Source organism: Colias philodice, chromosome 27 (assembly GCF_061535455.1).
Source record: "Colias philodice isolate Cphi_HAF_F1 chromosome 27, ilColPhil1 Martin Lab GWU primary, whole genome shotgun sequence".
Lineage (NCBI taxonomy): Eukaryota > Metazoa > Arthropoda > Insecta > Lepidoptera > Pieridae > Colias > Colias philodice.
In genome coordinates, this window is record NC_143112.1 from 2,478,596 (window position 1) to 2,622,774 (window position 144,179).

Consider the following 144,179-nt stretch of genomic DNA (forward strand, 5'->3'; position numbering starts at 1 on the left):
AAATATATGTTTTGACATATTTTATTATTGGTAATCCGGTCAAGTGTGAGTCGAAATATGTCTGTATTTTACCTAACGGCAAAAGAAGTAGGATTATGTTTTTGTAGCAGGTATCTAGGTTTGTAATTACAAAAGTAATTATATCTCTCTAAGGTCAAGTATTCGTCTAACAATAATTATACCTAATAATATATAAGATAAATTATTAATCAATTATTAAATGTATCTTTATTATTTGTGACTTTGTAGAGTTACATGTTTATCAAAAATGTTCTTGATAGGTAATAGATATCTGCATTAAAAATTAAAAAAAAGAAGAACTTTGGTGCCAAATTTATGGAAAAACAGTTTGTTCCAATATTTTTTCAAAGATTCTTATGCATTCTATCACAAACAAAGTAAAACAGCAGATTATAAATACATAGGTTTTCCTGTGACAAGATAAACAGATAATATCAATAATTTAGTTTTAATCGTAACCCATTTAAGTAAAAAACCATAATTGACACACAAAGTTGTTTATACATCAATGACAGAACCCTAAAAAATACGATACAATCCAAAAAAACATGTCGTCAACCGTCCTTACAATAACTGGTTTAATTGAGTACAAAAAGGGCATGATACCGCCTCTTTACGCAATTCGAATTTAAAAAAACATACTTACGACTCCCATTGGTTAATATTTAAATTCGCCATTCAAAATTAACCAATACCATCGTACTTTAATAAGATAATAAACGACTATAAACTACTGACATCAGGAGTTGGTACTTGTATATTTTTTATTATAATTAATGTATTTTAAAGGTCAATACATTTGTGGATTTAATTAAGTCATATTATCTAGTTGGACGTTTACATTTTTAATGAGGTGGGTTTTAAATATAATTGATTATATTTCATACTAGCTACTGATAAAATACCAGTTCATGGATATTTTTAATAGACAATTTTACACGGATACACTAACGGTTCGCTCCGGCTTCGCTCGTGGTAATATTATATTAAAGTCTATAGTTTATATTTTATTATCTTAAGAAATATATATAGTTTTTTTTTTATCGGTCTATGAGTTCCTGACTCTGAGATTAGCGCGTTCAAACAAACAAATTCCTCCGCCTTATTTTACTAAAGGTAGATATTATTATAATAAAAACGATTTGATCATTTTTAAATTTGTTAACTTGTGATTTAATTTCTTCTCCAGTCTGTTATTTAATTTACCTATATGTACATAACATCGCTTATTAATACTAACTACTAAGGGCCGAATTTTCAATGCTTGGATAAAACTTATTCGTCGAATAATGTATAAAACTACCATTTTAAAAAACGTATTCTAAGTGCCCGTATTTATACGTGACATTTTAATATTATCGTGTAATACTTTATTGGATGGATAAGTTTTATCCAAGCATTGAAAAATCGACCCTAAAAGAAACGTTCTAAATAAAAGGAGCTAAAATATTAAAACAGACAAGATTTTACATAAAACTGTAATAATTCCAGCCTCATGTAGGTGTAGTGCTCTTCACAAGACTTCAGAAGATATGAATGAAAGCGACATTTTTAAGGCTATGAGCATTTTTAATTTTCTTAAGAAATAAGACTTAATGTGTAATGTTTTAGAGCGTATACGCACTATGCGGGTAGCCGCATTGCGGGTAGCCGTCCGGCTGACCGCAAGCACAATTATGTACGGAATATTCATTTCTATGCGCACTGTGCGGTCTGCGGTAGCCGCATCGCAGTGCGCATAGAAATGAATATTACGTACATAATTGTGCTTGCGGTCAGCCGGACGGCTACCCGCAATGCGGCTACCCGCATAGTGCGTATACGCTCTAAGACTTTTAATTGAGGTATTTTATGTGATTGTGGATGATAATGACTACATAGTATAAAACAAAGTCGCTTTCTCTGTCCTTATGTCCCTAATCCCTATGTACCTATGCTTATTGATGATTGATGGATTTTGATGCCGTTTTTTGAATAAATAGAGTGATTGAAGCGGGCGAATCCACGGGTGGAAAGTTAGTAATGAATAAACTATGAAATTTATGATTGAATAAAATAGGTAGGTAATTTTTATTTAAAGTGGTTTAATTCAACCTACTTCAAAACAATGCGTATTACGGAAGAAGCAATTTCTCTTCTCTCTGTTACGAAAATTAATTTATTTGTAATGCACATTCATACACAGACATGACAAGATTTTAGAAACAAATTTAAGAATGTGCATAAAATCCTTCTTGAAACACATTCGAGCAAAACCGCATTCGCTCCCACAAACTTCATTTCCTTAAATTTCAATACAGAACAAAATAAAAGTCAAAATAACAGGAACTATAAATAACAGCACCGCGGCTTATTTATTCGCTCGATTGTCATATTCAAACTCGGTGTACGTCAATAACTTGTGCTAAAAGGCATAAAAAGGTCGAAAATAACCAACAGTAGCATAATAAGTGAAAATTTATTCGACGTACTACCGTCCTGCTCTAATTTATTTGTATATTCTTCTGCGAGAGCGAGACGGAAGCTTCTAGAAGTTTTACCATGTTAAGGTGTCTTGGATTTAATAAACAAGGCATTGTCTGAAAACCAGTGTTGTAGAAATTGTAACGTGATGCAAGAAACGTTTTGGCATCGCACCAATAAGTTGAAATATGTTCCGCTATTACTTCTTTGTGTCGTGGCAAATAGAGCATTTTTCTTTTTATATTGTTGTTATCCCTATTTTATTGTACCCTTCATTTTCATAACGTTAAGAGTAAATGATTTTAATTTTTGGCCTGTTTCATTTTTTTTTTCACTCTTTTATAAAGAATATAAGAAAATAAGAGGTACGAGTCACAAATTATTTTTAGTTAATAATAATTATTAACAAAAACTTCAAAATCATTTCAACTTTGCTCTGCATGTATCAAAAGGTTTCAATTGCTATGGAAATTACATAAATATGCACCAGTATTTATGTGTTTTTATTTACACATGTTCCAAAGAGGTAAGACTTGATAATTTTTGGCAGTGGTGTACCTAGCTTAAGTACCAACATAACACATAGGTAAGCTACAAAAAATACTTATCTACTATTTCCCGCAGTTAAGTCCGCGGGTGAAACCACACGGCGCAACTAGTTTTAATATTAAACCCAGAAACCACAGTAACATTGCAGTAACACCCACGCAATAACTACTCTCTCAAGAAGTGCTCAACTACAAGTTCATCAGTAATAATTACATTCTATGCTTAAGATGCGTACTGGAAGTGATTTGGGGCCCGAATGACGATGGGGCTCTAACGGACTGACAACTCTTGTTAAATACTTACGTCTTTATCATCATCATACACGCGCGTCACGGACACGGGCCTCCTATGAGGGTACAGGCCATAATCCACCACGCTGGCCAAGTGCAGGTTGGCAGAATATGTCGACAAATTAGATTCTTCGACATGTCGGTGAATAGGTCTTTAAATCATATTATTGTTAAAACTAATTTTGATTTTAGGAAATGTCTAAAATTCCCACAAAATTAAATTGTCTAATCGCTAATTTTTGATAACTCATTCACTTTTTTCACATGTATATTTCGAAGAATAAATATAAGTACCTATTTGAATTTTATTTCTTTCCGTGACAGAGATAATTGTAACAAAACATTGTTTATACTTATTACTTACTTATAATCATTGAATTTCTAGATATTAGAAGCTCCATTCTCTAAAGTTCTGATCCTCAAATAGGTATGTCAAATACGGCCCCGTTGCCAAGAAAGCAATGAAGCTATTTATAATAATTGTTACTAGACTAATTTTAGTTTAGTTTCCAATACTATTAAGTTATTTCGAACCTCGATTAATTATTACGTTCTTCAAGCTACATCGAACATTCAATAATTAGACTGGGGTAGAAAGAAGCCTTTGAAAATAATGAAAAGATAAAAAAAATCGCAGTCGGATGAAACCCATTAGAAAAGGAGGGGAATATGATAAAAATGTAAGGAAAAATAAATTACGGTCAATCCGAGTTCGGGAAGCGGGAGGGGGGAGCTTTTAAGAGAAAAAAATGGTTTCGCTCGATTTCCGACAAAACTACAAGTCCTAAAGAAAAAAGTTCAATGGCAAAGTTGTAGGTAATTAAAAGTTCTACAACTTTTGTATTCACAATTTTTTCACATAACCTAAAAATTTAGGTGAAAAATTCAAAAAACCAAGTTTTTGGTCTTTTATTTCTATCTACTTCAAAATTTATTTTTTTTTCTACGAAATTTGGTGGAAACTTACTTTATTATGTCCCAAATACACTGTAATTTATTTGATTGAAAATATTTATTTTTTCGCCTTATTTTGAATTAATACCAAAAAAACAACCTAATTTTCAATCAAAAAGTCACCCGTCAAAATATCAGCTTTTTTCAAAAACTTGGGAAGCCTTTTATTCATTGAAATCTCTACTTTCATATGGTGTAAAAAAAAATAAACACCACCATAGTAAATGTTCTCAGGAAATGCATACAAACAGTGTGATAATGAGCTTTTACTAAATCAGGGCACACTTCTTGAACTCTATATCTTCTCTTGTATCGGCTTTTCGGTAATATTTCAAAAGAAAAATAATTATCTGTTCTAAGTTTAATATTTTACAGCATATTCAAAAGCAAAATGATGTCGATAAAAACATTTCAGGTAGTTCGAGGCTTCCCAAGTTTTTGAAAAAAGCTGATATTTTGACGGGTGACTTTTCGATTGAAAAATAGGTTGTTTTTTTTGGTATTAATTCAAAATAAGGCGAAAAAATAAATATTTTCAATCAAATAAATTACAGTGTATTTGGGACATAATAAAGTAAGTTTTCACCAAATTTCGTAGAAAAAAAATTAATTTTGAAGTAGATAGAAATAAAAGACCAAAAACTTGGTTTTTTGAATTTTTCACCTAAATTTTTAGGTTATGTGAAAAAATTGTGAATACAAAAGTTGTAGAAATTTTAATTACCTACAACTTTGCCATTGAACTTTTTTCTATAGGACTTGTAGTTTTGTCGGAAATCGAGAGAAACCATTTTTTTCTCTTAAAAGCTCCCCCCTCCCGCTTCCCGAACTCGGATTGACCGTAATTTAGTTTTCCTTACATTTTTATCATATTCCCCTCCTTTTCTAATGGGTTTCATCCGACTGCGATTTTTTTTTGTTTCAAAAATTATCTACTCTAGTCCAAATGAAGATCTTTGATCTTTTGCAGTTGTATTACTAGTGGATAGATTTTATATTTTTCCAAAATCAGAACAAAACTATATTTTATTTTACATATCTATAATTACTAGAAAAGATATTTTTGTCATTTACTCTTTCACGCAAATACTAAAATTAAAATTGTACGTAGGCTACTATGCCATAGGCTACTTTTATCCTGGAAATCCCACAGCCATAGGAACGGGAACTACGCGGGTTTTTCTTTGAAAACGCGAGCGAAGTCGCGGGCGGAAATCTAGTTTATAACAGTTACGTTTATTTACGAGAAAAACAATGCATAAGATAAATCGAAATCCCATCTGTTTTCCACGTTTCCTGCTGTTACCTAAACCGAGAACCAAGCTTGTAATTAATTCTAACAAAATAAACACAGTTCAGTGAATTTTTTTGGAAAAACACTAATTAAAAGTAGGATAGAACTTTAATTAGAAACCGGTAAATACAAAACAGAAACAACTAAGGTATGTTCTTTTTATTTTTCTTTCAATCGACCAGATGTTTCTATGTAATTACATAATCTATAGTAACTGTTAACACATATTTATCTTATCTATATTCTATACTAATATTATAAAGAGTTTGTTTGCTTGAACGCGATGATCTCGGGAATCACGGGTCCGATTTAAAAATTTTTTTCACTGTAAATTTATCAATTAAGGCAAGGTATCGACTAATCGATGTTTGTTACTCTTTCATGCAAATACTACTGAACCGATTACAATGAAATTTACTTTTATACGATATAGCTGAAAACCCAGAATAACACCTACTTTATATCCCGTAAATCTCACAGGAACGGGAACTATGCGAGTTTTTCTTTGAAAACACGGGCGAAGCCGCGGGCGGAATGCTATAGTACTATATAATATATCAATCACGCTAAGAATTAAGATCAATAAGAACGGAACAATGCGGGTAAAACCGCGGGGCACAGCTAGTAAACTATAATTACCGTTAGTTAACACATATCTTTCTTATAATGGGATAAGTTAATAGTTATGCTTCGAATTCCTGATTAGGTTTATAAATGTATTTCACGATTCAAAAAGGAAAAAGAAAAATGTCTAAAGATAGATAATTAAACCAGTATCGGTTAAGTTAAAAGAACTTTTATATTGGTTATTGACTCAGGCGTATTGGCTATCTCAAATCGAAATGCAAAGTTTATTGGAAGAAAAATACGCAATAAGGGAATGGAGTTTCTTTCTGGATGCCGAAATTAGATTACGTAAATACTATGATAGCCTAACGCTTGTAATTTTTTGAAATTATATTATTTCTATATGCTCTAGGCGAAAGTAAAAATGTTTCACGTAGGTAATGTTTCGCCTTAAAATCATAGGAACTTGAATCACACGCTCAAAATTGGATTAGGTAAGCGTAACAATTACAAAAGATTTTTTTGCTAGGCAGCATATTTTCCGGCGCTGGTTCTTAGATGTAGTGTATCAAAATCGGTTCACCCATTTTAGATTCGATTTCAATGTTGTTCACATTTAGTTTATGCAAAACTTTATTGTTATTTTATTTGCGAGTAAAATTTCCTTTGCACATAGTATTAAATCTTTTGAGGGCAGTTCACAGTTAACTAGTGTGCAATAAATACAGGCCTATCCGACTTGTAAGATAAGTAGGCAATTAATTAAGTGGCCGGTCGGTTGATTTACATATTTTAATCGTTTGTAGCGAGCAGGAAACGCCTTAGTATCTCTTCCATCGATATTTTTACGATGTCAATCTAGTTTGCTGGTAATTAGTTTTTATGTTAATTATGTACTATAAATGGTATGAATTATGAATATTGAATGACATCGTATGAAATATGGTTCATATACATACCTAGTTGTTTCAATGATGCTCCTGATTGAGTCGTAAAAGGAGGATTGATAATTATTATTATTATGTTATTTCGACGCCCCCCGCGAATAATCCGGTAATCGTAAAAGTGAAAATGTTCAGGAAAAATAAAAAACCATTTTTCCTTAATAACTCCATAAAACAACAAGTATCAGAGACTTTTAATATCGCATATGGAAGCTAATTTTTTCAGCTATCTGGTTATTTCAACAAAATTTAAGTAGTCCCAAGGGCTTCGTTATAATTTAGCTGGATGCATTTTACTATACTAGTGTAGGTCAAGCTCTGGTCAGTAATGTCACTTACGATATTGTTCGTGTAAATTTATATTTTCGACGGCAACAGTAAAATCTTGTTGCGCTAATATTCGTGTTATTTGTTTTGTATACTGAACATTTGTAAAAATCTATTATTTGGTTATTCGATTGTTTAACAGTAACGTACATTTTATTGTTATAACTATTACTGTTTATTCGAATAGTTTACTTAAGTATTATTTGATGATTATTATAGTATATTTTATGAAATACAAGACATTTTAGTAAATGAAACAACTTTGGATTGTTTCACAAAACACGATAGTTATTATTATTATAAAAAATAGACACTGCACTGAAGACACGACTATTACACATGATTACATAATCATGAAAATTATACTATGGTCCTATTACAGTTAAAAATTTAATCAGAATCCTCATCAGAACCTCACAGAATGCGAATCCACCGTGACCAGTCAGTACTTGTGTGGTGTGGTGTGTGATGTCTTTTTCCCGACTACCTTGTATGCAGCAGCAGCGCTTGGGAAAAAGAGCTTCGTGACTCCGGCCGTTCCTCCTACATCGTATCTCCTATCCCATTCGCTGATCGTAGCCTGTCTCAAAATACGCTTGACGAATGGACACATATTATAAACAGGACACATATCGTAATCCGGTTTCCTCCTCAACCCCAGAGCGCCTCCTAGGCTAACTCGTCTGCCCGTTCGTTCCCCGCCCTGCGTGCGCCTTAATCCAAAACAGGGAGACCTCCCGCCTCTGCAATGCAGCTTTTCGGAGGGCCGCCTGGAGCGCCGATCTGGAGTCAACAAGGACACCGACCTTTGCCGCTCTACTCTTGCAGGCTATGTCTACTGCTCTTTTGAGCGCTAGGAGCTCAGCCTGATAGACGGTACAATACGGTGGCAACGCAAGCTTAATGGCCTTTGTCTCGGCATCACCTTTCCATACGGAAAGGGCGGCTCCGACTCGACCCTCTATCTTGCTGCCGTCCGTATAGACCCTGTGGACGTGGCTGTTAACCACGTCAGCATAGGTGTCCTCATTTATCAAGCCGAGCCCCAGCTCTACCTGCTCTGCCGGATGTGGGTCCTCAATCGCAAGAGCCATTCGTTCCACCTCCCTGTCCCTCAACACCGCCGGGTGCGACACACCCCTCTTGATCTCATAAAGCCTCGAAGCTTCGAGTATCCTGAGGTCAAGAGGGAGAATCCCAGCCAACAGCATCGCAGAGTTCAGGGAGACAGTCCGATATGCTCTGCAGATCTTCTGTGTAAAACCCCGTTGAACGGTGTTAAGCCTCTTTTGGACCCCCATCTTTTCCGTAGTGGGTGCCCACGCTGCTGATGCATACAAGATAGTCGGTTCTATAACTGCGATATATATAGTCTTAACTACTTGGGGGTTAAGCCCCCAACTTACTCTAGCTGCTCTTGCTAATAGCTTATAACGGGCGATTGCCTTTTTGCAAACGCTCCCGACGTTTCGGTCAATGTCAGGCCGCCATCAATAGTAAGGCCCAGTATCTTAATACTTTCGAAATATTGGATGTCCACACTCCCCATTACAAGTCGTGGCATGTCAAATTTTAATTTTCGTGTCGAGAGCAGGGCACATGTCTTGTGTGGTGCGAATTTTTGTTTATTTCTGACACTCAATGTGCAGTTTGTCTTCGTCTCTACTTCTAAAGCAGTATCTCCAAACACTAGCACAATGTCGTCGGCAAAAGCCTGACAAAACACATCCATCTCCTCTAACATCCACAGCAGAGGATCCAGCAAGAGGTCCCACAGGAGCGGCCCACCTATGGAACCCTGCACGCACCCCTTGTTGGTCTCTCTACTCACTTCACACCCGCAGGTATGCGGGGGACAAGAGGTGTGAAAGTTAAGTAACTTTCACACCTCTTCCACTCAGGTATCTGCTGATCACCCGCCTTACGTTCCCCGGACACCCAACTTCGGCCAACCGCACCTTTATGACTGGCCACCAGGCGCTGTCGAAGGCTCCCTTTATGTCCAGAAATACCACAACAGAAATCTTCTTCTCCTCCCTCTTGTTTCTGATGTGGCCCACCAGTCTATAGAGGGCGTCCTCGGTGCTCCTCTGTGGCATGAAGCCATACTGATGGGGGCTTATTGTGGGCAGCAGGTAGAACCTGAGTCGGACGACCAGCATCTAATGAAGATGAAGATGAAGGTTTCGATGTGGTCTATTCTGATGCCTGCCTCGTTTATCTATCAAACTTTCATCTCTTTTAATTTTTCTAAGGCCGTGTAAATCATTTGCTCAGTAATAGAAAGTGTTTAAAAAAATACCTTGCATACTTGCACTCCATAATGAATGTATCTGGAAATCGATTTCTTAATAAAACCCCGAATAAGCTTGTACTAGCACTTACTTAAATAATGTAGAAAACTATTTACCTGAATAATATCGTAACCATGTTTACTGTCGAAGCATATTGATATTATTTTTCGTAAAGATCTAAAACCATATTATTCGTTTAAAATACATTTTAATGTTATTTTATGGAATAAACGCGTAATTTTTCATATCTTCGTAAATAAAGATAGAAAAATTCTGAAAAAAATTTACATGGTGTATTTTAACTTCTAGATGCCGAAAAACGCATAACATGAAAAACCCCGTAATAGGTCATTACCGGATTATTCGCGGGGGACGTCGATTTGTTGTTACCTAGTAAGAATTTACCTAAAAATAAAAATCCTCTAGTGCATCACGCATTGATTCTGATATCAATACTATTTTAGAAAAAAAAACGACCACGAGGCGAGATTCGAACCCGCGTCTTTTTGACAATCCGTGGCAACTATGTTACTGCATCATTCTGAATAATATGTATTATAAAACATTCTGCTCCAGACTCTAGTTATTTGGAAAATTATTAATAATTAAACTATCAAACTACCCTTTGCATCTTAAAATCCATCTTTCGCTTTAAAATTTATTTATTTTTTGAAGTAAAACTTCTTTAGCGGCGTTGAGCACTTTTTCTGTAATGGGTATAAAATCTTAAACTCGCGTCAGGACACGTGACCTGATCGAAAAACCGTTTAAGGTGAGTATCGACTTCGCGCTCCAAGAGATCGAACATCGGCGCGCGCACCAGCCGCGTGAAATGGATACCAGTTTGGAACGCGCGCCAAAATGTTCGTTGGAGCGGTCGAACGCGGAGCGGTCCGTTCCGTCGGGTGTCGGTTTTTTACCGCGCATTAAACGTGGCGCGCGCGCCAATGTAGACGGGTTTGTCGTATTTTTTGTGTTTGTTGCGCTCCGAGTAATAATTATGGATAACCAAAGTTGCCGTAAATTAATTCAGCTATATGGCACGCCGTACGAAAGAAGTTTTGTGGAACAGTAAAATTTCTTCGTATCATAATAAATCGATGAGAGAAGATGCTTGGAGAGAAATCAGTAGTGAAATGAGAGTCCCTGTGCCGGAGTTAAAGAAAAAAATGTTGCTGCTGCTCGTACACGACTAGCTACCATGATGAACGGTCAAACACTGGAACAGTTGCCACGCGCGCCAGGCGCGCTTAGTCGATATACTTCAATTATTTGGAACGCGCTCCGCGGAACGCACTCTCGGCGCGGTCATTCATGGCGCGCGCGCCAGGAGCGCGAAGTCGATACCCAGCTTTAGACGGATGGATATCAAACATGCTCAACGTTAATAATCAAGTTTTCACTTCTGCCGGCACTCCCCCAGTGCAACCCGTCTTTTTTTATTTATAAGCAAGCACACAAACAGAAAATACAAATTTTACTTAATAGGACATATTTAGTCAAAAGGCGGCTTTATTGCTACAAGCAATTTCTTCCAAGCAACCCATTCTATCAGTGACATAGTTAAAAGTACTAGGGATGATTAAATTGTTTTTCTGCCTTAGAAAATAAATGAAAAAATAATGTTTTTACTAAAACAAGTTTTGAGTTTCTTTTACTATCTTGAAAGATAAAAGTAAAATTACGAAATAATATGATGTCGGAAGAAAAACTTGATAGATTTAATGGTCCCCCGAGGTAGGCTGTGTCAAGTTTGCTGATATCTTATAGAACCTTTTAGCCAGTAAATGTATTTTCATATTTTATTATTTCAGTAAGGTCCGCGGAAACCTGTTGCTCTGTAAGATTATTGTATGGTTGAAATTTGTGTAGGTATTATTGTAAAGTGTAGGTATATTTTGTAGATAACCTAACTTTTTTATAACAAAGGTAAAAAGGACTGGTAAATATAATCCATACTAATATTATAAATGCGAAAGTAACTCTGTCTGTCTGTTACTCAATCACGCCTAAACTACTGAACCAATATTCATGAAATTCGGTATGGAGATATTTTGATACCCGAGAAAGGACATAGGCTACTTTTTATCCCGGGAATATGACGCAATCCCGGAAATCCCACGGGAACGGGAACTATGCGGGTTTTTCTTTGACTGCGCGGGCGGAAACCTAGTATTAAATAAATCACTACATAGTATAAAACAAAGTCGCTTTCTCTGTCCCTATGTCCCTTTGTATGCTTAAATCTACGCAAAGGATTTTGCGTTGTTTGATGCGGTTGTTTTTAATAGATAATGTGATTAAAGAGGACGGTTTTAGTATATAATTTATTAGGTTTTAGACAAAGCGGGCGAAGCCGCGGGCGGTAAGCTAGTATAATATAAATAATGAACTTTTGAAAACTAGAATTGTTTTCCTGTGGACTATTTTGCATAACATGATATTTTGTTGTCATTATAGATTTTTATTCATATTAAAATATCTATATAGGTATGCTAATATTAGAAGGTAAGGATATAAAATAAAAGCCCAAACTTCATTACCATATTTATTAATTAAAAATTACTTAGCCTATAAACAATTTATTTAAAATAACAATATTACAGTCTTTGTTATTAATCAAATTAATAATTAATATTTTACAATAAATAATTCAATTCAATCTGCAATCACTTAAATGCAATTAACGATAATATTTACAATTAATAGATTACGCTACACCGTGCCGGGACCGGACCGTGCCCTGACCGTGCCCGGATCGGGGCTCGATCAAACAATTAATTATACTTTTTCCGATCACTGCTCACCTTGTATGGATCTCGCTTCTGGTTGAATCTGCTATTTGATTGAATGACTAGCGCATTCATTGAATGACGACATTTAATTGAAAGACAACTCGTCAATTTGTTTAATGTAATGTTAATCGATTGGATAAGGGGGTGGGTTAGGTTAGGTACGTTGTATTTTTTAACTAAACTATAGTCGGCTCCCAACAGTCTCCTTGTGGACGTTTGGAAAAAGTAAATCTGCCATTCAATGAACGCGATAGTCATTCAATCAAATAGCAGATTCAACCAAATGACTGCGACATGGATATTTTTTAATTTGTTTCCCGGTTCCGGCACGGCCCGGTCCTGGCACGGTCCGGTCCTGGCACGGTCCGGTCACGGTCCGGTCCCGGCACGGTCCGGCCCTGGCACGGTCCGGTCCTAGCACGGTGTAGTGATAATCATGAACTCTGGGTAACACGAATCACACATTAGTGTTTATACACACACACGCACACGCACATAAGTACTCACGTTTCATCGTTGTGTGGGAGTGTTGGATGGAGCTTCGGTTTTGTTTGGATCTGTGGAGGAAAAAAACATTTTAAAATTATGTATAACATTATTTTGTTAATAAGTTGGTAGGTTTTCAAAGGAATTCTATGTTATATGATATATATCTGTCGGCGCAACGACGATAAACGACTACCCTCAAACTACTAAATAATTATAACTAGCTAAAGTTTACTTTGATCTTTTTAAATAAGTGGTTGATTCATTAATCAACCACTAATGAAATAATTAAATTAACGAAATAATTAATCTTTGTTAAAAATGATAAAAATTCATTGTAAAAATTCGAGTGGCAACACTCAAACTAATTCTTGTGAGTCATGGTTTGCTTTAAATGCGATCGCCCGACGGCACAGAACACATTCACTCGCCGGCCGTCGGAGCGTTCGGAGCTCTCTCTTTAATTTCGACGTAGATTAAAAGGGCAGTAAAATACCTACGGGCGTTCTACTTCGAGTGTGAGCGCCTGCTCTGATGATGGTGACGTCAGAATTGCTGACGTCACTCTTTTTAAAAATAGCCTTTGGGCCCTTTCTTCCGTCATATCTGTTTGGAGATATTTTCAAAATGAGCCATTAAGTGACTTCATTGACATTTTTTTAAATGATACATCGATTTTCTGTGTTTTAAGGAAATTTAACAATTTTTTTTTTAAAATCCTAATTCCACACTATTATGTGAAGGTAGTCGTGATGATTAAAAAAGCACTAAAAATACAAATACTTTATGGAAAAAGATGTTCTAATTATTCAGTTCAAACTTTAAAGCAAGCAAATTTTGGTATGAAAAATTTAACAGAATCTTCTACAAGAAAACCTTGCTACTATTTCTTAACCTACAGAATTCTGTAAAAAAGTGTCCCAAATCTTGCTAGAATGTTCCGGGCAAACTGCTTCATAAATATCTGTATGTGCCAAAAATGGTCTAACCCACCATCTGTCATAATCTGTAGGACTTTAAATGTGCCAAAAATGGTCAACCCACCTTCTGTCATACTCCCCACATCCATACCCTGTGTGAACCGGGCGGTATTGTTGTCCGGGTTGAGATGTAGTGACGGCGAATAGTTCCTCGGGTATGGCACATGACAGTCCAGTTCTGGCATTTTGACCAGTTTGAGAGGATTCCGTTTAATGCTGCTGTAAATTGTGTTCGGTTGTGCCAGTTGTTGGGGTGGGAGCTAGGGAATAATATTTATCGTTAGAAATGTGAAAAATTTTCAATACATTGAACTGCATAGCAAGAATGCCTATGTAACCTTCTAGACTTTGACTTGTGTAGTTTTGTAATAATTCAAAAGTTCAGAATTACTTAATTAATTTAAACTAGCAATTTATAGCTGGACCCAAAACTCCGAAAAGTGTTTTACGCATAATTTCAAAGTGTTCATACTATTCAGTAATTTTCAAAAATACAGAAATATGTAAGTATTACAATACTTTATGGAATTGACATAGAACCTTATTTTCGTGAGACAAAATTAAGAATGTATGACAAAATTTCATATCAAACATTCCAGAATACGGAACTGAAGGTTAATTTATTCGTAATTTTCTTAGACGCCGTTAGCAATATCTTATAAGTTATAGACACATCATTAACAAGTTATAACTATCACATGTCAACATGTTTTCTCTGTAATCTGACCCTAATCTATACAAATATAGTAGCAAACGAGTTTTTACTTTTTACTAAACAAATACTTTATATTAGAATATTTTTTGATTAAAATACTTTTTTATACTCGAACGATAGAAAACTTCTAGTGTTTCCTTTAGAATAATGTAAACAGAAAAACAAATTAGTATTTTTTATCAGAAAATTCCGTTAATTAAAACTTTATTGATAAAAACTAAGTTTTTCTTCCAGAATCTGAAAAACAAGTTGGAAAACATACAAAAACAATTTTAATCAAAGCAAATATTCAATTTTTAGTTCCCTAATTCAAATAAATTATGCATATTGTGAAACTTGCAGTACAATTACGTATTCATTCCGGAACTTTGGAATTGTTGCTAACTACGGAAACACTTAATCTATGAACTTTGTAAATAATTTATATCATTTAACGTTACGTTTCATGGAATTGTTAAGTTTTAAATTAAGTGGTTACTAATTGAAGGAATTAATCACTACATAGTATAAAACGGTCGCTTTCTCTGTCCCGATTTTAATATGTCCCTTTGTATGCTTTAATCTTTAAAACTACGCTACGGATTTTGATGCGGTTTTTTGTAATAGATACAGTGATTCAAGAGGAAGGTATATAATTTAGACAAAGCGGGCGAAGCCGCGGGCGGTAAGCTAGTTAATTATAAAATGTTCTATTGTATGTTTTTTAACAAAACTAAACCGCCTTTAAATTGGCAGAAGTAGATGGGTGATATTAAAAATGCATTTTGCTAATTAATTTAATAATGATAAATATTACTTATATCTTTTAATAGTTTTATTTGAAGCAATTCGTAGATAACTCCAAACCTGAATTATTATTTCTAAATACAATGGAACAAAAGATATCCTCATTTTTGGAAGTCGGTTATAAAGCCGGGTATCCACTTAGGTTCGCCGTGGTTTGCGAACGCGCCCGCTCCGCAAACCAAACATAAAGGATACGTCGTGATCGCGGAGTGCGACTGGAGCACGATCGGAGCACGGCGGAGCGCTCCGGAAGCGGTTTTTTGCGCGAACTCAAAGGGGAGCGCAGTTTGTTCGTGGACGCGAGCGTGTGTTTGTTAAGTTCGCGAACATGGAGTGGTCCGATGAAATGATGAATATATGCATTATTTCATTATTTCTTCTTCCCTTATTCATATTACCTTGCCAAAATTGAGGAGGTTGTTTGTATTCCATCACAATATAATGTATCAAAATATAAGCTGCACTTCCTACTAATTCTGGAGGCGGCATGTTTGCACCGACCGTTTGTCGTGTGTCTACTGGAGACCGGAGCGCGGAATTTAGCGCTCCGACAGGAGCACTGATGTTGCAGCCTAAGTGTGTACACTATACACGTTCACGTTCGCGGAGCACACATTGTTCGCAATCCACGGCGAACCTAAGTGGATACCCGGCTTTACATGATGGACGTAATAATTATACAAGTGATACACCTAAACTATATTCCATAGAACTATGTATAAACATAATTTGTCATTATAATTGGCTCATTATAAAGAACACCAACACTATATTATTCATATAATGTATGGGATATCAAATTCAAATGATCGATTGAAGTTAATTACGAGGTAAAAATATTTTTTACTGTTGAGAAATATCTATGTAAATTTTATTAAAATTATGCGTAATTAAAAATATGAAAAGATCTTAATCCTATACCATTGAGATAATATTACTACGTATGGAGGAGACACCACGAACAAAATCTGTGCGCCATTTTTTTGCTCTAACTAAGTTTTAAAAATTATTATTTAGTTAGGTACTTACCGATGAAAGTTATTCCTTTGCACTTTTCCGTATTATTTGTATTATTTGTGCAATATCGTAACACACACGAAGGCATGTTTGATGCGTTTCACTTTAAAACCATTAAAAAATACCGCTCAACATACGTCACATGACGTATGTTGAGTGGAACATAAGTGATGTAGGCGGTGTCGTCTCCTATTAATATTATCTCAATGTCCTATACAAAAATATTCCAGTAGACAATACATGATTGCGTTTAATATGATAGGGGTCCGGGTAGTACTGAAATAATAATCAATCTATCTCTTCATCGAAATGACAATGAACTTCGTAATTATTTTAAGAAATGCCTTCTTTATAACTCTACTAGCTTTCCGCCCGCGGCTGCGCCCGCTTTGTCTTAAACCTAATAAATCACTACATAGTATAAAACAAAGTCGCTTTCCCTGTCCCTATGTCCCTATGTCCCTTTGTACGCTTAAATCTTTGAAACTACGCAACGGATTTTGATGCGCTTTTTTTTAATAGATAGAGTGATTCAAGAGGAAGGTTTATATGTATAATAACATCCATTAAATAGTGGAGAAGTACTGTTATTTTTGAGATTTCTAATGTGATGTCGTAAAAAATTACATTTTTTCCGCTTACATTGCAAACGCAGGCTGAACCCTACGAGTTTTATCAAAATAATGTACTAAGTATTATACACATTGAAAAGGTCTACAGAAAAGTCCGCGATGGTATATGTCTATCTCTTATGGATAACCCACAATAACTTTTTTTTGTCATTTACTTTTTACGACAAATAATGGCTAATTTTCGATGCGATTTTAACTAATACAGCATTAATCCTTAACCAATTAAATACCTTGAATACATTGTTCATTTAATATAGATCTATATGGCCCATTACACCGTATGATTTAAGTGAATATTTTCGAAGATATTACAGATTTAAAAATTGCGGGACGTAGCGTTTGCGGCGGTACCGGCCGGCCGCCCGGCTATCTATTTTATACCCGTGCGAAGCCGGAGCGGGCCGCTATGTTTTTATATACAACGTTCACAGTTTTTCTGTAGTGTATTCAGTATCAGCATTGCACCCGTGCGAAGCCGGGGCGGGTCGCTAGTTATATACTAAAACCTTCCTCTTAAATCACTCTATCTATAACAAAAAACCGCATCATAATCCCATATTGGTAGTGGTAGTGATGATGATGGTTATGTTGGTAACAATAATGATAGTGATGATTTTGGGTTTGATGATAGCTGCTTTCATGACGATGATGGTGTTAAATATTATACTGATAATGTAAAAACTTACCAAATTACTAGTATCCATGGGCAAAGCGTTCTTATACCTCAGCCAATCTTCATACACCTTATCGTGAGGCAGTCTATACTCAGTCGGCAGATAATTCAAGTCCAAAGGTTCCAAACTGACACTCTGCTTGTTTTCCATATACGGATGTACGTGGTATTGCATCGGACGAACTAAATACTGATCGCAGAATTGATTTCTTTCACAGCAATGCGTTAGTAATGGCTGTGTTGTCATTTGTTCGGTCACACTGCCAGAAATACTGGCGTTCAGTTTAGTTTCTACTGGTATTATATCGGGATTCGTCTCTGAATGTTTCTCCTCTTTTGTGTCACTTTTGTCTTCGAGAAGGTCTTTCGTGGATTCGTCACGGCTTTTGGTTTTTTCTGTTTTTTCACCTAAAATTGTTTTGGTTTAAAGTTTGGGTATTAGAATTAAGTAATATGAAATATCGTCTTGGTATATCAGTTGTGAACGTTATACTATTGAAATGTTTGGGTTTAATTCTTCCGTGAATACATAAAAAATAAGACAAGGTACAAAAAAGTGCCTTGGATTTAAACCTCGTATTTTAAATCGACAAGAAAATTTTCCCTTTTCGTAACAATATTCTTTCTACATTCATATCTCGTTTTAACACTAAGTAGATTCTTTGTATTTAAAAACACAAAGACAGTAATTTTAAACCCTCAAAAAATATCTGCTACAAATTGAGAACTCCTAACTCTTCATTTTAGGAACTTAAGGTAATAAATGCATACCTCGTCTTGGCTGACAATGTCGATAGCATAGTACGAATGTGGCTAATGTCCCCACACACACAAGCACGCTGACTGCACACAGAACAGATACTAATACAGCAGATAGCTGTACACTTACTGATGATACACCTGCAAATAAATACTTAGTTAAATCACTTAGTCTCCCCGTGACTTGCTATAAATTGTGCAAATGTCGGGTTAATAATATACTGAATAAATCGCGTTTAAAATCCGTTAAAGTCGTCAATTTCTGAATCATTTATCTCAACCCCTTAACTTAATATTCTCTTGCTAGTTCTACAATTGTTATTTAGAGAAAAAGTACACAAAATGGATACTAATTTACTGCAGAAGCTTGTTGACGATACACTTGTATACAAATCAATAAGTTAATAAGTTATGTAAGGGATATATTTTCTTTTTAGTTCTAAAATTTGAAGAAATAACAGGGAGAGTACGCAAAATATGTAGATAGTAATACTGTAGAGTGTAAACTTTTCTTATTTAAAGGAGATCCTTCTATAAAATGTATTGGTTGTAGTTTTCAAACATTGAATACTAAAATGGTAAGAATTGTATGTGGTTTGAGAAAGAAAATATTTAACTTTGTAGATCTAAATTATTAGATAGCATTTAGCAAATTCATATAAAAGCTAGATTGAAAACAGTTGTAAGGCATATAGCAAACGAGTATAATATCGTATATTTTGCCAGTACAAGCAATATTTGTTGCTAACCCATAAAAACGGGGAACAGCCAAATGAAATTCTACAACAAAACAAAGATAACAGTTTCAATCACTTCCAATCGATGTTTTGCAAGCAGACGGTACGGCGCCAATCCTGATTGATTTTAGCACATATTTAACGTCATAAAAAATATAGCGAGGGTTAGAATCGCTTCTCTCGGGGAAGATAAAAGACATTTCCCGATTAATAATTGTTTCATCGTATTTATTTTCAGCGTTTTATGTCTCTGTTCGTATTGCGCCAATGTATTTGGGATTTTCGAGTTGGAAAAGAAATACGATTTTTGGGAATTCAGCATTTTATTGTTCGACGATCAAAACTGCTGCTTCAAACATTGTTCGGACATTGCTATAAGGACTTTCTAGAATGAGGGATTTCTCAGTAATACTTCTCACTTTACAATACATACGAATAAAAATAAATAACGAGATGTGGGCGTTCTATAAGTTTGCCCTACCTTTCCTGGAATACTACCCGCTTATTTCATAAAATTTAGTAAGTGTGTAGTTATATAATATATTATGTAGGTATATTTTATACAAGGGATTTAACTGTATTGTCTAACTTCAAAGTGATGTCTTGAAGAGATAAGAAACACACATGAAAGCTAAATCCTTTAAGACATTGTCTTGTGGATGAAAACGTTGGCTCAATTGATTTTCAACGCGTTTGCTAGACTGTCTACTGTTAGAACATTGCGCGTTTGCTATGGGATAATTAACTGTAGTGATCACATTTCGAAGTCGTCTTTAAAGATATTAGGTTTCATTCTTCAATTTCAAATTACAATTTCTAGCTTTAAGATAATCAATAAAAAAGATTTGAACACTATTAAATTACTAGCTTTCCGCCCGCGGCTTCGCCCGCGTTTTCAAAGAAAAACCCGTTCCCGTGGGATTTCCGGGATAAAACCTATCCTATGTGTTAATCCAAGTTACCCTCTTGTGTGCTTAATTTCATTGTAATCGGTTCAGTAGTATTTGCGTGAAAGAGTAACAAACATCCATACAAACTTTCGCCTTTATAATAGTATATTAAGATTCTTGTTACTATTCAATACTTTACAATATTTTTCCTTTAACGAAGGAATAAGGTTCTCAATTTGACTATATTAAATAGATTTTCATGTGCTTGGCGTGATTTTTTTGTTTGATAGGAAATTAGTGCCAGTTGGTCCATGTTAACCAAGCACGTTGGTGTCTTATCTAGAAGAAAAGTTTTATCTATAACCTTTTCCCCTATTCAATATTTTACTGTTCTATCAAATATTCCTTCACGAAACATCCAATCACACAGTATTTATTCCAATTGGCATCCTATATACCATTTCGGTACCAAACCAAGCATATTTCTAAGACAAAATCGATAACCTTACTGCACTAATGAGCATGCTTCACTGAACCAGCTTCAACTTAATTTGAACATTCCCGCAAACGACTACTTGACTATTAAATGGAAACGGATTTAATCTTGAGTTATGGAACTATCTATTGGATTTTAGGTGAAATTAGTGCAAAGGATCCAGCTTTTAGGGCAAAAATTGGATTAATATAAAGTATTATTTAAGGCCAAAGGAATATTTGTAGCAAAAGAAATAAAAAATGCTGTGTGGTTTTATGAAACCACGGTAAAAGTGAAACTGTTCGAACGGTTCCGAACACTGCTTTGTAGCGCATGTCGCGTGACGGTCGGCTGCCGAGTAGGTATACCTACTCGGCAGCCGCGATACACGCGACATGCGCTACACAGACCAAAAAGTTTGAGACGATGTAATAAAAGTTTCACTTTAAAATGAGTTTGAACTATCTATTGCATGTGGTGTTTTTATAAGGCCTATAAATAAAATTAGATCAATATTACAAACTTAATCACGTAACTTAGGTTAAGCCGAATATATACATTCGAGATAACTAAATTGTATTACTAACAAAAATTGCCATCTATAAGACCCTTTACGCTCTTAATAAGAGTTGCTTTTAAAGTTACCAGAACACAAAAGGTTCATACTTGCCAAAGAAAATTAAACAGAAAAATAAAGTGTGAAATGCATTTAACCTTTGGGATTTTCCATTTCCACGATCAAGATATTGATGTGAATTCCACGCTACATTACAACGTTTACATACACCGAATTTCCGCGTCCCCTTTGATTTATGGCGGAATTATTACTGCGGAAACCGTTAGGAAATTTCCGCTAGTGAGAATTCAGCTACATTTACAAACCTGATGGTTTTGTGGGTATCGCTTTGTTTTAACCGTCTTCATAAAAATGTATTTTTTTTGTTTGTTGCCGCAAAACTTTCGACTGGGTGTACCGATTTTGATGATTTTATTTGCAAGCTCTTTCTCCTGTGTTTCATTTAGGACTAGGTCTGACAATTTTAAAGCGGTTTATTTTTTGTTAAAAATAATTATTTTTCGTATGTTCACATCCTTATGTGATAGATATTTTTTGGTTTTCCACAGATCCTGTATGGAATGTTTCTGACATAATAAAAACCCAACATTTTACCTCGTTAGTTAAATAACGAACCCGTATGCATTTAAATAATGTACCTCGTAGGTGTTCTAGGAACCCTACTGTGTTTACAAAAAACAATTCTGATTAGTGTGGAATACATTTTGACCGGTTTTGTTTCCGTTTATATCCATTACTAGATTTAAAAATAGACCTAGATTATTTGCATCTTATTGCATATTCATATACAGTGGATCAAGTTTTAATAAGTGACTATATCATTTTATTTATGTACCAAGCAATTAAAATATCTTTTTTTGTCGAGCTTTTTGTTTAATTTGATTTTAAAATGCTAACAAAGCCATAATCAGTCAAAATATAACTCAACATTTCCTACGTTTGTTAATTTTGCCTCATTTTAAAACCAATTTATAATAATAAAAAAAAATAATAAAAATCTTTATTGACATAATAATTGTACAGGTCTAGATAATGAATCCTTCGACTCCTGAACTAGTTAAAACTGTGTCTCAGGAGCCAGAGGCTTCTCCCAATATTGATCATAGTATTATGTCTACAAACTAAACTAAAAGCTCTAAAATAACAAAAATAAAGACAAGGTAAGTTAAATTTATACGTAAGCGCATTTGTGTATATCTAGATGAATGTGAGTGAGTGTGTGTGTGTGTATGTGGGTGTATGTGGGTGTGTGTGGGTGTGTGAGAGTGTGTGCGTGTGTGCGTGTGTGAATGAGTGATTGTAGTTGTGCATAAATGTTGTAATTTATAAACATTTTCTGTTGATGTGATTTATTATATACAATATTTTTTTTTTATCTATACTATGTTGTTAAAAGATCCCTTAAAATAATTTCAGTATCGTCGTAGTCAAAGTTCTCAAGCCAGGTGAGTATTAAGTTTTTTATTCCATTATTGTTTACTTTTTTCAATTTTAATTCTTTATTTATAATATTGTACAGGTGCGGCGCAACTACATTGTAGTGCTTTTGTGCGAATCTTGATTTCGTTATCGGAAATGGGCAACGGTCCACACGCTTGGTACTTTCAGGTAAGTAAGGCACGTCCTTTTTATGATAGCGTCTCAGGGTTTCAAATATGAAAAGCTTTCTGATACTTAAAACTCTGGCTTTTTTATAAACCTCACTTGTGGGATGACTGAATGGTAGATGAAGGCAGACTTTAAGAATTGCTCTCTGGGCACGCTCAGCTGTTATAAGGAGCGATTTGGATGCATTGCCCCAAGCACATATACAATACCTTATTAAACATTCGCACAAGGATTTATAGGTTTCTATTACTAATTTTTGTTCTGCGACAGATCTCAAAGTTTTAAAAATATAAATTAGTTGACGAACTCTAGAAGATAAAGTGGAAATATGTGAAGTCCAATTCAAATTGTCATCGATCTGAACTCCAAGATATTTAATAGAGTGAACACGCGAGAGCGTAGCACAGTTGCAGCTTCCAATATGGTTACCACGATTACATGGGTGAGTGTGTATTTTAAGAATCGTGTCTTCACTAGCGGCACCTTTTGATGTAATACTATAACACATATATTTCGTTTTGCTAGTATTGATAGTGAGTAAGCTATTTTCCAACCAACTAGTCACTACGGAAAGGCAATCTTCAGCAAGTTTTGTTACAGTTGACCAAGTCTTATCATGGACGAGTAAAACAGTATCGTCTGCGAACATGAAAAGATCAAGTCCACGTAAGGTAATACAACATAGGTCATTTATATATACAAGGAAGAGGGTAGGTCCTAATGTACTTCCTTGAGGAACGCCAAAAGTGCACTCTGAGCATTCACTTTCAAGACTATCAACCCTAACACGTTGCGTCCTAGCTGTCAAGTAATCTGTAAACCAATCAAGTGCGAGTCCCCTCACACCTACATTCTCTAGCTTTGATAAAAGGATAGGAATGGAGACAGTATCAAAAGCCTTTTGTAAATCGAGGAACACTCCTATACATTTGAACCCATTATCAAGATAGTGAACGATTTTTGAAGTCAAAGAGAGAATAGCATCTTCGGTTGACATTCGTTCTCTAAAGCCAAACTGATTACTATTAAGTATGTTATTTTTCTCGAGATACTTTACTAATCTTTTTTTAGCTAATTTTTCTAAGATCTTTGATAAATTTGAAAGTAAAGAAATGGGTCTATAATTGGTTGGGTTACTTTTGTCTCCACTTTTATGTATTGGACTGACAATAGCCTTTTTAAACGCTGAAGGAAAAACCCCACTGTCAAAACTGAGATTGCATAGAAATGCAATTGGCTCGACAAGAAAATTAACAAATTTTATCAATAGATTTGCGGAAATGTTATCCCAGCCTGGAGCGCTATGTGGTTTTAAGCTAAGTATGACATTTCTGACTTCTACCAGATCTGTAGGAAGAAGAGACATAGAATTAAGCGGTGAGTTGGTTTTTTTACAGCGAGCAGCGAGATCACTTTGCGTGGTATTCATTTTTTGCAATGTTAAATTTGCCAGCGTACCACCAACCGAGGTAAAGTATGAATTCACATTATTGAGTGACATAACTGGATCATCACATGACTGTAGAAGTTCATTTGTAGGATCTTTACGTTTATTTAAATTACACACATCTTTAATAACTTGCCATGTTTTTCTCATATTTCCCTTACTTTTAATAAGTTTATCTTTGTAGTATTCCCTTTTCAGTGTTTTAATTATGTTATTGCAGACATTTCTATATTTAATGTATTAAAGTCAAATTTGATTATTTTTTGACCTATATAAAGTCTCGAGCGACACCGCGAATTACAGCTTGTTAAACCTTCAAAGCGAAATTACTACACAATACAATGAAAACGACAATAGGAAATAAATCAGAGGTCGTAATACATAAATTATTAGCATCTTTTCATAACAATACATAAATTAAATTATTAGCGTCAATTATTCCAACCCGTATGCCGCTGCGGGAGGCTCAGGGGTGCATTCGACCCCTAGCTATTAAATGGGTATCTTTTAATCTTAATTAATAGTGAAAATATGAGTCTTTCTTTTGTCCCTATCTAATATATACGTATGTATTCAAAACTAGTTGTGCACGTGGCTTTGATCGTGTGGTTACCAGATTAGCATAGCTATGAAACTTCTCAGTGTTGATAAAAATATTATTATTGCGTTTAATTTCATTGAGATATGAATGGCCATTTTTGCTTAGTATTTAGTTGGTTTATAAATAAGAAATCTCGTTACATTTTACCTAATTTTATTTAGAAATATCCTTTATAAATTGAAACATCAACTGCAATAAAAGATCGTCATAAATACAGTCTAGACGATTATTCTATTAACAAGGGTGTCTTTGACCCCTACAAATAATTAATTTAATTAATACTGCGTATATTTAGGGTCAAACCTTATTCATTTACTGGAATTAAGTGAGTTATTATCGAAATTATATTTTAATGTTCTTTTATGTTCTGTTTGAAATCCTACTAATATTATAAATGCGAAAGTTTGTGGGAATGGATGTATGTTTGTTACTCTTTCACGCAAATACTACTAGATACGTTTAGATACGTTTATCTACAGCCTACGTCAATCTCATACATTCTTAGTCTATTCTATTGAACGCTACGCTAACAGAAAGCCACTTGACTAGGGGGGCTGAACCGATTAGAATGAAATTTAGCACACATATAGAGGGTAACTTGGATTAACACATAGGATAGATTTTATCCCGGAAACCCCACGGGCACTATGCGGGTTTTTATTTGACAACGCGGGCGAAGCCGCGGGCGGAAAACTAGTATACTAAAAACACGATTGTAAGTATCTTTCTTTCAATTACTTTTTCTATATTGAATAAAAACAAAACTTTAATAACAATAGTCGTGTATCAGTTGTTGTAATTAAAAATGTAGGAAAATATCGAATCGAACTATGAAATTTAGTTTCGAACATGTGAAAGTTTCTTCGAAAATGAACATGTATTAGTTTCTTTTAAAATACAGATTAATATCTTACTTCATAACATTAATAATATAAAAATGAAACAAAACCATATCTGAAGCTCAACAAATATGTACCTACTTTGTTTTAAATACATTCCCTGTAGTATTTATAAACGCTGATTAAATACAATACGATTCGCATATCCTTTTCTACATGTTTATTATTTATTAAGTATGAATTATATACTTGATTCACATAATTATTAATTGTATTAATATAGGTCAAATATATAGACAACTAGCTTTCCCGGCTTCGCCCGTGTTTTCTCTATATAAGAATCATCCTCGTACTTCAAGGAATATTAAAAAAAAAATAACGAAATCAGTTCAGCCGTTCTCGAGTTATGAGCTTACCAACACATTTTGCGATTCATTTTTATATTACAGATAATCGACAGCTCTGTGTTCAGCTGTGTTGAACTGGGATGCAAGTATAATGTATTCTTTTGTAGATATGTGTGCTTAATTTCATATACTCTTACGTTTTATAAATTTTAATTAGCATTTAGTTGTCCTAACTTTTATTTTTGATAACCTTGACAAAAATACGTCTTTATTTTCTTTCACAAAACCACATATATACCTACAAAAAGTTCGTTTAAGTCACACGTGTATTTTATGTTTTGACATTCAAATCATTTATTCAATAGAAAAATACAAAAAATCGTAGATATTATAGGCCTTTTACAGGTCCACATACCAAAATCAACCCGTGTGTAGTTATGACTTATGGGTGGTAAAATAAAATCAATTGTAGCTCTACGGGTTCGCTAGACCCGACCCTGTTGTATGCGTACACAAATTCGTACCTAAACCTAAATATATAAGTTCCCTACTTACATATATCGTTCAACCTAAACCTAAATATATAAGTTCCCTACTTGCATATATTGCAGCAATACTAACCTGTATGTCGTTGTGGATATTCCAACAACCCCACAGTAACGGTATGGGGTTCGCTAGACCCGACTCTATAGTACGCGTACACAGAATTCGCACCAACACATTACATACATACCTAATATTTTGAAGATTTATAACGTTTTTATCAAAAATAACTGACCTGTATGTCGTTGCGGATGTTCCAACAACCCCACAGTAACCGTATGGGGTTCGCTAGACCCAACTCTATTGTACGCGTACACAGAAACGCGCACAGAAACCGCGCCGGAGACATTACACACTCGCCATTGCGCTGCCAAGCCTGTTCTGTTTGTTATTAACGCTCCATTTTCCACCACGAATACCTAGAGATAATATTTTTTATGGCAATCGAATCAAAGTAAAATGTTACTATAATAGATAGATAGTATGACAAACATGGGTATCTAGTTCTTCAGAGCAAAATATTACTATATCTTTAATCGAATACATTAATATTACAATGTCAAATATATTATATTAGTACTAAAAGTCGAGCAGACAATATTTATAAACAAATTTACTCGTTGACAAAACCACTAGAAAAAAAAATAGGAGCCGTATGTAATTTATTAAAAAAAAAGAACCTCTGTTTGAAACTAACTATTTTCATTCCAAATTTCATTCAAAATTCCGTGGTGTAGCCATGAAAGCTTAACGCCAGGCTTTCGCATTCATAATATTAGAATGATAAAGTTATAATTCAACCCCCGTGTCGTGTTTCATACATATTCAACAATGCAGTCAATAAATCATCGATTTTGAAAACAGTAACAATCTAAATAAAACATGAGCAATCCTGATTTCCACACTATACTCAATGTATAGAGAAGCCTACATTTCTGCCCTTCCCTAATAAATAATTCAAAAGCCTACCACATCAATAGATCACTTAAGAATACTTTACTCAAGTTATATAACTATTGACATAGTTTACGTTATCGGTATTAAAAAAACTTCGATCATTAAGAGTATTCGTTTTCCATATTTTTCAAATAGAAAGATATTTTTCACTATACATACATATTTAACTTCATTTGTTTTAAATGTAATCAGCTTTAAACTGCTAAAATAAATGTTAGCAAGCACTTTTTCCTAGAACAAACGAATACTATAGAAAAATTTTACTATTTGAATAAATAGTTCATTAGAATTTAATTACGTATTCATATGAAAATATTTGCTATTTTGGTCGTTAAAACATACATTTTTATGAATGTATCCAAACAATAACTATTCGAATAAACACCCTTCGAAATTTTTCGTAGAGTTTTCCTAGAAGTACATAAATGTTCATCACGTTGACCACAGATTACATAAAACAACATAAAAATAGACAAATAAAACACACAACACAATTTACACATTTTTATAACATAACTCTAGTAGAATAAGAATAAATAAATAATATAGAAATATAATACCACCCACCTGCATCAAAAACTCCTGAGGCAATCCGCCATCATAGCCAGGCGTACACGACGCCATGAAGCAGTCGTGCGTCACGTTGCTTATGTCACAGCTCTGGACCGCAGATGGCCTGTCTAGGAGGAAAATTGGAACTCAAACAAACTCCCATTTTATTTATGTTCTTATTTTAACAAGTAAAGCGCTTCTCGTCTCAATATTGCACTTTTGAATAGTCAAAATTGTTTATTAAGCTATTGCATAGCTTCTATCGCGGGCCTTGAGCGCGGGGACCGAATCGAGAAATCCGTAACGAAAAAACCTCACGCTCCCCACTCCGACGGGCGCGGAGGTGTGGCTTGAAGGCATAGCATGCAATAGCTTTACCGCGGCAGTCCTCGAGTGCTTCACGTATTTTTTTATTTTTTAGAGACGTGGACGGTGCGGTTGGGTATCATACGCACAATACGTGCAGATGTCTGTCTTGAAGGAAAATTGAAATTTTGAAACAAACAAACTCCCATTTTATTTATTTATGTAAGTACTTGTTATATTTTGGAGGCGCTTTTAATTAATAGTCAAAATTGTTAACTTTGCTTTTTAATGACGTGGACAGTGTGGTTGGGTGATAAATGACGATGTTTTATGCGTGATTAAAAACAATATTACAATATTCTTATACATTTTTAAACGAACAAGAAAAGGTGAAAATACTTCTGTATCAAGCTGAGGAAATCCCTTACTAGTAAGAAAAAAAGTTTTAAACAGATAAATACTTACAGCTTACAGGAAAGCAAACTTTATTTTTACTATTAAATACCGAGAGTACCAAACGGGTTTAACAACTGAAAGAAACTGAAAGAAAGTGTATTTAACGAAAAAGATTGAACTATTTTAGAGTAAATTAAAGCGTTTCAATGGATCCATCGATCGCGCTCTAAAATACTCCGTTTCAAGGACCATTGATCTAACGAATAGCTTGCTTTTGATAAGAACGAAAAACAGTTGCTTTAATTTATACTAATATTATAAAGCTGAAGAGTTTGTTCGTCTGTTTGAACGCGCTAATTTCAGGAACTACTGGTCCGATTTGATAAATTCTTTTCGTCTTAGGTAGCCCATTATTCGAGGAAGGCTATAGGCTATACAATATCATCACGCTTAGACCAACAGGAGCGGAGCACTGCGGGTAAAACCGCGGGGCACAGTTAGTCTATAATAATTTCTAAGATAAGAATGAAAGGGGTGTTACAAACACGTTTAAACTGAAAGAAAGTGTATTTAACGAGAAAGAACTATTTTAAAGTAAATTAACGAGTTTCAATGGATCCATCGATCGTGGTCCAAAATACTCCGTTTCAAAAACTATTAATGTAACGAATAGCTTGCTTTTGATAAGAACGGAAAACAGTTGCTTTTTAACGGATTTAAATCGCGTTTATTGTTCATTTATACCAACGTTTCTTTACTAAAAGTTTAGTGGCAGAGTAATAAATAGATTGTAAATAATTGTTGACTATTTAGAATAATAGTTAGAACTTACATAACATAGATAAAACAGAAAAAAGTGAAAAAAAAAAACGAGACTAGGTATTTAAACCTATATTTCCTAACTATTAACTATAAATGCATGCGGCTAAAATCTAGACCGATTTAAACAATTAGTATGCAAATATAAAAATGTTTCGTTCTAACAGAGAAAATCATCTCAATATTCCATCCACACAATCTTCAGTATTCTAACAACGGAACCGTTTCTAAAATCTAGACTGACCTGAAATACTAAATTTCTAGAAAGTATACAGTGATTTAATTAATTATAACATAGTATGTATCACAGTATTACCATTATTTCCTACAGTAGTGCGACGAATGTACTTGTGCAGAGAAACGGAGGGGAACTGGCGGGGGGTCGGGCGACGCGGGCCGCGTAAAGCAAACACGCTTAGTTTGCTTTACCTAGCGCGAAAGGATGACGCAGTCGTATTTTTTGTGTAATAATTTTATTATACATAGGTACTTACATATTCTATTATGGCGCGCACAAACTGTTCGGTTTACGGATGTAAATCTACATTGAAATCCCAGAAGGAAACAATATTTCAGAAAGATTGTATTAATTGTATCTGTTGAATTAAAATCAAAGCTATGTATAATGTATATGTTGTCCTCATTATTTTCTAATCAGATTGTACATCCCAATGCGAATGCATTACTTAGTTAAATGTTATAAATTTATAATATACAATTAAGAACATCCAAAAATAAAGTGTCCACGTAAATAATATTTAGCAGTGCAATATCTGTAATTATATATTTATGAACAAATAATTACATCAGATTTAATAATCGCAATTATTTTGAATGTACATATGAATAAAGATTTCATCATAATATTAATAATCACAATTGTTTTATTTCCCATTTGTTGCAACCCTAGCGTATTTTCGTGTGGCAGCGTAATTACCTACGCTGGCGGCGGCATCGCGCGACATCAAAGGCGATTCCTTACTGTAGGAAATAATGGTAATACTGTGGTATGTATTGTTAACATAAAATATAAGAAATTATTTGAAAAAAAAAAAACAGTCAAGAAGACATTGTTTCAATATTCTATGCACATTATTTACTACTAGTTGTACCGCGCGGTTTCACCCGCAAGTAAAAGTAAGTTATTTACAGGTAGGACTCAATCTGGTACCGGTACATTAAAGTGCATATAATGTAATGTGGTGTATAATGTAGTAAATGTAATGTGGGTATACCCAAGGGTATTTAAGTTGAAGTGTCCAATTTCATGGTATAAATCTCGTAAAAATCTGGATTATCGTTAAACACTAAATTACCAGAAAGTCAAGAAAATCTTTGCATACAGTTCGTAGAGAAAGGAGGGCTTAGTCCATTCAATTAAGTTGGTACAATGTTCAATTGTAATGTACCAACATTATAATGTATAAAATGTAATTTTGTAGTACCTACATATTTAAACTATCCTATCTCTCAAGTTGGATCGAACTGCACATGGTATGCGAATTTTATTATAATCGGTTAAGTGGTTTAGGAGTCCATTGACAAACATTGTGACCGAAGATGTAATGTGGGTATACCCAACCGTATTCTGAGACCCACTGAGTTGGTACCGGTACATTGTACCCAGCCGTATTCTGACGATGTATTCACTTTGTAGTGGTATATCTATACTAATATTATAAAGAGGAAAGGTTTGAATGTATGTATGTATGTATGGTTTTCACGCATAAACTACTGGACCGATTTTGATGAAATTTGGCACAGATAATCTTTAGACCCTGAGAAAGAACATAGGCTACCTTTTATCGCGTAATATGTAGCACGGGCGAAGCCGGGGCGGACCGCTAGTTTGGAGATAAATCTAAACTATCTTAAACTAAACTAACTATAATACTGACCGGCGGGCAGTATGTGGAACAGACAGGGCTCAGTCTGCCGACCCACTGAGTTGGTACCGGTACATTGTACCCAACCATATTCTGATGATGTATTCACTTTGTAGTGGTATGAATCTAGGGAGAAAAATATAGTTAAATAAATATAAATAAATATTATAGGACATTATTACACAAATCGACCTAGTCCCACAGTAAGCTCAATTAAGGCTTGTGTTGTGGGTACTAGGCGACGATAAATATAATATTTAATAAATACATATAGAAATAACACCCAGACCCAAGAACAAATAATTGAGTTCATCACACAAATATTTGCCCTGACCGGGGATCGAACCCGGATCCGTCGGCTCAGTAGGCAGTTACTTTACCACTGCGCCAACCGCGTCGTCAAATAGTTAAATAAAAATAAAATAAAATAAAAAGTTCATTTATTTGCCTTCACAACTTAAAACTATTGCAAACGAACTAAATATGTAAGTATGTAGCATTTTCGTTGTGAAGGACTAGTGTCTAAAATAGGTCTAGATAGTTGTAATAAGAGTCCTTAGAAAATTGCTTAAATCAAATAAATAAGCTTATTCAACAATCGACTTTAATATTAAGTTCATAAAGCTTGTTACACTTTAATAGGATTGGTCCTGGTACATTATACCAAAACGAACTTTGAGAATGTTCTCTTTTCATATGAACGTAAAATTTATACAACTTACACATTAAGAAGAAATGAAAGCGTCTATTACATTTGCAAAAAAACATATTTCGCTATCAAAAAGTCTTAGTATAATACTATGAGTTTTTCTTACTATTTCTTATACCTCTGGTTCAATAATTATAGAAAGGACATTTTTATTCACCAAAAAATTCGCAGAATTCTCTATATAAGTGGACTATTGGAAAAGCAAATTAGTTTTTGTTGGCTAGCAATTTTCGTATACAATTTCCAGGATTTTGATTGATGTCCTTTTAATGTTTTAGCTGAGCTAGAATATTACGCGACTGTTCAAAAGAGAGTAATGTTTTTAGATTTTAGAGTGAAATTATTTTTCCTTTCTAAATGAGAGAATTTTGAATGCATAAGATGTGTAAGTTGCAGAAATGAAATATGGTCTATTTTATGTTTCTGAAAAAAATATTTGTTCAACAAAATAATAATTAGGTTAAAACTCACTTCCACTATTACTTGTTAATTCTCGTTCCGTATACGTAGAACTGTTGAACCACCAGCGAAATGATGAAGGCTAGAACAAAAATGTTTTTTTATTATGTCTAAGTTTCTTATTTTTATAATTGAAAAAACTTCAATACTACTTTAATAGTAAGGTACAGTACGATTAACGAAAGATGACCACAAATAGCGGCCGTCTGCGCACGTACTCAAACTCATGAAGAAAATACTTTTTGGTTTTGCATAACCAGCGTTTACAACATTACACAAATTATTTAACCAACATTAAAATATTATTTTGTCTTAAGTCTTTTCTTCGTGAGTGTACGTGCGCAGACGGCCGCCATTTGTAGTCATCTTTCGTGAATCGTACTGTACAACAACGTTAAAAGAATCCGAAATTCAATCTTTCCGTCGCAGGACAAATAAAAAAAGAGCGCGTGTGCCGAGCACACGTCAGAAGTGAAACTTCTTTGGCAAGTTTCAAAGATACCAAATCGTCGCCTTACTCCATGACGTGACGGTATTGCCATGACGCGACCTTGAAATTTTACCCTCTACGCGCCTAAAGAAGTGTCACTTCAAAAAATGCATCATCAGACTTTAAAGCCTAACATTAACCTGAAAATAAATCTAAATAAAAGTTACAATACAATAAATGCACGTTTTTTATAGTTTACGATTCACCTTGACCCAAGTGCTGTAAAGAACATTGAGATAAAGCTGAATTACGGGTAAGCGCTTATCGCTTAACTCGCACGCGAAATGTGACACAGTCGTTAGCTGTATTTAGTACTTTTGTATGGGAATAAGAGGTGTAGACACTGTACGGTAGTTGGATAAACGTTTTGGACACATTTGTTACATGAAATAAAAAAAGGTATCGGTATATACATAAAGAAACGGCAGATTTTTCCTTAAATTCCCTTCCAAAATCATCAACTTTCTATAGATAAAAAAAAAACATCTATTTTTTGCGATAATTTAATGCGATTGCATTAAATTAACGATCTATTCATTAATAAAAAAAAATTAACCATCATCATGTTACTTAAATTAATAAGAAGGTAAATAAAGCAGTAAAAATTGTACTTTTGAAAAATAGTTCATAGATAAAATAATTTGTCCACCTTTCAAAATAAATGTATAATGTATTTGACCCAAATGCATTTAACTTCGATTTAACACGCATTAATTTGTGATCACGAATTTGAACTTTGCCTCAAAATTATAGAGAAATTGGCAATATTGAGTATATCAGAACTTGTGAGATTAATTTTATATGAACTAAACTGATACAAGTTCCTTTGGGCTGTAATTGTTACTTGGTGTTGTAATAGTTCGTATAAAATGTGTTGAGTTGATATCCATCATTGATAAATTTGTATGAAAATAACATAAGTGTGTATACGCGGGTAACGTCATTTTGACAGCTACAATTATTAAGACAGTGTTTTTATACAATTATTAAATTCTGAAGTGATAAGTCTATTAACCTGTTTATATACTCGTACTGATAAACAAAAAATAGAGGCATTGAAATGAATGAAATGAAAATTCTTTATTGCTTATAAATAAATACAAATGCAAAAGCACACAACACATAATATAAAACAAGCAAAAGGCGGCCTTATCGCTAGGCAGCGATCTCTGCCAGGCAACCCTTAAAATATAGGAAAAACACAAAAGGCATTATGATTAGACTACATTATCCATGTTGCAATAAACTCAAATGTCTTATACTCTAAATCCAAAATCATCAAATAGCTAATATATTTTTTAAGTTAAACTTCTTTAGGCGCGTTGAGAATAACATTTAACGTCGCATCATGGAGTAAGGTGACGATTTTGTATCGTTGTGTCTTTGAATCTTGCCAAAGAAGTTTCACTTCTGACAAGTGTGCTCGGCACACACGCTTCTTTTTTTTACAAAATTATAGATCATATTATAAAACAGGTAAATACGTATATAAATAAAATACTCACCATAGGATTAGCATCCACATCACACTGTATAGTGACAGTTTCACCACGAGCCGCTCGTAACGCAGTACCATCTTTTCGCGAACATACTGGACTGACTGTGAAATAATTTGTTTTTTGGTATTTTTGAAGAAATGTCGAAATTCGAGTCACGATTAATAATCCATTCACTGAAATTAACACCTTAATGCATGGTAGTATTGTTCAATATTTCGCGTATTAGAAAACTCTGCCTAAAACGTAGGCAGAGTTTCGCGGACAACTTTTAATCGTGATTGTGAGTCTATTTGTTTATTATAAGTCAATATGCAATATATATAAATGTGTCTTTTTTGAAAATTCACAAAATTGAAGCGGGCAATTATTAAGTGTGATTGTGACTTGTTATTTGTGACGTTATATGAATAATGAATTTTTGTTGGGAATTTTTAATACTATTTGAAATGCATATGTATTTGTACTCTATTATATATATTACGTGTATATGTGTATATCAGTATGTTTACTTACATTTAACATCCAAATGCAGGGGTTCGCTAGTCCCTTCGCCTAGCGCATTTCGGGCCACACAAACATACGCGCCCGCACGTTGTCTGCTAACTCGCTGCAAAACTAGACTCTGCCGCGAGACGAGCACACCCCCGCTACCCTTTACTGTTACACCCTGAGCGAGAAATATTAAAGTTACAGTGCACGTAACAAACAATTATAGAAACACAGTTATAGCAAACTTAATAATTCACAGACGGTGCACGTAATACGCAGACAGTTACATGGCACGTAATAATACACATACAGTTACAGAACACGTAATAATACGCAGACAGCTACTGTATACGTAATAATACGTAGTAACAGTGTATGTAATTATACGGAGACAGTTCACGTAATGCTATGTATACAGTTACAACGCACTTAATAATACGCAGACGGTTAAATTAGACGTAATAATTAACAGACAGTAAAATAAAACCGGCCAAGTGCGAGTCGGGCTCGCGCACAAAGGGTTCCGTAGCAGCAAATATAATAAATTACAGTTAAATCAACCTATCTCAAAAACTATAAGAGATACTTTGATCAAACCAAAAATCGTTGAAAGAGTTAATTAGCATGCATCACCTCTATTTTTTTTAGAATTTTATACCCCGTAGTTATAAAAATAGAGGGGGGGGGACATACTTTTTACGACTTTGAGAGCTGATATCTCAAAAACCGTTCACTTTAAGAAAAATGTTTTTTAGAAAACTTTATATCATTTTAAAAGACCTTTCCATTGATACCCCACACGGGTATGTACATCGAAAAAAAAAATTTCATCCCTCAGTTACATGTATGGGGGGCCCCACCCCCAATTCTTTTTTTTACTATTTAGTGTCATATTTTTGTAGCGGTTCATACAACACATATTCCCATCAAATTTCATCACTGTAGTACTTATAGTTTCCGAGTAAATCGGCTGTGACAGACGGACAGACGGACAGACGGACAGACGGACATGACGAAACTATAAGGGTTCCGTTTTTGCCATTTTGGCTACGGAACCCTAAAAACTATCGAATAAATAATGACGTGTAATAACTAAAAAAATCCATAAATGATATTCAGCACATTTAACATTTCATGTACAGATAGATATAAATAACTTAAAAAAATACTTACATTATAAGTGAAATATACATGATCGTGCGGCGGGTTTGCTCGTACACTACACTCCAAGTATACATCAGATCCTTCCATTATATTATCTGCGTCTAAGTTGGCACCGAGTTTTAACTTTGGTATTGGCACATCTATAGAAAAAAGTTTTTGTGAGTGCGGGTAATTTTATAAATTATTTTTTCTTTGGATTTTTATGAAATAAATTATAAACTAGCTGTCTTCTTATTCTTAAGAGCCCTTTGTACTGAAAGTTTAGGCATTTTAGGCACTGAGATGGCTCGCGCCCGCGTTGCGCAGGAGCCGGCGCGGCATGAACTCCGGTGACCTATGAAGGCGGGTGATTATGCCACAGTATAAATAAATCAGTAGTTCGATTTTATTTGCTATCGTAGGAATGTTGTTGATATATAAATTTACTACTTATCCTATACCATTAAACGAGCAATATTTGCATATTTATATATTTGTTTGTATATATACAGTGTGGAAATTTTCGATGTGCCCTGAATGGAAAGTACTTGAAATACTAGGGATAGCAAATTTTTCTGAAAGGAAACATTCCTTTTTCAAATTTTATTTTATTATTCAAATCGATAGAAACAATATAAAAGATAATTTATTGTTAATTTCTCGTAAAAATTTTTTGGTCTATTTTATACATACATTTAAAGTTTAAAATGAAACTCTCGTTCTGGATACATTAATTTATTTTCTTCTGAAAATATTGGTAATAATAATTAAAAGTAAAACAAATAAAAAAGGCAAAATAATAATTGAATATAAGTATGTAATAAGTAAGTTAGTGTATTCTGAATTTTTGAAAATCTTTGAATGCAGTTCTATTTATTTTTAAAAATAAAGGAAATTTGCTATCTCCAGTATTTCTAGTACTTTCACCCAGGGCCCATCGAAAATTTCCACACTGTATTTACAAACAAATATATTAATATGCAAATATTGTTCGTTTAATAGTATAGAATAAGAAGTTAATTTATATTTACAACAATAATCCTAGGATAACTAACAAAATCAAACTACTGATTTATTTATACCGTGACATGCTCGCCGTTTTACTCGCCGCTCGGTTCTAATACGCGAACGGCGACTGCAACGTGGTCGGGAGCAAAACTAGCACAGGTCCTCCCTCGATAACGTCCGGCTGGACTCTGGCTGCACTGACGTGGTGCGCGCGAGTCGCATTTTACGCATTATATTTTATATAGAAAAAAATAAGGGCTAAATTAAAAATCTATCCAAAAATTTCCCTGTAAAACCTGATTAGTAAATGAAATGTCAAATTTTCATAAACATAGCGTTCCCCTAATTCTCATAAAACTGATTATGCTTTTAAAATCGATGTTACTTCTGATTTTTTTTTGATCGAGTCAAATGTTTAATATTGTGTTTTTATCCAAAAAAGTCACTAGATCAAACGTTTATCTGTGCTATATATTTTTTTAGGATTTTAAATATGATGATTTCTATCCAAAAACCATGATTTAGAAACATACATTTCGGAGCAGGGCCCCTTAACGTAAATCTTATTCGTAAAGTAGTGGTTAATTTGGTAATGGCTTTTCTTTGGAATTTTATGAAAAACATTGTGAACCAATTGTCTTCAAAATTCAATCATTTAACATAATATACAAATAATTTGGAAAATCCAAAAGTGCAAGCCTCATAATTTTTTTTTAATAATTATTTATTAATTATTATTTTTGTTTATTTAATAACAATTAAACCACATCGAATCAGACCCTGAAAAATGAAAGGGTTCTATTCCTGAGCATACTCAAGCGTAAGAGAAAAAAAAAGACTCGATTAGTAAAGTATTTCGGTCGCTATCGTGTTAACAAGAAAATCCTCCGCACATACAGACACACGGACGTCCAAGACAGAACTTTTTTAAACTGTTTTTTAACTAGTTTAAATAACAAAAATGACATCAAAAATATCATGAATGTTAAAAATAGTGTTTTTTCTTAATATGTGTGTGTATGTTTTATCTTACAAGTGCAATGTATGATACATAAAGACATTTTAAGTTTGAAAAATCAGATGTTTTGCGCGAAGTGACAGTAGTACCCACCTCAACGCTTCGCTTATGAGGCGTGCAAAAAGGCGTATAAAACTTGGCACAGAGATAGATTGTAGTCTGTATTCTTACAAGTAATAGTGAACTAATAAACTTTGATATAAGCAAGAAAGCTGTATTTTTTAATAAAATTTTCGAAAACTCACTCAATAAAAATGTAATCGAAGCAAGACAAAATAAAATGGATATTATATTAATATCTGAATTACTTAATAACAGCAAATACTATCGTAAAATCGAACACAATTAAATAAACTTATAGTCACAACAAGTAACTGAAGCAAATATAATTTATCATATTATTATAATTTATGACAAGCAAAATAATACCACGAAAGGGGATTAGCTCAACAAAGAGATCATTTTCCTTTATATAAAAGCATCAAAGCTATGAATAAATAAAGATAAACAATGAATATTTATTGTAGAATTTGTAGTTCGAAATTAACTTCAAAATTATTGTAGTACAATAACTATTTGTTACTGTATAACCTTTAGGTATATTGTACTACATTAAGCTGTTTATTCAATCTGGGAATAAAAAATCTAGCCAACAAAAACACGGTCTCAATCTTAAAGAATGATCAATGGAACTGATGTGAAATACTTGCCCCTTACCAACAAGGGGACGTAAAACTTCTTTAATAATAACATAATGCCGAAGAATGATTTAAAGATCAAATTATATGTGATTAATTCAAAGTATTTAGAGCATTACATATCCAAATGTATAGGTACATAACATTCTAACATAAGAACAATTATTTTTTTCAGGACTGCATTGGTCAGGTTAACGAAACGGTGTAAGCAAAAACATTAATATCCTGCAAATTTTTAAGCTATTGCATTTATAGCTTCTATCTCAGACTTTGAGCGCGGCGACCGAATGTAAAAATTCCGTAACGAAAAAACCTAACACCACACTCCAACCGTCACAGCGATGCAGAATAGCTTTACCGCGGCAGTCCTCGAGTGCCACACGTATTTTTTATTACAACCGATTATAGAATTAGAAATTTATTGACAAATAAGACCTAGAAAAGTAGAAGCAAAAATCTCAAATCAAATTAAATGTAGTGCAGATAAATCGACCGCAAAATAAATTAAAAAATACCCCCATTTTACAACCGCACAGCATTTCATACTTTATTTATAGGCGCTTCGAAGCCGTCAAACGCACCGCTTTTACTCGAAAACAAAAGGAGTAAATTGCGGGTATTTTGAAACTAGAAGTGTTTTAGATAGTGGAGTATTTATTGTAAAGTACCTAATGGTAGATTAAGGGTAAGGATTGGATGGCTGTGTCCTTGAAAGAGAAATAAAAATAGGGTGATGAATAAGCTTCTTGGGTGATGATGTTGATGATAAAGTTATATGATAAAATGTCATTCAGTTTATATGTACTTATATGCCAAATTTCATTCGCACTATTCAGCCATTTTTATAACACATAAAATTATAGAAAAATTTAGTGAATTATTTTTGGTATACGACTACCAAAAACTTTTTAATTACGACTTTAAATTTAGCGTCAGTGACGTTTCCAAAAGCAACACAAACATAATAATTATGAAAGCTCTACTACAAAATAAAAATTATTTTTTCATGTTTCCCATATTTTTTTGTCACATTTTTTTAAATAAATACTCACGTTGTATATCCATTTGCCAGCCGTCCTCCCTGACCGAGTGTTTCAGATTTTGCTGAACAGATCTACAAGATATGACCCGCCCCGCGTCTTCGACTGTTGGCACTATTGTAAGTATGCTGCTTGTTACGTTGCCGTCGGGGGATATCTGGATAAATATGGGTAAATTAATAAATAGTAATGAACAAAAAATTTAACAGTCCATAAAATTGTTGTAGGTAATATGTTACCTACTGTTAGTTGTTACATTAAGGAAATTGAAGAAAAACTTAAATCTATGGTGTTTATAAGAGCAATACATCAGCTTTTATTAACGTTTTTACGCCTATTCTTTAAACAGGTATCGTCACAAAAATACTGAGAAAAATCTTAAATGCAGGTTCCATTTGACTCATGAAAGTGGACTTTTTGTTTTTGCTGCACAAATAATTATGTCGATCCGGGTTATGTAAATGTGCTTTAAATAATTGTCTGACAATCTGTTTGTTTCTAATATTACTTCAAACTTAGCTACCATCTATTTCGTAAAAAATACTAGAAATCTTTCACCGCGGTTAAAGTCGCGGCTATCAACTAGTCTATCTAATAATAGCCAAAGAACTCTTTACACAACTTCAGCAAAAAGGCCTTTAACATACGTTCCAAGTACTATAATATAAACGCTAATGAAAATAGCGCTGGCAAATAATCTAGATTTTCAACTGGGTCAAGTTAGACCACTACTTAGACCGAGGTCGAGTTAAAAAAGCTAGGTTTTAAATAAGACCCAAGAATTAATACAATGAAAATGTCGCTAATTTAACATTTCAATGAGGTCGGGCATAGCGCGGTTTTTAATATTTCGGAATATTCCAGAAGAAATTACCAAGAAATGTATTTCCGAGAAACGGAAAATGAGAGTAAGAGCAATAAAAGCTATTGTGGTAAATAAAGATGGTAAATCTGGTGTTCCGTGACACGCGAATTCTTATTTTTCTTGCTTAATCTCGCAAAAAACAACCGCGAAAATTTGCTACAAAGAACTTAATAATCTGAATTTTCATCTTTAATTTCAATTTTCTACTGCAGTTTTCAAACTGGTTTGAACTTTGAAATAATATAAATAAAAATAAATAAAATCACATTTAATCGCAAGATTTTCTCCATTATTTTAGCATTCAAATGCTTTATAAATGACAACTTTTTAAAGAATAGAAAAGTATCGATCACTAGGCGGGATTTGAACCCGTGTCTTTTTGCCATTCCGGACATAAGCAATGCCGTGGTATGGCAAAAAGACGCGCAGAAATATATTAAAACGGTTTTATTTTATAAAAAATATACAAACATATCTTCCCTTATTACTTAAAACAATAAACTTACCTTCTCCCGTATAGTATGTAACCTCGTAGCCCCTTTCCACCAAGAAATAGTGGGGTGTGGTCTGGCACCAACCGCTTGGCAGATAAGTTCGACCGCACGACCTGCTACGAGTGGTCGAGCACCGCCTACTATGCGTACCCAGAGGGGGTACACTAATAAATAAATAATTAAATATATTATTTATTAATTATAATTATAATTTAATATATTATTTATGTATTTATATTTATGATTTTCCAACAAAGGATTGGCACCAACTGCTTGGCAGATAAGTTCGACTGCACGACCCGCTACGAGTGGTCGAGCACCACCTACTATGCGTACCCAGAGGGGGTACACTAATAAATAAATAATTAAATATATTATTTATTAATTATAATTATAATTTAATATATTATTTATGTATTTAGATTTATGATTTTCCAACAAAGGATACAGTCTATATTATTTTACATAGCTTACAATTGAATACAATATGGTCTACTGCACCTTCAATAACAGGAAAATACAACATTACATTAAGTTAAATTCAATATGTCAATTTGCTGAAAAATAATATGTAATTTTAAACTAATTTTTTTATATAATAATAATTTATTATGATAAATATTGCGAAAAAAATATCTAAAATTACATTGACATTGTTAAAGAAGGTATGAAGAATATAAAAGGTAAATAAATAAAGACACAAATAATTGAGAGTAAGTATTCTAATAAGTTTAAATAATAATTATTAATGAGGATATAATCGGAGAAGTATGTAGAAAATACAAATATAACATTTCAAATACCCAGCGGGTAGTTTGATAAATAATACATTTGGTTATTTATTTGCAACTCAGTTCAGTTCAGAACCACGCTTCGAGCGGACGTGCGCGGCCAATTTAGGATAGATAAATTCAATAAATGGTACACTAATAAAATATGTACAGATATTAGATAAGTCACGTGATATAACATCTAAGTCGATAATACAACTTAAATAATTAAAAAAAGACGGGTTGCACTCCGGGAGTACCGGCAGAAGTGAAAACTTGATTATTAACGTTCAGCATGTTTGATATTTTGGAATGGTATCCGTCTTACGCATGGAATATAAGGGCTAAAAAAAAAAACATCCGTCTTACGCTTTTTCGATCAGGTCACGTGTCCTGACGCGAGTTTAAGATTTTATACCCAACGCCGCTAAAGAAGTTTTCACTTCAAAAATTAATATAATTAAGTACATTTACGAAATTAATACACATTCACAAAGAAAAGAAAACAAAGATATTTTATTACAAATGAAAAACGGTATAAATAATAAAACGAAATAACTCACAATTCATATCAATAGTGATGTTCTCTGAAAGCGGAGCTATCGACGGATCCGTGACAGCCTGGGAAATGAAACGTGTATATTACAACCGAGTTGATGAAAACTTATTTTTGTATGTATATATCTTTTACACGTACAAAAGGAATGTAATGTTACTATTTTATAATAACTACTAATATAGTTTCTAAGATTAATTTATACTAACACAAATATGGATGAATATCTCGGAATAAATGAAACTAGTTTTAGTTACACTCGCTAAGAAGGGTTTAATGTTTTAAAAATCCTATTAATATTATTAATGCGGAAGTTTGTGTGTTTGTTTGTAACTCCTTCACGCAAATACTACTGAACCGATTTTCATGAAATTTGGCACACACATATATGGTAACTTGGATTAACACATAGTAATAGTATTTGCGCCGAAAATCCTACGAGAACGGGAACTACACGGCTTTTCCTTTGACTTCGAGGGCAAAGCTGCGGGCGAAAAGCTAGTTTATAACTAAAAGTTTGTATTCAGACTATTGTTGTAAGTATATGAAAACTAAATATAGTAATAAAAACATGGTACGCCTAATAATAAGCAGAAGGGTTTGAAAAGTTTGAGTTTGTTTAACTTTTGAGAATATTTTAGTGCCATTAATAATGAATTAACCATTTCATATACCATTTCATTCATTCATCATCGGACTACCGTTTTAGCCATGAGATAAAGAAGAGAAATCGTCATTTTTTAGAAATTAAATATTTTAACGGATTTTATACGCGATTTATTCATCATAATAATATTATCCCGACGTTTCGGACACAGCTCTTATTTCTAAATATGTACTTGCTTAAATTCAAACAAGAAAATACTATCGTCATATTTATTTAAGATTACAATTTTATGTTTATAAAATATTTAGTATAAGTACATTGTCTAGAACTCACAAGTATTATTATCCCAGTATAATCGAGTGTTCAAATACTGAGCATAATAGAGGGATTTAAAAGCGAATTTTCTTGGGATTTTCTACGGAGTGCGGAAGACAGGGATCCATTAAGTTGGTAGCATGCATCTTCCGATATCCGCTTTGAGATTAAAGGGATATAAGAGATCTATAGTTGTTGCATATTGCACAATAAAGAGGCTAAAAGTAGTTTTTTTATATTATGTTGAGTGAAATAAATATGGTGGATATAATAAATCTGAATAAAAGTCCGATGTCGAGAACTGATTCGTTTTGTTACTATATTGTGTTGTCGACTTTAGTTAATTTGAGACATTATTTCGTTTGGGACTGTACTTTCTGGCTTAAATTATAGCACCCACTGTCATTTATTATAGGAAACACATTTCTTCGTTATGTAAATGACATGAGTAGTCTTTATAACGTAAACTCGTACCAGTTTTAATGTCATGATGTTTAAGATAAACTTTACTTCAGGACTTTCCTTATTTCGGGACATGCTTTATATCATCCGGGACTTAACTTTGTGACTTTTATTTATTTAATAAAATTATTTTTTACATTAATTAAAACAGGCGTAAACATTCGGTACCTAATATGTGCTGTTATTGGGCACAAGTATTATTTCATTTGGGACTTTACCTATTTCTGGACTTTAAAGTTTAAACCCACCTGGCAAGTAAGAGTTACAAATTAAATAAAATTGGATACAAATCTCGCTATAGTGTGAAATAGATGACTGCTCTTTCTTATGAACTATTATAATTTTCTAGTTTTGGGCACAAGTTTTATTTCATTTGGGACTTTACTTATGACCCACCTGGCAAGTAAGAGTAGCAGGATAAAGATCTCGCTGTAGTGTGAAATAGGTGACTGCTCTTTCTTTTGAACTATTGTAATATTCTAGTTTTGGGCACAGGTATTATTTCATTTGGGACTTTACCTATTTCTGGACTTTAAACCCACCTGGCAAGTAAGAGTAGCAGGATACAAATCTCGCTATAGTGTGAAATGGATAACTTCTTTCTTATGAACTATTGTAATTTTCTAGTTTTGGGCACAAGTATTATTTCATTTGGGACTTTACCTATTTTTTTACTTAAACCCACCTGGCAAGTAAGAGTAGCAGGATATAAATCTCGCTGTAGTGTGAAATAGATGACTGCTCTTTCTTATGAACTATTGTAATTTTCTAGTTTTGGGCACAAGTTTTATTTCATTTGGGACTTTACTTATGACCCACCTGGCAAGTAAGAGTAGCAGGATACAAATCTCGCTGTAGTGTGAAAGAGACGGATGCTCTCGATTCAGAGTTAGCGAGTAATGCATGTGATTGCCACCAGGATACCCTTGCTGCTGGACGACCTAAATAGAGAAATTACTTTGAAATGAAATAATAAAAAATAATAATATAATACGAGCTTTTTTAACCGACTTGAAAAAAGGAAGAGGTTCTCAATTGGGCGGTATATATTATATATTTTTTAAATATATAGTTCGTTGTTCACATAATGTGTGTACAAAATAACGAATATAATAGGATCGATGTATTAGGCATTTGATTTTTAAGCAGTTTATGTTCTTAGGGAATTAAATATATTAAAAATTGAAATTATTATTTTCAATAAAATAATTTCGTTCTCGTGTATTTCATTTTAATAGAAACAAGCTAAAATATTTGAGTTAATGGAATTGGAATTTAGAAGAACAGAACAGAACTGAAGCTTTTTAATTTTTTATATATCCACAATGCAAACATAATTTAATAAAGAATTCACGAATTAATGAATGAATAAACTTACCACCAATAGCGACACAAGTTAAATTCACTCTCGTCCCTTCATCGAACGGTCCCATGGCCCCGCCGCGGAATTCCTCCCCATCTTGATCTAGTATGACTAGCCGTTCCGGAGGTACTGTTAGACAAACATTATATTGTTTTAAGTTTAAGCAAACATTGGGATTATTGCTCTTGTTCTATTCTGAACCCAATAATACAGAATATATCAAAACAGACAGAACAAATATATGATAGCTATTAATTTTATCAAATAAACGTATTATGCTAAACTTTTATATTAGTTATTGTCATTTTCCAGTCCATAATTATTAGTTTAGCTTCTTGTGTCTACTTCACAGTTAAATTTATCACTAACAACTTGTTAAATACAAATCCCTACTAATCCCTACTATAATATTATAAATGCGAAAGTAACTCTGTCTGTCTGTCTGTCTGTTACACTTTCCCGCTTAAACCTCTCAACCGATTTTGATAAAATTTGGCACAGACGGGGCGCGGGCTGTTAAATGGTTAAATTGCAGAAACGGATGAGTTTCTGGGAAAATGTTAAATTCAATTTCTACTCTTACAATATCATGAATTAAACGCATCTTAATAGTTCATATAATTCCCAATGAAGTAATGTAATACTTACTTAACACAGTCAAGTTAAGCCTGGTGTTCTTGGTTGGTGATTTTATGAAGTCTACCCTGCATCTGTATTGTCCACTATCTTCAGGCCTGTAGGAAATTAACATTAGTTGTATATTTATTTAAGTTAACTATAAGTTTTTTTAAGTCAACAATAACTAAACAATTTTGTTGATTTTGTACCCATAATACCCCAGCCACACGACTCGACGAGTGGTATGGGAAGTGACGAGGGAAGTAAGCAGGGACGTAGTGTGGCCACGTTACTCGTCATGCCACTCGTCGTGCTCATCGTCCTGCTCACTGCTCCCTATTTTGTCGGCTTTTGGGCGCGAGTCAAAGGACCGGCAGTACGAGTGCGAATTAGGGATGGGCGTCATGGAATCAACGGACTAGTTAAATTAACCGTCTATATGTACACTCAACGATTCGACTATTCCATCGCTCACCAATGCACTAGTTGAATTCAATGAAGTTTTAAAAAAAAAATATTTTTGGTTTACAAGATCAATGTTTTGAATTTAAACTATAAAAACAAACGATAATAAGTTTTTTAGTAATACATACTTTTTTAGGGAGTATAATTATTTTTGTAAGAAAGCATAAACATTTATTAATTGTTTTATTGAGATTAGAATTTATTGTTTTAAGAATTTATTAAATAATAGTTATTTATTTTACACATGGACTAGTCGAAGATTTTAACTAGTTGAACGACTAGTCGATTAACGATTTAGTCTCGTTGATGAAAAATACGTCGACGACCCATCCCTAGTGAAGAGCCTCGCGATTAATCGCGCGACTCGCGAGTAGAGCAGTGTGTGGCCAGACGGCAATATCGAGGCGAGCGGCAGCGCGATGAGCAGGACGAGGAGCAGCACGAGTAGCAGGACGAGTAGCATAGTGTGGCTGGGGTATAAGGCAAGGCTATGTAAAACTCGATAATTCTTTCACAAATAAATCGCACTATAAATCAACTGTAAAAAGTATTTCTTCTACTACAATCAAAAAGTTATAGTAGTTTGTTAACAAACGATAATATTCATAAAATATTATGCTTTTTCTCACGTTCCCTATTGAATCAAATGTTTCGCCTACACGCTTAATAAATTTCAGTCAATTTATTAAGTAGCTGCGTATAAAATTGCAACATAAAAAACAACAAAAACAAACTTTCGCATTTACTTTACCTACCTATCATTGAGACGTAGGTATAAGGCCATTCTCCCATTACGATACGCACAGGCGATTCAAGTATCCTGCAAGTCTCGGAGACTAGTCGCCGCGGAGTATCTCACATACATTTGTATGTAGGCTCGCACACTACGCTACCGGTACCTACATACAAATGTATGTGAGATATTCCGCGGCGACTAGTCTCCGAGACTTGCAAGATACTTGAATCGCCTGTGCGTATCGCAATGGGAGAATGGCCTAACAATAAATTTATATGTCATTTTTGAGTGGGTGGTATTTACTAATAGCATCCCACTAGACACCCACTCAACATTATTTATTTATTTTTCATTTATAAGTTTTATCCCAGTTTTACGACTTCATCAAAAGTTGCTTAACTGTATTAACATAAAACGTATTATTTCGTGTCCTACATACGATTAAACTAGCTTATGGCCACGGCTGCGATCGTTAAACAAAAGTAGCTTTTGTATATTCATTACAACACATTTTATACTGCAATATATATTTATTTTGAATAACATCATTCCTTCAGCAGCTTTGACTTGAAATAGTCAGAAACATGCATTAGGCTATATGTATTTCCAACAACTTTGTAACAAAGTTATATTATTAGGTATTAGATAGGTACAATATTTATTTAATTATGAATTTTGAATGTTTTTTGATTGCAATGGATTGAGGATCTGGACTTCTTGCTACTTAATACCTGTATTAGGAGGACCTATTCCTATCATTGATATATAGGATGAACAGTAGATACTTATATTATTCAACAACTAGCTTTTACTCTTAAATAATAATAAATAAATGTCCTCAATTAGTTACCTTATTTTAGTTAATATCAATATTGCTGGTGTTGTGGTAGTCCGGAACGATGCTCTCGAGCCCAGGGTAGCAGGATCCGACCAGTGTGTGTCTATGCCGTCTCTTGTGTCCAAACTGTGTACAAAATATCCAATGTTATTTTATTATTACTTAATATACTAAGTATCATAGGTACTTGACCCCACAAGTAGTACAAAGGTAAAGTAATAATATTTTGGCGGATGGATAATACTGCCAGAGGAGCGTTACTTGAAGTAAAACGACCGTCTGCCACACACACAACAGCCAAAAATATTCATATTACTGTATTTATTCGAATCCAAAGTGCAGTTAATATAGTCTTTGGATCAAAAACGGACCTGGCAGAATATAGTGCTTGAAAGCAAATCGATCAGAGAAACAGATGTGAAATGTCCTATCGTGACTTCATTTAGCATCGCACATAAAATGGTTCATTAATTAATTACACTGGTCATTATCGAATTGAAAAGCACCCACAGCATGCATTAAGTTTTAAACTATAAACACGGGCCAAAATATACTCGTAAATCACATGTCAAGCTATTTTATACGACATCGCAATTTAATATGAATATTTTCCTACCGTGATCTCATAACATGAGATAGAAAACATCTCATAACCCTATTTCGACATTACAAACAGGCACTCAATTAAATTTATTTATCTAGCTATACAGTAAACAAGAGAGCAATTTTCTAAAGCAAACACCATTTACAATTACAGTCAATTTATTCTGTGAGATATACTGGCATCGTGAGTCATAACATTTATTCAGTACATAATGAAGTTACTCTGCGAAGCGTCCATTTGCATATGCATCGTTTTATATGACTTTCATTTAGTACAAATGTTTAAAAAGTTTGTTTTTGTGGACCTTTTAAGATAATTTTAGCATTGTTTGCATTTGTAAGTTTTTCGAATTCGAGGGAATGTCTCTTTGAAGGTGCTTTATGTCCTAGAGAAAATTGTTTTTTTTTGTACGATATTGTTTGGAAGGTTAAAGAAAGTATTAGAGCCTTTGTTTTGCCTTACCTTTAAAGGCCTGATCGTATCATTTTATCGCATTTAAAAAATATATGTTTTTAGCGTTATAAGTTTGTTTGTTGTGAATACATATTATATTTTACCTATATATCCTAACATGATAAAGTGGATATGTCAAAATGCCTGTTCAAATGATATAGGTACTGCATATAAGGCCTTTTGAAATTCGTTATTAAGTTCCATCCCTGGTGTATCGTATCTTAGAAACTATGAAAGCTCAATATCAAATGTAATATAGGAAAACTATTTACCAATACATATCATCTATTTTGCGCTATCCCATGAACTTCATACATTTTCTTATCTACTAGGTTTCCTGGTAGAGATTGCTGTTCAACAATAAGGCTGCCTTTTGTAAAGATGATGCCTTTTTTGTAATATTGTTATTTTTTGCTTTGTCCAATTCTTGTTTGTACAATTAAGTGTTATAAATAAATGTATTTGATTAAGAACCAAGTATATAAATGCCATAAAATTAAAATTAATTTAAAAAAAATCACATAGCTTTCGAATTAAGAATGTAGTTACCTACATATTCAAGTATATTGCGTAAGGAAAATAAATGAATCCACTTTTCAATCAAGGGCTTACATTAATAAGTTTCATATCGGGATATACAAAAAGGCTAAGCCCCGCCTTTTACGTACATCTGATTACAATAATTAATCATAAGTTCACATCTGTCTGTGAGTGTGATTTCGGGAACGCGTCTGACACTTTGAGAATGATAGGGCTGTCACTTTTGCTTAATTATATTGATTACTAGCTTCGGCCCACGGCTTCGTCCGCATGGTGTTTTGATAATAGGTATGTTCTTTCTCAGGATCTAAAGATTGTCCGTGCCAGATTTCATCAAAATCGGTTAAGAGGTTTAAGCGGGAAAGCGTGACAGACAGACAGAGTTACTTTCGCATTATATTAGTAGGGATATTCGAGTGTAAGTAATACGTAATTGAAAGAGTAGTAAGTTTTAGTAAGGACATTAAGAATATTGGAGTATTTATGTGTTGGTGGATAATAAGTTATAACATAACTCAAAGGCTGTGAGTAGGTAATTAAAGAGGCATTTTCGAGAACTACCTTTTACGTTCTGATTACAATAATTAATCATAAGTTCATCTTTCTGTGAGTGTGATTTGGGGAACGCTTTGAGAACGATAGGGCTGTCACTTTCGCTTAATTATATTGATTAAAGAGCGAAACCGCAGGTGGACAGCTTGTGTTAGTCAATTACGTAATTGAAAGAAGACAAACTGAAAGGAAGACAAGAAATAATTTAAGAGAATTGGTATTTAAATAAAATGTATAATAATATGCCTACAGTAATAACGTAGTACCAATAACTAAGGTATTGGTTTTACCAATATTTTAAATTACAATATACATATATATATAGGTTTATATCTGATTTGACTGGATTTCTAAATGGTTACTTGTAAACTTGTAATAACAAGAGGATTTACACGCTTATAGTAATCAAGTTAACTTTGTAAGAACGTCCAACGGATCAATATTTCTTTCGTTAACAGCAAACCCTCCTCTATACAATGAAAGCTGAGTCAGATAAAATCTCCGATATGCTCCACACTTCTTACAAGATTAAGAGTCTTATAAAACAAAGAAACTTCTTTGATAACTATTTTCTTAGAATTAATTTATTAACACAGCCTTTGCTATGTGATATTGGTTTCCTGTTATTTTTCTTTACTATAAATATCTATTTTTAAAATAAGTTTTAAGTCTTGTTATTTTCAAAAATAATAAAAAAGTCCCTGCATATCATATAACAAAGTCCTCTGCCACGTCTGTCTGTTCGCGATAAACTTAAATACGTCTTCACCAATTTTATTTTCTTTCCCCAATGGATAATGTGGTTCTCGATGAAGGTGTTCGTATATAATTTTTTATATTTTAGACGAAGACGCAGACGTTTTTATAAGAAATGCTTAGGTTTTTATGTAATTTGGTATTACTAATATAATATTAAATAATTATTTCAGACGCGTGGCAACCCTAACACTGAGTGACATTCCCAGGACTGAGTGACATTCCCAGGATTAATGCGCAGTTAATGCCTCGAAGATTTTACGATTATAATAGGTGAGCCTGCGTCTGATGCCACGTTTGTTTTACAAAGGAATATTTATGGCTAATCTTTTGTTTATACTCAAATTATTGTGGTTTTACTTGTATAAATGGTTTTGATGAAGCGATTGCGATTCTAAACGCGTAGCTATAGGTAGTAGTTTTAATGTTAAATCTGTAAGAGAACATACCTATAGCATTCTTTTATTTAAAAAAAATGATTTATCTAATCTATTTGTTGTTGCTATTTATGTAAATTTGTTGATTATATTTTTAATAGTGTCAAGTTAAGAATATGAGCATGGTTCATAGTCTATTTATAAAACAAAGTGGGATTATATGGTAGATATTTAATAAGTAGATGGTAGAAAGAAAAACGAAATTAAAAACAGTACAAATAAAAAAGAAAACCAAAAGAAACGATAAATATCAGTTCATCCAGTAACACCCAATAAACGATCTCGAATCTATAGTTCATGTGTCCTTTATAAAAACACTAGAAGCCTATTTATTGGATCGTCAAAGCATTGTTTAATATTATGTTACATTTTGTCACCAGAAGGTCGCTAAGGACCCTCAAGGCCTGAATGTAAAGGCTTTGTCAATGTCCATTTTGCTTTGACACACATGATCGAGGGAAATAGGATAATCTGATAATTATTTGTAGAAATTTTGGTAGAAACAATGTTACTTTGATTCTTTACGTTTACGAAATATAGGTATGGGTTAGGAACTCCGTTCTTCATTACATAGTATAAAACAAAATATCTACCGTCGTATGTATGCTGTATGTATCTTAAAAATTACGCAACAGATTTTGATGGCTTTTTTTTAATAGTGATTGGTGAAGCTTTTCGTATACAACTTGTTTTTCACAAAGCGGGCGAAGGCGCGCGCAGTTAGCTATAACATGATAAATTGATAACACAGAAAATATTCAAAAATATTAAAGAAAAAAGTGTAGAGTACAAAAAGGTAAGTACATTGTACAGTTTCCCTTTGTGGAATATCGGTCAGAATTCAGATATATATTTGTGATGGACCAACTCAAAAACTTTCCTAATTTTCAAAATCTTTTGCTGATGAAATATCGCCAACAGAACACACACAACAACTTTTATTATATTCAAGTTCCAAGACACCTTATTACTTTTGTTTTAATCTCGTTGCAACAGAGTTGATATTTTAACATCTAGGTAATATTCAATAATAAAATGAAAAGATAATAACACTACGGGATTATCCTGACAGACGTGAATAGGTACCTATAGGCTATTTATATACACGATATTTCCAAAGACATTATCGTATATCCTGGCAGTATCAAAGACACTGGTATCAAAAGCCTATATCAATCATCTTATGAATGATCTTATTTCCTAGAAGCTTTTCTGAGCATAAAGGAATAGATCTAAACGGCCTATTATAAGATTTTTGTATAATAATGAATAAGTAGTGTTATAATAATGATAAACGTATATTAGACTAGAGTAGATAATTTTTGAAACAAAAAAAAATCGCAGTCGGATGAAACCCATTAGAAAAGGAGGGGAATATGATAAAAATGTAAGGAAAAATAAATTACGGTCAATCCGAGTTCGGGAAGCGGGAGGGGGGAGCTTTTAAGAGAAAAAAATGGTTTCTCTCGATTTCCGACAAAACTACAAGTCCTATAGAAAAAAATTCAATGGCAAAGTTGTAGGTAATTAAAAGTTCTACAACTTTTGTATTCACAATTTTTTCACATAACCTAAAAATTTAGGTGAAAAATTCAAAAAACCAAGTTTTTGGTCTTTTATTTCTATCTACTTCAAAATTTATTTTTATTCTACGAAATTTGGTGGAAACTTACTTTATTATGTCCCAAATACACTGTAATTTATTTGATTGAAAATATTTATTTTTTCGCCTTATTTTGAATTAATACCAAAAAAACAACCTAATTTTCAATCGAAAAGTCACCCGTCAAAATATCAGCTTTTTTCAAAAACTTGGGGTGCCTTTTATTCATTGAAATCTCTACTTTCATATGGTGTAAAAAAAATAAACACCACCATAGTAAATGTTCTCAGGAAATGCATACAAACAGTCTGAAAATTAGCTTTTACTAAATCAGGCACACTTCTCGAACTACCTGAAATGTTTTTATCGACATCATTTTGCTTTTGAATATGCTGTAAAATATTAAACTTAGAACAGATAATTATTTTTCTTTTGAAATATTACCGAAAAGCCGATACAAGAGAAGATATAGAGTTCAAGAAGTGTGCCTGATTTAGTAAAAGCTAATTTTCAGACTGTTTGTATGCATTTCCTGAGAACATTTACTATGGTGGTGTTTATTTTTTTTACACCATATGAAAGTAGAGATTTCAATGAATAAAAGGCACCCCAAGTTTTTGAAAAAAGCTGATATTTTGACGGGTGACTTTTCGATTGAAAATTAGGTTGTTTTTTTGGTATTAATTCAAAATAAGGCGAAAAAATAAATATTTTCAATCAAATAAATTACAGTGTATTTGGGACATAATAAAGTAAGTTTCCACCAAAGTTCGTAGAAAAAAAACAAATTTTGAAGTAGATAGAAATAAAAGACCAAAAACTTGGTTTTTTTAATTTTTCACCTAAATTTTTAGGTTATGTGAAAAAATTGTGAATACAAAAGTTGTAGAACTTTTAATTACCTACAACTTTGCCATTGAATTTTTTTCTATGGGACTTGTAGTTTTGTCGGAAATCGAGAGAAACCATTTTTTTCTCTTAAAAGCTCCCCCCTCCCGCTTCCCGAACTCAGATTGACCGTAATTTATTTTTCCTTACATTTTTATCATATTCCCCTCCTTTTCTAATGGGTTTCATCCGACTGCGATTTTTTTTATCTTTTCATTATTTTCAAAGGCTTCTACCCCAGTCTATATGTGCAAAATGAATGCCAAAATTACTCAGAAAATTTGAAGCTTTTATAGCCAGTAGAAAGCTACATTATTTGAGAGTTACATGGCTATTATTTTTTCCTGTCGTATTTTAAAAACAATATATAAAAACAGCAAACAGAACTAGTCATATAAAATTCTTAACTTTTGAGAAGTTGTACCACATTTTATCCCTACATCACATTAACACGTCTAAAAATAAAATTACATCGCTATTTTTATTATCATCCTATACATGGAATAATTTTAAATCTCCATAATATATATTATAAACATTATGCTTAGGCGATCCTCACACTGCCCCGCATCACGCTGCATGTTGCATGTCGAAGCACATACGCGCGTTCCTGCGGGAGTGCAGATCTGCATCATCGTGCGGGTTTTTTGCGCACTCACGCGCGTAGGTGCGTTTGTAGATTCACGCACGGCGGCTCTCATTTATTCGCCGTTCTCTGTGGTGGTCGTACAATACTGAGCATCACGACGCGCGGCACTGCGGGATTCGGTGTGCCATACCTTGCGTCTCGCCCCGCACCTACGCGCGGGGATGCATGTTTCTCCGCGTGTATGAGCGTGATCCGCATGTACGCGCGTGGTTGCATTTTCAGTGTGTTGGACTGTGCGTGTTTTCTATACAAACGGAGATACTTACAAGTAACGTTAAACACGCAGTCACGCAACATGCAGCGTGGTGCGTGGCAGTGTGATAATCGCCTAAATAGTGTGAAACCTTATTCTTACCATTTTAAACAATAATACCTATTAACAAAGTTAAGTTTCACCAAGTATTACTTAGACTAAGTTGTCGTGATTGAAACGCAAGCACCCTTGTCATGTTTCTGGCAGAGCGAACTTGGACTTAACTGAGTTGAAGTTAACAACATGTTACCGTACTCGTTAGAGCATATATGTTGAGATAAATTGTTTTAACTGATTCTATTAACGCCATATCTAGTTTCTAACACTCTTAAGTAATCTTCGGTCTAACTATTAACTATTTTAATTATAAATAGGTAAAACAATTGAGAAATTATTGTATTGTCACCCATCCATGATACGTGTACAAAATTTGAATTAAATCTATCCGTATAAAGTGGGTGAAAATCGAGTCTAAAGGTGTCGGTTACATACAAACATACAGGTGAAGCTAATATAAGCGTGTTAAAAACTGCAAATACCCTCTTAGTTCTCTGATAAAAAGTAGCCTCATTACTATTCGTGACCATAATCTAGATACAAAAACAGTTACAAGTTACAACATATAAGTATTTTGTGGAGAAGAAAAGGCAATATGGGTTAAACATAAGGTGGTCAATAATGTAGGGTGTCCTTGAATACCTATAGTATAGATATTAGTTCTGACCCACGAAAGGGTCGACACGATCACATGGACAAGGGACTGACCCTTCACAGGGTATCTAGTTTACTAATCCCTAATCGAATAGGCATTCTGTATACGTGAATAATTTTAGAAGATAGTAAATCGATATTACTTTAGAAGTAGGTAAGTATTACAGGTAAACGTTTTTTTTAAATCAATCACTTGTATATTAATATACCTACTATTTAATAAAACAGTTTTTTTTAATATACTTTAAAAAAAGAGACAACCATTTTGTGCAGTCAGTACAAAGTATGTTAAAGTAAAAATAGTGTAAAATAAGCTTTTTTGCAACTTGGTCTATTTTGAAATAAAAATATTATATTACTTGTTGTTGTTTCCATAAGTAGTTAAAAAATTGAAATTCAGAAGATAAAATCTAATACATATTATAAAGGCGAAAGTTTGTAAGGATGTATGGATGTATGGATGTTTGTTACTCTTTCACGTAAAAACTACTGAACCGATTACAATGAAATTTAGCACACATATAGAGGGTAACTTGGATTAACACATAGGATAGTTTTTATCCCGGAAATCCCACGGGAACGGGAACTATGCGGGTTTTCCTTTGCAAACGCGGGCGAAGCCGCGGGCGGAAATCTAGTATATAATATTTCCGTCCAGTTTGTTTCAGATCCATTAAAAAGAAATACAGGAAATATCCAGGAAAAATTTATTCGACATAAAATCAAAGATGAAACTGATATATTATATCTTAAAAAGTTTAACATTATTCGGGTATCATACACCCAGAGACGTAGTTCCCGTATCAATATAGTTCGACTTCCGCAAACAAACTGAAAGTAGGAGCACTTTAAAGAGCTGAATTATTTATATTATACTTTGGAATCCGTCGATATCTTAAACTAGGAGGAATAAGTGTCAATTTATGGGAACTGTTTAGATTTTTTAGATAGCTCTTAAAATCATAGCATATGCATATGCATAACCTATGTGAAGTTGGCAACTAACTGATTAAAAATGAGTGTTTCTCAATTCTATTCGATTGTACTAGGTTTGTACCGGATTGTACCGCTATTTATTTCGTTTGTACCCCAAAGGGGTGGGGAGAAACATAGGGTCGTAGTTATATGGCAACTAACTGAATAAAAATGAGTGTTTCTCAATTCTATTCGATTGTACTAGGTTTGTACCGGATTGTACCGCTATTTATTTCGTTTGTACCCCAAAGGGGTGGGGAGAAACATAGGGTCGTAGTTATATGGCAACTAACTGAATAAAAATGAGTGTTTCTCAATTCTATTCGATTGTACTAGGTTTGTACCGGATTGTACCGCTATTTATTTCGTTTGTACCCCAAAGGGGTGGGGAGAAACATAGGGTCGTAGTTATATGGCAACTAACTGAATAAAAATGAGTGTTTCTCAATTCTATTCGATTGTACTAGGTTTGTACCGGATTGTACCGCTTTTTATTTCGTTTGTACCCCAAAGAGGTGGGGAGAAACATAGGGTCGTAGTTATATAGTTCGCTGCTAACTGAATAAAAATGAGTGTTTCTCAATTCTATTCGATTGTACTAGGTTTGTACCGGATTGTACCGCTATTTATTTCCTTTGTACCCCAAAGGGTTGGGGAGAAACATAGGGTCGTAGTTATATGGCAACTAACTGAATAAAAATGAGTGTTTCTCAATTCTATTCGATTGTACTAGGTTTGTACCGGATTGTACCGCTATTTATTTCGTTTGTACCCCAAAGGGGTGGGGAGAAACATAGGGTCGTAGTTATATGGCAACTAACTGAATAAAAATGAGTGTTTCTCAATTCTATTCGATTGTACTAGGTTTGTACCGGATTGTACCGCTTTTTATTTCGTTTGTACCCCAAAGAGGTGGGGAGAAACATAGGGTCGTAGTTAAACTGAATAAAAATGAATGTTTCTCAATTCTATTCGATTGTACTAGGTTTGTACCGGAATGAACCGCTTTTTATTTCGTTTGTACCCCAAAGAGGTGGGGAAAAACATAGGGTCGTAGTTATATAGTTCGCTGCTAACTGAATAAAAATGAGTGTTTCTCAATTCTATTCGATTGTACTAGGTTTGTACCGGATTGTACCGCTTTTATTTCGTTTGTACCCCAAAGAGGTGGGGAGAAACATAGGGTCGTAGTTATATAGTTCGCTGCTAACTGAATAAAAATGAGTGTTTCTCAATTCTATTCGATTGTACTAGGTTTGTACCAGAACGTACCGCTTTTTATTTCGTTTGTACCCCAAAGAGGTGGGGAGAAACATAGGGTCGTAGTTATATAGTTCGCTGCTAACGGAATAAAAATGCCCAAAGAGGTGGGGCGAAAAATATGGGGTCGTAGTTATATGTATAGTTCGCTGCTAACTGAATAAAAATGAGTGTTTCTCAATTCTATTCGATTGTACTAGGTTTGTATATAACTACGACCCTATGTTTCTCCCCACCTCTTTGGGGTACAAACGAAATAAAAAGCGGTACAATCCGGTACAAACCTAGTACAATCGAATAGAATTGAGAAACACTCATTTTTATTCAGTTAGCAGCGAACTATATAACTACGACCCTATGTTTCTCCCCACCTCTTTGGGGTACAAACGAAATAAAAAGCGGTACAATCCGGTACAAACCTAGTACAATCGAATAGAATTGAGAAACACTCATTTTCATTCAGTTAGCAGCGAACTATATAACTACGACCCTATGTTTCTCCCCACCTCTTTGGAGTACAAACGAAATAAAAAGCGGTACAATCCGGTACAAACCTAGTACAATCGAATAGAATTGAGAAACACTCATTTTTATTCAGTTAGTTGCCATATAACTACGACCCTATGTTTCTCCCCACCCCTTTGGGGTACAAACGAAATAAATAGCGGTACAATCCGGTACAAACCTAGTACAATCGAATAGAATTGAGAAACATTCATTTTTATTCAGTTTAACTACGACCCTTTGTTTCTCCCCACCCCTTTGGGGTACAAACGAAATAAATAGCGGTACAATCCGGTACAAACCTAGTACAATCGAATAGAATTGAGAAACACTCATTTTTATTCAGTTAGCAGCGAACTATATAACTACGACCCTATGTTTCTCCCCACCTCTTTGGGGTACAAACGAAATAAAAAGCGGTACAATCCGGTACAAACCTAGTACAATCGAATAGAATTGAGAAACACTCATTTTTATTCAGTTAGTTGCCAACTTCACATAGGTATATGCATAGTTATTTTCGTATGGTTATAGTATAAAGTTTACTAGATTGACCCATACTTACAAGTCTAATCAAAATACAACGTACAAAATACGCGTACAAAATTTCAACCAAATTGACTTGATAATGCATGAAATAGGAAATCTACGTATATTAATACAAAAATACGGACTTTTAAGACACACGAAGGAAAAGTCATGGTTTTGGAAGTAAATTTCGAATGTGAAATATACGAAGTGAATTTATGTGTAATTCTAACATTTTCACATTATAATTATATAATTTTGGAACAAATATACCTAGGTACCTACATTACTTTTCCCCTAAACTGTACTAGTAAACAGACACAGAAGAAAATTATTCCAAAAATATCAAGTCCTATATAACCTACTGAAGTACTTGAATTTGATACTTCGAACTATCAAATTTCGATATCAATTAAGGCTGCAGTCTAGCAAAATTGCGTTTTCAACAAGTTATTTGACAATTTTTTCCCGGCTAATGAAATGATAAACTGAATTTTTTTTTCTTGTTTATCAATTAGTGTTATATACGCAATGCGTGTGAATTTTTTCACATTTATAAAGTTACTTTATGTTACCTTAATCAGGCCTTCAAGATAAGTCTCTTTCCCCCAAAATCATTTCGAGCTAAGTTTGTGCACTCACTACGTTGCAACCGATTACAATTTACACAATCTGATCAGCGCATTATTATCCTTATATAGTCGTTATTAAAAACTGCTGAATACAATTTCCGAAAAACTTATGATTTTCTTAATTAGAACGTTATAAATTCATTAAATTTCCCATGTTTTGCCTTACAAAATCTATTGATAAATACTGCTAAAAGTTATATTTTCCATTAATTTATTCGAGTTGGTTGAAGACCAATGAGTATTAATCCTTTAAAAAAATTTTTTTTTTAATTTTGATAATTCTTTAAATATTAAAAAAATATTTAAAATAATTAGGAAAAATCCTAGCGAATTTCTTTAGTCGCGCTCCTTGGGCCGGAGCGTTCTGACGTGTGCTCTACGCTCGATTTTCCTTCATACCGAAGTGAAAGTTGCTCTACTCCATTAAATTTAATATTTTTGTTAATTGATTATTTTTATCTTAGTTTTGTGCAAATATTCGTATTTTTAAACATTTGATTTCGATATGGAAAATAAACGAAAAAATACGCGTGTAACTACTAGAAAAAAAATTATCTTCGAACATAAAGTTAATGAAACCAAATAGATTGCAAAGGTGATTGGCAACAATTTCTTTATTTTACGGGGTGTCAGTAAAGGGATGTATATTTCTTTAAAACTGAAGTAAGCTCATAAATTTTCTTATAATATAATTTTTTTGAAGTTCCAAAAATGTTTATTTTTCGTTTGAGAAATACGAAATATAATATAAACTTGTATTGAGAACTTGAACTTCCTAAGTTCATCCGGGGAATTAATCCCCATACGGGGAAAATGATTTGTTTACTCCAAAATTGATCCGAGGTGTTTTAATTTTTTCTTCTAGTCATTTTCAACGTAGCGGCATTTTGTTTGATTATTAATTTTGTAACTTAAATACAGGATGTTGGTTTTATATTCTGATCTTACAGACGCGCTGACAAATTTAGTCCGCCATTTCTAGTTTAGTCTACCAACTCTAAGTACCAATATTAAAACGAATGGATTATCATCACATCATCAAAACTCAGATGTAATGGAAGATCACAATAACATAGAAAATTCAGTGGGTGTTGAGAACTAAACAAACAGAAGTAACAGAGACGCGAAGAATAAAAAAAGAGGATGAAACGATAATTCGTTGATGCTTTCCCTTTTCGACGTATTGTTAGGGTACATCACCAATCTGCATAAAACAAAACTGATGATTCCCAATTGCTGATTAAAAATGAAAAACAAATAATCGACAACAGTGGTGAAAATTTGCTGATCACAATGAAACATCCTTCAGTGGTAGCAGATTTACTCATTTAAAATGTATCGGTGAACAGCGTAAAGGAGAGGAGGACAGGAAAACATTATGAATGTGGATGGTGGATTGTATACAGGGTGTAATCGATAAGTATGTGCAGGCGATTATAACGTTATTATTGCAGGTATCAAAAAACTTAAAACTGATATCGAAATTAATTTACCTAATGAGCAAAATGACAATAATAACTTTTTAAAAGTATAACGAGAAATATCTAAAAAATTTACTTTATACACTCCCATATCAAAAAGGGAAAATGGGACTAGTAGAAGTTAAATGTCTAATTCCAGCAAAAGACATGAATGCGGAAGATGCGGTTAAAAAAAATTAATATTTGAAATACAATGCAAAAAATAACACTTTTGTCATAGATAAGAATCATGACTATTTTTTCCAAATTCAGGGACAACTAAACGTTGCAGAAGCAGAAGTCTGCTTATTTGCTGTTTGGACTGGAGTGAATCATTCGTTAAAAATATAATATATAAAAAAGTATGTAACGTTTAGGCAAAATAAAATGATGGACCATTATCAAGATTTTACATAAATTGCCTACTGTCAGAATTGATTGATTCGAGACTTCAGCATTCGATGTCCATCAAGGACCCATCCTATATCATTCAAGCGATTGAAAAAAAGAGATAAATCCAGTGCAACCGATAAAGCATCAGAATGCTAGCAAAAGATTTATTAGGTTTATCAACATAAATCTATATATTATACATAATTTAATAAATCTGTAGAAGACGCGAAGACTGACATCCGCGCGGACTTAGTCGCGGGCGGAAGCTAGTCAGAAATAAATATCTTTTGTTTTCATTTGCGTATTTTTCTATTTAATAATTTTTTAACACAAACATTACATTTTTTTTATTTTATAGGTACAAAATTTGTTTATCCGTTTTATTAGTTAAACTGAACAACTTTCACTAAGAAACTTAGGTCGAAAAAAATGTATAGAGTTATGCATTTTGTATGGAAAGCTTATTTTTTTTTATATTTCGTCCAAATTTCTTTGTAAAAGTTATATAAACATGAAGTTGAAGATATCAATAGAAAGTATTCGCAAATTTTGTGTACTGATAAAAAAAATCACCCGGTGTAATTTTCACGAAAATTGTTTCAAATTGTCATTTTTGGTACTTATTACGAATATTAAATTATGCATACGAATGATTTAATTTTTAAAAATTAAGTGGAGCAACTTTCCCTTAGTACATTTGTATTATTTACATATAGGATGACAGGATGCATTTGTTTGCACTACTAGACCAAGCCCTTAAGTCTTAATTAACACGTTAACGAGCAATTTGTTTAAATCCATTTCAATTTGGAACAAAGGGAAATATCTGGGCTTTTGTTTCATTACAACTATTTTAAATTATAATTGAAATCCGCAATCCGAATTGGGTTCTTCCAATTAGTAGTCCTTTATGTGAAAAGAAATAATTGTATTTTTTGCCTTTAGGTAAGAATTGAATAGTATGTAGATTACTTTTTGCTGAAAAATGTTTAATGATTTCACAATTTTTTATTTATTTTATAGCTAATAGGACATCTTCATAATGGGCAGCGCTGGCCCAACAAATGATCGTCGATGTCGGCGATGATGAATAAGCATCTACAATGACGGCCGAAGCCCTCTACACTATCGTGATTGCCTCTACTCGCCCAACGCTGCCCATTGTGAAGAGGACCAATTGAACGCCAATGCCCAATACCAATTATGTGAAGTCGCATTATTGAAATCTGTAGATAAAGTCATGTCATGAATAAATCACGTTTAAAATCCGTTAAAAATCTTTAATTTCTAAATGTACATAATACTCGCGTAAAATCAAACACTAGAAAATACTATCACCATGTAACTATTTCATATACCTAAGCGCCTTGGAGAGGTCTGTGCTGAACTTTTGGACACAATAGACTAATATAATACAATTCAAAGCTAAAATAACACTACAGGGTTCCAAACATCTAATCTAATGGAGTGGAAAAGGTCGAGCTGGTAGGGATCTTGGTAATTTAAGGCAACTTCGTAACAAGTAGGAACCGTATATTAAACGACGACTATTGTTTATTTTGATAGGTTTTTTGTTATCAACAAAACTGTCTTGTTTCTAAGATTTCGAAAAATCTAATGAGTGGTTAAATTTATTTTTATTTATTTTAAGCAATTAGACGACAGAGATCCATTAATGTTAGTAACTACGTGACTTATAAGCTAATGTTAGTAAATATTAAAAATATACTAATTATTATCAGTTGATGAGGCACCTTATGCCTAAAGCCTTGCCCTGAGCCCTAAGCCCGTGGACACTAATAATGGTGTCCCATAACACATTAAAATTCTCGAAAGGGCCTCTGCGTGTTGGATCCGTGTCCCCACGTAAGCCTTCCAAAGATCCGGGTACTGTCCTTCTGGTGGTACCCGAGTATTATGGAAATGAGATACAATCTAGTATTAATTTTGTATTCGCCTGCTTTATTTTATTACGTAAAGTTCCTAGGTTAATTTGATATTTAAAGATTATGCTATAACCTAATATAACGTGATTATACTTCCGACGTGCGTGACTGCTTCAAAATTACATTATTTCCTATTTTAAATACGATCAACGTATATTTTAGTCTTGGGCTTGATTATTGAGCTAGATATTAAGAAAATAAACACTTTTTTAACGAATTTGACGCTATTTATTTATCCTAAAGTGCACTTTACGACAAGCGTGGTCACGGGCAAAGGTTTACCTTCCTACCTACCGTCTTTACCTACCCTAAACCTAAATTTTTTTCACCATATGCTGTCCTGTGTCTGTTCGTGGTAAACAATTATTTTTCATGTGTATATTGTATATTCAAATATTATTGTACGGGCTTCGCCCGTGGTACATGTTTACGTTTTCTCTACTTAAGGCCGTGTACGCGGTCCGTGCGCTGTTTGGCTCAAATATGTGATTTTTCAAACCAGATTGTCCATCAACCACTTATCTTACAAACATATGAATTACTAATAATTTTAGGAAATTTTATTGTCTATGTAGTTAGTTAAGAGTTTTTTTCAATTAATACAGTATTTCTGAATACCATCAAGATAACTGAGCCGATGATTACTTGATTTCACTTTTAGTGTCAATTTCGAAGCTAAAAATATCTGAAATTGCTGACAGATCTAACACACAATTATTTTTAACTAACTGCAAAAATCCTTATTAAAATAGTTAGTTAAAAGATTTTTTTATTTTGGACTCCTAACTTACGAAATTAAAATCCGAACAATGTGAATTTTTTTAGAAATTATAGTCGACAAAATGATTATTTTCACCAAGATATTTGACTTTATTGAATATAATTTATACATATTGCAATAAAAGAATGTCTTACTTATAAGATAAAATTTAAAAAATCAACTAAGGTACCTCTATTATTTTTCTACAATTTTTTTTAAAGTACTATAAAACACTGCGCGCGACCCGATTAAAATCAGTCGGCAGCGAGCCTTTCCAGAGAGAGGACATGTTGCTCGGCGCTCTCCTGTGGACCTATGCTGTTCATAGTAAAAGGATAGCGCAAGCCGCGATCTATCGTAATAGATCGCGGAGTTTTTGACTTGCGTTAAATAGAATATGCGCTCTTAAAAACCATCCTCGTACTTCAAGGAATATAATAAAAAAAGAATTATCGAAATCGGTTCAGCCGTTCTCGAGTTATGCGCTTACCAACACATTTTGCGATTCATTTTTATATATAAGAAGATTATACAGTAGGTACATATTTGTTTTTTACTGCGAATAATTCTATTATATTCTATATAAAACAAATAATTAAAAGATTAATTAAATAAAAGATGTACTTAGACGTTGCGGGATATTTTTGTTAGATTTGTGAATGAATGTAATAACTAATAATATGTATTATGTTTGTCAATATTATCGAATCTTGGTTTTCTATGCGCGGCGCTGGCGTGCGGTAAATCTCTAAAGAGATTATTATATGTTTGCGCCAGTTTCATTTAATGTTATATAATAAATTCCATTCTATTCTATTCTATATAAAACAAATAAACCAATACTCACGTATATACCGGCGTGTTATGTCCCTGCTTGTACCATATAACAAGGGCCACGCTATCATGCGGCAGGGCGGGCGTCACGTCGCAGGGCAGTTCCGCCGCCCGCCCTAGTGCCGCGTGGACCGCTTCTATTGATGCTGTGAAAAAGAGGTCTTGTTAGATTTAAATTATGATAACAGTAATTATCTATACTAATATTATAATGCTGAATAGTTTGTTTGTTTTAACACGCTAATCTCAGGAACTACTGGTCCGATTTGAAAAATTCTTTCGGTGTTAGATAGTCTATTTAACGAGGAAGGCTATTAGGCTATATATCACTACGGGGCGCAGCTAGTAATTAATATTATTTGGAGACTAGTAACCAAGTAAAGTTTAAATACGTTAAAAATTACTCAAAGGCTTAAAATGATTTTTAAAAAGTTAATGATGTATATCGTTCAAAAGGCTAAGTTTATAATAAAGCAACTTTTCAAGGAATTGAGAATAAGATGTTTCACCAGGGTAAAAAGAAGCCTATTTATTACTACAATTCTAGCCTCCTCACGCAAAAAATTAATAAAAAAATGTTGTGTGATTTTATGAAACCACGGTAAAAGTGAAACTTGGGCACAAAATTATCGTATTTGTACGATAATGACTCCGAACACTGCTTTATACCTACTCGGCAGCCGACTATCACGCGACATGCGCTACACAGAACCAAAAGTTTCAGACGATGTAATAAATGATAGGGTAGGTAAAGAAACAAACACACTAATTTTGCATTTATAATTAGTGTATTAATCTTGAAAGGCGTTAAAAAATGTAAAATAATAAAAGGATATATAGTTGTCTGTTTGTTTTTCGCTAAACTATAAACCGCTAAACAGATTTTAATAAATCATTCCCCATGAAAAGATATTATTATATGGCCCATGGGACGCGTATTAATGGTACCTTTATGAAATTGCGGGACAGCATTACCCACAGAAAAGTTAATATTAAGGTCCATCCATTATAACAATAAGGGCTAGTTTCACAGCTGACACCCTTTTTGATACTTGAAGGTATATCTATATTTCGTACATTATTGTCATTTTCACTGATAGATAAGCTAAACAGAACATATCAGGAAATTAATTAAACCTGCACTTCAAATTCATTAAAAATCTATACCTACTAAAAATATAAAGTTAATTTTCATTATATTTTGTTGGTTCGATCGCGCTTCTCTCAAAAACTACTTGACCGATTTTAAAAATCACTTCACCATTGGGTATGTACGTGATCCCTGAGTGCTATAGGCTATAATATACCACGAGCAAAGCTAGTAATATTTCACAAACTAAAAATAAAATTCGGAATCTTCTCGTGTTCAAAATCGGCTAAGATATTGATAAACATGATTCAGGCCTGATTTTTCAATCCTTGGTTTAAACTTATTCATCGAATATACCATTTCAAAAATATAGGTATTCTAATTGTCCGTATTTAACAGTTTACAGGTGACATTTTAAAATGTTCGTGTAATACTTTAGGATTGGACGGATAAATAACCAAGGATTGAAAAATCGGCGCTTAGTGAACAAAGAATACCTACTAAGAAATTTTAAAAATACTTTCCAACAGTAATTGGGCTTGAATTACCTACCGTATGTAATAACATGCTTCCGAGAATCTAGAAGTGGAAAAAATTTAGTAATCTACATCTAAAATAAGATAAACAGGTATTTTTCTACCAATTAGGTTTTAACTTTTAAATTATAATACACGAAATATAATATGATTCTTAAGAAAATTTTGAAGAATAGAAAAATTCGATCACGAGGCGGGATTCGACCCCACGTCTTTCGCCTTGCCGGGGCGATAGGAGTTTTCTATTAAAAATATCTCATACTGCATACATAATTTGAATGCTATAAAACTAAATATACTTACACGATTCTTATCAAAACTATAAGATAACGTTTGTAATAAATTTAATAACACTAATTGTACCTTCTATACGCAAATAGTATTTAAATCGATAAATGTCTTTGTTGATACAAAGCTTCGATAGACACAAGAGAAGTTTGTAAACAGTCTAGTGAACGAAACATAATACAATAAATGAATGCGAGATAGGTATTGTGCTATTAACTGTTACGTTATTTAGTTCGTAAACATACTTAAGTATTTTGTGCTTAAAAGGATTTCAAAACAAAAAAAAACTGTATATGAAAACGATTTTCACCGGTAGGTATTGACTTTTTCTCCTTAAATATTTTAAAACTAACAAGTACACTATTAAAATATATAAAATTATTCATAGTTTATATATACCTATCTTTATAGTGCTACGGATTGGATATTCTGTCTTTCTTAACTAAAGCAACGTCTTATCCAATTACCCTACTAACCTACCTCAGGAGATTTTCTTCTATACCTATAACTGGCTAGGTATTTCTAATCTCACAACCAATTATGAGTAAAAGGGTTTAGATAGGTTACCAATACAACATTCGATCTTCAAAAACGGCACACTAACGCACGTGAGCAAAAAAGAAAACTTAAAATGTGGCTAAGCATTTCGCCGACCCATTTCCAGAGCACCATCGCTTTACCCTATCTACACCATTTTACTTATTATATGACAAGCTTACCGCCAGCGGCTTCGCCCGCTTTGTCCTAATACTAAAGTCTTCCTCTTGAATCACTCTATCTATTAAAAAAAACGGATCAAAATCCGTTGCGTAGTTTAAAACATTTAAGCTTACAAAGGGACATAGGGACAGAGAAAGCGACTTTGTTTTATACTATGTAGTGATTGCTCACAAGTCACGGCTTACAAATTCCCTTTTCGCGACATCCATTCGCTATAACTATCAATTATCCATTATTTTGCGACCTTCATGTTTTATGTAGTATAAACAAACATCTTCAAGGTTCTTATATCAACGAAATGAATAAGGAATCGGGAATTCTTGATTGAGAATAATTAGTCGTATTTAAAAAAAATGTGTTTGTATATAGTAGTGGGTATAGTATTATAACATTTAATAGGTAGGTACATAAGAAAATAAATGAAAACGTTTCCTTGACTACCTTGATTGTACAATTGTAAAGCATTCGGATAAATACTTTTACTAAAACACATTAAAAAACCTTAAACCGTAAATTCTTATACGCCATCAATCGTGCTAGAAGTTTAAACTCTAACTACCGTTTATTGAGAGCTATAGCTTACCCGGTAAGATCGATTGAGTGCTTTTTCTGGTCCACAAACACTTAATTAACTGTGTCTCGAGGGTGTATAGCAAATAATTGCGGAGCTTTCCGATTCTACTAGATTTATACTGAATATGTACCAACCTATGGCATATCTACAATCTACATACAGCAATCTTCAAATGGAAGATGATGACTGCATGGGAAAAATAATATAGAGCTCTTTTATAAAAAATAATAAAAAAACAATTGGTCTATTTCTGTGTGTAATTCTAAATGGTAAGTGAAGTTCGAGCGAATCACTGATACGGTTAACTTGATAAGATGCAAAATTTTTACTGAAAACTTACTGTTTATTTTAGCTTCATACCTAGACGAAATCTGGAAATCTACTAAATAATAACATTGAAACAATATTATTTTAAAATTGTGGTATTATTTTTATGTCATTAGATTTTCATTTAACTGTACCTATAGTCTTGCATAATACCACACTATTCCTTCAAGTCGGAAATCAACACCTCTGTGGTTGAGGTATATACTGACCAAGGAAACAGATATACAAATAAAAATATAAAGTATCGTAAAGCAGTACAGATCAAATATAAGTATAGTGGACTATAGTGCATTCAACACACACACTCTTGCTAAAAAAGCAAGATGGTAATTACACACGGGATCTCGATACGAGGCCGTCGGATACAATGCAAGATGTGCTGTGTGAATACAACATGCGGTATTTCCAGATCCGATGAAAATAACATTCGCCAAATCGTGGCTCAGTGTGAACGTAGGATCTCTATAGAATTATTATCTGAAATGGTCGATTTAAATATAATAATTAAAAAGCCTTGTCCAACCATTATTACTGAACTAAAAGTTTTGTCAAATAATGTTTAATGCTTAATATTATTTTTTAGTTCAGTTTATTTCTTCTTAAACAATAAAAAAAAACCTTGATACAGTTTATTCCAGTTTACCCTAATCATTAAAATTTGCAGATAAAAATCTACCCATATTTCACACTATGTCGGTCGCTCTTTGTAAGGCCTAATGAAGACATCCCTATGGTCAATTAAGATGTATCGATAGATATGTAAATTTAAAAGGCGTAAGTATTTAAAAGGAAATGCCGATAGTTTTGTTTTTAGTTAATAAATTGAGATGTTCACGGAAATACAGGATTAACTAGAAATATATTACTTACATAGTTACTGAGAATGTTTGTACATAACGAACTATGATTTAATAATTTAATTTATTAAATTGTATACCTAGAACAAACAATATCATAATGAAAATTACAGTGTAACAAAGAAAGTATAAAAGAGCAGCATTACTTAGAAACAGTAATATTATAATGAGGAGTTAGAAATACGAGAATTTTCTAGAAGTTTTTGTATTAAAGGTTATATTAAGTCGTAATTTGTTAATTAAACAATTATATAATCATTACATAACTTCTTAACGTATAAGTATCAAACATTTTATTGATTTTTACATACATAATGGATACTTTATATAAATATGTTACTATATCGTAATATGTAATAACTTTCAGCTGTTCAAACCCCATAATATAAGAAGCTTGAAGGTTAGATTGATTATCTAAACTACTCTTTTCAGAATTTGTTATTCATATATTTTTAGAGAATAATATTTATACCTATAGTGACAGTCTTAAAATACGCGTAGGTAATGTATGATAGAAATCTATATATATTATATATATATAAAACTCAAAGGTGACTGATATAGTGATCTATCAACGCACAGCCCAAACCACTGGACGTATCAGGCTCAAATTTGGCATGCGGGTAGATGTTAGGACGTAGGCATCCGCTAAGAAAGGATTCCCCGAAATTCTTGCGGGAACGGGGAAAAACGGGGATGCACGTACAAAGTCGTGGGCGGAAGCTAGTGATAGAATAAAATGATTAAAATGTTATGGTATATCAAATTTGAATTTGATTGTAGCCTCGTTTCAACTCCCAATTGTAAGTAGGTGATTAGAACTTTAAGGAATCCTTGACTTCAAAACTACCAAAACTTAGGAATAGTTTGTCTGCTTCAGACAGTTTCGGTTCATAACTTTATGGATTTTAAAAGAGAATTTCCTCCTTCGTAGTAGATCGAGCTCATGATTCCCGTTTTATGATTCCAATTTCTTGTAAAAGATACTTATTTCCTTTATGAAGACGGATATGCGTTCAGGGAAGTAGAAAATATGTTATAGGTATTACGTTTTTAATAATTTTTCGTCTTACATTTTTAAAGGTTTTGACGTGAGGAGATAGAGCGGTAATACGTTTTAAAGAAATACAAATATTAAGTTGAATATTTTAAAAAGATAATATTTTGCTGAATTTCAGCGTACTGTACCTACTGTCCTGTTTTTAATACGTTTCTTGCAACACAAAACCTCAACATTACCTATATAAAAGTGAATTCAAAATTCACCAGACTCCTCAATAATCATATCCTGCTGACTCTCAGCGCACCGCTGTAACACTGCGAACATCACGCAGCACGCAACACGTAACCCCAACATTATTGCTACACATTGCATACGAGTTTAGGCACATAGTTAGATGTAATTTGATACACTTACCAGACTCTTCAATGATCACGTCCTGCTGACTCTCAGCGCACCGCTGTAACACTGCGAACATCACGCAGCACGCAACACGTAACCCCAACATTATTGCTACACATTACATACGAGTTTAGGCACATAGTTAGATGTAATTTGATACACTTACCAGACTCTTCAATGATCACATCCTGCTGACCCTCAGCGCACCGCTGTAACACTGCGAACATCACGCAGCACGCAACACAAAACCTCAACATTGTTGCTACACATTACATACTAGAGTTTAGGCACATTGATATGATTTAATACACTTACCAGACTCCTCAATGATTACATCCTGCTGACTCTCAGCGCACCGCTGTAACACTGCGAACATCACGCAGCACGCAACACGAAACCTCAACATTGTTGGTTGTGTTCACATTTTCGCACACGTGTAACTCACATCGTTCATACACATGGACGGGTAAGTTTTTGTGAGGACCTGCAAAGAAAGAATTATGTTTAAATCATATTATATTTAGCTTGTACCTATTCTACTTAAATATACTAATATTATAAAGCTGAAGAGTTTGTTTGTTTGAACGCGTTAATCTCGGGAACTACTGGTCCGATTTGAAAAATTATTTCGGTGTTAGATAGCTCATTTATCGAGGAAGGCATAGGCTTATATATCATCACGCTACGACCTACAGGAGTGAAGCCACGGGAGGGATGTTTGTCACAAACAAATTTATTATCGGATATGTATGAAATTTGATACTGTGATGACTGATGGGTTATAGTGTGGATAAGAACATTTAATCTGGGTACGTACCACGCGAGTGAAACGCGAATCTAGCTAGTTGCGTACATTATTACACACGAAAATATATATAACTTAGTGTTCAAATAATTACGAATAAATCGTGCTATAGTTACGTTATAATAGGCATGACGACAGTATCCATAAATGATCGTATTAGTGTTTTTAAGGGAAAATGTATAATAGATAAATTACATATAGTGACTTAGAAATCTTAAAAACATTAAGATTAATGAGATTATCAATAAAATAAAACATTGAAATACTGCAGTTGGCCATTTTGACTAAAACACGCGTGACGTCACGCTTAAGTAAACAACTCACGTCAGATGTTTTTTGTTGTTATGAATATGTTGAGAATACGCATTTTTATTTATTTTCTATTGTTTCACGTATGCTTTATCGACTCAGAACAGAAATATAATTGCGAATTCACGAATACATGGTTCGGGGTTCTCCGTGCCAACTTTATACAATCATTTCTTATTATTTTCTCGCTTAAAATAATTACTAACACATTTTTGAGCATTATTTTTATGTGGATTCACACTGCAATACTGCACACCACTTATAAATTTTGAAATTCGTTTCTATAACACATATTAAATAGATATTTTTTTAATTTTCTTCGCAATGCGTACAAATAATTACGTATTTACCAAAGTGTGACGTCACGCCTACGCCATGACACCTGCGAGCTGTTTTGGCACAGTTAATAAATATTTTTTGGATAATGGCTTTTATATTCGTTAAATTTAAGTATATTACCGAAATATAGGGTTTTTCTTGTATAGTAAACGTATACACACATTATGGAAGAGGATTTCAAAATCTTTCGTCATGCCTATTGATGTCAAAGTCAAAGTACGTGGTAGGAGCCATTATAACAATATAGGTAGTTACTTTACTTCGTTCAACAGATACAATTAAATTTTCTCAATTAAATTTTCACGGTTGTTATTCATCTATACCTTAATGAAAGAGCAATTTAATTCAAAATTTGCCTTGAGAATACTCTTTTAGCGATAAAGCTCTCGTATATTCGAATATTATATTAACATTATTCACGCGAAAGATTGTAAATATGGAAGAATTGATGTGTGTTACTCTTGCACCTAAAAACTACTGGATTGGGAAGAAACTTTACAGGATATAGGTTATACATAAAAATAACACATGAGCTGAAATACTTGATTTTCAACACGGGTTCGTGCACAGCTAGTATTAAATATTATAACGATATTTTTATATATCAGTAGGTAGACAGCAACGCGTACAGTTTTAATGCAAGCCTTACAAAATATGAATTATAATTACATACACTTGGCATGATGCCAATATGAGTCTAATTAAAATGACGTTAATTAAGAGCCAGTTATAAAATAAATTAATTAAAGACAAATGCAAGGAATGTATCGATTTCAATACGAATGGAAGTGGGTTACGAATTACGATATTTTCGATTTGCGGTTACGAATAATGTTAATAAGAATAATTTAATTAATTACGGCAGGCATATAATATAAATGTGTGAATGTAACGTGCGTTTAATAATAAAAATAATACCTATAGAAAACTTTAGGTACATTTACAGGACAATAATACCTATATTGTAATAACCTATATTATATCATGTTATAGTTTATACTCGTCACATTACTATACATAACTAGCAAGATTGTAATATTATGTTGAGAAATTGTAATCCGTTACATTAGCTTGAATTTTTATGCATTATTTTATGACGTAGTTATGAAGATACTATGCAAAGAATTCAGATACCTTATTTCACAAAATTAATAGTTCTTACAATTGCTACTGAAAGCGGCAAGCACAATCTATCTTGTACTAATACTGTTCTATATTAGCTACCCAAATTAAGCGCGTCACACACGGTGAAGATACTATAATATTTTATCTTAAGATACTGTTATATTTTATATTACAGTATCTTAACGCATCCGATATCAGCGTTCGGACCATCATTTTTCTTTTTGTCATTGCGTACTAAGACCCCTGTAGAACCGCCATCCTGTTACAAATGACCCACAAAATTTCGCGTCATTATTTCTTTCGCGTATTTAAAATATTATAGTATCTTCACCGTGTGTGACGCGCTTTAACCTCATATTAATGTATCAACTTTGACGTGACATTAACAAAGGTTTCTAACCACACGAAGGTATCGCTTTCTGTGAAATAGAGCGGGCGGTTAGCATCCAATAACTGTATTTTAGCGTTGATTGTTCTCTCATTCACTCTTGGCTGTTAGGGCTGGCAATAATACCTCAAACTTAATTATTTTAATAGATGTGCCCCGCGGTTTTACCCGCGTGGCTCCGCTTCTGTTGGTCTTAACGTGATGATATATAGCTTATAGCCTTCCTCGATAAATCGGCTATCCAACACTGAATGAATTTTTCAAATCGGACCAGTTGTTCATAAGATTAGCGCGTTCAAACAAACAAACAAACTCTTCATATAGATCACAGGAACGGTGACATTTACAGAGTTTATATATTAAGTCGCAAGTCGAATGATATTGTATTGCACGCCTCATAAGCGAAGCGTTGAGGTGGGTACTACTGTCACTTCGCGCAAAACATCTGATTTTTCAAACTTAAAATGTCTTTATGTATCATACATTGCACTTGTAAGATAATACATACACACACATATTAAGAAAAAACACTATTTTTAACGTTCATGATATTTTTGATGTCATTTTTGTTATTTAAACTAGTTAAAAAACAGTTTAAAAAAGTTCTGTCTTGGACGTCCGTGTGTCTGTATGTGCGGATCCTTTTTCTTGTTAACACGATAGCGACCGAAATACTACACTAATCAAGTCTTTTTTTTTCTTTTACGCTTGAGTATGCTCAGGAATAGAACCCTTTCATTTTTCAGGGTCTGATTCGATGTGGTTTAATTGTTATTAAATAAACAAAAATAATAATTAATAAATATTTATTAAAAAAAAATTATGAGGCGTGCACTTTTGGATTTTCCAAATTATTTTTTGTCGCTTCTGGCAGTTATTTAACGTTAACAATAGCTTTAACCGGTGAAACACGAGCGGTTAAAGTAAGTGTTAAGACGTCCTGTATAATATTGTCAAATGGAGCAACTCAGATCTTCCCTAAGGGCGCGGGCACACGATGCGTTGCGGCGCCGCACCGCAAAGATTTCACCGTGTCAGTGGGCACACGAGTGGTGCGGCGCCGTAACGTTGTTCTGTCGCAGCGGCGTCGTAGCAGCGTTGCACAGCGTGTCCTTCCTTGTGATGCAAAACAACTGAGCGGTGCCGCTCCGACGTCGCACCGCATTCACCCCTCCCCGCCTCGTCTTGGTGGTTACAAGTCCGGTGCGGCGCCGGAACGCATCGTGTGACATGCCACAGATATTTCTATGTAAGACGACGCAGCGACACCGCTCCGGCGCCGCACCGCCGCCGCAACGCATCGTGTGCCCCCGCTCTAACCGTTAGTTTAACATGCTAGCTTATTTATTCAATTAAATTTCTTCTAGAAGCACTTTTGAATTGTCATTACATAGTTTTACCGATTCGGAAAGCAGTTTCTACGGAGAAGAACCGGCAAGAAACTCCGTAAGCAGTTGTTGTATTTTATTTCTTGATAAGCTAATTTTTAAACAAATATTTGTATTGAAATACTTTATTTGTGTAAAAAGTATTTGAGAATAAATAATTTTTGGGTCTATTTACGTGCTTTTTACTCACTTAGTTGTTTTCTGTTTTTAGTAGAAGAAAACTAAAAAGCAAATTGGTTTCTGATTAAGTAACTAAAGATTATCTTTCTGTCTCATTATTATTCCTACCATGTTATAACAATTTCCTTCGAGTTTTTCATCGAGATTATGCTAACAACAAAGCAAATAAATTCAGCTTTACAAATTATGAAATTAATATGAGAAAATTGATATGATGCTTTCAAAATACTTAACAAAGCCATATCGAATCTATTCGACAGGTTTTATATTTTGAATAATGTCTAGTAAGCACATAATATATTATGCATAAATATAATGTACTAGTGGTCCGCCCCGGCTTCGCCCGTTGTACATATTTCGCAATAAAAGGTAGCCTATGTCCTTTCTCGGGTATCAAAATATCTCCATACCAAATTTCATGCAAATTGGTTCAGTAGTTTAGGCGTGATTGAGTAACAGACAGACAGACAGAGTTACTTTCGCATTTATAATATTAATATGGATTAAAAATGTATACTAGAAATCTCGTATGACAACCCTAACGCTAGAGCAAGGTCAATATTGTATTACAAGTCTAACGCAATCAGATAGTCATATGTAGTAATTGTCAACCACAAAGGTAGAAAATGGGGGCAACAATGAAATCTATTTCAGGTATACTAACACTAGCTTTCCGCCTGCGGCTTCGCCCGTAAAGTTTAACGAAAACCCGCATAGTTCCCATTCCCATGGCATTGCAGGGATACGTCCATTCTGAGATATCAAACTTTCTAAAAAATTTCATTCAAATCGGTTTAGTTGTTAAATGGTGAAGAAACAAACAGACTGACAGTGGTACTTTTGCATTTATAATATTAAGTTCCTACGGATACTAAGTTATTTAGTTTTTTCGTACATATTGCAGAATGTTCTTTTCGTCTAGTGAAACAATATGTGTAAATGTACTGTTAAAGGTTGTTTCCGTAATACAAATGCAGATTTGTCGAATGTATGTTTCATCGCGATACGTGTAATGGAACGCAGGTGAGAGTCATTCGATTGTATGTTTACTTTATTGTATTCGTTTGTTTTATTCACTTTAAATCGAGTGATCTGCATGTTACCTCGCTCTGCTATAAATTGATAAGTGACTTATATTGTAAGTGAAATTAGTAAATAAATATGTTTTATTATTGGGTGTTTATGATCGGACCTTAAAAATAAGAATGAACCGGTACCTTCTAAGTGATAGGGAAGCGTGTTTTACCTTAGGCCACATCTGCTTAGCATCAGGCGAGATTGTGGTTAAGCGCTTCTTTATTAACCAATAAGAAAAAAACATAATATTTACCATAGAACAATTTCGCTTTCATAAAACTTAAAAATAATCGAAGTAAAATTTGGTGAAATAATTTTTTTAGAGATGAATATAAATTCAACTGATACCTCAACTAAAAACTAGTAGATATTTGACTCTGAACATAATAAATTAGGAACGTGATAAGACATAGAACATTTTTCGTTTAAAATCCAATCGGAAATTAATATTCATGTATTCAAGAAGAGCGGTTTTTTATTGCCGTTTGATAATCAAATGTTTTTATAACATTTACTTATAGATGTATAAAATTAATATAAAAGTAAACTGGATAGCTTAGTTTTGTATTTAATTTCGACTACTAATTAATTGCGAAATTAAACAAGATTTCTTATTGTAGGTACAGGATTAAAACCGCAGTGTACAGCTAGTCGGCGAATAAATCAGATATTTTAATTACTTATATCTACCATTAATTTAGGGCTAGTCTAGATTTCATCCAACTATCATGAATAGTCAAGTTAAACATCAGCAAATAACAAAAAACATTAAAAATAGTAACGTCCTTGCTTACCAAGGTAATACGAAATAATAAAACAACCCATGCGTGAGAATCGAGCAAACCAATTTTTACACATACAATTATATTCATTAAAATCGTATTACCATAACAATAAGCTTTTGTAAAACATACAATAGTAGGTGGGGTTAACTGAGAGCTACTGACCACTGAATTCATTCACAAAGCCATTGAATTTAAGGTTTACTTTGTAAAAACGTAATCGATACGATACATATGTTGCTTGACTTTCAATTAGAAACGTTATTGAAATAAATAAAATGTAGTATAATTAATCTAACAGAAAAAAAGAGTATGCGACTTTTGAGAAGATACATCAAACGAAACAACTCTTTGAATATTCAATTTTGAAAATGCAAAAGTTTATATGTTTGTTTGTTTTTCCTTCATGAAATTGCCTGACACGTAGACACAGGATAGCTTTCATCCCGAAAATACCGCGGGAACGGGAACTATGCGGGTTTACCATTGAATACGCGGGCGAAAAGCTGGTTTTCCTAAATAACCACATTAATTTTCATACAACATATTCTTCGACGTAGACCATAATATTAACGTTAAACAAGCACTTTTTGTGGAAATTACCACATTTTTTGCTCTCTGATGTCTTAAATCTTAATCTATCCATCTTACCGAGTGATGTAATGCTACTAAATAAAGAAGACCACCAAAGATAGAGAGGTTTAATTAACTTTTTATAGAAAGAACGAGACAGACGATGGATCTTATAATGAACGTGGCAATTGTGTTTGATATTTATACGTCTAGACTCTAGAGTCTAGATGCAAAATTGTAATTTCTTGTCTTGAGATGTTTTAAACTTTACGAGCAGTATTTTACTTGAAGTGCTTTGGCAATACTACGTTGTTAAATAATAACGAATTCTTGAATAAAACTGCACAAGAATAATTTTTCACATCATGCTTAATATTTTGTGACCACAGCTTTTGTATAAGATATGGAATGATTTTGAAATTTGCTAATTAACTCGAATTTAATAGTTCAAGAAGTAATTTTAAATCACACTGTTTTCATGGAAAAAAATTGCCAAAGAAAAACGCGCAGTATTCAATCATTACCATACTGCTTCTGCTGCTGGCAGAGACTTAAAAATCCAAACAACACAACCCATACTCACTGTAAAACTAAATTAATTTCGCGTACAAATAATCAATGCAAACAATAACTATTTACAAGTACATATTGATTCCGAAACCCAAGTCCGACCGCAGACCACAGCGGGGTTCATATTGTGTTCCAAGTTGTTTAAGTCGATGTTAATAATAGTGTCTGTACTAATAAATGTTGGAGTATTAGCCAAATAAAAGACAAATGGCTGTATAAAGACATTTTCTGACGGGGTACATTTTCCAAATACATATAGGTAGGTGTACAATGTTTTACCGTCCGTACCGTGTTTTTTTATCAGAATTAATCTATAAAAACAATGCCCATTTTGATGGGTTCGATCTGGTAGGTAGCTACATTTTTTAATTAATAATAATTGGCACAAAGTCCATGTCACATCAAAGTCCTGTTACAAGTTAAATACCTATTGCAACTAGTGCTATAGCCATTCCATAGTCTAAAAGATTTCTCGTAAATAAATCATAGGTCGTACCTTTCTATATAATTTATAACATTAGTCAAACAACAAAATTCTCATGACATCAAAATAATAACAGGCAAACAAGCTCCATAAAACGCAAGAAAAGTTAATCGTATCTAAAAAACGACGCCACTCGACTTTAAACCCAAGGAGGTAGTTATAAAAAACCTCCGTGTTATAAAATGCACCCACGGCGATAAAGCGTATAATCAGAGATCCTCAACCAATAAGATAAGGACAGGAAGCCCGGCAGGTGTTCCGTAGATTATTTACAATGCGATAAGGAATTTAATAGGGCATCCTTTATCACGCAGTAGGTGTAAATCCATTGAACCTGTTTTTATACGAAAGATTTTGAGTTTTAGACAAAATTGTGCTGTGAGCTTTATTGTTTGAATCGAAACAATGTACAAATTATAAAGGTCATAATTTATCGTTTATATCAGGGTAGTACTCACACTAAAATATTTTCCAGTTTTTAGATAATTTTCAGTTAAACTATCAATTTTAATAAAATTCATGTATCTTTATTGGCTAATATAATAGTTAAATTTAAACAAAGGAATTCAAGTCAATATCCAATTCTAATTAGTATCTATAAGTTCAATGCTATTATTCCTTTATTTATATTTATTTTGCGTGTCTATCACGCCTTCACGTTTTATCTGAATCTTAATTAATCTAGATAAATTATGGAAATGCGAAGAAAGCTTTCATCGCGAAAATAAAGATATCGACGAAGTTGAATAGGCGACACAATTTTATTAGTCACGCGATAGCACAAACCCCAGGGAATAAAAAACGTGGGTGTGGAAAAATACCGCAAAATCATTGCTACTAAACTAAAAAACGATAAAAGCTGTCCAGTACCAAAACATCTGTTTTTACTCCACACTAGAAAGTTCCATCATTCACTAAGCTTTTCCCGCCATAAAACATAGTAACGTCCCGTAAACTTTCCCAAGATATATTTTTAACCGCAATGACATTAAACCGCTCATAAAAATGTTTCGCAGTAAAACGATTGATTGATATATTGTACTATTTCCGTCAGTCATAAAGGATGAACTGAGTTCCATAAAATGGGAGCAATTGTAAAAACTTGGGTATTTATTGCGCCGATTAAATCTCTCGAGATTCGGAGATGTTGGGGAAAGTTGATATGTAATCTTTTTTTCTTTTTGAATGAATGAATGAATGAAAAATACTTTATTGTACACCATAAAGAATACATTTTACAAACTTAAAAATACAATATAACAATGTACAGTAGGCGGCCTTATCGCTGGCAGCGATCTCTACCAGGCAACCCAGAAAAGACAAGGAAAATAAATGAGTCAATATATATATATACTATACCTACATATATGCAGCTTACATTAATTATATACATACACAAATAAACATTCTAATTGGCTGTCTGTTTGTCTAATCATTATAAGTATTAGTGCTAACAGCGGCTTCGCGAGCGTGGTTAAAGGGAATTCTCATGAGAATCAGATGGTTCATTTCGATAAAAAGTGGCCTATACCACTCTCTAGCCTCACTCTTTTTTCAGACAAAAATTATACCATAAAATCAATTCGGTGCGGCGTGAAAGAAAGACAAACAAACAAAAAAGGAACACATTTTCGTATTTACAATTTTGGTAGAAATGAAGTAAGGATTAGTTGTTTTTGGACCTACTCGATACGAAGTAATGGCAAATATACCATCACTATTGATGTGGTAACTATCCCTGAATGTGTGACCCAATTTGAAGCTAAAACTACACTGACCTGGCGTGACCACGGTTTACTAAAATCGACAAAACGTAGGCTTCAATTAAGTAACCAATACCGTGATATAATCAAGTTTATACAATGGTTGTGATCAATTACTGATAAGATTATAAATACACAAGGATTAAACTGTGTGTTAGTAACTGTACAACCTTTTTCAGCATCATAATAAATACAAAATTATATGTCAATCGAAACAAGATGATGAAACATGAAACAGTATATGATGATGAAAATGTTCATCATCATGTTTGGTTAAGTAAGAGTATACAACATACAAGTACAGAATAAATTGAAATGGCCCTCAACGCCAATCTATTTATTTGCCAAATCCTGAATTAGATTTAGAATAGAGGCCTATTTTAATTATCCAGCCAGTTTATATGTAAAACCTAATTAAAGTTGTTTTATTTATTTGGAAAGAATATAGGAACCCCAGAATATATTATTATTTCCAGATTCGGAAGTCGCGATAAATTACTTGCTAGCGTCCGTAAAGTTATTACAAACGTGAAGCCACATCAATCATTGTTTCCTCAATTGGTTGCTATTTGTTACATGACACCCAGATATAAAGAAAAAACTTTTAAAGTGAAACTTTTATTACATCGTCTCAAACTTTTTGGTCTGTGTAGCGCATGTCGCGTGACGGTCGAACCGTACGATAATTATCGTACAAATACGATAATTTTGTGCCTAAGTTTCACTTTTACCGTGGTTTCATAAAACCACACAACATTTTTTTTAATTATATTTTTTACGTTTATCTGTCCGTTTTTTTATACGTCTCCGAGATAATAGTCATCTGAATAGATTTTGATTGAAAAAAAAAACACTGAAGATAACATCTGAATTGATTTGAAACACTGAAGAACTTTGGCCAAAATAAAGGTAGAAATACAGCAAATAAATCACGGGCATCTGCTAATTATCCTGCCGAAAATGCAAGAGAGTAGACCAAACCTTCGCAAATTTTAAACCTGTCCAAAAAGAGAGAAGACCGATCCTTGAAAGATTACAGCATTCAGACAAAATCGTATGGGGATACGATAGCCAGTTTAGAATGTAGGTTAGTCTACGCTTTATGCACAACCATTAGCTCCGATCTACATCGAGATTACTGTGGCCTTCATATTACAAAAGCCTTACTTTATTCGCAGTAACCTACCCTGGGGATTAGAATTTTAATTAAGTCTTTTTTGTTTAGTGGTTCGTGTAGTGTAACAATTGTACTGTTGTAGTAAAGTATAGTGTAAATTGTAATAGAGATTTGAAAATCTTACTCATGATTACAATTACAAGATAATGTTTGTTTTAAAATTTAAATACGTTAGTTATTTTCATGAAGGCAATAATGTTCAATTATCATACCGCATACGATGAATTTTACAATCTCACTGAGATAACTGTTCACTTGTAATACCATAAGAAGTATTAATAATAAATAATAATGTATTTTCTTCGCAAATGTATAATTTGAAACGCTCGAGCGAAGTAATGATCATAAATACAATGAAATTATAACATCATTTGTGCCACAAGATTCAAGCAAAACATAATATTTACCCACTATATTAAATCAACATCTTACATTGAGCAGTTACTTCAATAGTTTTGTTTTTATAGAAACGTAGGTAAACTCAACATTAAACTCGGGACAAAATCAAGATTTAATTAGTGAAACCGTGTAACAATTTAAGTAAAATCATAGAGCAAGAGGGCTTAACTTTACTGATGACGTCAACCCGAAGTGTTTAAATCCACCCAGGTCAGCTATTCCGATCCTTTGTGGTATTTTACTAAAGGTAAGATAATATTGATTCGGTGGCTCTATTGTTAATTACACTGCGACAGTTATGTAATCGTGTGCAAGCTTTGGTTTATTTGTTTTAATTGTGTACATTCATTAAACAATGCAATATTGATTTAAACACGATATTGATAGAATATTTTCATGAATTTGAAGTCCAGTTTAACTTTACTTACTCTATAATCATAGATTATAGTCCTTTATGAGAGAACAGTAGAAGCAAGATTACCAATTACCTACAAAAATGCCTGTTACAACATTTAAATTTTGTAACAGGACACCAATTTATCAAATGCATTCTTACCGATTGTTAAAACAAACACTTCCAAAATTAATCTTATAAGGAAACAAGAAAACATTCATTAATCAGTTAATAATCCCCAAATATTTGATTAGCCCTTAATCCGGGAACGTTTGAACCATTTTGAACGGCGTATCGTTAATACGTAATCTCTTAACGAAATTCTAAACTTGGACCGTAATTTAATCCTCTCAGAGAATGAGATTTTCTCAACTAGGTAGATGACAATATAACTTGCAGCGATTTGCTACTAGGTTATGCAGTTACGTTGGTAGAATATTAAAGAGCTTATTTGGCCATTTTATAATGTCACTAGAATTAAGTTTCAAAACAAAAACGAATTATATTTAGAGTCTCAGTATATGGAGACGTAGCTTGTGGAAGATTCGATTTGATTTCAGTTTTACCTATTTAATCGAAATCGAATAAAGATAGAATCTTAGGAATTAGGTAACTTATTTATTTTCTATTCAAAACTTCGTAATTGTATGATTTTTAACATCATTTGAATGCTTTATTTTATTTTAGCCTACTCAAATTTACTTTATCATGCCATTCTTATTACTGAAGACTCGCGGAAGAATATCAATGCTCCCGTAAACAAGTAATTAATCAAACATGCTAAAAAGTATCCAACTATGCATACCATAAACTAAAAAGTAGTAAATAAAAAGAACGATACTGAGAAACTAAACCATTTTCAAACATCAACGTCAGTTCTAACAGTTAATTCTGGTTAAAAATATCTCACAAATACATCAGAAAGTCGGTCAGTACATCTGCACAATATCGAAGCGTAGGCATATAAATAAATAATGCCAATTACGTGATTTAAAAAGAATCTGATGAGAATTGGGAAGTAATAAAGATTAGGTTGGCTTATCTGTGACATTTTATAGTTTATCTATGATTAAACTAGCTGTGAACTTGGTGTCGTCCGGTTTTCATAGAAGCCTTTAGGCTCGATTCAGTGAGACGCGGACCGTCCGCACGCGGACTAGGTTTTGCGTCCGTCGCGGATGATTTTGTCGTTCAGTGCGATGCGGATCGGGATCGACTGTAACCCTCTCGGTTTGCACATTTGACGCAGCCGCCATGACAACGACATTACTTTACATCCGCTCCGCGTGACTGTTGTCCGCCGAGCACTGAACAAATACATTAGAACCAGGCACCGTCCGCCCGCGGACATCCGCGGCGCGGAGGAGCGGCGCGGAGCGATTTCGACCGCGCGCGGATAGCTCTCCGCGACGCGGACAGCTCCGCGTCGCTCTGAACGCGCTGAAAGGTTTCATACATTTTACGTGCTGGCCACGGACAATTCGCTATAGCGAAAATTCGCGCGGCGCGACTAGCGGCGCGTCTTGCGAATGAATCAAATGTATGGAAATGTACTGGGCATGCCACGCGCAGCGGCGACCAGCGAGACGACCGGCGAATTTCCCCGAGCGAATCGCGCGGCACGACTAGCGATCGAAACAAATGTATGAGTTATTACGGCGCAGGCCACGGAGTCGAGCGGCCGACGCGGCGACTACTCCCGGAGCGAAATGGAAATGGAGACGGAAGCTTTTATTGCAGAAATTCTAGCTAGACCAGCTATTTGGAAGTCTAGCCACCCGCAACATAATTTTTCATCATGCCTATATTTTTCATATTTTTGGTGGAATTCTCCGTCTGTAACACGATTTCTATTTAATTCGTGTACTCCACTATATCTTCCAAACATTAAATCTTGAGCAAAAAAGCTGCTACTCTCCAAACAACGTCGAGCTAATTTTGATAAAGCCATCTCGTCTCCTCGTCTACACTGGTCGCGGCGGCGAACGCAACTGCCCGTGGCGTGCTTACCGCGCCGCGCGAATTGCCGCGCCGCCCGTCGCGCCGTCGGTCGCGCCGCCGGTGTCCGTGGCCAAGGTGTTACCGTCCGTCGCGGACGTCCGCGTAGGTCATCCGCGTCGCACTGAACAGGCCCTTAGTTTTTATTATAAGAAGATTTTAGTTTTTATGGTGTCATAGATAAGATATGTTTTTTTTATTCATGTTAAAATGGATTTTCGATTCTCAATATTTATTTTTGCTAATCTGGCATCGATTAATAGTAAAACTTTTTGCATTTTTTTAATTTTTCTCGTAGACAGGTATTGAACTGACAAAATATTTTGCAATTAAGTATTTAAACTCTGTACAAAGCATTTGGCCTACAGATACAGAACGATTTAATCAATATTGAAATTTTTTTCCTATTTAACTATATCCGTTAGATATTTTGTAACTAACTATACTCATCATAAACAACTTCAAAGTTCGATTCAACAGAATCGCTGGGTCAAGTATTTCTCCAATAAAACTTCAAGCGTGGTTCTCGTAATTTTAATCCAGTCCTTTCTTTGTCACTTAATTTACATAATATTAACATTTAATAATTAACATTTCCTCTTTTACCGCCCGCTTTAGTTACTAACCTAAAAATAGAAGCGTTAGAATAAAAAAATGGCAAATAACCATTTAGGAATATTAGTTTTTGTCGGAATTAAATGATTAATTTATTAATCTTTACCTTTCAAACATTTAAGACGATTATAATATCGGCCCAGAATTTCTGAATTGTTAATATAACAAATAAATCGCGATCAATTTTTAATTCAATGTTCAAAGTTTGTGAGGATGTGTATGTGTGTGTTTGTTACTCTTTCACGCAAATACTACTGAACCAATTACAATGAAATTAAGCACACATGTAGAGGGTAACTAATAACTTGGATTAACACATAGTATCCTATGTGTTAATCCAAATGTTATTTTTGAAAACGCGTGCGAAGCCGCGGGCGGAAAGCTAGTATTCTTAAAAGCTTTGCATGTCTCCTCTAACATCGTCACACTAATAACATTTGTTCATTGTGACCCCATAACACCTACACAACCATAGAGCATAAACTCAAACGCTATAAAGCGCGGTAGGTATAACGCCGATCTCGTAAATCAGCCACAACTTTATGGTCAGTTACAATAAGTGTGGCGTATGTAAGTTGTAACATTATTCATTTTTATTGAAGCGCTGTAATTGCTTTATGGTATCTCGGTTATTGTCTTCAATTTGTTTTTGGGTGGCACTTTGTCTCTATATTATCTGTAGTAGTTTGTCATCTATGATTGTTATTGGATGTGCAATTTATATCGATTACTGTTAAGACGATACACAAAAAAAAATCTACTGCTTGGCGGGCGGAGTCTAATAGCTCGCTATCGCGAACGCGGGTGTGCGCGAAGTCATTCTTGCAAACTCGCCGCGCTGCCGCTGGCCGACTCGGGACAAACATGTATGGAGTCGTCATACAGTTATAATATTCGACTTATACATATATTTAATTGTTGATTTATTGGTTTTATTTTCTTGCTTATAAACAAATAATCTTCTTTTTAACAACTACTTAGACATTATTAATAATTATTATTATTTCGTAATGTTTACTTTATTACAAAATAATACAGGTTATAAATAATCTTTAAAATAACAAAAAATATTGTTACTCTGAAAAAATGAAATGGTACGCGGACTACTGAATGGATTTAGAGAATTTGATGCTGACGTAGATATTACGTCATGCCCAGAAATGAAAGGTAATATTTCTGAAAGAAGTTATAAACCCTAATTCTTCTCAGTCAAAGTCAAGAGTGGAAGATATCACTAATACAGTAAAACTGATGCGAAACTTTGGATGTTAATTTGTATATTTTTTTGTTAGTTGTTACTTAATCACGTCAAGACTACATTACCAATTTTGATAAAATATAGCTAATTGCCTGGATTTACACAAAGGATACTTTTTATCCGAACTGAACACTTCTGTGGGATAAGACAGGATTCACGATATAATCTAATTCCACGCGGGCAAAGCCGCGGTCGGAATGATATTTTTTTAAATAAAAAAATTGTTTAAAAAAAACACAAAATATATTGACGCATGTATTTATTTTTGCACTCTATTATAATTGTAATTATTCATTACAAATAATCAAAATAAAATAGCCAGAACAAAGTTAGGCCCTGGTAGGGTAGGTAGGCAGGTACAGCAATGTGAGACGAACACTGGCTTATTTATATACTAATAATAATGTATTATAAACATTAAATAAAGTTTACTTTCTAACAACAAAAATACATAATATTAGCTAATGTGAAAGCGAATCAACCAATCATCCCACAAAAATGAAATGTGCACACAAATATTCATCCAAATCGGTTCATGTCATTAGGAGGAGTGACTGCAGCGCCATCTTCCGGGCCCAATTGTGTTTCCAGATCACCCAGGAACTCAATTTAATATACTTACACAAAATTTTTCGAAATGAAAACTCACATTACTATGTAAATATGAATATAAACCTGTTTTATTACTAAGCAATTTCCCGCACAGGTGTAGTAAGTATAAATGAAATAAATATCAACATCAAATTCTTTATACAACATACTTATCTACCACCTTCCAAGAAATGTAATTCTTGAAATTATTTCGTATTTTTTTTAAATATAATACTACTCCAATGAGCTCCTGTTCCATATTATGTCCGCCATACTTCCACTAAGTTCACCATGATTTTTTATTTCTTTGCACTTTGTTGCTTTTTGCTAAAAATGGAATCATGCGATAAAACCAGTAGAGCTTTGATAACATATTACATTTTTGACTGAATAAAGGTACTTACGAAGGAGTGGGTTCACATTGTGAACAATCAGTGGGTTTATTTTCCTTCTGGATTCCGGATTTTTGAACAGATTATTTATGCTATAAATGAAAAAATCTTACACATTCGTTATGTACTTAAAACAGGGGTACATATCAAACATCGTCTATAATACAATTATCATCAAATTTAAAATAAAACCAACTTACTTCATTAATTTGTTCCAATTGTAAGCATTCTTTTTCCTCCAACCTTTATGTTTCTTGTTCTTATTTTCTTTATTGTCCCCATTTGTCTCATTTTGTCTTATCGTGTTGTCACCCTTTTTTACGATTGCGCGAGCGAAACAAGTTCTCCGTGTGACGGCCGTAGCGGGAATGACTCGTGCAGCGATCGGGGTAGGAAGGTACAGGGCGGCTCTCGCTATATTGGCTGGTCAGGCGCTAATTTCAAGTATTTCTTGTTTATTTCAAAACCATCGCATATTTCAAAATTCTAACACGGTAGACGTATAGGTTGTATATTTTATAGTTAATATCCAAAAAGTCGTAACTTTACGTTTGTTATTTTGAAGATGCCAGAGATTAAAAAAAAATTACAATGATAACTTTGTATTTTTTTTCTATCGAGAAAATATCATGGAATCATGTTTCTAAAACGGTAGACGTATTGTGTTACTATTGAACTTTCTTGTCAAGAATTTTCATCACGACAACTTTAATAATATAAAAATTACGAAGGTTTGAAAAGGGCCGTAAATGTTAGAAAAATTAATTCATCACCTTAACTCTTTACTTTATTAGTTAGTATGTAATGTTTCTTTTATATACGGAGTACAGAAAAATAAATAGGAAGTTCAGTTAGGTACTGGAAGAGTGAATTAAAAATATTGTTTGTAGCTACGCAACATTTTAATTATTTCATTGTCCAGAATAAAAAATTTCCACATAGTTGATACATTTCCATTTTATTTTTCTGATTTAACAAGGTTTAGTTAGTTAAAAGAACTTTTAGTACAGAAATGTTATTATTGTGTAAGGGACTACTTGACATTTAATATGTATAATAACGATTGCCTTATCGATGTGTATTTTTTTTTTTTTATTAATGAATTTGATAATTTAATATTTAATACCGAACTTAAGGATAAATCATAAAATTATTAATTGTAATTCCATATGCCTTGACGGGTAGGATATGGCTGGAGTCTGGACCTCATTATTGTATAACACCTTGTATTGTACCCATGTTCATGGAATAAAATATTTGAATTTGAAATAAAAATGATTTAGGTAAACTTTACCAATCAATTTCAAGTCCAAATTAACTCAAAACTTATAATAAGCATTGCGCTCCAAATAAAAACTGTATTTTAGGCATCACGCAAAATTTAGGGTAGGTCAAAATCCACCCTCTGACGTCACACAAAAGACTGCGTGTTAACAATTAGGTATTATATTTTCCGTGTTAATATTCCAGAGCCGAGTAGAATAATGAGCTTTCAATTTGATATTCCATTTTTCACTTTATACAGGAATCGGTGCGTATAAAGTTTTTATATATATAAACCAATGATATTATATTTACAAACAAGAGGATATAAACCCCTAATAATTATCCTAGGAATACGTCAAAGCTTTATTTTGGAGGAAAATTGCTGAAACTACAGAGGAAGTAAATTATTATTTACTCATCGATCAGCCATCAAAGTTGTACCTAATATTTGGCCAGCAATGTTACGAAAGCACTAGAGTCGCATTTAGTGTCTTTAAAGATGATAGGTAATATGATCGGTGGTAAATGTTAAAAAATGTTATGACGTATCAAAAGTGCTTTTACCTTTAAGAAGTCTAATTGAATAAATTAATGTTTGAGTTTGAGTTTATGTTTATAAAAACGGTAAAACTGTACATTATAGGGCGTGGAATTTGGGGGTAGTGGGGGGTGGAGAGAGGGGGGGTGGGTACTAGGAACTTCCCCTGTAAAGGGGGGGGCGCGAAAATTAATAGTTTTCGAGATATTTACAAATTAAGTTTTGGTCCGCCTAAAGCAAAGGGGGCGCAAAGTAAGGACTTAGAAAATTTTTGATCTAAAGTGAAAATTGTATAGGTATCATAAAATACATAATTTTTATTCAAAACGCTAAAATAAGCATGTTTTATAAAAAAAACTTTTTCTCCAAAATAAAAAATGGCCGAGATATTCGCCCTCAAAGATTGATGATAAAACCTAACCTAACCCTTTCCCTATCTCCTCATGTCTTTTTTATATTGTCTCAGACACTGCCTTAGCTCCGGCGCTACGGGAAGTGCAGCCCTTCCGCCCTTGCGTGACAAAGCACGGTCGCCCGTACTCCACTTCGCAGCTTCAGCTTATTGGTCGCCTTCGGCGACCAGCCTCAGCCGCTCCGCTCCGCACGGCTCCCGAGCTTTGTCACGGCGGGCGAGGGCTGCTCTCCCTCCGCGCCTCCGGCTTTTTACATACACTCTAGGGGTAGGGCAGACAAGACCACGTGGAATTCGGGGTTGACAGCTTCAGTTCTGTGGCAAGTCTTATGATAATGCAATGCTTATTTTAGCGTAACGTTTTTTAGCTAGATTCGGACTTTCGCAGCTTAATATTGAATACATAATATTCCATCATTGAAAAAATTTACATTTTACAATCCGTCATGTATCTTGGTAATTATCAAGTTTAGAGAAAAGTTGCCCCAACAAAACATGATTTTATTAGCGTAATCTTTACGATAAAACAATAATAAATAGGTGTTATAATACAAATGCGTACAAATAACGGATGAATAAAATAAATTAGTCGTCCGATAACATCTATTTATCTATATAGTTAGGTTATCGGGGTTTCTTTAGAGAACTGCCGCACGTATTATAGGTTTTTTGTGGGGGGAGGAGGGCACACGTAGGTATTTGATTTTTTTTTGCGCGTCGACGGAGCCCCGCTTCGCGGGGCTCCTATTTCTGTGTAGTTTTTTTTTTAAAGAAACCTAACCTAACCTAACCTAACAGCTAACCTAACCTAAACTAGATTTTTTTTTGCGCGTCGACGGAGCCCCGCTTCGCGGGGCTCCTATTTCTGTGTAGTTTTTTTTTTAAGAAACCTAACCTAACCTAACCTAACCTACCTTGATTTTTTTTTGCGCGTCGACGGAGCCCCGCTTCGCGGGGCTCCTATTTCTGTGTAGTTTTTTTTTAAGAAACCTAACCTAACCTAACCTAACCTAAAGGCTAACCTAACCTAAACCTAACCTAACGAATTGAGGGTGAATATCTCCGCCATTTTTGATTTTAGAGAAAAGTTGTTCGTATAAAACATGCTTATATTAGCGTTATCTTTACGATAAAACAATAATAAATAGGTGTTAAAATGACACCAACTCCATCAAAAGTCCTGCGCCCCCTTTGCTTTAGTCCAACCCAACTAGCTTTAGTGTTAAAAGGTTATCTAGTAATCCGAATAATCGGACGATTAAATTATTTTATTCATCCGGTAATCGGACGACTAATTTATTTTATTCATCCGTTTAGCGGACGACTAGACACTTTGATTAATATTTTTGTTAAATTATAAATTGCGAATATTAATAATTTTATTTTATTTAATCTATTTTACAAAAACTATACTTAATAATAATTATTTTTAATGTTGTTGTTAAAAAATATACAAATTTCATAAATAAAATTTAAATTATAATATTTTTTTTGTTAGATAGAAATGTTTTACCTGAAATGAAACGCGTTTGACAATCGCTGTAGGTCAATTTGACACTGTCATAACAGTAAGTTCGCGTTTCAAAGATAAAATGGAGTAAAATTTTCCGATTTTCAAAAATTCGTGACTCAAAAACAAAAAGTTTTCGCGCTGTGAAATTTCAGATTTAGGTTCCATAGGACAATAGCTAACCACAAAAAAAATTACGACTCTCAACTCCACGCCCTATAATGTACAGTTTAGCCGCGGGTAGGAAGGTAGTCAACGTACATAATAAATTGGTTAATTTGTTAGCAATGTTTATGGAATAAAGAACTACACTATATTGCTAGGTACCTAGTTAGGTAGTAGGTATAAAACAAATCGCTGTCGCAGCTGTCTGTCCGTCTGTCTGCCGTGTATGCTTAAAACGGATTTTGATGCGGTTTTTTCCGCGAGGAACCTAGGTACGAGGAATATGGACATTATCATTCACGGCAAGAGGACTTAAAGAATGGCGAATCTGACGAAAAATACGTTTTTGTCCTGATAAAAGTTTTTTAAAGAAAACTATCTACCTACCTAGGTCTAGGTATGAATATGCAGTTTGGTTTTGTTTACTATTAGATGTATTTTAGGATTAAGAATGTATTTTATCACTACTAGGTACCTAGTATAATACAAAGTCGCTTTCTCTGTCCCTATGTCCCTTTGTATAAAACTACGCAACGGATTTTGATGCGGTTTTTTTAATAGATAGAGTGATTAAAGAGGAAGGTTTTCTATACTAATATTATAAAGAGGAAAAGTTTGTAAGTATGTATGTATGTATGTATGTATGTATGTATGGTTTTCACGCAAAAACTACTGGACCGATTTCAAAAATTCTTTCACCATTAGAAAGCTGCATCTTTACTGAGCAACATAGGCTATATTGCATTTTCAAAAAAATTAGAGATCCTTACCAAAAATGCAATAATGAAACCCAAGGTGTAAAAAAATCCTCAATAAAAAATCTGTCATCGCGTGCGCTGCGGAATCTATTGAAGATAGAACAAAAAAATGTTCTACGGTATTATAGAATGGATCAATATTTACAAGAAAGTCCGCGATACCATATGTCCATCTTCAGTAGTTATGTTACTACAACAACTTTTTTACGTTTTCAAAGTAAATAGAAGTGCCGACAGTAATCAAACCATGTTATCGATACACATATATTAATCCTTATCCCATTTAATGATGTTTTATTATAGACTGTTTCAATACCAGCAAAATACTTTTTAAATGAAAAGAATTGGATATTCCATTCAAAAGATATAACGAATTTTTAAAAGTGTCAATCTACAGAAAATAGTAGGTGCGGGGGTCATGGAGGAATTCTACCAATATGCGTCTTGACGGAACACAGTGGGGTTTTGGTCGGTAGGAATCCGACATAACCCACGGCCCCTCCCCCGGAGGCCGTGGGTATCTATGAAAGATTTCCCCACTAAAACAAAAAAAAAAGGCCGTAGTGCGGGACGGGGTAAAGGTGATTATCATGTGATTAAAAATTAAACCTATAGTCCGACCTATAAGTAGTAGACTTTTCACTGTAAGTTGTAACGATATCGCTATCTATGCGGATGAAACCGCAGGGCATTGCTAGTAGTATATAATTTATTAGGTTTTAGACAAAGCGGGCGAAGCCGCGGGCGGTAAGCTATACATATATATATACATATATATACATACATATAAAAATATATATACATATAAAAATGTATGGTAATATTTGCGAACCGTGTTTCTCTAAAGCCATAGGTGAAAGGTGAAGGTGCTTTAAATTAATGAAGTGCTTTTATAATGGAAAAACAATGAACAGAATTTATTCCTAGTTTATTTTCATTTTAGCATCTAGGTATAGGTATCTTATCTGCATATTACCTATCTCACACATTTATTTTATTAGTCAGAGCTAGATATTATATTGTAGGTAGTTACCATATTTACTTTAAAAGCACAAAATATAGGAAAGCTCTAAAACTATTTTAATTTCGTGTCGTTATGATGATATAGATTTATTATAGGTAATAAAATATCGACGTAATATTTTTGGGAAAGGAAGATTCAAATAATTTGCACAAGTAGGTAACCTATTCCGAACGGAATTCCGCCATTTTCGAAATGACACTACGTAGGTCATACGTAGGTACTATATTTTCTAATTTCATTACCTACCGACTCATTTATACATAGAAAAGTCCTTATTAATTATAACTGTAAATTTGCACCTATGTAAAACTTAAATAGTAAAAAGTAAATCCATTTCTAAACCTAAATAAATTATTAAGAGAATGTTTCAAAATTACCTACCTACTTATAAACTATAGGTACCTTCGCAGATAGATACCCGTGTAGGTATGTAATCACAAAAATAATTTGAATAGAACTAATGAACCAAAATTAGTATTTAAATGAATGAATTGTATTTGAAGACAATTTTTTAAAATTTAAAATATGGGAAACAATTCTTAGCCAATATGTTGAACTTAGTTTTAAGGACTTAACAAGATTTATCCCTGTTAAGATTTAAGTAATAAAAGCGAGTGACAAAAAAAATAAAAACTACGAAAACAACTTACCGTTTCAACAAATTTATTTATTCCAAAATCCAAATCACGTTATCACAAAACACATAATTAACATTTAACATAATAATTTCAATCACAAATTAATTTTAATTACATTTTAGAAACAAAACACACGCTCGATCTTCGATCTTCGCTCGCTTACGATTACAAAATATACACGCGCACCCTCCTTGAACGCTACCACGAAACTGAACGGAACTCGGAAGGCGAACGAAAGCGACATGCGCCAAGCATCGAGATCAAGGGATGAGGTATGGGGTGAAAGGGACGAAGTAAAACTCACCACTCACGATATTTTTTAAATGAAAATAATAAGTTGTTAAAATAAGATGTAAGTACTTATATTGTAAGCGTGATATTTTAATAATCTTCTTATATATAAAAATGAATCGCAAAATGTGTTATTAAGCGCATAACTCGAGAACGGCTGAACCGATTTCGATAATTCTTTTTTTATTATATTCCTTGAAGTACGAGGATGGTTCTTATGTAGAGAAAACGTAAATATTATGTACCACGGGCGAAGCCGGGGCGGACCGCTAGTACCTACGTAATAAATCATGTTAACTGCTGTTTTTTATTTTCTAATATGTAGTAGGTAATTTATATGTAACTTGTTTCTTTTAGTATTTTCGTTGACTTCATTTAATAATCCAATTTCTGTATTTTAAACGATTTATGTGTAGTCTTTCATTGCTCTAAAAGTTCAAATATAATTTAAATGTTGTTTTTTGTTCAATAAAAATAACAAAAAAATAACATGGATATAGGTAGGTATGCGTATTGCGTATGGTTTGAAAACAAAATTAAGATATTTATTTTATACGTGCATATCCGTTGAGAATGATGTTAAAATAAATTAAATGTTTATTCCCAAATCGCGTTACAAAATTTTACCATGATTATTTTTATATGAAAATCATCATGAAATATAAACTTTTTTTATATATTTGTACTTCAGTACACAAAGCCCCGTCAACATTTACATAAACCACAAGACCAACGACTATATAGACCAATCAATCAACGTCCGTCGATGCGTGAATGGGCGTCCTTATCTGCTGCGGCGTACTCCACATGAAAAGTCGTATAAACATTACAGTCCCAATTAATGCAACGTATAATTAAACTCTTTAATCATAATATAACTGAGGACCCGCATTGAAATTTTAATAATAATAATATAATGGTTATTTGTTCAAGCATTTTCTTTTCTTTTTTTTTAATTAGTCGAAAAAAGTTTGTGTAACTGGCTGGATTTGATGTCACGAAATCTATTAGCCGGCGTTTGAAATTGGAATGCAGATTTTCTATAAAAATATGAAGGTGATGTTTTTTAATTTTTATTCTACTTACCCACTAACTAGCAAGTTACATTATGACGTATAAGTAGGTATTTATTTTTATTTTTACACAAATTGGTCATTTTGCTGGACGGTCTAGTTATTCAAGTGTTTGTGTTTTTAGGTATATTTCTTTGGCAAGTTCGAAGCGATTTGATAGAATTTGTAGATGAATACAAGGTAATACATGTAATACATATATTTATCATTTCATAACATTCAGTGATGTTTTTGAGTTAGTTACTTATTTGTCGTAGGTACCAGTTTTTTAGTGTTACGTTTTGAACCAATTATTCCTAGTGATTTTTTTGTTATCGAAATCAGATATAATATGTACTTACTAGGTATCTAGGCGTGCCATATTATACCAAATCGATTGAGCTGTATTTGTGGTAAACCACTGCGAGGCATATTGAAATCAATAATTGCTTAATAGACGTATATCTACATAATATCTATACTTCAAAAATACATAGCTAGCTTTTCAGTCGGCTTGTGCGAATTTTTAATACCACTAGGTAGGTATAAGGTACCTATGTCTAATTTGCCTTGCGTTATGCGTAGGTACCTCAAATTCTATCTCTAAATTCGGTTACGACGACAAAAAGAAAGACAAACAAAAAAATATATGTAGGTTGACTGTTTCGTAGCTTGTATATTATGTAAAATAAACAATAAACAGAGGAAAAAACGTCAATAACAGCCGAACGGATTTTAAAGATTTTTAGTAAGTTTGATCTATCTATCCTTCTTTATTAGGATACTTATAGATTTCCACCCGCGGCTCGCCCGCGTTTTCAGAGAAAAAGCCGCATAGTTAGTTCCGGATTAAAATTAGCCTATGTCTTATTCTGGGTCTTCAGCTATCTACATACCAAATTTCATTGTAATCGGTCCAGTAGTAACTGCGTGCGCGAAAAAGTACCAAACATCCATCCATCTCAGAAACTTTTGCATTCATAATATTAGTAGGATATTGAAGAATCATTAAAAATTCAAAAACCGTCTGGACAGAGTCGGGACGAACAGCTAGTATAGATATAAGTAGATAGAATGACATTGCTTCTTGTGATCAATATTACCCAGTACAATTTAATTACTGAGGGTGACTCTTCTAATACAGTAACAGGAAACAGTAAATTATTAGCTACTAGGTTTCCGCCCGCGGCTTCGCCCGCGTTTGCAAAGGAAAACCCGCATAGTTCCCGTTCCCGTGGGATTTCCGGGATAAAAACTATTCTATGTGTTAATCCAAGTTACCCTCTATATGTGTGCTAAATTTCATTGTAATCGGTTCAGTAGCTTTTACGTGAAAGAGTAACAAACATCCATACATCCATACAAACTTTCGCCTTTATAATATACATATGTATATTAGAAAGAATATTAGATAATAGATATTGAATTTAATAAAAATAACGACAAAGACAATTAATATAAATCGATATAGTTTCTCGGAAGAAAATAAAGGTACACAAGCGATTTTTTTATTTTGTTTACCTTATTATTGAGATAGTAGAAAATATTATGACTGAATAACCTTAAATGATCAAAAATTATTATGCACTGAATACCTAATTGCTAAAAAAACATACTTAATATTAGGTAAAAATTGTCAAAAAAATAATTCCTCAAATATTTCAACGTATAAAAAAAATAATTTGGAAAATCCAAAAGTGCACGCCTCATATTTTTTTTTTAATAAATATTTATTAATTATTATTTTTGTTTATTTAATAACAATTAAACCACATCGAATCAGACCCTGAAAAATGAAAGGGTTCTATTCCTGAGCATACTCAAGCGTAAGAGAAAAAAATAATTTGGAAAATCCAAAAGTGCACGCCTCATAATTTTTTTTAAATAAATATTTATTAATTATTATTTTTGTTTATTTAATAACAATTAAACCACATCGAATCAGACCCTGAAAAATGAAAGGGTTCTATTCCTGAGCATACTCAAGCGTAAGAGAAAAAAAAAGACTCGATTAGTAAAGTATTTCGGTCGCTATCGTGTTAACAAGAAAAAGGATCCGCACATACAGACACACGGACGTCCAAGTCAGAACTTTTTTAAACTGTTTTTTAACTAGTTTAAATAACAAAAATGACATCAAAAATATCATGAACGTTAAAAATAGTGTTTTTTCTTAATATGTGTGTGTATGTATTATCTTACAAGTGCAATGTATGATACATAAAGACATTTTAAGTTTGAAAAATCAGATGTTTTGCGCGAAGTGACAGTAGTACCCACCTCAACGCTTCGCTTATGAGGCGTGCAAAAGACTCGATTAGTAAAGTATTTCGGTCGCTATCGTGTTAACAAGAAAAAGGATCCGCACATACAGACACACGGACGTCCAAGGCAGAACTTTTTTAAACTGTTTTTTAACTAGTTTAAATAACAAAAATGACATCAAAAATATCATGAACGTTAAAAATAGTGTTTTTTCTTAATATGTGTATGTATTATCTTACAAGTGCAATGTATGATACATAAAGACATTTTAAGTTTGAAAAATCAGACGTTTTGCGCGAAGTGACAGTAGTACCCACCTCAACGCTTCGCTTATGAGGCGTGCAAAATTACGCTTTAATGACGCTATATGTATATTTCGACTCGATACTTGCGAATTATACCGATTACTCGATAAAAGCGATTCAAAAGATATCAATAAACAATATAATATTTGCTCAAAAACATAATGCTTCTTTCATAGTTGGATAAATATTAAATATCAAAAACCAAGTTCTCAGTTCTCAAAAGGGTAGAATAGGATATCATTCCGTGAAAAACTATCATCAAGTGCTATTGATATAGTATAAAACCTAATTGAAATCGGCCTATACCTTCGGGAGTATCTTTGATACAATCAAGCATAGAAAAGAGAAATGAAATAAAACTTAAATCACACAGGGAATAAACCGGTAAAATCTCGGAATCTCTAAGGATTCTGAATCAAATGTATTTAAGTGTAATTCGATATTTTATTTTTATTCATGACATCACAACTTCTTGGCTCGATGGTTCGTAAGCTTGTAAGAAGTCCTAGGTTCGATCGCAGGTGTAACAACGTCTAGAAATATATGCTGGTTTAAAATCATACATGGTATAGAAAGCTGATCATCTAGGTACTAGTCCGTGAACTTTTTGTGAAAATTTTCTTTTAATAAATATAATTTTATCCAAATCCGTGCAGTAGATAATTTAGGCCTGAAGAAGATACAGATAGACAGACAGAGTTACAGACAGAGTTAGTTAGTTAGCTATAAGATTAGTATATTGTATCACTACATAGTATAAAACAAAGTCGCTTTCTCTGTCCCTATGTCCCTTTGTATGCTTAAATCTTTAAAACTACGCAACGGATTTTGATGCGGTTTGTTTTAATAGATAGAGTGATTCAAGAGGAAGGTTTTTGCATGTAATTTATGAGGTTTTAGACAAAGCGGGCGAAGCCGCGGCCGGTAAGCTAGTATAATTATAAAATTTTTGAACGTTTATCCCGATACTAGTAGATCTATAAAGAAAATATTAATTCATGGCCCTGCTCTAATGTTTTTGGCCAACTATAAATATGACCCGAGCTGCAATATACCCAAAACTACATGTCATTCATAAAATTTGGGTACGAAATGATAGTCTCGGGAGATGTAGTCAGTAGTGTAAACCCATCCCTTAGGAATGATAATAAAAGTACCTACTGCAAATGCCTGTCACGCTATGATGGGCAGAATTATATTTAGTGCACAAGCATGCGTGAATTTAGTTTTATTTTTTTTACTTTTATAGTTCAAAGGCTGTACTTCCTTACCAATATCAGAAATACGTTTATAGTTTTATAACACGCTTATATTAACTTCCCTTGTATGTTTGTATATCACCTTATTCACCGACCGCGATGCTTTTTGAGTTTTGACCCACTTCAAACGGTCATAATATCTATGTATCATATTTAAGTTATGTACATTGTACATTTCAAGGATCAGTTGTCTCATGTCTGAAGTCTGAACGGTCATTTAGTGTTCAAAATTTTAATCAAATCTGTCCGTTTACAGCGGGTCGAAAAGGAGTCTGTTACACACACATACAGGTTTAGTTAATATATAAGACAAAATAGGTTCTTTTTCAAAACAAATATTCAATCAAACATCACACATACACAGATATACCTACCAGGGGAGCAGGGGCGCAGAGAGTTTGTCATCCCCCGTGCGTAACGAGCGATAAAGCATTTTATGATAAAGTGCCTTGAACCTATAAATTCTTTTCGCCATTTGCATAGAAATATTACGCGTCGGTGGATACGTGTGTTTTGGTACTGGTAAATACAACTTTTATGTAAGAGAGACAGAACCTTTATGTAAGAGAGACTTCAGGAAAATATGTTATATAGGTAGTTTATTCGATTACATTCAAGCATTCTCTTATTTCTGTGATAAGAAGAAAATTTTGTCATTTGCAAAATTTAATTCATTTAGAAAGATAAAAACAAATTTTAATGGTTTAAGTAAGTGGCTTGTGTTTGTTTCTAACCCGTGGCAATAGGCCTGTAGTCCAGAAAAGTGTTGAAAGTGAATCACTAATTAGGTACTACAAATCGTTCAAACTGGTTCAGTTATTGAAGTTGTAAGTTTCTACGTTACAATCCTTTCTTCTTTATATCATCAAACACGGAATAAACTATTAACTACTTTATCCCACGCGAAGACAGCTTTTTATACAAACGTGTGTAACCTAAATACTCTAAACCATATATTTCCCCACTAAACCGATGTCCTGTTTCCTGCAATTCAACAGAGGGCTGATGAATGTAACAGAATACTTCTTAAATATCTTTTTGGCAAGATGCCAGTTATATTGTTATCGGATTTCTGTGTTACATTTGGGTTTGGTTGACCGCCAAGTGAATGATTGTAGAATCGAGTCCTGGCATGATTTACGCTACCGCGGACCGGGGACGGGCCGTGCACCTTCCGTGCCCCGTCCGGGGCTCGAACAAACATTGTAGTATACTTTTTGTATGAAGTAATTCACGATCATTCAACCATACTATAATATATATCACGTTTATAAAGACTCGGCCAGCACAGTAGGTGATCGCAAATATTTTTTTCCAATAGTACCTACCGACCTCATATTTTCTGTACGTTCGTTCGTACGAACGTTCTTGTAGGCACGTCATATTTTTCAATGTAATTTCATAAATGGAACAATATTTATATTAATCTATCTAGGTATAATAGTAGGTAGAGTTTGACGTCTAGAATGCATGTGCAGTATGCACCACGATCAAATAGTGTCGATTTATGTGGTGTTTCTTCTGTATACTCAATGTATTTTTATTTGTTTTTATCGATAAATGGTATAAAAAATGAAATTAGTATGGTTATTATTTCAGATTTTGTTTCGCGACTCCGGCACGGCCCGTCCCCAGCAAGGTTTAGCGTCAATCATGCTTTTCCATGGGTTACCTATCTTAATCTCGAATTTTAATATTCCGAATATCATAATCCAGAAAACGTTTGGACATTTTTTCATAACCCCGAATTTTAAAATTTCGAAGTTTTGTTTGCCATATAATCGCAACTCCGAATTTCATTTGCCCATTTCTTTACAATCCAGACGTTTTACAATCCAGACGAATGAGTTCCAGACATACGAATTCTAAATGCACAAAATCCAGATGACCGTAATCCATATGCACGAAAGCCAGATTTTTAAAACACAAATTTTTGAAATACAGTTAATTGATATACAGGCAAACAATGTCCAGATTTTTGAAATTCAAATAAACGATATCCAGCAAAACGTAATCCTTCCAGGGGGACGCAGCACGAACCTAACCTAACCTTTGGAATAGATTTTAACACTTTAACCTTTCTGTAATGGCCAAGCAAAACAGTAGCGAGTCGGTTCTGGCACTCGCCGGCCGCTGCCGCGGCACGCTCGCTTCGCTCGCTCGGCTCGTGCATGGGGGGTCGCAGTTCAAACCTAACCTAACCTACTGAGTCGACTTTGACACTAAAACCGGTCTGTAATGGACAAGTAAAACAATAAATTTACTTGCTGACAATGTTTATTTTCAGTCGATAGTAAAGGTATAGTCACGATTGTATGGAAATCAAATAAAAAGATTATGAAAATCTGGCAATAGTTTATCTGTTATACGATTATATGGGAACCAAATAAAGAGATTATGAAAATTTGGAAATAGTTTATTTGGAAAATGGTACGATGGGAAACAAAAAAAAGTATTTTGAGAATCTGGTATAATGAGATCTGTATTATGAGAATACGGGAAACAAAAAAATACTTTTTAAAAATCTGGTTTTGGTGCATCTGGAAATTGATTCATCTGGGAAATTAAAAAAGGAATTTTGAAAATTTGTCATTCATTACATCTGTCTTTTAAAAGTTCTAACAACCGTTTTCGGGGTTTTAAGATTCGGGTAATAGAAATTCGAGTTTTTAATAGGTTACCTTTTCCATGACGTCTTAAAGCACAGTACCTACAGTGAAATTGATGACGTAAATCGATTAACATAGCTCTGTATATTGTAATACTGTGGCTCTGTCTTTAAGACGTCACAGTAATCAGAAAGAAACTAGGTAGGCGGGATGTAAGCATCGCTTTACAAGGAAGACGAAACAAAGAAGAGGACACAAAAAAGACGTGTGGCACTTGGGGACTGCCGCGGTAAAGCTATTGCATGCTATGCCTTCAAGCCACACCTCCGTGCCCGTCGGAGTGGGGAGCGTGAGGTTTTTTCGTTACGGAATTTCTGGACTCGGTCCCCGCGCTCAAGGCCCGCGATAGAAGCTATGCAATCTATACAGGTGTGTATAAATTTTAGTTTCCGAGTTATCAATGTCCATACCTCTTATATCTATTAGTTTCGATATCCTATGATAATAAGAAGTGGGTGGTCTAGTATTTTACTGTTCCCTTCACGTATCGTGTTGTTACATATTATATCATTTTATTTTACAATGCAGATTTGTCGAATGTATGTTTCATCACGATACGTGCAGTGGAACGCAGGTGAGTGCTTAGAATAAAGAAGAATTAAAACTACGAATAGTTAGTTAATAGTGTATTTGTACAATTCTTAAATAATTATAGTAAATAATAATGTTATTTCACATTGCTACATGGTATAAAAACTTTTGGAGAACAAAATAATTCAATAGGAATAAATTTAATGACGTAATATTTGAAGTACATGTACATTATCATTAATGTTTTTTATAGACAAATAAATATATATTATGAGATAGAAATTATTAATTATAACGATTAATCTACTGTAATCTACCCATTTATACAACATAACAAATTCATAATAAACTGAGCCTATTTATAAACACGCATTAATTAACAATACCCATGTCAACATCGAGAGCTAATAAATATGGAGCCTAGTTAGCAAAATTAAATTAACCTAAAAATAAATGAGTATCAATATCTATTAGGCGGTCCACACAGAGCGAACAGCCTCGCGAAGCAATTGCGAATAAATTCAGTCTATTTCTACGTGGCTCAAGCTATACTGTAGCACTTTCTTATATTGGAATCAGTAGCGCTTTAAGACGTCACAGTCATTAGAAAGAAACTTAAAAGTAGGTAGTAACAATATAGGAACACTTAGAACGAAAATATATACTTATATTTGTGTTACAATTGTAGTTACTGATAGAAACATAACCTAGCGTTAAAATGTAAAGCAAATCACAGAAATAGTTTAAGAATACCTTTAAACTGAAACCTCTTTCACCAACATTTGAATGAAAATCGCGTATGCATACGTACTGAATGCGCTGCTTCGCGTAGCAAATAGCAATTGCTTCGCGAGGCTGCTCTGTCTATGTGAACCCGCCTAAATATATAGAACACACGTGTTATTTCTAAATAGTTAAATACCCAAGAGACCAACAACTCATCTGCGATGAATAGTTATTAGCCTTCCTAATTAACAAACTTCAATAACACCGCTATTACGTAAACAAAAAAGGTTTTCTAAGCAATTTGTAATTATTGGCATAATTTAACATGAGTGTGTTAGATGTAAATTCAAGCTATTGTTAAAATTTTAAGAATTTTAAGAAGGGATAGTTTATGAAATCATCAAAAAAGAATCAAGTTTGTTAATAGATAGGTAAGAAATAAATAATAGAAAACTGGAGGAATTTTGTCACTAAATAGTCTTTAAATCTTCTCCATAATAATTGTTTTATTCATCTACATGCCCTTGACACGAATCTCTGCAAAAACGAACCTATAGGTTTATATTTATTTAGTTATATTATATACTTAGTGTTTACTTATCAAATGTACAATATCCATACTAATATTATAAATGCGAAAGTAACTCTGTCTGTCTGTCTGTTACTCAATCACGCCTCAACTACTGAACCAATTTGCATGAAATTTGGTATGGAGATATTTTGATACCCGAGAAAGGCTATTTTTTTATTGCGAAATAGGTATGTACCACGGGCGAAGCCGGGGCGGACCGCTAGTCTATAAATAAAGCAGCCAAATCCGTATCAATATAATACTCGACTAACCAGTATAAATAGATGCAATTGACCATTAATTGTAAGTTTAAAATTTACACGATTACTTTTGACTACACGGGCGAAGCTGCGGGCGGAAAGTTAGTATATTATAAAGCTTATATCAAATAGGTTTCACGCGTACATAAATACTAACTATTCGCCCGCAGCTTCACCCGCGTAGTCATAGAAAAGCCCGTATTATTCCCGTTCCTGTAGGATCTTCGGGATAAAAACTATCCTATATCCTTTCTCTAGTTTCAAGCTATATGTGTACCAAATTTTATCCAAATCGGTTCAGTGGTTGAGGCGTGAAGTCGGACAGAGTTACTTTCGCATTTATTTAAGACTAGCTTACCGTCAGGACGTCTAGGACGAAAACCTAATAAATGATATACTAAAACCTTCCTCTTGAATCACTCTATCTATAAAAAAACCGTATCAAAATCCGTTGGTGTGTAGTTTTAAAGATTTAAGCATACATAGATAGGGGACAAAAAAAGCGACTTTGTTTTATACTATGTAGTGATTATAAAGCTCATATCAAATAGGGTTCACCCGTTCACACACTCCAGTCAATAAACTCAAGTGGTAATTCTGCATTTGTCAACGCTTAGTGCATTCTAAGTCTAGATATGCATTAATCTGGATCTGTTTGTAGGATTACGTTATAAGCTGCAGCGAATGTATGAATAAGCTATGACGCAACATGGTCATGATAGCACTTTTGGTTGATTGATTTTGTTTGTATAAATAATGTTGATACTTTCGTGTGATACTAACAAACGTACTGTTAATTAAATCTATACTTAATATTATAAAGCTGAAGAGTTTGTTTGTTTGAACGCGATAATCTCGGCAACAACTGGTTCGATTCAAAAATTATTTCGGTGTTATATAGCCCATTTATCGAGGAAGGCTAAAGGCTGTATATCATCACGCTAAGACCAACAGGAGCGGAGCACTGCGGGTAAAACCACGGAGCACAGCTAATTGAAAATAAGAAACTGGACTTTGGTGATGAAGAATGTGCACTTTTGTAGGTTTATTAACGTTGAGCTAAAGTTTATAAGATTAATATGAATGTTTGTTTATTAGTCTTTCAAGTAAAAGCAACCGATAGGATCTGTATGACATTTGATTTTTTTTTTAATCTTACCCGGCGTGTAAAGCCACGGGATCCAGCTAGTGTATGAAAACAATTTTATTTAACAAACGAAATGGGCAACTGTTTGCTAGTATTAAAAGTTAGTGTTTAAAAAAACATGTATCGGTCATGAATTAAAAAAAATATATAGGTATATCTATCTGTCTAATAAAAACTACCTAGTGATTATAGATAATAGGTAGTGCAAATAAATAGTCGTATAAATCATTCATAGATATTAGATACTTAATTAACGCCTAATATTAAATTATCTATCTCCATTTGGTTGAATTATCGACAAACCACTTGCAGTTAAATTTGGAAGTTGCTATAACAGCGAATATCGCTACTGAATTAGAAATGATATTCATTAATTATTATTTAGTACGTTTTCAAATGAAAGCATTTAAACTGTTATGTAATACTAGCTGTGCCTCGCGATACTCGCTTTTTTCGCTCCTGTTGTGATGATATAGCCTATAGCCTTCCTCGATAAATGGGCTATTTAACACTCAAAGAATTTTTCAAATCGTATCAGTACTTCCTGAGATTGGCGCTTTCAAAGAAACAAACAAATAAACTCTTCAGCTTTATAATATGTATTAGTATAGATTTGTTTTAACTCTGTGAAAACTCACATGTATACATAAACCCTATAAACTTCATCATCATCATCATCAGCCCATCCACTGCTGGGACACGGGCCTCCTATGAGGGTACAGGCCATAATCCACCACGCTGGCCGAGTGCAGGTTGGCAGATGTAACATGTCGTCGAACTTTTTGATTCTTCGACATGTCGGTTTCGTCACGATGTTTTCCTTCCCTGTTTCTAGCAGTGATATTATGAAAATGCGCAGATAAAGTAAAAAATCAATTTATTTCCTGCACGCTCACGATCTCAAACCCCCGACTTATCGATTTGAAGTCTGAATTCGTCACCACTGAGCTACTACTGCTTCTGAAACCTGAAAACTTAATACCTTATTTAGTCAATTACGCTAAAACCTAATTATACACCTAACATTACTTGAAATAACGTAGAGCTATTTTTAGTATTTGCTTGTAATTAACTTAATGGCTTATTCAAGGTAACTTATTTGGGTAAGTAGAACTATTGTATAATAACTTAAGCTGGTTTTCAAACTTTGGATTTCAGTTCTGAAGGAATAATAAGTCAAAGTTACTTGGTTAAGTATAATTACTTCGAACACTACGTCTTGCAGAATAAGACGCTGAATAATTGTAAAAACGTTAATATTTCGCGTTAAAAATCCGTTAAAAAGTTAATATCTAAATGCAATACTCGTGTTAAAATCAAGCACATGAACATACTATATCGTATCAGATTTTTTCAAGGAAAATACTAACCAAAAATTTAATCTAGGGTGTTATCCACAACTTATTTAAAAATAATGTTAATTAATTCTACGCAACATACAATAGTCACTACTCACTAGTCCGATAGTTGTTAAAAGCCATATAGAATGTCGCATGTACCAAAAAGGCTACAAATTATAATTCTAAACATCAATCTTTCGTAACAGAACTAAAATAGCTAGATCAGCTCACTTAGACCGTATTCCGTTAATTGCAAATAACTTGTGACAAAGCACTCTTTGTATTAAAGCGATAGGAACAAAATCTCTTGGCACTACACCAGAGAACACACATCGAGGCCAGTAACTAGAATAATAAAGTACTGGATAGTGCAAGTGTGAAGCGTTTGTGTGTGTCGAAGTGAGAGATTTGCGCTTAATGTCAAAATAGTATTGCAGACGTGGTGCGGAAAATTATAACTATAAATATGAAATAAAAAAAAGAAAGCGGTAAATTAAGTGTTAGGTACATTTTATACATTAGTTTGAAACTAGCTATCCGCCCGCGGTTCCGCCCGCTTATTGAAAGAAAAACCCGCATAGTAGGTATCTGTGTTCCAAATGTCATACAAATAGTTTCAGTGGCTTAGGCGCGAAGAAGAGACAAGATTTTTAGGATAGTTAGGACAGTTAGATAGTTTGTAGGAGTAGGTCAATTATATCACCGTTTTTCGTAATAAAATCTACATATAAACGTTCACAAAACATAAAATAATATTTGAAAGAAAGAAGGATGTAATATGTTAAATGTTCCGTACGATAAATTAATGGGGCAGATATATATTCCGTGTTCTATCGTAGAGTTTATCCAGAGACTTATCATTCATATAAATGAATGTAAATATCTGGGAGTATATTTTATAGTTATTTCTAGTGCAATTTGATTGACTTGCACTTGAGATTGATAAAAATTTCACCTACTCCAAAGTTCTAATTCATGAAACTACTAATAATATAAAGAACAACATTTTAATGTATGACAGGAACCTGAAGTGAAATTATCTGACACATATGTATATTTAAGTGTATATTATTGTATACATTTTTCTTAATATATTTTTTACATTATGGTAGGTACTCGACATTGTTTTTGAATTTTGACATTATTTTGTAGATAAAAGATTTGAAGCTAGGGACGGAATCACGTCATGAATTTATAAAGAGCACAAAATTTCGAATTAGTCAAGCAGTTTCGGAGGAGTTTAACTTCAAACACGAGAATTTTCTTAAAAACTACCCACTTATAATGTACACTTCGCGTTTTCGAGTAGTTTTGACCATTTTGGATTGTACGCAAAAAATCCCTTTAGGTAAAAAAATGTACCTTTCACAATTCCATATGTCACAACAAATAGCATCCAATTCGATCCAGCGGTTTATCCGCAAAACCGTAACAAAGACCAATATAATAGAATACATACAGTTTTCATCACACAAAGGGATCGTCAAAGTTAGTACCTATATCGCAAATTTATTGCACATTGCTATGTTGTCTGAATACCGGGTACAATATTGTGATTGTGTCAAATAGAGAGAGTTGTGTCAGAGTTGCCCCGCGCGCTTGCAAGGGTTAAACGCATTCGCTCAGCTGTTACGTTAAAAAATAAAATCTGTGAATATGTCGTTCAAAACTTTGGAAAATGTTATTCGTGAGTTGAATAAGACTGTGTTACATCTGCAAGATAAAGTAACTTCACTAGAAACGCTTATTCTAGAACAGAATTCGATTATAAAAGAATTTGTTGAAAGTAAACAAATGCGAGATCCGACGGTACATTTGAGTTCACCAAATAAAAAGTGTGATGATGAAGAGGGTAACTCTAAGCTGCGGCCACTTCGAGATGCTCGTCTTCGTGCGCTTACGACCATCAACGTCGCGAAGCCCAAAGTGCGAGCAGGGAAGAAGACATTGCCGCTCGCATCTCCGTCCCCACCGAGCGGCACTGACGGCGAGATCACCCCTACTACGTGTGCTACGCAAGTCACGCAGAACTCGCAAGACGCGTTCGTGGATGCCGATGCTTCGGACGACCGTAACGGAGTCGGGGCTACAACTGAATGGGTCGACGTGAGGCCGCGGCGTCGTGTTCGACGTGAGGCGAGAAATGTAGCTCGTGGTACGGCCGCGCCCGGTTCGACGTCATTGGAGGCGTCCGAACGTAAAAGTTACTTGCATATCTATTATTTAAAAAAAGGTACTACAGTCGAACAAATTATAAAACATTTGTTATGTATTTGCCCTAATGATAAATGTTTGGTGGAACAATTGAATTCGCGTGGTGACTATGCATCCTTTAAGTTGACAGTCCCCACAAAAAACTTGGACACTTATATGTCGCCTATTCATTGGGCGGAGGATGTGCACATTAAGCCATGGCGTAGTGGATTTCGCAACCGTAAAACGACACAAAACCCCTAAATTAAAAAATATCTGTATGTTTTATCAAAACGTGCGAGGTTTGCGTACAAAATTAGATGTATGTAAGAATTCTATATTATGTGAACAATATGACGTTTATGCTTTAACTGAAACATTTTTAAATAGTAGTGTGTGTGACTCAGAGTTGTTTCCTAACGATTATGTTGTATTGCGTAAAGATCGGTGTAATGATTCAGGTTGGGGTGGTGTATTGTTAGCTATTAGAAATTGTTATGATATAAAAAATATTTGTGTTAAAAATTACATAAGTAGTTTTACCGATTGTCTCGAAATTACAGTAGCCTCGGTAAAACGCAATGGCATTAAAATAGTGTTATGTGTGTTGTATATACCACCTTGTTCTAAGGATGACATATATTATAATATTTTTAAAATATTAGAAGTATTAAGTACACGTTTCTCATCATATAAAATTGTAATATTTGGCGATTTTAACTTAAATTCAGCATCAAAAAATGTTATTTATAAATATAATAATATGATTTCCTTCAGTAAGTTGCATCAGTATAATACTATTACGAATAAGATGGGTGGAATTCTTGACCTTGTATTAAGTAATTCCAGTAGCAGTGAATTACAGGTAAGTAGTGACACACCACCACTTGTCCCCATTGACAGTTATCATCCGTCTTTGTTGGTGAAATTAGCATATTTAAGGACTTACAATATAAACGATTCATGTGTACGGTCTGGTAGTAAATTAAATGAATGGAATTTCCGTAAAGCAGATTATAATGAATTATATGCGTGCATTCAAACATTGCGTTGGGATGATGTTTATTCGTGTACTAGTGTAAATAGTGCCGTAGATAGATTTTACACACAATTATTTGACTGTTTCGATAAATGCGTCCCTAAAAAGAGACATTCTATGAATAGTTCACGATATACTTATCCGACGTGGTTCACTACGGAAGTTGTAAATAATATAAAAATTAAATATTTTAATTTAAAAAAATATAAGCAGTTTGGTCTACAGTATAACTTTGAAATGTTTAAATACTATAGAAGTAAAGTAAAAATACTTATCAATCAGGCTTATCAGAACCATATAAAAAAAATTGAAGCCAATATTAAAGATGACCCCAAGAAATTCTGGGCATTTGTAAAGGAGCAGCGGTCATCTAGTAAGTTGCGTATCGAATACGACTATGATGGTGTTAAAGTAAGTGGTATTGACGCCGCAAATGCATTCGCTAAATATTTTCAATCAGTATTTTTAAATGAAAAACCAAAACTTGATTATAAGGAGGCTTCTCTTGTATCCGGCGTTGCATCATCACGTATTTCTATTGATTACATTTCAAAATCTGATATAAAGCTTGCAATTCGGCGCCTTAAACCGCATTCGGCAGCAGGTCCGGATAATATACCTCCGTTCATTATTAAAGACTGTATATCAATTTTTATTGAACCTCTTCACTATATATTTAATTTGTCACTCCAAACAGATACGTATCCTACCGTATGGAAAACTTCGCGTGTTACACCAGTTCCAAAGAGTGGCTCCAAAGTGAGCATTGAGAACTATAGACCTATCGCGGTGCTATCTACTTTTGCTAAGCTACTTGAAATTATTTTAAATAATCACGTCTCACAACAAATAAGTTCTCGATTATCGGATTGCCAGCACGGTTTTCGTGCCCGTAGATCAACATCAACAAATTTAATAAATTTCGTCGACTACGCTTCTAAAAACTTAGATCGGAAAAAACAAATCGATGTCAGTTATTTCGACTTTAAAAAAGCGTTCGATCGCGTAGATAATGACGTCCTTTTGCGTAAATTTTCTATGATTGGTTTCACTCCCAGGCTGGTAAAATATTTTGCAGACTACCTCCGGGATCGTTTTCAATTTGTACAACTTGGTAGTTACCGTTCAGATCCATATGCAATAAATTCTGGTATAAGTCAAGGCAGTACCCTCGGCCCTACTCAATTTCTGGTAATGATCAACGATCTTCCAGATGTTATTAGTTCTTCCCAGTGTCTTATGTTTGCCGACGATCTCAAATTATACTTGGCTATAGGAAGTATTGAGGATTGTCAGGCATTACAAAACGATATAAATAGCGTCTGTGAATGGAGTAAAATCAACCGTTTAGATCTTAATGAGGCAAAATGTAAAGTAATGACTTTTACTAGGAGTAAATCCCCACATCTTTATGGCTATAAAGTTTCGGATAAGATTGTAGCTAGAGAGAATTCGATACGTGATTTAGGCGTATTATTCGATCGTACCTTAAGTTTTAATGACCACATAATTGATCTTTGCCAGAATGCATATAAAGCCCTTGGATTTATTTTTAGGCAGACTGCTCGTTTTAATGACAAAACTGTTATCATTAGCCTTTATTATGCATTTGTACGTAGTAAGCTCGAATATAACGCTATCGTGTGGAGCCCACATGAAAAAATTTACACGTTAATGATAGAGAAAATCCAACGCAAATTCTCAAGATGCCTTTTCCGCAAGATGTATGGATATTATCCCTACTTATATCCATCCTTGTACGTTACGGGGATGGTTGGAATGGATACACTGGAGCTACGACGCGAGCGCGCGCTTATGGTTCATTATTATCTGCTGTTAAATAACAAAATTGACAATCCCGTGGCACTGGGGGCCTGTGGTGTGTGGGCACCGACCTGCTCCGTGCAGTGGCGCTCGCGGCCGCTGTTCGCGGAGAGCCTGCTCCGGACGCGAGCCGCTTGGAGTGCACCCACTCATCATGCACTCAATTTGTTGAATAAATTCTTACGTGCTAAATCTGAAGTGGACCTGTTTAATGTTAATATTGTATCGTTTGTCTCTAATTGTACCTTATTTTTAAGTCAAACTTTGTAATCATTGTTATCTTTGTGCGTGTTGGTATGTTTTGTACTGTAAGTCAAAGATGAATAAATAAATAAATAAATAAATAAATAAAAATAATATCTGTACAGCCTAGTGATATCAGGGTAGAACTGAATACATGGGGCCCTGTTACACGCTTTTATTAGGTTCACCTGAATGTTTGTATGTAACCGACTCGATTTTGAAGTTCTTTTAACGGACAGATTAATTCGATCTTTGCACACTTATCAAGGATCCCTAAAATTACAATAATTTCATAAGTGTGTCCCATTCCCCATCCCCTTAATTAAAATGTTTATTACGATTATTTGGAGGTAGGAGGCTACGCAAAGTCATAGTCTACAATTTACGTAACTTTTTACCGTGGTTAGTACGAAAATTCCTATCGTAAAAATACTATAGGAATTTTCATTAACCACGCGGGCGGAAAGCTAGTATTGCTATGTGTGGGATATATAAAATGATTGAAATTTATGAAATTAACATATTAATATGTATAATAACACAATAACACACAAAATCACAAAGCAATATCAATTCTTATACCAGATTATTATAAGATTTTTTGCGAATCTTACTACTTTTCTATAAAAATAGCTTGTTGGGAGATAAAGGATAATAATATGAAGGTTCTTATGGCCCGTGTAATAAACTCCAGGGCCTCATAATGTTTAAATCCGCCCCTTTATGATATTACAAACTATTCTGTGTTACCTATTGTTATAGACATCGTATTATTATTTATTGAGAAAGGTAGAGGTAGAGAAATGAGAATACTTCATATGAAAAATAAATATATTTAAAACAATTAAACTTAAAAGTACATAGTATTAAGATGTAATAATGTATAAACAAATTTAAATAGTGTGTATTTTAAATATAGAGAACTCACAATGTGGAATAAACGCCATTACAATAAATTAAATCAATTAATAGCCTAGGCGTCTAATTACTTTAATTATTTAATGACACAGCTTTTATATTATTAACCAGTGACAAGTCTTACGTAGAACGAGTTTAATATCTATAATTCCACTAATGGTCCGCCCCGGCTTCGCCCGTGGTACCTACATGTTTAAACTATCCTATCTCTCAAGTTGGATCGAACTACACATGGTGTGCGAATTTTATTATAATCGGTTAAGTGGTTTTGGAGTCCATTGAGGACAAACATTGTGACACGATATTTATATATATTAAGATTAATATTAAGTAGATACCTATATGAAATAAAATTATATTAAGATTATCTGGTTATCGAAATTAGACCATTTAATACAACGCCTCACACCTGAACCACATAATATTATATTTACCATAATTTTTTAAGCAGTAATATTTCCAGTGTGGGAAAGTGATGGTGCTATACGACCTATATAGCGCTGTCATTTATCCACACTTGAATTAGTATTGCTATAAGACATAATGGTAAGTGGTAACCCCCTGAAGTCTTGTACCTATGCATTTCAAAGCGTTCACTCTACGTGTCATGATGAAACATACATTCGACAAATCTACATTGTAATACGAAAACAATGATATATGTATCATACGAGAAAACAAGCTTTTGCGTATTAGATATTTGTATATGTATTGATATGACCCCTACCGCCTAATTGAAGAAATTTAGAAGGAATTTGGCGAACAGACAAACTATTTCATAACTAACTAGCGGTCCGCCCGGCTTCTCCCGTGGTACATATTTCGCAATAAAAGGTATGTTCTTTCTCAGGGTCTAAAGATTGTCTGTGCCAAATTTCATCAAAATCGGTCCAATAGTTTATGCGTGAAAACCATACATACATACATAATTACAAACCTTTCCTCTTTATAATATTAGTAATAGAAGTATAGATTGCCTAATTATACATAGTTTCCATGTATACTGTTTTTCATCAGTTTTAAAGTGTTTTTTTTCTACTACCTCAATTATTTATTTATAGATACTATTTCAACATTTTTGAAATGACTCATTCACAGCTAAATATTTAAACAGCAGCTGAACATTCCGAAGTATTAAAACTAAGGCAATAATATTATAATGCATGAAATATATTTCCGCCTCTCTTTGTTGCAGATAAGCGAAATTATCCACAATTAAATCTCCCAAATATAGATCGAGGGAAATAAATCTTATAAATATAGACCGAGAGTCGATGAACATTTTATTCGATTTAGGTGCATAATAAATAAAACTGAATTAGTTTTGTTGTATATTTCTATTTAATGAAACTTTACATATTTTTCAGTTACGAAAATAACAAGGAAACAAATAATTGTTATAATATCAGCAAATGAAAAGAAATTAGGAAGCTTGATACAGCAATGACGATATGACTAGCTTCAGACCGTGGAAACCCCCACATTATACCTAGACTAAATAATTCGTCATCATCATCAGCCCAATATGATCCCACTGTTGGGACACGGGCCTCCCGTTAGGGTAACCAAGTTGACCAAGTTGGCGGATTGTTTTTGCTAAATCAGATTGAAGATTGGTCCAAATTTCATCCAAATGCATTCAGCTGTAGTGACCTGAAAGAGAAAGAAACATATCAATTCTAACAAACTTCAGCTTTTATAGTATGTACTAAAATTCCAGTGAAATTTCAATAAGGATTTATTGATTGGCAATCCAATCAATTAACGTACAAGGGCTTCAAACATGCAGATCAATATCTCTAAATAGATCGTATCATATCGGAACTACATAATATGTGATAAATTTATCTTCTCTCATCTCTCTATAGATAGCCTATTGATTAAATTGAACTTGCTATATCTAGTTTGACTGAAAATGGAACAAAAATAATGTCAGAGTAATTCTCTGTTGAGTTTTAACATATGGTTTTTTATTTTTCATTATTAATTAGGCCTATTGAGAGTTTTTACATACATAAATTAAAATATGACGGATTTGACATTGTCTTATTACTACAGAGCAAGCAGCCTCACGAAGCAATCAGTGTGCATCTGCCTAATGATGTTAATTCATCGGAACACGAAATAGCTTCACTAAGTTTAACGAACTACCTACATATTTTGTTTTATTCGTAAGGTTTGAAGATACATATTTTTGTATCCCTGCCTGCTTGGCAGAACGTTTGCTAAGTTAGTTATTAAATTCTAAAATGATAATATAATAATGCACGTCATGTTAATAAATGATACAAAAACTTCGTCATCTCTCAGTCCACACACACATTTATTGAGAAATCATTACTCACAGTTACTTGGACCCAAATTGAATTTGTGTTAGTACAATGGTTTGTCTCCCGCGGCTTAATTAATCGTAAACTCTAAAGCGCTCATTAATTTTACCATATAGATCAGCGGCCATTTTGATGGTAATTGAGACCCCTATGTTGGTGTTAGTCATTTTATTCTAGTCCTATTACTATAAGGCGTTTTCGTACAATACTCTCTCTACCTTTTACTACAGAATAATAACTAGTAGCTCTTTTACAAAATAATAATTTTTCATAAATATTTTTAGTCCGTAATCACTACATAGCTAAGTAGCAGAGTCGCTGTCCCTTAAATCTTGAAAACTACGTAACGGACTTTGGCGAGCTTTTTTTTATATTTATTTATTGGTTGTTGAGGAAGTTTTTGATATATTATTTAAGTTTTCTACATTGTGTGCAAAGTCACGCGCGGAAGTCATATTATCAATGCGAAAGAGTATTTGTTTGTTTGTCATTCTTTCACGTCGTAACGCGTTACGATCGGAGCGATAATATCTACCCGTAGAAACTCATCTCGTATCTATAATCTTATATATAAAATTCTCGTGTCACAATGTTAGTCTGCATACTCCTCCGAAACGGGTGGACCGATTCTCATGAAATTTTCTGTGCATATCGGGTAAGTCTGAGAATCGGCTAACATGTAACATCTATTTTTCATATGTACCACGGGCGAAGCCGGGGCGGACCACTAGTAATCTATAAAACTAACCAAAAGGAAAACTATGTATATTACATACCAACTTAAACCTCCAATAAACGGAAATCGACCTGTAAAACACCAAATTACCGTTAAAAACGTTGGCTTTAAATTCGCCATTCAATTGTACCCGTAAAATGTATGTAGTGCGCTAATGGGTACGCAATTAAAACAAAAGCGTTGGGGTCGCGTGGTTCTCGTATTGCGTATTAAATTTCTGCAATATTGCTTTCATTGCGGGACCCTAATATGAGTTTGCCCGGCTTTTGACAAATCCCCTTGTTTGTTGTATTATTAGGGTTTGTATTTGTTTCTAGGAAATATAATGAACTTTTTAACACGGTTTTATGGTGTTTCGGTCGTTATAACAATGTAGGTAATTTTAAAGTATGTTTATAATCTTGTTGTTTGGTTTCATGTATTGTTTAATACATATTTTATAGTTTAGATTGATATCAGCTTATTTCTGTTTGTAATTACGCACATCGCATATAAACTTTTAATTTTTTAGTACAGTATCTTTTTTATCAACTTACAGAACTCTGAAAAGGTGTACACTATTATTTTTGGTGAATTGTTCCCGTGTATTAGATAGTTATTAAAAAAAACTCAAGTTATTATTATCTGCATGTACTACTTATGTGAACAAGAATTATATTAACATGTCCTACATGTAAGTGAATAGAATATTAAGTTTATAGAAGTATGCAATGTTATTCTAAGTACTACATTTAGGAGATTAATATTATAAAACACACCCAGAGTCCCGTATTACAATTAGGTTAATTAAATGTATCTGAACTGACTCAGGTCTAAATCCTTAGGTAATAACGGTCTGTATTAACTCTAGATCTTAATAAAATCTTAAGCTGGTGTTCTTAGGTATAATTTTTAAGTCTTTTTTTACATTATCTATACTAATATTATAAAGAGGAAAAGTTTGTAATTATGTAATTATGTATGTATCTATGTATTGTTTTCACGCATAAACCTCTTAACCGATTTTGATGAAATTTGGCACAGACAATCTTTAGACCCTGAGAAAGAACATAGGCTACCTTTTATTGCGAAATATGTACCACGGGCGAAGCCGGGGCGGACCGCTAGTAAGTAATAAATTAAATTACTTTAAAAAAATGTTTACTTTTATTTACGGGGTTATTCTGGAATAAGATCAATAGATATTAATATTCTGTGATATTATCCGTAAATTGAATAGTGTGGTGTTTCATCTATGCTTTATTTTATAAAACTGAAGAGTTTGTTTGTTTGAACGAGCTCATCTCAAGAACTGCTCCGTCCGATTTAAAAAAATTCTTTCAGTGTCGAATACCCCATTTATCGAGGAAGGCTATAGGCTATATTATATCATCACGCTAAGACCAACAGAAGCGGAGCCACGCGGGTGAAACCGCGGAGCGCAGCTAGTTGGTGATAAAATTTTCAAAACGGGTAGGTATGTAAATATATCATATTTTTTGAGTTAACCCATAGGTGCATATTAACAAATTTTCTTCTATATACGTAATCAAAGAATATAAAGGTGTGAATCATGTGTGAATCTGATTTTTTTGTTTAACATTTACAATATTTTTTTAATTCTAGAACTCAAAATGGATTTTAAAAATCCTTCAACACAAAAGGCATTGTACTGATAAAAGATTTTTCAGTTGAAAAGGCATTTTTTATATTTTATCCCGTGTCAGACGGAGTTGGGTGAGCGGCTTATGTATTTTTTTTTGTTTATTTTTTGTGATGACGTATGTTTTTTTTCCTTCTAGGTTAGTTTTTTTTAAATTTTAGGTTGTATGCAGCGCCTGTGAAAGTTAGTATTCGAAAGAGGAAGGCACGCCGGATCCATAATACCTATGTAGCTTGAAATAATATGTACCTTTGTATGGTTTAGTTAAATATAGATTATTAAAACAGTAGACGATTTTGAAAATTGACTGGATGATTTGAAGAATCAATTAGGTATATAATGAATCAACTATTTCTACGTAGCTTTGTACTGGTTAAATAATTTTTAAAATAGATCGAATAGTTTTTGAGATAAATCAAAACAAATACATGAAAAATATCAAATCTTTCCACCCTGTATGATACTGGATAAGGTTTAGTAAAAAACTAATGTTTAAGAAAAAGCCATACCTGCAAATTTTACGTATTTGTTTGTTTTTTTACTGATATATCTATAATTGCGTATAAACTATAAAACTGTTTTAAACGACATTTCTCTCACATTCTCAGAATTCTTATAAGTGTATTGAAATTTCGCATATTCATATTGCATTTCAACAATATCTGATAAATGTTACGTTGCAAGTTTTATTGACTGCCAATACTGAATAGTCTAGTTCATTAATTTGATAGAGTGCAGATGGACCATACAGATAGGTACTTTTTTAAAATTTTCATCACGTCAAATCGACGTTTGAATAGAAAACTGTATTGGTATAACAAATTTATCAATAGCAAAACATAAACGTTAAGACACTTTTACAATTTTAGACGTAAAATAAAGTTAATATAATTTTCTGTTACTCAGTAATAATTATCTATCTTCAAAAAGATTTGAATAGATTTCTATCTATACCTTTCATTGCCCCAGTGCATGAGCACCATAATAATATTAATATTTAACAACCCAAGATATTATATCAAATTTTTCTTTCAAATTACTTCTTTTATCAAAGAAGTGTCTGGTATCTTAAAATCTATACTAATATTATAAAGCTGAAGAGCTTGTTTGTTTGTTTGAACGCGCTAATCTCAGGAACTATTCAAGGTCCAACAGTAGGTATATTATAATATAATATACGAATGTATTACTTAAAGAAATAACAAAAATAATCATCAGCATCTTAATGTCTAATTTCCAAATTATCCTACTTTGCCTGCAACATTCGCGCAAACCTAGTAAGCAATTCTTAGGACTTATAAATAAAAGTTTCAATAAAAGAAACGCATGCAATACCGAGTTTCAATTTCGCTTGATATAACAATAGGGTTATTGCCAATGTATGCAGTCTATTCGATAATGCAACGTTCACACAGAGCCTACGATCTTTATATATTTTAACACACTTTTAGCTTCACCTGTATTTTTGTATGTAACCGACGCCTTTATACTCGATTTTGAATAATTTTAATATTTTTTTCATAGTACAAACATGAACCGAGTCTTTATCATCAGGCTATCAGCTTATATTTGTTCTCACTGCAGGTAACATAATTATGTACCTTTAACTGTGTTTAATAAGGTTTGAAGGAGCTCACCAATTACTACTTTAACGGTTAACATTTTTTTTGTTTATAATATTTCTTCACTAACCACGGTTATCATATCATCATTATCATATCATATCAACATCTTTGCCCGATCGGTTAAACTGTTTACGTCGTATAAAAGTAGCTCTGTGAATTATTTTCTATAACTTCAACAAAACGTGTGTCTATCAGTATAAATATCGACGAAAGTGTTCATAAAGATATACTTCATTACTATAGTGTATCAAAAGTGATTATAACAACGTAATCAAGTTAAATACTATTATTGTGTGTTTCAATAGAACAAAATAGTGAAGGGTATTAGTAAACTCGCGTGCGGCACCGTGCGACTAACAATCAATCCTAACGCTTCACTGCAATACGGCGAATATCGCGTGCGGTCAGCGCCAGAGCCGAGCGTCCGCGTCGCAGTGGCCATCAGTGACTCATACAGCGTTTATTGACCAAAGATTAAAAGAAACAGAAGCGGTGAGTTACTACTTACTCCCTATCGATTACGAAGTACTGTTTTTATTATATATCAATAAAATAAGCTTTTCTTTTATACTTGAAATCTAAAAATGGTTGTGAAGAAATGTAGTACATGTTTGAAAAATGTAACTAGAAAACTACCTGGACTGGAATGTAGTAGATGCTCTAAAATTGTTCATGCAACTCCGGAATGTGCGAAATTAAATAATAAGCAACTGAGCACTCTACGGGCTTCAAATAGCCTAGAATGGAGCTGTGAAAATTGCCTTAAGAACATTTCTAATCGCTCCTCCTTCTTCACTCCCGAGGAAGAAAGTGAGGATGAAGACAATGGAGACGAAAACCCTAAATTAGTGAGTGTGGACATCAAAAAGTTACTGCATGATATAAGCCAGGAAATTAAAAAATCTATCAGGGAGCAACTCGAGGATTTTCAAAGGGCTCTCACTTTTGCCACTGATGAAGTCTCTGAAATGGGAGTTAAATTGGAGGCTCAAGAAACTAAGATAAAGAAACTGGAAAACCGTAACATGGAACTATGTAACCAAAACAAAAATCTAGAAATCCGTGTGGCCGCCCTAGAACAGCACATTCAAAATACTGAGCAAAAAAGCCTTTGTAATGCATTAGAGATTGCGGGTATTCCCAAACTACCGGAAGAAAATCTCAAATCTATCGCTACTTCCATCGCAAATAAACTAGACATCAAGGTCATAGATATAGAATCTCTTCGTCGAATGCCTGGACGCAATGAGAAACCAGGACAGATTTTTATAGAACTAAAAAGTCCAGAGATGCGTGATCAGTGGGTTGCGGCAGCTAAATCTAAAGAAATATTTGTTAAGGACCTGAAGCTCCCAACGTGCACTACTTCTACTGCTGCAGAACGTATTTACATACGTGAGGCCCTCACACCAAATATGAAAACGGTACTGTATAATGCTAAACACAAATTACGCGGAACCTACAAATACGTGTGGCTTAAGAGGGGCAGAATATTTGCAAAGAAAGCCGATGGAGATAAGCCTCATATAATTCGTTCTGTAGGTGATATTGATTTGCTACTAAAATAGATATTAATACTACTTGTCATTTAAATTTAGTTCTTAGATGTATTCTGTTTGACTTATATTTATTATGGCTTCATGTAATATTAGTAATAACAACCCAACAGAAATATTGAATTGTATAGATATAGAATGTTTTTTGAACAAGTTGCCATACACGAAGTATCAATTTTTGTGTATGCATGTTAACATACGCTCCATGTATAAAAATTTCTGTAAACTCTTGCAAATAACAAGCTCCTCCATGTTTGTATTCGATATGATCGTTGTATCAGAATGCTCAATATCAACCGAGGTCTCCAACCTATTTAATATACCTGGCTATGTAATGTACTCTAAATTGCGTGATAATAAGAGAGGCGGTGGTATTTTGGTTTATGTTCGAAATTATTTAAAGTTTACGGAAAAAACTGTACCTAGTAATACATTTGAAAACTTATGTGGAACATTAAGTTTAGGTAATAAATCTACTGAAGTCGTTGCAATATACAGACCACCATCATCAAATAAAACACAATTTATACACGAACTACGCAAACTATTATCAGCAGTAAACAAAAGTACGTGCAAAGATGTAATAGTTTTAGGAGACATTAATATTGACCTGAAAGACTCTAAAAACGATACACGTGATAATTATCTTGACATGCTTTCCGAATTTGGTTTAATGTGTGGCATATCAAACTACACACGCATAGAACCTAGGGATAATAAAATCACAAAATCTTGCATTGACCACATTTTCACTCGTACTGACGACACGTCATACACTGCAGCAGTTGACACGGTGTTAGCTGATCACAAAATTGTAATTATGGCATCCGTATATCCAGACACGTTAGCTCATCGCTATAATACAAAACCAAATAGAGCTACCCGAACACAATTTGAAAAATTAAAAAATATAGATTTTGAATGTACTAACCACATGAAGAACCCAGATGAAATATATAATTACATACATACACACTTCAAAAATGCGTCAACTGAACACGATAATAAAAAACACAACAATTGTAATGCATTTCCCTACTATGGATGGATGAACGAAAACTTAAGTAAACTGTGCAAAAAACGCGACTACCTATTTCATAAATGGAGAGCTGATCCAAACAATCATATCCTCAGACTGCAGTATACTAAAGTTCGAAATAAAACTAATAAACTACTTGAATATTACCGAAATAAATACTATGAAAATAAAATAAAAACTAACTACGGCAATCCGAGCAAGTTATGGCAAATTATAAATAACATATGTGGTAGGGAGTCAAAAAGTATTGATGAATCAATACTTAAAGCGTTTGAAGCCCAAAATATATCAGTGAAACAAATTGCAAATAAATTTTCCGTTGAATTTTATAACTCTATAAAAAATATTATTCCAAACTGCACTGAACGCCTATTTAAAGAGTCTAAAAATGTCCCGCCAAATGTATGTATGAGATTTCAAAAAACAACACACAATAGGGTCTCCAGTGTTATTAAAAATCTACACAATAAAAAAAGTCACGGCATAGATGGAATAAGAAATGTGGACGTTAAATATATATCAGAAAATCTTACTGTTGCTATAGTTAACCTTATAAACGTCTCGGTCCAGACAGGTAAATATCCAGATAAGCTAAAAGTAGGATGTATCCGACCAATATTTAAAAAAGGGACGCACGATGACCCTGTGAACTATAGGCCAATTACATTACTCTCGTCAATTGATAAAATAGTCGAAAAAGTTATTAGTGATCAAATACATAAATTTTATAATGATAATAATATAATCTCTACTAATCAATACGGCTTTCAATCTGGAAAAAGCACCAATGCCCTTCTATCAGACTTTACTGATACCGTAAACTTAAATCTGAACGAAAAAAAACACATTCTGGTGCTATTTATTGATTTTTCCCGCGCCTTTGAAACCCTTGATCATGAGAAACTAATATATAGATTGGAGGATAGTGGATTAGCCGGTACTTTACTGGCTTGGTGCAAAAGTTATCTGCAAAATCGCAACAACTTTGTCAGAATTGGTAGTACGTATAGTGATGCTACAAAGGTGGACATGGGAACAGCGCAGGGTTCTGTGCTGGGCCCCTTGCATTTTCTGGCATACGTGAATAAAATGGGAGAAGCAATAGAACACTCCAAGATATTTCAATTTGCTGACGACACATGCCTTTTAGTATCCCATAAAAATGTTGACACAGCGATGAATTTGCTTCAAGATGACTTCGATAACCTGTGCAGATGGTGTCATGATGCTGGATTAGTAATAAATGCACGAAAAACGAAATTAATGCATATCAAATCTCCCCACATTAACGGTAATCTATATCAAAGTATAAAAAATCATACGCATAAGTGTATGCATTGTAAACCACGTGCGACAACTTGCGAATGTGAAACTGTTGAGGCTGTCGACTCCTACACTTACTTAGGTGTAATAATCGATAACAGATTCAACTGGAGGATGCACATTGAAAAGGTGTGCAATAAACTTCGATCTTTTCTGGCAGTCTTGTATATTATTAAAAACAGATTACCATATAAAACAAGACTGTTGCTGTACAATGCTTTTGCTGATTCTATAATATCATACGGCCTAAGTAGCTATGGTAGGACTTATAAAACATATATGCAAAGGATTCTGAACATACAAGTTCGAATTCTCAAAAAAATTGTGTCGCCGCAAATAAAAATAAAATTTAAAAATGACATACCTAAACTTTTCAAACATTGCAGTGTCCTGCCAATTAATTATAAATTTGAATTTCAGTTGCTCAAAGAAAACTTCTTCAACACAAAATATCAAACATTAAATTCACACTCTTACCATACACGGAACACTACTCTTAATAAATTAATTAAACCATTCTCAAAAAACATGTATGGCCAACGACGTACCGCGTTCTTGTTACCAGATATCTTGAATGGGTTGGATATTAATTTAAGAAATTGTATTACCAAAATAAACATAAAACGTAAACTTAAGCAATATTATCTAGACAAACTGTAGTTGATGTTATAGTTATAAGTATCTATAAAAAAAAACTGTTGTTTTTGTGCAATCTTTAGACTCAATTTATGTATTCTACAGTTAAACCGAAATTGTTTTGTTATAAATTATTGTATACGAACATTACTATAAACCTCAGTGGTTTGTTAATTCACAACTGTACACTAATATATCTGTAAACCTATTTTGTTTCTGATAATAAAAAAAAAAAAAAAAAAAAATATGTCTGTTGTTAATTAGCAACTTACTGAGTTTATAAACAATGCTATAAAGCTTTTTTTAATTGAGTAGGTAATAATTTATTGACATGTTTGTTTAGTATTAAGTACTAGCGGTCCGCCCCGGCTTCGCCCGTGGTACATATTTACGTTTTCTCTACATAAAAACCATCCTCGTACTTCAAGGAATATAATAAAAAAAGAATTATCGAAATCGGTTCAGCCGTTCTCGAGTTATGCGCTTACCAACACATTTTGCGATTCATTTTTATATATAAGACTAGCGGTCCGCCCCGGCTTCGCCCGTGGTACATATTTACGTTTTCTCTACATCATAACCATCCTCGTACTTCAAGGAATATAATAAAAAAAGAATTATCGAAATCGGTTCAGCCGTTCTCGAGTTATGCGCTTACCAACACATTTTGCGATTCATTTTTATATATAAGACTAGCGGTCCGCCCCGGCTTCGCCCGTGGTACATATTTACGTTTTCTATACATAAAAACCATCCTCGTACTTCAAGAAATATAATAAAAAAAGAATTATCGAAATCGGTTCAGCCGTTCTCGAGTTATGCGCTTACCAACACATTTTGCGATTCATTTTTATATATAAGAAGATAAGAAGAAGATTAATAACGTAATATTTCTTAAACTACATATAGAGTTAGATTTTCATTACTTAATTATGATTATTATTACGATTATTCAAACCTTTTCTTAAAGAAGTTCATTTGAAATACATTCGAATCTTATTTCGAATTCTAATGGACCTGTATAGACGAGCCATAATACTAAAATGGGTAATAAATGCGCTATTTTATACACTAGAGGTTTAAAATTTCATGTTTATCCACTATTTGAATACACTATCTTATTATTATTTATAAAATATTTTCGAGATAACCCTTGAGAAATCCACAAATAGTAATTTTGTTTAGACAGTTCTGAAATCTAAAACTCAAAAGAGTTTTAACGCGCGTGGTATCCGTTTCTGTATTCTTGTCTCTAGAGATTTTAGTATTATTATTAGTTTAAAATTGTGTCAGTCGCGAATTTTCAAAGTAAGTAAGTAAATGGTTTGTTAGAAAATAAAGAGTAAGGTCTGATGTATAAAAATAATGTATATTGTAATAAAAGTTTGTAAAGGTAACTAGATGTTTTTTGTTTAAATTTTATGTTTTATTAAAATCCATATAATTATATTTTCTTTATAGTTTTATCCTAATTCCCAAGATACACTATATATAATTGTACCTATATATGTTAAAAAATTAAGTAAAAAAAGCACCTTTTACAAGCTTCACTTACTACTTACGTATCTACTTACAAAAATACTACATTTCCATTTTATATCAAATTTTAAAATAATCTACAAACTTTTTGAAAAATTCGCACACCGTTCACATCACTATAGTTTAATCTGTACTAAAGATGCATTGACAGCTTCCTAACATCAGGACCTCGCGCTCTAACCCCGTGGAACAAAAAATGATAGAAGATAAAGCGCCTATTCACGATGCATCCAAACGAATGGACGTCTAATTAACACAGACGGACGATCGATGGCGTTCTCTATGCTGGCAAGATTTTCAATCTTGATTGTCCCTGTTAGCATCTACTTGCATATTCAAAAATTAACATTTTGTTAACGATATCCTCTGTTTTCTTTTTATTGAGACAATCAGTGCTTTATATAATGCTCTATATTTTATACTGTTACCTTTATTTTTATGAGACTTTAAGAAGGAGAGGAGGAATAAGCTCAGGAACTACTTTTTTAATATAAAATTATATTGATATACTACAGGTCCCTGTGGGCTACTATCAAGTCTCAACCAGGATTACGTGCCGTGGGCGATATTCTGTCTGGACTATTATTATTCTATATGAGTGTGTGTATGAGTGACTTAAGACGTAATAATTTATTTTAGGGACTTCTAAAATAATTTTATACAACTTTTATCATTAAAGCATTATTTGATACTTACATCAGGTTTATCCATTTGCTTCCTACCTATTTTTTTCATAAAACGTACCAAGCTTCGGCTTTCAAAAAGCCGACTTTCTCTTTTAGGACAGGGTAAAATATATCATGGGTACCAGCTAAGAACTTTATACTGAAAAATTGCGGAAGCAATGTTTCATTTTTTGTTTTTTTCGAGTACTCCAATTCACTTCAGTTTTATTCGTGAAAAAAGCATCGTTAAATCAATATCCAGTTTATATTGAGCTCTTCTTTGTATTGTAACACCTGAATAATATAAGAGGCCAATTTTTCATTTAATAGTAAAGAGAAAAAATCAAAAATCTTCCGACCTCTTTAAGACATTATTACTCGGAAGCTGTATTATTCCCGAAATAAAATTACACGGATATAAACTCCCAGAACTGAATCATACAATACATACGTCATAACAATATGACGTCATAAACAAGATGGCGGCGCGTACAGATAAAATATCCCCACAATAGATTCGGTATCTGGCACACTTATCGTGTCAGGGCTTCTTGAATATTCGATTATCTTATACCGCTAGGGGCTACTTTCAACAACTTAAGAAGAATCACCTATAATTTAGAGCCAAATAAATACATTGGGAAGGTAAAATTGCGGTATAAACGAGTGTTATTTTTAACGCTAACAAAGCATAGCAGTTACCTGACTGACCTCTTTAATTTGTAATTATAGGTTGGATTTTGATGGTAAAATTGTATGCTTCAAGGAATCTGCGGGCGGCTGTTACTTTTGTGATTGAGGTTATTTCGAATGAAGGTAGGTATAAAGTTTTATTAGTGTTGACGCTAAAGGCAATTATTTGATTGTGTTGTAAAAAAAATGTGTTCAACTTATGTCTTTATTCGATGTAATTAAAAAGTCGGATTCTTTTAATTATTTATGTACTCTTTGTGCTATTTCTATACTATACTAAACTACACCTACTCGACTGTACTATAGGTACTGTAATGAAAAAAAAAAAGTGAAGTCCCGTGTCCCCTAGTAAGTGGGGTAAGGGGCAGATGCATTATTCATACATCTGTTTCACTGATCGATTTTCTTTAGGGACAAGTAGGTGATCAGCCTTCTGTGTCCTGCCAGACCGAAACATTTTTTTTTCTTTGTCACCACCGGGAATCGAACCCAGGACCCCTCAATTCTACGCTCACGCGTCAACCACTGTACCAAGGAGGCGGTCCCAAGGAGGCGGTCTGTAATGAAATTAAGTTGAATTTAAATCCGTTCAGCGATTTATGTGTAAAACTTTAATTAACCACCGATAGACAGTCTTCATAAACTTTTACAAAAAATCTATAATATTATGTCCTGTTTTATCTTTATTTCTTCAGTCGCAGTCGCAAGCAAAAGCTAGTCATCTGAATACCCAACTTTACTTTTCTCTTAAGTAAATAAATAAAATAAGAACAACAGATATTATGTTATGCATTTTGTGTGCATTATCCTTCTGGCAATTTGCAATTAGCAGTATCTTGTTAAGTCCATTTCAGAGAAAAACTCGATTTTAACAATCGTGCATAATATTTTACGTAAAACAATAATCGTATTATAATAATTATTTCTTTCACAGAACTCTCATAAAATTCCAACATAAAACGATAAATGGACATAACTAAAGGGTTGTTCATTATATTAATGAACATTCATAAAATTTCGAGGATCACCTACATTTTGCATTATATTTGGGTCCAGAAGCACCAAATTTTTTCGCCATTCAAAAGTCACATTGCAGTTCAAACTTTTCACAAAATATAGCACTAACCGAGGCAGCCATAACTCAAAAGCGTTGACCGTAAAAGTCATTATATTTGCCCCTAATGGGGTTGAAATAGGGTTCAATCAGAGAGAAATAAACCATAAAATTTTCGGAGATATAATATCCGTTCAGGCATCATCGGCTAACCCAATTCTTGTTGAATGGACCGCATAATTATCCACTTCGAAGAGAATACTTCAAACGGTAGCTGGGCTGCATAAAGCATAACTAGGGGCAAAAATGCTAGCTCAATGGGGGCAAATGACAAAGGATGGCGTTATCTTAGTTCTGTGGTATTTTAAATAATTAATTAATGAGCTTTTGACTGAATTAAATGTTATGAAAAGGCAGAATAATGATTTTTTATAAAGTGGCCGGTGAAAGTACTGAAAGTTAATGTGTATATTTTGTATTATTTTAATGTTGAGATAATAGGCTAATAATTAATTAATAATCTAATAATAATTATTATTTATAAAATATCAAGGAAAAGTCATCAAACTTTATTAGGATTAATAAAACTTATTTATTTTTTCATCGCTAATTATGTGGGACTTGATGTTATTAATTAAAGTATCTTGTATGGATCCATAATTATATACATAATTAGTATAACGCAAAAATAATGCATATGAAAAAACTATGGAAGTAATTTCTGTGGTGTGCATTGTTCTGAACAAACGTCGATAAATATTTAAATATGCTTGTATATTTACAGACTCTTCTCTAGTCTAAACAGCTTTTTTATAGAAACGAAACAAAATGTAAACATACTCTCGAACACTTTATTTTTATTAATGCGTACTACATAGATAGGAAATATACTAGTTATGACCTCGACTTTGTTTCTGTGAGAGTTGATTTTTCTTGTTATTTTTAATTTTCAATAATTCTTATAGAAGCTTTGAGTAATATTTATACTATACTAACATGGTGTCATACTATTGCATATAGCCTTCTTCGATAATTAGGCTAAAATATTTCTTAATTATTATAAATATTATTATTATTCTAGTAATGGAAGAAATATACAAATTCCTATGTTTATTGTTTAGTTTTATAATTTTAGCGTGATATTTTTTTTAACTAAGTATATCTTTATATATAAATTAATAAGAAACAGTACAGACACCAGCAAAGTGCTTTCTCATTAAAACAGTAGCGTTTAAAAAGCCATTAAAAATGACAGATTTGACAACCGTCATTCCTTGAAACAGAATGATGACTGGAGGCAAAGCCGGCGGCAACACGATGTTTTGACGGCGCAAGACTTCAAGGGAATTGAATTTAATTAATTCTGGAGAAATGGGCTCTCTTCACAATGGGCAGCGTTGGGCGAGTAGAGGCAATCATGATAGTGTAGAGAGCCTAAATGTCCAAGATCGACCGTCATTTGTTTATTCTATTATTGATTTATATAATCGCTGTAATGGCGGCAAACATCGACGATCATTTTGTTGGGCCAATGCTGCCCATTTTGTAAAGGGCCTATAATATGTTGAAAGTACCGAAATTGTTGAACTTTAAATTATATGAAAGCATTCTTGTAGCCAGGCAACTTTCTTTATTTAGATTAAATTGCTACTGAACTCACCTTAGAATTATTATTTGAATGTATCTCTATGTATTGCTGTATGTATTTCTAATCTACCTACTAGCCGATCTTCCCAGCTCTGCTCGGATTAACACAATAAAATATTTTAGACTATCACTCAGGTATTAGGTATATAATATGTCATTGGTGCTGACTGCTGCTGCTGGTGAAATATTTTTTTTATCGGAACATTTCTTTTTCAGTTTATTCGTAATGCATAGTACCCGTTCCTGTGGGATTTCCGGGAAAAAAGTAGCCTATATCTTATTATGGATCATCTACCTACATACGAAATTTCATTGTAATCGGTTCAGTAGTATTTGCGTGAAAGAGTAACAAACATCCATCCATCACACAAAACTATACTATAATATTAGTAAGATTTACTACTTATAAGAACCGTCACAATGACCTCATGTAAAAGGTCTCTAAAGTTTAAATAATCACAAATAATATCCCTACAGCCTACACAGAAAAACCGGGAAAAGTCTCCTTTGTAAAGTCTGGTAAAACACTTCATTACACGCTTTATATTAGCTTCACCTGTATGTTTGTAATGTAACCGACTTCTTTGGGCGCGATTTTGACCCACTTAAAACGGCCAGATTTCGTTCAAACTTTGTAGATTTATTGAGGACCGATAACAATACACTAATTTGATAAAAAATTTCTATTTTTTAGTTCGGTTTTCTACAAAAAGCGTGTTTTTTAGTTTTTTTAAACTATTATTATTTATTTAATTTATTATCTGCACTAAAAGAAATTGTCATCTAGTGCAGTGCATTCATTGTTTTACATAGTAATGAAAAATAAACACTATTGCATAGGCATTAAGTCTGTTAAAACACTTTAAAACGTCTGTCGTAAGTGACATTACGTTAATTTGCTTATGGTTTTAATTACTGCGTTTATTGCATTAACTGACTTCAGAAAAAGAGTATCGAAATAAGTTAAAATCATTTATATGTATCAATGTTTGCTTTGATTGTTATAAAATTTTAAATTTTACAGATCTTTATATTCTATTAATACTAAGCGGCAATTAGTTTTGTATAAATACAAGATAGATACTAACTGTGCCGCGCGGTTTCACCCGCGGACCAAAGCCACTATTTCTATAGATCATGTGTTATTCTTATATAAGCTACTCTAATGTAAAATTCCATAAAAATCCATTCATTAGTTTTTTCGTGACAGAGTAACTGAATCCATACATCTATACTTACAAACTTTCGTGTTTATAACATAAGTATGACTATCGATAATATAAAAAGTCGATAATCTATAATTTTTGTTACTTACCTATACCAATCCCAAACCACCAGAACCTAAGAAAAGTGAAGTCTCGTGTACCCTAGTGTTTCACTGATCGATTTTCCTTTAGGGACAAGTAGCCAGCCTTCTGTGTCCTGCCAGACCGAGACATTTATTTTGTCTTCGTCTCCACCGGGCATCGAACCCAGAACACGGTTCTACACTTACGCGTCAACCACTGAACCAAGGAGACGGTCTATCCTTCCGCGTATCGAGCAGAATGCCAAACAAAAATAACTCACAATTCACAATTTCATACATTTCCAAAGCCACTTATGTTTTTGCTCAGCAGAAATCGATAGGAGATAAAAGGAATAATGTGATATAAATGATCCGCCATCCATCATGGGGAGCTTAAGCCTAGTTGGTATTCAGTAGATGGTAAGGGATGACCTTTGAATGACCTTTTGAAATGAGTCTTTGTATTGGCTAAATATCTTTGTATTACATAGTATTTAATGAGGTAGTATTTGTATTATACTAATATGATATTTGTACTATAGGTTAAGATTGTTAATTTTCAGTCATTGTTAATTTTATTAATGTGTTTGAACTATCTAGTTTCAAATTAAATCATGTTTTCATTTATTTATTTTATTTATTTATATCAGGCAGCATTGCCCATATATTGTTAGTAGTAGATATACTTATTCTAGTGTTAGTAAAACTACATATACTTATTTTTACGTTTTAGTTTTCATTGTTCTTGGTCCATTTAATGTTTAGAAGGAAAAAATCGATTGTTCTCTTAGTCCATTTAAAAATACTACTTCTTATATTTATATGTATAATCTGTAAGAATTTATGTAATAAAATTAATAGAATATCATGTTTTAAATCTGTAACAATGTATGTAATTTATATTTATAATAATAAATAAAGTTCAGAAGTAAAATGAGTGTTTTTATTTAAACGTAAACCATCTGAATTTTGTTTTATTTGACCTCAAGCGATTAGATTATTAAAATAAAATCTTATCTTATATATAAAATTCTCGTGTCACAATGTTAGTCTGCATACTCCTCCGAAACGGGTGGACCGATTCTCATGAAATTTTCTGTGCATATCGGGTAAGTCTGAGAATCGGCCAACATCTATTTTTCATATGTACCACGGGCGAAGCCGGGGCGGACCGCTAGTTAATAAATATATTTCCTTTAATGTTTAATTATTTATATGAAGGTGAGTATATCACTATTTTAACCATAGTAATTATATACCCAACACACTAATTGACTTTGTCTAAAGTACGTGTCTGCGGTTAAAATAAAGATATTTATTTTATTTTAATAAATACGAATTTCTAAGAATTTTCTAGAGTAATAAGTATGTGTAGCGCCTCAGGGTGATGGCACAATTAAATTGTCTTATGTTTTTTTAGATAGAAAAGTAAGTTAGGAAATATTTTCTTCGTAATAATATGACTGTGTGATGATTTTGTGTCTAATATTTTAGTAATTTTTATCACAACTCTACATTGAGATTTTAAGGAGGCTGTTTTTTTTTCTTATTTTAGTTTTAGTTTATTAAACTGTAGAGGAATCCAGGTTATATACACGTATCCAAGTTTTGAAGTTTGATGAATTACCATAAATAAATACAAACAAAAACTTTAATAATAAAAAAACAATTCATGATCACATTCATTTATTTATGTAAATACAATTACACATAATAAATAATTTTGTCATTACAATACAACTACAAATAAATTTTCCCTCTCTCAATATTATTTTTCTAACTACAGAAAACTCACGCGTGACAGCCCTAATATTATCAGCCTACGCTCCTTTGTACATTTTAAGCCCCTTAACGGAAAAACATAATATGTAACCGCAAAACACGTTAGCAATATCGTAATTCAATTACTAATAACCGGTAAGGCGTAGGTAAAATATAAGAAAAACCCTTTATAATAAAGGTATTTTCACACTGAGACCCTCATAAAAGCGAAAGAGCGATATAGAGTACCGTTCATTGGGAAGCAATATAAATTTATCTTTATCTTGTAGTAGCGGGCGACGTAAACATCTCTGTAATCAGTGGGTGAATTAGGGTTGTCACCTTCAGGTTTTATTATGTAATTATTGTAATTGTGCGAGACCATTTTATTTTTATTATTGTTATTCTGATGTTACCTTTGAAACGATTCAATTGTCAGATTTAATAGATATCATTATGAATGGATATCTATACTAATATATAAAGAGGAAAAGTTTGTAATTATGTATGTATGGTTTTCACACATAAACTACTGGACCGATTTTGATGAAATTTGGCACAGATAATCTTTAGACTCTGAGAAAGAACATAGGCTACCTTTTATTGCGAAATATGTACCACGGGCGAAAACGGGGCGGACCGCTAGTCGTTAATAATTATAGGAAAGAAAATCAATCTGAAATAAGCTTTCATATTATGACTTCTTTTATTAGAATTCTTTAAAGTTTATAGACATGTAAAAAATTTAAACAGTATCAAAAATAAATTATATCTTCCTACATACTTACACAGCTGTGGTTACTCATAATAAAATTAGAAAATAATACACTAAAATTAGAACAATTTGATGTTAATGAGATCATTGAAGTGAAAATCTTGTAAATATTGAGTTATTGACCTATTTTTGGCAGGAGAAACTTATGTAGGCGTAATCGATATGCTAATATGACATTTTTATTAGAATATTTCCAAATTCTATCCAAATTCTTCAAATAAGTTTATATTATTAGAATTTTCATTAAATATTGTTTATTTTGAGTGTTTTGCGTGTTGTCTTTCTAATTTACAATATAGAAATATCAATATCACATTTTTCATTGTTTAAGGATCAACATATTTTATCTGTCCCTTTTTCGGTTCTTAAATTACATATTAAACTAAATTTATTCACATTATATTATGCAAATTATAAACATATACCTAAGATGCATATTCAAAAGTCTTTTCCATGAATTAGTAACTATGTACTAAACTTCTCTGCAAGCTATTAATTTCGCCCTTTTCAACACAACACATAAAAATATATACTTTCTATTTTTTTCTTTTTAAATTATATATTTCTCAGAATTGACAACCCTAACCCTATCTCAATATGAGGCCACATCAGCATTTACGATCGTTCTTACACTTAGAAGTTCGCGGGTAACGTTACCCTAACGCAAAATAGTTATTTGAATTACGCAGTTTAAATGGTTTATTCTGCTTTTACCCTTAAACTGAAATCAGATATATTAAGTGGCTTAAATTTGATCATTGATAACAATGAAAATTTTAATGATATAGCATTATCTTATTTGAGTTTGAGTTATCTAGTAATTAAAGTTATTAATAATTAATTGTTACAATACATATTATAATTACCTTGTTAAATTAACATGCATAATAGGTCACTACATAGTATAAAACAAATTAGCTTTCTCTGTCCCCTGTCCCTATGTATGCTTAAATTTTGAAATCTATGCAACGAATTTTGATGCGATTATTTTAATAGATAGATTAATTCTCAAGGAATATTTTAGTATTATGTTATAACAAAGCGGGCAAAGCCGCGGGAGAGTCGCAAGTTATCTATAAATTATGATTGTAAAGAGCAAAGATTTTTTGCACCTGGCAATATAGAGGTTTATTTTCCCCGATTAAGTGAATTCTTTCAACGCTGAAAACTAGTAAGTATACATTATTTCTGAATTAACAACAACCAGTATGTAAAACTCTTTCGCTTCTTTATTCTATTCCCGATTCCCTAATGCTATTATAAAATATTCTAGATCTAGAGGACATTTTACAATATTGTAAAAACTTCCATTGCACTATGAATTAAATATATTTAAAATATGAAATGCGTATTCATTTTTACAAATATAGGTACATTTAGCTCACACTAACTATTGTTTAAACGTTTAGAAGTGACAGACAGACAAGACAGAGCTCCTTCGCATTTATTCTATTTTTATTTGATAATTTTAATATACATCTATATGCAACAAATAATAAAGCAACATGACCTATACTAATATTATAAAGCTGAAGAGTTTGTTTGTTTGTTTGAACGCGCTAATCTCAGGAACTACTGGTCCGATTTGAAAAATTATTTCGGTGTTAGATAGCCCATTTATCGAGGAAGGCTATATATCATTACGCTAAGACCAACAGGAGCGGAGCCACGCAGGTGAAACCGCGAGCCCAGCTAATACCTAAATAAAATATTATTTATAAGCAAAAAGCATCAGTCCATCACGATTCACGCAAGCTCCCGTGACGCACACAATAAAACATTTGATAATGTGACGTTGTTTTGTGGTTTTATGTTGTTGCATGATTGAGTAAAAGCATTCTTGTAATATATAATGAAGGAGCCGATTTCTGAGCTTTTCATATACATGTAAAATTGAAGGCAATAAGTGTGTGGTAAAACTTTAAACCGTACCTAGTGTCCGTTTAGCTTCAGTCTAAACTAATATTATAAACAGAAAACAATTGCGTTTTTGTATGTATGTTTGTAATCTTATCACACGAAAACTACGAGGCCGATTTCAAATATTCTTTTACCAGAAGAAAGCTATAATGTTCCTGAGTTACATTGACTATATTATGGCTGGCTTTGTTTAATAGCGAGGTAAAAAGTGTGTATCTTAAAATTCAGACTATAATCCAATAATCCATGACTGTTCCTTATTTCCTACAGATCAGATCAGCTGTTTTTGCGCGAAGGAAGAACAAACTTCTGCCTACCTATACTCACAAACTTTCATAATTATCTCTTATATATAAAATTCTCGTGTCACAATGTTAGTCTGCATACTCCTCCGAAACGGGTGGACCGATTCTCATGAAATTTTCTGTGCATATCGGGTAAGTCTGAGAATCGGCCAACATCTATTTTGCATATGTACCACGGGCGAAGCCGGGGCGGACCGCTAGTGTACATATAATATTATTTGTATTGTTAGGGTGGGACTAGCTATGCCCGCGACATCGTTTGCATAATATCTATGCCTTGATGCTTTATTCCGATGTTAAAAAATATAGTCAAGAATTGGACTAGTATCGAACAATAAGTTCCACCGAGTCGATAAGACCGATCAAATAAACTTTTCATTTTGATTCCATTCCTATTCCAATATATTTTTACATCTTGCGTAGTCTCTAATCTTAATGGCGAACGATATATCTAAAACGTTGTAAAATAAATATTTTCACCAGATTCCGATGAAACAGTTTATAACAGAACTGCGTAAAAGTAACCGTAATAAATAATTGTAAATGGCCTAAATTCGTTTCGGAACTCGAATTATTTTGTATAGGAACTACTTATTTACTACAATAATTAAACATACATAGTCGAGGGGATAACATATGTAGGTTTTATTGCACGCCTCATAAGCGAAGCGTTGAGGTGGTAGGTACTACTGTCACTTCGCGCAAAACATCTGATTTTTCAAACTTAAAATGTCTTTATGTATCATACATTGCACTTGTAAGATAATACATACACACACATATTAAGAAAAAACACTATTTTTAACGTTCATGATATTTTTGATGTCATTTTTGTTATTTAAACTAGTTAAAAAACAGTTTAAAAAAGTTCTGTCTTGGACGTCCGTGTGTCTGTATGTGCGGATCCTTTTTCTTGTTAACACGATAGCGACCGAAATACTTTACTAATCGAGTCTTTTTTTTTCTCTTACGCTTGAGTATGCTCAGGAATAGAACCCTTTCATTTTTCAGGGTCTGATTCGATGTGGTTTAATTGTTATTAAATAAACAAAAATAATAATTAATAAATATTTATTAAAAAAAAATTATGAGGCGTGCACTTTTGGATTTTCCAAATTATTTAAGATTTCGACCATATTAGATCGGTATAAAATCACTGATTACTAAATAGTTACAAATAAAACTAAGAAAAATACCTATCTAATGTTGAAAAATGATTTTAATAGTCCGTGATTTTGAACTATTGTAGATATTACAAACACGAACTTACCAGAAAATCTTAGTTCTATAATATTATATTAGTGTACCTACATATTATGTAAGATTAGTATTTGTTGCATTTTACATGTACTTACGTTTATTTGTTTAAGACATAAAGTCTTGTACAATTAACATTATTAATGAGTAGGTAGAAAATCAATTCTAGGAACTCGGAACAATAATAGGTATTTCTCTTGCTTCCGAAGTGGTTTATTATCTATGACCTTATCTTTCTCTCAACTTCAGTATAATCACAGATTACTAAATACTACGTTAGTATAGTATTGAGCTGAAATTCAGCGCAGTTATGCTGCCTAATTAAATCTTTTGCGAAATAAATCTTTTTAATTTTTTTGTTTCTATACTATACTGCCGTCCTTTAACTAAAAAGCCGTTAACCAACAAATGGTCAATTTTCAGTTTTAAATGTAGGGTGACAGAGTTCAAAATTCTCTATCTTTCTGTCTAAGAATCATTTCTCTAGCATTAATAGTTATAGAGATATGAAAATATTGTAAGCCGTTAAATAACACAATTTTCAGCGATTCCATAACTTGAAAGCGTCTAACCAACACTACTTCGCTAAATTTCCTTTAAAGTACCTTAACCGCCAGATTTAATAATTATTTTTTAGCTTTTTACTTGACTAAAAGTACGTTATCAGATTATACTTGACTATAGGGACGCAAAAGGTCTATAACTGCTTTATGATAAGCTTTCATATAACTATTCCAATGGAAATCCTTACCTTATTTGCAGTTACTCGCCCTTAACGCTTTTTTAGTTAAGTAATTTTATTTAGGACAAATTCTAATAACACTTTTTTGCTTAGCTACAAAGCAGCTAACCCTCATTTTTTAGCTAAAAGGCAGTTATCCGATTCTGGTGATGCATCAGTTTTGGGGATGAGAGTGATGATGAAATAATGTCGCCCCCAAGCAGAGTACCGATTGCTTTTGATTTTCTTTTACAAGACGTATTATTTCTGATCAAGTTTACTAAGTTTTAAACAATCTAGCAGCTAAATTACGGAAAATATAACAAGTCAAAGTTACGAAAATTTGGTAGGTAATGGTCACGACAGTGCGAACTTTCAATCGTACTTCTCTGTTTAGACTCTGATTTGTCTCTGTAACCGAGAAAGAAGACATAGGCAGTCTATACTATGTATTTAATTTTTAAAACGATTTATTAATTATGTAATTTACCCCTTGGGTGGAATAATTAATCGACTGTCAAGCGACAAGCAATGTACTAGAGATGGTAATACAAAAATTGTTATGAGTACACTACCTTTGACCCGCCCGCGGGAGACCATTTTGCCACTATTGCTATTTTTGAATGAATGAATGAATGAATGAAAAATTCTTTATTGCACACACATACAGGATTACAACAGAAGAGCGATAAAAGTTAAAAACATGTACAGAGGGCGGTCTTATCGCTGTAAGCGATTTCTGCCAGACAACCCGCAAAACCATAAGGATAACATAATTTTATGGTGAAGGTGCAATTACAATTGGGTACATTTTGCTTAAAATTGAACAAAATCTATAAATAATTATTACGTAAATAATAAATATATAAATAAATACATAATAACTTATATACATAATATAATAACTTATTACATAAATACATATATATATACATACATATATACATTCATATATATAACTACACATATACATATTATACGAAATTAAAGAAGGACCCATAAGAAATACTCAATATCCATGTGATGATATATATATTATATAAATTATAGGCAAGGAATAACTTGAAATATATAATAAAGTAGATATAAATTATAATGTGTTACGAAGCTGGTTGCGAGAAATATTGTTTTAATGCATTTTTGAAAACATTAATTGATTGAGCACGCCTTATCGATTCTGGAATAGAATTCCAAAGATTGATTGCAGACACAGTGAAGGAAGAATGGAAGAAATTGGATCTGTGGGAAGGGACACTTAAGGTGAGTAGATTAGAGGAACGGAGAGTAAGGCTATTTTCACCCAGGAATTTAAAATTTTGTTTCAGGTAAAATGGGGTTTTGGGATCAAATAGAATTTTGTACAATAAATGCAGGATATGAGCATTCCGGCGGATGCGGATGGGAGGCCACTTGAGCTTGGCTCGGAATTCGGACACATGGTCATATTTTCGCAGTCCAAATACGTAACGTATACATACGTTTTGGAGTCGCTCAAGGGAATCAAGTTGTTGTTCGGAGAGGTCAGGGTAGGAAATGTCAGCATAATCCAGGATAGGAAGGAGTAAAGTCTCAGCAAGCGATACCCTTGTAGGAATGGGCAGAAAATTGCGCAATCGACGAATGGAACCTACAGCGCCATATATTTTTTTCCGCAACGTCTCTATTTGCACATTCCAAGACAAGTTCTTATCAAGCAGAAGCCCGAGATTTTTGACCGACTCGCTGAACGGAATGTGCGATCCACAAAGAATTAGCTTTGGTAAGCTGTTCCAGTCTAGCTTGGCAGTCATTTTGCGGCTACCAATTATGATAGCTTGAGTCTATTTTTCCTTTTCTTTATATTAGATTATTAAGATTTGTATTTTTTTACATGGTAGCAAATAAAAAGTTTTCTACCTCCTGCTATTTTCCACATATTCTGGTATATTATATTTTCTAAATGTGGATGAAAGACAAAGAGTCTTCTAATCATTTGATAAGCGGTTCTACCTTATTTATTAAGAGCATCCCACATGTAAGAGCTTGAAGCCCTATTGAAACCAGGGTGTTTTTTTTTAAAAACCTCTTGCACAAGTCTTAATTTTTTTTTCAGTTTATGTTTACATTGTTTGTGGTTCTATATTATGTACTCACATATCCGTGACTCGTATGATGGCTTCGCAGAAGAGTATTTATAAAATAACGTTATAATTGCAATTCTAAATGAAAATACGGTTCCAAAAAGAAAAGCGAGAAGATTTATCTATAATCTTAACCCCTTAATGAGCCTCTGTAATGAAATAAACGTGAACATGACGAGAAATAAAGGTTAATTTTATCAACAACTTAAAAGAGTCATTTAGTAAAAGAGTTACAATACTTGTTACTCACAAACAGACGCAAAAACCATTAATTTAGATAGTGTTTAAATCCTTAATACTTAAACCTAAAAGCTTTTGATCCTTTTCCTTTCCATTGGTTGACCTAGAGGATGTAATTCCCGAGAGCAAAGCCTCAGACAGCAGCAAATTTTTAACATTAGTAAGATTAAAATTTAGTACAACTATATAGAATCATAGTACAAAAGCATCTAAAAGCCCTTAACCGTTGATTATTAAGTTTTTGAAATTTAAATTAAAGCGAAAGTCATAGCTTAAAAGTAGTTATAGTAGCTTAACGACGTTTTAGGTAAGCATTTTATTACTAAATAAAAAAAAAATCACAAAATGAAAATAAAAATACTAAATTACTTAGCTAAAAAGTCGCTATGGTATGTTAACGGCCGTCTTGTCCAGTAAATAGTTAAAATTTTCAGATTATATGCTGAACTAAACGAGAAAAATTAAATTTAAAAATAAATTATAACAGTTTCTGGGTTAAAACTATTATTTATATATAATATAATTAAATTTCGATCGATGTATCTCACAATAATTATTCTAAGTGTCATAATTTTTAAGAAATAACGATTTCCGTGTTTTTTGCCATTTACTCAAAACTCACTTCGTGGGCTTAACGGCTTTCTAGTTAAAGGACGGCAGTATAGAACATAGAGCTTATTTTAATTGCAATGTATGCAATACCTACATAATCTTTCTTTCACTCTTTCTTTGAGATGTAACACAACACCCGTAATTAAATATTTTACTAGAGCAAAAAAACCATACAGAAAAGAATCAACTTTTACATCAGCTCAAAGACAAGATTGCTAAAAATGATAATGCCTGTAATATCGTCAGATAGGCCCCCGGCAGTTATCTATCGATCGACTCCCGATATAACAGAAAACCATGGAGCCGAGAGTTCTAATTTTAGCGGACACAGAACAGTGAAATGAATGGAGCATCAATTATCATTAATTTTCACTCTACGCTCATTTTAAGTGATAAATCTCGAAAAAGGCTCAGCACAGTCGTTAACTGTTATGAAAGGTGTAATTTTATTCAATAAACTGCCTTATTGCTTTTTAAAGACATCTCAGAAGAATTTAGCGCTTATGTATGTTGAGTGCCTAATGGGTCCTGATTTTTAGGGTTCCGTTATCAATGATACCTATATAATTATTAATATTAATGTTATAAAGATTAAAATTCAAATCAAATTATTTGATTAAAATCAAATTATTTGAAAAGCAAAGACGAAGGACGTTCTTTCAAAGAAAACGATTTTTGTTTAATCCTAGGTATATAATGTGATACTTACGTTTAAAAAAATCCCTGAAAGAAAACATCACAAGGAATACATGGTAACTGATATAATATCTCTGATAGTGGAGCGCCGTAAGGTTTATACCTCGGAATCCAGGGCCAGTCAATGAATCTTAATATAAACCTTGAAAATATGTTTTTAATAGTATATAGAAAAATGTTAAAAAAAATTTTTTTCGCGCTCTCAATTTTTTAAAAATTATTATAAACAATTATTAATTTTTTGGAGTTTTCATTGATTTATACATATTAGTCAAAAGTCATATTTTAAAAAGAACAACTATTACAAACTTGAAAACTTGATCTTGGATCTTTAGGGACTGCAGATATACCGATGAAGGTCGGGTTGGAGAATAGAGGGGATAACAGCAGCTGTTCGGTATTGTTCATGGCGGGCCTCACAGGATAGTACTTACACGTTGTAACTTGCTAGACTTAATACGTAGCTGTTGTTTTCGTTCCGAAAAATATTTATTTCAGATTTTTGTTTATTAAAAATTAATGTTTATATTATTGTGCAGTGAGTGTGATAAAAGTTAATTACTGAACATTACTGAGTTTTAAAAACTTTGAAAATAGTGGCATAAATAATTGTAAGTATTTGTTTTTCATTTATATTACATGCTTTTGAAAACAGTTATAAATATTTTGTAATAAATCGATGTTAAAAGTTAGAATATAATAGTAGAATTTAATAATATAAATCATTAATTATGTAAAAGTTAGTTATTAATATTACTAATATTTGTTGTTGCAGCTACGTGTCGCAATGGGTGAACCATCCAGTATTGATGTACAAGCAATGATTGCCTCATTTGTGATAAAGTCGGATCTAGTTCTGAATTAAGCTCTGAACTAGGAGATAATATAAAAGTCACTAGAGGCATATCATCATTAAAAGCTGCATCTGCGAAAAGAGGGGATGGACTTTCTCAGTATATAAATACTCGCGACTTTGTCTACGTGCATTCGGTATGCAGACAAAAATATATTAATAAAGGATGCATTAATTCTTAATTAAAAAAAAGAACACCACATCTGCATGCTCTCCACCTAAAAAAAAGCTTCGAACACCTACTTCAATTGATTTTGATTGGAAAACTAGGTGCTTCTTTTGTGAAAAAGAAGCACCAAGCTCATGCAAAACAGGATGTGGAGCATCTTGTGGGTGCAGGAAAAGTGGATTAAACTGCACTGCAGCTTGCTTAGAATGCAATGGTGACAGCTACACTAATCCTTCACCTACAATCTATATCAACGAGATCGACGACGACGACAATAATGTACAATGATGTAACAATGTGTATAGTTAATGATAAATTTTTTTTGTAACTTATTTTTTACGATAATCTAATAAATTAACATTGAAGTTACTCTGCACATATAATTTATTACAAATAAAATTAAATTTTTCACTATAAACACTTTTTCCCCCTTCCGCCTCTCATTTTTCAGTAAATTGTTGTTAAAAATTGTTGTAAATCGAGATCGGTCAATTTTTTTTTTTTAACTTTTTTATTTGAGGTTTTAATAATGCAGTCTCATACTTGATATACAGATTCATTGACTGGCCCTGGGTTCCGAGGTTTGACCATTTTTATGCCTTACGGCACTCTACTATGAATCAAAAAGTTTATCTGTCAGCTCACACTTGGCTAGTGCTGGATGGAACCTAAACTATAATCACATGATCTTTCTTACAGTGGGATAAATATGGGCTGATGATTACTGCAGGATGGGTATAAATAATAGACTGCTTTTTTTGAAAATGTACTTTATTTTGCATTTGTTTTTTTATCACGATAACTCGCACATAGGCGAGTAGCTTTAAGCATTACTTAACTAAAGAAATATTATAAGGAGGCGGTATTTTTATACATAGGATAAATTCACATGAGTATATTGATAAAAATAAAATGTTGTGCAATTCAGGAATCATTAAAAAACCTAATGTTTAACACGCTAGGTATTAGCTTCGCCTATATGTTTGTATATGTAATGTCGGATTACTTAACTAGTTGCGCCCCGCAGTTTCACCCGCGTGGCTTCGGTCCTCTTGGTGTTAGTGTGATGCCAATATAGCCTATAGCCGTCCTCGATAAATGGGCTATCTAACACCGAAAGAATTTTCAAATTCAAAGGCAAATCGGACCAGTAGGTACCCAGTTCCTGAGATTAGCACGTTCAAACAAACAAACTCTTCAGCTTTAGGATATTCCAACTTCTCAAGGTTCAATGACAATACAATAATTTCTAAAGATTTTCTTAATCAGCAACATGAAAATATGTTAAAGTAAAAAAAAAAACGCTTTATTCAATTTTTTTACATAGCCACATTCATTATCTATAATAAGGTTACTATTATACTTTCTTTTGTAAATATTATATGATTGTAAAATTTGTAATGGTACATAAAATTGTTAAATAAATAAATAAATATTAACTCCAAGCACTACATACAACAATTTAACCTATAAACTATCCAATTAAACAGATCAATCAACAATAAAAGCCCATATGTCGTCTGGTAGCAATAAATAACGTATTTCGGTTCACGTGATTGGGTCGTTAGAGGCTCAATAAATATAAATCATACAGCTTTGTGAAAGTATCATGTGGTATCATAGTTATATATTGGAGTAATGCTTCTTGGAAGGAGTGTGTGCCTTTGTTTATTAACCGACTTCAAAAAAAAGGAGGAGGTTATCAATTCGGCCGGTATGTTTTTTTTTTGTTAGAGCAATTTGAGGTTAGTTATTGGTAAAATGTAAATTTCAAAAATTGTAAAAATACAGCATTTGATTTAGAGAAATTTGTAAACACGATTTATTCAGTACTTAAAAGCTTTCTTCCCGCGGCTTCGTGGACGCAATTATCCGGAATTTAATGCTCTACTTGATTCCATTTAGGTATATCCATTAGGTACATTCATAATATTATTATACTTAGGTAATATTAGTCGCTTCGCTCATGGTAAATAATATTATATTGTACCTTATAGTTACAGAGTCACATATAAAGTACTAGAGGTCCGCCCCGGCTTCGCCCGTAGTACATATTTCGCAATATAAGGTAGCCTATGTCCTTTCTCGGGTATCAAAATACCTCCATACCAAATTTCATGCAAATTGGTTCAGTAGTTTAGGCGTAACAGACAGACAGAGTTACTTTAGCATTTATATAATATTAGTAGGGACTATCCAACCGTGAAATTTTTTTTGAAATCAGATCAGCAGTTCCAGATCGCATTCAACCAAACAAGCAAACTGTTCACCTTCATAATATGCATTGTATAGATATATACATAGACTAGCTGCGCTCCGTGGTTTCACCCGCATTACTCCGCTCCTGTTGGTCTTAGCTCTATGATATATTATAGCCTTCCTCGATGAATGGGCTATATAACACCGAAATAATTTTTCAAATCGGACCAGTAGTTGCTGATTACCGCGTTCAAACAAACAAACTCTTCATCTTTATAATATTAGTATAGATATAGTTATTTTATACAACACACGCGTGCTCGAGACCCAATCAAGATGGAGTTAGACAATAAATATAAATCTCTAGATGATCGCAATTGTGTGAAAGCCATTACTTACATATGCCCTGATTTCAAGATAACGCTCGTAAATTATTTTTATGTTACTCGGAGAGTGTGTGTCGTTATGGAAAACCTTTGTCGAATTTCTAATGATCGAGTGAATTTTTAATGTGGTTTTTGATAGTT

General features: G+C 33.3%; 1 protein-coding gene across 4 annotated transcripts; it reads right to left on the reverse strand.

The window, feature by feature from the left end:
* Window positions 1-12,244: 12,244 nt before the first annotated feature.
* LOC149476527 (protein turtle homolog B-like) lies at window positions 12,245-93,823 on the reverse strand. 4 transcript variants are annotated; one of them, XR_016317806.1, is made up of 22 exons: window positions 93,631-93,823; window positions 71,016-71,184; window positions 64,920-65,052; window positions 48,181-48,294; window positions 46,160-46,245; window positions 45,527-45,640; window positions 44,968-45,089; window positions 42,772-42,829; window positions 41,451-41,602; window positions 40,092-40,236; window positions 36,346-36,476; window positions 35,197-35,350; window positions 34,690-34,784; window positions 32,707-32,776; window positions 31,539-31,652; window positions 28,135-28,247; window positions 26,846-27,029; window positions 18,559-18,687; window positions 17,801-18,195; window positions 14,029-14,224; window positions 12,902-13,055; window positions 12,245-12,853 (listed from the first exon to the last, which is right to left on the reverse strand). XR_016317806.1 is itself a non-coding variant. In XM_089711748.1 (21 exons), the coding sequence occupies exons 2-21, from the start codon at window positions 71,104-71,106 to the stop codon at window positions 13,009-13,011; spliced, it is 2,643 nt and encodes an 880-aa protein (XP_089567874.1). In that variant the 5' UTR covers window positions 71,107-71,184; window positions 93,631-93,823; the 3' UTR covers window positions 12,831-13,008. The 4 variants fall into 4 exon arrangements, 3 of the variants coding, with proteins under 3 accessions (XP_089567874.1, XP_089567878.1, XP_089567877.1); XM_089711748.1 differs by having other exon boundaries at window positions 12,831-13,055; XM_089711752.1 differs by lacking the exons at window positions 71,016-71,184; window positions 93,631-93,823 and adding an exon at window positions 70,867-70,956 and having other exon boundaries at window positions 12,831-13,055.
* Window positions 93,824-144,179: the final 50,356 nt, after the last annotated feature.

Coding starts and splice junctions, on each gene's coding strand:
- LOC149476527 (XM_089711748.1), bottom strand. CDS start 71,106: ATGTTGAGGTTTCGTGTTGCGTGCTGCGTGATGTTCGCAGTGTTACAG. Junction 27,030..28,134: donor CTCAGGAGTTTTTGATGCAG/GTGGGTGGTATT, acceptor TATTATCTCTAG/GTATTCGTGGTGGAAAATGG. Junction 13,056..14,028: donor TGTGGGGAGTATGACAGAAG/GTGGGTTGACCA, acceptor TTTCCTCCACAG/ATCCAAACAAAACCGAAGCT.